The sequence below is a fragment of the Vicugna pacos genome, chromosome 11 (assembly GCF_048564905.1).
Source record: "Vicugna pacos chromosome 11, VicPac4, whole genome shotgun sequence".
Classification (NCBI taxonomy): Eukaryota; Metazoa; Chordata; class Mammalia; order Artiodactyla; family Camelidae; genus Vicugna; species Vicugna pacos.
The window spans coordinates 94956846-95099171 of record NC_132997.1 but is presented as its reverse complement, the minus strand read 5'-3'; the positions used below and the strand labels follow the sequence as shown (position 1 = coordinate 95099171).

Below are 142326 nucleotides of genomic sequence, written 5' to 3'. Positions count from 1 at the left end.
GTGAGGAATATGAATTTTTTCAGATCAGACTGCTGTTTTTCCTTTGTGCACTTGAGTTATTCTCATCTACAAAGTGGGCATAATTATCTCCCCTCAATGTTTTTATGAGAATTCAGTGGGATGAGGTGTAAAAGCCTGTTTTGCAAACTGCAAAGCTGTGCGGTTGCTCATTTACAAGCCTTTTCATCACACCCCTCAGAGGGGTCAGCCTTGGCCCAGCACTGTGGGCTCCTATGGACGTGCTGGATTCAACTGAGCTGATCTGAGTGGTTCAAGGCTGACCCGGTGGCCTCCTAGCCTGTTTGTATGCAAGAGCCATGATGTCAAAATTTCCACCATTAGAGAGTCCTTCCTTTGTTGTGTTCTCCCTTTCGTCCCTTCTAGTGAGGCAGCATGGTGTTGGGGAGGATCAGAGGCTTTGCAGCAAAGGACACGAGTTTGCGTCCTGCCTCCAGCGGGCTTCCTGGCTGTGTGGACCTCTCCCGGTCACTCCTGCACTCCCCAGTTGTTTTGTCCGTGATGCGTTAAGGGCGGGTGTAGGAATCAGACACACAGTAAGTGCTCAATGAGTGCTTTATTCCTTCCAAAGGTCAAGTCCCCCAGGAATGGTGCAGGGAGAAAACACACCCTTGTGTAACGACTAATGACTAATCACTGGCCCTGCCTTCCAGCTGGGAGTTGGGATGAGGGAGGACGGCTCTCTGGAGGTGGGAAGGGCTGGGAGCAGGTGAGGTGAGGAAAACTGGGCACATTTGTAGATTTTGGAATATAAATTGCCACTCCCGTCTTCCCATTCTGATGCAAAGAGCAGCCTGTGTAATGGTAACAGAGTATTTTCTGTTTTGGTGTTTTCTTATTCCAGAAAGCACCTCAAGGTCAACTGTTTCCAGATTGAAGTTGGGACACCAAGTGGCAGACACCAGCAGAATCCCAATTCTCCCCCCACCCACCGCGCTGACTTTCGCGGGCCTGGACCGCGTTAAAATTCTGGGGCTTCTCCTTGCTCTGCTGCCAGGTGCAGGGAGCCCTCATTTGCTTATATATTAAAAAAAGAAGAAGAAGAAAGAAAAAGGCTACAGGACCACTTTAGAATTTCATCTGTAATCAAAATCTGCCTAATTGCATTTTGTCTCAGACAAAAAGGAGATTTTCAAGGCTATTGAGTTAGCTCCCAGCCTCCTGTTAAAGGTGGGCTTCATTTCCGTAATGTGTCCCCACCAGGGCTTCCCTGTCTGAGAGGCTGTGACTGATACATGGTCAGAGCTCTTCTTCCAGGAGGGGCATCTCAGCTTGCCAAGGAGTTGCTGGCTTAAATGTCATCAGGTTGAGTGAGAATGTCTTCCACTGTGTGTCCAGAGGTGGTTTCTAGAAGGTTAAAGGGTTTCAGGGCTGTTCCCCAAACAGAAGGTGTGATCCTGGAAAGACATGGTAGTTCCTTCTCCCATGTGGACATTAGAACCCAGAGGGAGAGAACCATGGAGAGTCCCAGGGACGTAGTTGGGTCTGGGGTCCAGGACAAATGTCCCAAAGCCCTGGAGTCAGTGCAGGGGAGACTCGTAAGGACATTGCTCACAAGCTGTCAGAAAGTCAGGCGGGGCAACAAAACCGTAGCCCCAGGAGAGACGCAGAGAACACTTTCTGTAATAAGCAAGGTGCAGGGACTTCTGCACCTGTTCTGGACTTCGGCAGCCAGAACAGAGCCAAGAGGACCGGAGCGACAGAAACACGGAGAACCAGGGCCCTGGAAGAGGTCCTACACCGTCTGAGAAGTCTTCGACATTTGTGTACAAGGATGCCAGGAAATTACTGCTCTGACACAAGGATTGTGGGACGCTGAAGAAGCATGGAGTCCAGAAAGGAATCCATAAGATGACACAAAAGAAGGGTCTGCGCCAGCTTAAGGCCAGGAGGTTACTTGGGCCAGCCCTCTGGCGATGGGGCTGGACTCCTTTATCCCATGGTCACTGCGCATGTCCGTGCCCTGGGACTCCCAGGGAGATGCGTGCACCATGTTCTGAGTGCCAGCTAAAGAGTGTCACTCGCCACCTGGCACTACAAGGGTTAGGTCACGAGCCACAGCAGCTGCTGACCTCCACCACACCGTGCAAAGAATTCAGGGTGGAGATCAGGGATGGGGTGCTCTGTGCTCTGGGGAAATCTGGCCTGATAGATGTTTTCAGGAGACAGTTTTATGAACCCATTTTCTTGCATCTTCTCCTACCTTCTCACTACCATCATCAACGGAGACCTCTGCTCCTCGTGACTTTCCACCGAGATGTGTGCTTGACTGCACGTACGCCCCTCACCCAAATCATATATGTACTGACCTCCCCCTCTACCTCTTCGGAGAGTTTCTCAGGGCAGAGAGGCTGCCTCCCAGGCTAGAGTCCTCAGTAAGCCCCCAAATAAAACTGAACTCACAGCTCTCACGCTGTGTGTGTTTTTTTTTCAGTCAACACAAGTCTAATGTGGTGGGCACCAGGTGGGCTCAGGAGCCACTGGACTTGCTTTTGGATGCCAGCTGCACTCCAGACAAGCCATGTGACCAGTCACCTTGCCCTCTGAGCCTCACCTGAGAAATGCGGATTGTGGGTGTGTTTACCAGTTGTAACTACTGAATTAAATAATGTGCGTTAGTTGTAATAATGTTTTATAAAGGTCTGGTCAAAGAAGTCCTCTGGGTGTTATTAAGGAGTAGACCTTTATCCATGTGACCCCCGAGTCATGTCACTCTGGGCCACACAGGTGACCCCGCCCCATGGAGCAGAGTTATCCCTGCTGGTCCCTGTGGGAGCGTGGACAGTTCCAGCCTCCCAGTCCACGGGCTTCCAGAAGTGTGTGTTCCTGGCCCCCTGGACTCCAGGCTCTCTCTACGCTGGGAGTGACACTGGCTCGGCTCCCTCTTGGCTCACATGTAAAACAGCATCGCTGTGACATATAATATGGGGGCTATAAACAGGAGCCTGGCTCTATTTTTAGAAATGGCGTTCACAACCGTGCAATGTGGTGAAAGGTCTGTAATTTCTCCCTGGTTGTGAAGAGTACGTGGCTTGCACCAGCACTGGAGGAAAAGCACATCTGAAATGAAGAGGTGGAGGTGACGTGGTTGTCCAGTCTCTCCGTTCTGCTGCCAACCTTCCTAGCCCAGGTCACCTGCGTCGGAGTATTGGACACTGTTGGCGCCTGAGACTTAGCCTAGGTGGTCTGTGCCTCAGCAGAGCCACAGACACTGCCAGGATGGCTCCTCTGGGGGGTCAGGAGGGCGGACCCGACCTTCCTCGTGGGCTGGTGGGTAGGGTTAAATGCACCCACAGTGCTCGCAACAGTGTTGTCCCAGGAGGATGCTCCAACTGTGATGAGGAGACTTGAACTCCTCCCCATTCTGTTCCTGCCTCCCAACTGGAAGTACCCCTTGTTGTCATTGTCCCTCTTCTTGGTCACCCCAGAGCTGGTCAGGATGCCACAGGGCAGACACTACACCTGGGCTCTCATCACAGCCTGGCTCTAGGTAAGCATGGCCGGTCACACAAGGCTGGGCAGAATGTGAGCCTTCTGCCCTCAGGGACAGAGAACACGCCCTCCGTGGCCAGAAACCCTGAGCTAACAGACCATCCATCACTCCTGCCAGGAGGGGGAACCCGGCACAGGGATGGGGAGCTGGAGTGGGGCAGAGTGAGGACCCCAGACAAGCAGGCTGGCTTTGAACCTGTGCTATTCCAGCTGCTGCTTCATCCCCTTAGCCTCAGTTTCCTCTGCTGTAAAATGGGTGACCTGCACTTCTGAAGGAGTGGGTGTGGGTGGTCACCCACCAGGGTTCGTGCGTTGTAGCACAGGGGGCTCAAATCCAAGTGCTCCCCACACTGGAGCAGTTCGTTAAACCCTCCAGGCATCTGCAAACCTGTCCTACACAGCAGACACCTGGGGACAAAGGGACTTGAATGCAGGCTTGGGGATTTTTGCCCCCTACAGAAATAAAACTGTTGACCAAACGTCTCTTCCAGCTGTCAAGGTTTTCAGACTGCTGAGCTGGATGTTCGGTTTTCACCCCGTATCAAAAATCCCACAGGAAACAAATGAGCCTGTGCCAAAGGGAGGAGGCAAAACATTTGGTTCCAGAAAGTTTGAGGTGAGAAAACTGGGGCAAAGGTGACAGGGTTGGGGGTCAGGAAGCCGGACCTGGACCCTGGGACTGCAGGGCTTCCAGTGGCGCTCCCACCCCTGTGATTGTCTGGGGAAGAAGGGACCCCCTCACCCTGTCTCCCTTCTGATCCACTGTTGGCCCTCCTAGGCCTGCGGGGAGCGGGCGGCGGGACTGGCTCTTTGGAGATCCCTCCAGAAAATTAAACTTTAGGAGAGAAAGAGAGAGGAAAGGAGCAGGCAGGAGTGGGAGCTGAGTGCCCTCCTGGCTCTGAGTGCCCTGGTCCTGCTGGGCTGTGGGCGGCCTTCTGGGCAGCAGGCTGGCAGGGCTGGCCCTGTGGGTGCTTTTGGCTGGCATGGTGGTGGTGGCACAGGCCCTCAAAGAGGGGATTTACCTCTGCCACTCTGGGAGAGGGGCCCCATCAAGTGAGGGCCCTTGGCCTCATGCAGGAAAGAATTCAAGAGTGAGCCACAGCAGAGTGAAAGCAAGTTTATTCAGGGAGATACGCACTCCATAAGTGGAATGCAGACCATCTCAAAAGGCGGGAGGCCGCAAGGTGTGGAGGTGTTCAGTTATGGTGAAATTAGATATATACTCCATAGACAGAGTGTGGGCTGTCTGAGAAGGCAAGACAGAGAGAGAGACGCGTGGAAACAGACATTCCAAGGGACTTGCCCTTGACCTGGGATATGGCCATCCTCTCGTGCCCCTTTTCCTGCAACACTACTCCCTGCCCGTGTGCAGCTGTTGTGATTCTCCCCCATCCATCAGGGTCTCCTCCAGGAAGCCTTCCCTGATGGGCTGAATCATTCCTTCTGTGAACTGCCACCAGACTCAGCACACTCCCCCTGTGTTGGGCACAACCAGGGCACCTGCTCTGTCCTGGGATGGAGGTGGTGGTTAGAGGGTGCCCACTGGAATTGAATCTTGATGCTGCCGACTCCCAGCTGCGCGACCTCAGAAAGGTTATGCCAATGCTTTGAGCATCAAGTGGAAACAGTATCACCCTCAGGGGCCGCTGGGTGGGGAGATGAGAGAGTTCCCACAGCACGACAGGGGCAGGTGCTGAATGTTGGCTTCTTGCTCTTTCTGACGACAAAGGCCATGCTGTGAGCTCAGCTCCAACCTGGTACCCGGTCCTCTGAACGGCCCGAGATGAATTAGTCTGGGGACTCTGTGGACGTCAGTGGCTCAAGGGAGTAGGCAGAGCAGAGGCTGGACTGGGTTTGAATGTGGCTCCACCTCTGACTAGCGGGGGACCCTGACACCCCTCTCTGGGGACAGCAAGGCCGTCCTCGCAGGGGCAGTATCACTGCTGTGCCTGCCCCCTGGAGGCGGACACTGAAGATGGAGGGGCTAAGAGAAGGTGAGATTTCCCACCTTCTCTGAGAGCTAGGATTGACAGCACTGATTTTAAAGGCTTGTTGTGAGGATTAAAGGAGAAATGCCCATGCAACTCCAATGCATCTGGACCCTGGAGAGCCCAGGGCCTGCGCGCTGCGCATGGAGAGCACACAGAAGGCAAGCTAGGCCCTGGGGATGTCGAGGAGACATTTACACGGGTTTCTGGGTTCACACAGAGGAGGTTAATCCAGTAGGATACAGCCATGCTTCCCCCAATGCCCATCTGAGCAGTTCTCTGCAAAAGCCCCCTTCCCCCCTCCCAGTCCAGCTCCCTGCAAGCCCCCAGCCCAGGCTGGCTCCCCTCCCCCACCTTCCCTCTCCGGCCACTGACCTGCCTATTAAGGTGAGCGACCTTGCCTTCTCTTAGCCCCCCCATCTGCATTTCCTCCAAGAGTCTGATTTCTGAATCGTGTAAACAAAGGATTCCTTTCCTTCGTTGGACAGGGAAGGGGTGCTTGGAAGCATTCATAATTTTATTTTATTTCTCTGCTCTCACGTATGTCCACAACAGCCTATGGCTCCCTGCGGCTTTCTTTTCAATAGAGCTTCGTGGTTCCCAGGCCAGGGGCCTCTTCCATCCTCCCGGGGTAGCGGGGGCCTTTAGAGGCAGAGCTGCTGGCACTCAGAGCCCAGCTCTCCTCTGCCAGGGGGCTCCACTCTGGGTCTGGAGCCTCTGCCGTGACCCAAAGATTCATAACAGGTCCACATCTAACTTGTGCCCAAATAGCCGGTGGGAATCCGGGCTTACCATGCTTGAATCACAGGTTCCCAGTCAAGTTCATTTTGGAGAGTGCGTTGATGTCAAGTGGGACTGCTACCTGGTCAACCCTCTCTCCAGAGCCTTCGCTGGCTCCCCTGCACTGTCAGGGCAAAGGCCTGGCTCTTCAGGACAGCAGCCGGCATCCAGGGCCCTGGTGGGCCGGGCGGCACTCCCTCTCAGCTGCCTCTGGACTCTCACCAAAGGCCCTTTGTGTGCTGCTCTGTGTCTCTGCAGCCATCTCCCCGTGGCTCTCTCTCCTTGAGCCCGCTCTGATCTGCCCGCACAATTCAGCTTCTTCACGCTCAGCCTCACATGCCTCTGCTCGGGAGGCCCCTGCCAGTGTCACGGACGCCTGTCCTATTCCATCAGGACACCTCTTGGTCTGGCTCAGAGTCACCTGCTTTCTTCTCTGGAGTCCCCCCACCAGACTCTGAGCTCTGTGAGAGCAGGGACTGCACCTGGCTTGTCTCCATGTGTCCCTGGTACCTACGATATGACGGGGACCCATACAAAGCTCAATGGAGTGGATGAATGAAGGCTCTTGTTTGGATCAAATGCTGCACTTTCAGCAAAGACAAAGTCTTGGTTTTGGTTCAGAAGGATTCTCTAGATAGTCATCCTTTAAATGATGTTACCTCTGGCCTGAAATAAAAACGTAAAAACAATAAAAACTTTGTTTGGGGGTTTAAGTCCAACATAAAATATAGTTTGTTGAGTTTCTGGAATCCCGGTTGGGTTTAGTTTCCATAAGAAGTAGAACTTCTTAGTCAAATCAATTATGTTTTCATTTAAAAAAATACATCCACACCCAGTGATTTGGCATCCCCTGCACCCTGCCCTGGCCCCGGATCTGGGGATCCCAGCATGAGATCCCGCAGGGCCTGACATCAGCTCAGCCTAGGAGTGCATGGGGCGAACTGCTCCTGCAGCTACATTTTCTGTTTCCATTTTCAGATGATTGAATGCTCTGGGGGGAAATGCTTTGAAAAGAACCCCCTCCCCTTCCCCCAGCCCTTCGGCAGGTTAGTTTAGCTTAGTAATTAGCAATCACAATATGAGCTGGGATAATTATCCCCAAAAGTCACAAGAAAAACACAGATGTTTTTAAAGCTGCACAGTGGAGATTTTGCCTTTCAGTTCTAATAATTTAGCATGTGAAATGAATTAGATGCTGGCTTTTCCTGGGACTTAATTTCCAAGGGAGGTTCAGGAAAGCCCTGCCGTTTTTTTGAAAAGAGCAGTCTTGGTCAGGGGGCGGTTGGGGTAGGGAGGAACCCATACAACGCATGACAATTTTCAAAATCTAGCACGAAGCAAGAGAGGCCAGATGGAATAAATTAATGACTTTTAGCCTCCCGGGATTTGAATTAAAGCTTTTTCATAGTTGAAAACTCGTGGGATGCTCCTCTGTCAGAATATAGAAACACAGGTGTGTGCTTGTGGCCTGGCCTGGCTGTGAAATGCGTCTAGGCAGAAGAGTGCTACCCTAGGAGGCTCTGCTTTCTCTGGGTCCCAGAACTTGCCCATGGGGGCCTCTCCCATTTACTCACCATGATTTTTCCAGAATTATGGGAAGGTACTTATCAGAAAGATCCTCAGCAAGAAACAAAAGACAAACAAGCAAACAAACAAAAAAAAAACAGCCAACCCTGTTTCTGGAAATGAATAAAGAGGATCAGATCATTGGGAAAACAGCAAAGGCGTGGCTGGATGGGGCCCCTGGTCAGGCGGGATCACTCATTTTATACTGGGTCCTTCCTACATGTCCCCTTCCTGTGCTACTTGGAAAGACCCTTGAGAAATCTCACATCTCAAAGGAAACAGAACCATGCACTGGCCTTGGGTCGGGGACTAGGATTTGAGATTGAGATTTGCTACGGACTCACTTGGTTTTTGCAGGTAGACCCTGTCCCACTCAGGACCTTGGTCCCCTTGACTATAAAATGGAAGTTGGTTTCCACTGATGCTTTCCCAAATTGTGTTCGGCAGAATTATAGTTGCAAGAGATGTTAATAAAACAAAACAAAAAGACCTAGTGGAGAACACCTTTCTTCTGGGGCAGATTCTCCACCTAGCTGATTTTGTTCCCTAGGGGACATTAAGCCAATTCTGGAGATGTTTTTTTGTTTGTCGTAAATCGGAGGGGGTGGGGTTTGCTATTGGCATCTAGCAGACAGAGGCCAGGCATGCCGCCAACATCTCACATGCCCGGGGCAGCCCCCACAACAAGATTTACTCAGTACCTCTTGAAAAACAAAATTCAATTGAATACATTTTAGAGATTTTATTGGATTTATTCAACAGTTCATGAATCAGACAGCGTCCCATCTAGTAAGCAGAAAGGAGCTCCGAAGAGCTGTACAAAACGAAAGACTTTTATAGGCAGAAGGGGGCAGGGCGAGGAAGTTACTAGCAAAGGGTGGATTGTTTGTGGCAAAGTCACCTTCCTTTGGGGGGGGCGGGGGTCTAGCAAGCACATTACTTCACTGCTGCTGACCAGGTAATTCCAGATTGACTGGTCTAAGGTTCCACTCCTGGAAGAGGTTGAAACTGAAATTAAGTTTGGTATTAAGTCTTGGTTTGGTGATGCAGGCTTAGCACAAGTGCTTCCATTCTGGGCCTGTTGTTTCCTTTTTGTTTTTTAATCCCCCAAATGTCCATTGTGCTGGCGTTGAGAAATGCTGCGCTAGGGTCCCAGAACCCATTTGAATATTAAAAGGCTATAAGCAGGAAAGACGTCCTTTTAACTTTTAAGCCAGAGTTCCATAAATGCATGTGCAGGCAGAATCTCTTTTGTTTTCATCTGCAATGGGATTAATGTTCCTTGGAACACACTCTGGGAAATACGGAGTGAAATGTTAACTAAGGCTTTTTCCCTCTCTGACATCTCAGACACCTTACCCAATGGACAGACATTCCCAGAATGATGCGGGGGCTTCTTATTGGCTGTATGGGGCGTGGGGCATCCGTGAGAGGGAGTGTTCAGGAACTGCCAGGAGAGTTAAATCAAACTGGTCTTAGCCTAGGTTTCTTGAAGCAGAGCCTGAAACAGAGATGCTTATTCGAGTGCTTTATTGGAAAAGAGCTCTTGGGAGAAGAGTGAGGGAAGCAGATGGGGCAGGGCACGGAGCTCAGCAAGGATGTGGCTTCTGCTGGAGACTTGCTTCCGCCCGAACCTGCAGCGGGAGCTTTGGGGCAGAGACTGTATCTCTGTGTTGGAGCATCCTTGAGGCAGGAGGTCAGTCTACTGTTCAGTCCAAGGTGTCTGCCCAGCATTGGCCGTGGTCTGGGGCGTAAGCTCCCAGGCAAAGGTCGGTTCTCTGGAGAAGGAGGAGGCTGCGAGCTGTTATCACAGACCCCTCTGGGGGCTGACTGCACAAGCAGGTAGAGGGGACTGAAGTGAGGCACCAATCTACTGCGATGCATCAGAGCATGCAAGTGCTCAGGACTCTTAGAGCAGGGCGCCCCACAGGCTGGAGGACAAGCATGGCCTGTGCCTGAATGACCTGTCTTTGTCACTCTGTTGGAATCGGGGAGGGATTCGGGGGTTAACCGCATTGCCACGGCATCAGAGTTCCACTCTAAAGCTCACTCAGAGTGACCGAGGGGTGTGCGCAGGGGTAAGTGTTTCCCCCTCCTATTTCAGCCAGTATTTGGGCTTTAACACTTTCTCTTCCCCAGCTTTCTGGGATCCTGTTGCTCCTGTGGTCTGCTGTGTAAATCGTGGGAGCCCGCGGGAGTGAAACGGCGAATGGGGAGACTACAGAGGAGAACCAGCCATCGGCCAATCAGAAATTTGTTGAGCTCCTACACAGGCCAGGCCCCAAGGGAGGGGCGGTCTCAGAGGAGGGGGCTGGTGCTCTGAGAGGTCCGAGGTCACACAGCTGACAGGTGCCAGGGATCCAGACTTCCTGCCTTCTCTTTGCTCACTTCCTTATGTGGACCACATGCCCTCTTCAAAGTGGCAGGGGTGGGGCTGATGATGGGATAAACAAGAGTGAAATATGCAAGATGCAATTACTTAATTAGCCTCATATTTGAAAACATGTGGCTTCAAATTGGGTGCCAGTGGAACATTCTGGCCCACAATTCCTGTTCCTCCAAGACCTGAAGCCATGCCGTCTTGCATCATTTCGTGGGTGTTAGCGGCTGCTGCCTTCCCAGCAGACCTGCAGCCGTAGGAAGGAAAAGGCTGGTTGTGGAGACTGAGACACAGCCGCCCCTCACGGGAGGACACCGGACCTAAAGTCAAAGACTCTGCTGCTGTGGAATTTCTAATAGCGCATCATATCCCTTCACGTGGATTTACTCTGATTTCCATGAGCAGTAATTTATTGCTGGACATTTGGGATATTTTTTCCCCCAGAACTTTCAGTATTATAAGTATCAACACAATGAATATCTTTGTATATTGAGCCCTGCCTCCATCTTGACTAAGTCCCTTGGGATAAAGTCTTAAAATAATTACTGGGTCAAATTTATGTACATCTTAAAGGCTGCCAGATTGCCCTTCAGAAAGATGATGCTGATTTAAACACCCAATGTCAGTGTACAAACGACCCATTTCTTTGCTTCTTCACCTGGGCCAATCCATTTTTTTAAAAAAAAATAGCATCTTAGTGTTTTAATTTGCTTTTAATGTTTAGCAGCTTTTGAGACGGAACTTTTTCCCCTGTGCTTTTTGACCATTTGTAGCTCTTCTTTTCTAAGTGGCCAGCTCATAACGTTGCCCACTCCTCTCCTGGCTGCCCTTCTCTTGAGTACTTTGTGTGTTAAGGATATTAACCTTTGCGGTGAAGGTCATGCCTACTTTTCCCAGTTTGTTGTTTGCCTTGTTATCTTTTTGTTAAAATCCAACTTGGAAACCTTGACCTTTCGGGTAGAGATGGTTCCCCAGGAAGCAGCGATTGTCCAACTTTTGGGTTAAGGAATTATCTCCCAATCATCTTAAAAGAAAAAAAAACCAGAAAGCTCGGCTAGAACCAGAGAGGTCAGTGGGGAGGAAATTCAAGGGCTCAGAGCATATCCTGTTCCTCTTTTCACAAATCATGCTGCTGATTGCCCAATTTAGAGTGGTTTGGTGGTGACTCTTGGGCCACAGGATGTGCATTGCTTCACATACAAGGACAGCTGAGGAGGTTTTCATTTTGCTGGGTGGTGCGTCAGGAAGTCCCACGGTCCCACGGTGGCCCCTGGGGCGCAGTGATGAAAGCCCCGGTCTTGGAGTAGGACAGACCTGGGGCAGACCTGGGACAGACCTGGGACAGACCTGGGACAGACCTGGCTGAGCTCTGTGTGACTGTCAGGGGTCATTGAACTCCTCTCAGATTTCTATACCTCAAAGACGGGCTCTAACACTTAGCCTGCAGTGTTGTTGGGACAATTCAATGGGTGGCCGATGTGAAAATTGTCCTGCCTGGGGAGGTGGCGATCTGAAGCCTTTGAAAGGACTCTCCTTTGACCCCTCAGAGTTATGAAATGCTCTACGAGAAATGTTTATTTATGCCCTTACTCTGTGGGCGGCAGTTCAGTTTCCTTTCCCCATCTGTAAAATAGAATTGTTTTTCACGGGGCTGTGTGGCTGCGGCACACGCCCCCTGGGCTGTTTCTCTCCTAACAGACCTCTGGGTCACGCACTTCTCCAGAGACCCTGCTGCCTGCGGAGTGGCAGGAGAGGGACTGCCTCATCCTTTCGGGCTGCTGTGACACAGTGCCATCGACATGGGGGTTGTGGGGGAGTTATAAACACCAGACGTTGATTGCTCGTGGCTCTGGAGGCTGGAAGTCCAAGATCAAGTCTAGCGAGGGCCCTCTTCTTAGCTCATGGCTGCACCTTTCAGTGTCCTCACATGGAAACCATGCGAGGGAGCAGTGGGGTCTCTTTTAAAAGGGCACTAATCCCATCCCGAGGGCTCCACCCTCACCTTCATGATCTAATCACCCCTCCAAACTCTACCTACTAAGAACATCAACTCTGGGGGTTAGAAGTTCTCTACATGTGAATTTGGGAGGATGCAAACTTTCAGCCTGTAGCAAGACCCTCCAAATCCCCACTCTGCAATCTCCCTTCCTACAGAACATAGTTATCTGGGGGTGGGGGGGCTTTGTCACAAGTAACTGTGGCCTTGCGATGACAGATGGCTGAGTAAAGCTGAGTGCCAGGCCCCGTGCTCACACTTCTGAATCAGAGTCTCTCCATGCGTGTGACTGTCACCATGGAAGCCACACCCAGCTCTCCCTCTGAAGGACGTCTGGGCTGGGACTCAGAGACCCCCACCTGGACACGAGTGTACACACACTCACTCACACACAGACATGCTCACACTCATATACACACACTCATATTCACACAAATGCACTCACAGACACATGCACGTAACACTCACAACGCACACAGACACACATATACGCACAGACACGCACACTCTCACACAGGCAGACACACACCCACGTACAAGACACAGACACTCTCACACACTCACACAGACGCACCCACACAATGGCATCAGACATGGCCCTGAGTGCTGCGCCGGTTCCTGGCCATCGCGCGTGAAGGCAGACAGCAACTGAGGCCCATTAGGAAGACGGTGGGTGGGTGGAGACTGTTTCCTTAGACCGAGACATCTGGGGCACCTCTCCTGGGCCAGGCGCTGGGATAATGTGGCGATGAAGGGGCAGACCCAGCGTCTGGGTTCTTTCAGACAGGGTCGTCTGCAGGGACAGTTAGCTGGGGTATCCACGGGGGTTGAAGGGATATACAGTGCCAGCAGGCAGAGCCCACTAGCTCCCCATCACCAGCTGTGTCCGGGCTGACAGGCGACAGGGATGCTGACAGGGGCGGAGCTTCATGACCTGGGCCGGGGGATTGGAGGAGATGCTCTGCAAGACTCCCCCTCATCTCCCACTCAGAAGCTGCTGTTTCAGGTTTCACACTTGGTGGTTCTCGCAGGAAGAGGAAGTAACAACAGTTTCTTCTTCTCCCGCCCCTGGGCTCTTCTGGTGGCCTTATTAGAACACATCTCTAGTATCAGTGGTGGGGGAGAAAGGGTGGTCCAGCAGCCCGATGACCATTGCCTTGCCCCTCCCCCCACAAAGACAACATGCTTCAGCAGATGACCATTTCCAGTTGGGAGGCCCAAGGGGTCAGGGCAGTGCAGAAGAAAGAGCAGAGCGTGGCCTGGGAGGCAGGAAGCCTGGGTCCAAGCCTCTGCTCTGTAGCTTAGTTGCTGTGTGCCTTTAGATGAGTTGCTCACCCTCTCTGGGCTTCTACTGTAATTTGAGGGAATTACACCAGTTGATTTTATGGTTGCTCCAGCCATGAAGGGCTGCAAATATCCCTGTAGCTACTGAGCCCATGACAGGCCCCCACAAAGGGTGGGTGGGTGCGTGGGTGGGCTAGCCCGCCTTGCTGTGGCTGCCAGGCTGAGTTCAAACATCCAGGCAGGAGTAACTGTGGAGTAATGCTATTTGTTCCTTTCTGGGTTTCAGAACAAAACCCCAGAAGCAGAAACCACTGACTTTTTCAGCCTCCAGAGGTTTCTTTCCAAGGATGATATGTGCTAACCGAAGACAGCTGCATCAGAACTGAGATTTTTCTTTAAACTCTCCTCTGTAAACCGCCACACTGGACACGCCATTTGTCTGCTATAAAACTTGGACGGTAACTTTAAATAGAATCCTCAGAGTCTCAGATTTCAGCTGAGGCAATATCCACAAACTACCAAAAGCAAATGAGAAAATGAAAAGTTTCAGAAACTTGTATTTTAAGACTTATAATAAGCACGTAGCAAGCTTTATGAGCTACTCCATGGTGCTAACTGGTCCCCAGTCCTCCCAATCCTTAGACGAAATCGATGCTGGTAACATACCAGCCAGTCGGCATGAACTTTGAACCATTTCTACAAAGTTCATGGTGTAGGTTGACATCCGTTTCCTCAGCCAGTGCCCACCCTAGGTGATCCAAGCAGGGCTGTCTTCATGAGTGGGCACAGCATCGTCTGCTTGGAAGGGTCTCACGCATGGTTTCATGTCCACCTGTCACCATCTTAAAAGTCTTGATTTTTGAACAAGAGGCTCTGTGTTTTCATTTTGTACCAGGCCCTGAAAATTATGCAGCCTGTCTGAACCCAAGGACAATCTTCTCCAGCAATTATCGAACTGATGGCAGTGTGCTGCTATCTGGTCTAAAGCCATTTAACCTTCAGAAGAACTAACTATTCACCTTTGATCTACTTGGCCTACTGACTTGTCCAGAGACGATGTCAGGCACAAAAAGAAAGATGGGTTTTTTTTTGACTGAAAGAAGTAAAATCAAGTCAGTCTCATATATAATTTTTCTCATGTGTAATTCCAAATACAATTGCCCAAACTTATATAAATTTGATGCGACACCTACGAAGACTGTAAGGAAATTCCAACTTTCCAACACTTGAATTAGATGATTTAGATCAGGGGTGAGTGAACTACTGCCCTGGGCCAAATCTAGCTTCCCACCCATTTTTGTAAATAAAGTTTTATTGAAACATAGCCACCCCATTCATTTACCTACTGTCTATGTGTCTACTTTCATGGCAGAGTTGAGTGGTTGCAAGAGACAGTAGGACCAGCAAAGCCTAAAATATTTGCTGTTCTGCCCTTTACAGAAAAAGTTTGCCATCCCTGGTCTAGCTATTAGAATTCCTAAATTTCTGGAATACTCTAGTGAAGTTCTAGAAGCATGGTTCTTGAGAATAACAATATACCCTTAGGCTAGGGAATGGTTACTTGGACATAAACAATAAGTGAAACAGATTTATTTATACATTTGATTACATACAAATAAAAACCTTTGCATGGTGAAAGCCGCCATCAACAAGGTTAAAAACAAACAGCTGTCTAGGAGAAAATGTTTTCAAAATATTAAACAGGAAGCAATTCAGCTTATATGAAGAAGTCATGAAAATCCAAGAAAAGTAGAAAAAAGCAGGCAAAGGATAGGCACAGAAAATTCACAGAAGACATAAAAATGGCCAGAAGCAGCTTACCTTCATTTAACAATTGGGAATATGCACATTCCTGAGAAGGGAGCCGATACAAACACATGGGTGACCCCCCACCCCGGGGCCGTGGCATGTGGGAGGCTGAGGGACCAGGCCAGAGAGAGCACTTGGGGTCAGCCTCTGACCAGCACCTGCCCCAAGGCCCGAACGGTGCTGTGACTGGGTCTGTGATGACCCTGAGCTATCTTAAGGGGCAGGGACCCTTGACGAGGCAGAATCATCAGAAAATGTGATCCTAAGCTGGGAACGTGGCAGGCTGCCCGGAAACAACCTGGAACCCTAGGCAGAGGGGAGAGACGTGCAGAGAGAACACGACGGACAAATAAAAGAGAAAATTTTGACTCACCAAGTCCAAATCACATTTTAAATAAATAAATAAATAAATGGAAAATCATGAGAAATCTGATGCTAATAAGTGCAGTCAGCAATTTCAGTAATCAGAATATTAAATAATTACAAATGGAATGAATTTTACAGAAGTCTGACAAAAACTGTAAAATCAGTATGTTTAAGAGGCTCTCTATGAGAGCCTCTTAAACAAAAATAAGCAAAAATAAAAAGCTAGAGGATATGTAAAAGCAGCTATTAGAAACCATAGAAATAAAAAAAATAGGATCATAAAAAATTTTTTAAAGATAATTGAAAGGAAAAGCTCTAGGGCGAGAATTTGAGATTTGGAAGCAACTATACACAGACCGTGAGATACTGAGGGCTTGGCTCCAGACCACCCTAATAAAGTGACTATCACAATAAGGTGTCACATGAAGTTTTTGGTTTCCCAGGCATATAAAAGTTATGTTTGTACTACACTGTAGTCTATCAAGTGTGCAATAGTATTATGTCTAAAAAACCAATGTACCTACCTTAATTACAAAATACTTTATTGCTAAAAAATGCCAACCATCATCTGACAACGCAGGGTTGCCACAAACCTTCAGTTTGTAAAAAACACAGTGTCTGCAAAGCACAAGAAAGCAAAGTGCAGTAAAATGAGATATGCCTGTGCTGAGGAATTTACTTAGAATGCAGTATGTAGAGGTAAAGAGTTAAAATGCAGGAAATATTGGGGTTATATTTAGAAGCTTCGATGTAAATCCTTCTTGCTGTCAAAGCAAAAAGGAAGCAACTCCTTTACAGGAGTTCCAGAAGAATAGAAAAGAGAAGAAACATTTGAATGGATAAAAGCGGTTAATTTTCCAAAATTGAACAAAGCCATAAGTCCCCAGACCAAAGTGAACTGTGAAGCAAGATTAAATAAAAATAAATCTCTATCTAAATACACTGTGGAAAATGGCAGAACATTAATGCTAAAGAAAAAATGGAAAAATATCCCTGAAAGAAAGGGCAGATTAACTAAAAGGAACAACATTAGACTGACAGAAGAATTCTCATTTGTAACAATGGTTGTCAGAAGACAATGAAGTTATATCTAACAAATGCTGGGAGAAAATGATGGCAAAGTTAGAATTCTACACCTAAGTGATCACTGAAGAGGAAGGGGAAAATAAAGACATCTTAAGACATAGAGACTGAAACCAGGGCTATAGAACCTGGTTCTATACCAGAACACTCAAATAATGTGTTTCAGCAAGAGGAAAAGTAAATATAAGAGAGAGGTTACAGGAGACATGGCATATAAGAAAAAAAGTGGAAACAGATATAGATTTAAATGTTTGCAAATTGGAGTGACTGACTATAAAAATAAAACCCAGACACTACTTTTCTGATTAAAAAATAAAGTAAAACTAAAACTTTAATAAACAAGGACAAAGTAAAGTGGTTTTCAGTAACAGTTAAACACGTTAACATTTGTGATGTGTTCTGGGGGAGGGTGGAAATCTACATAGATTTTTACTTGGTTAGAAAAATTTGTAGATGAGTATGTTTGTTTAAGATTTAAGGATAGGCATTAATAATAATAATAATTTAAAGTTCTCAAGTCAGTAGAGCAAGAAGGAACCTAAAATACCTAGAAAGCTGAAAGTGAGGAGGGAAAAAAAGTAAACATACCAAAATATTAAAAATGAGTCTAACCATGTCAGTAATCAGTATACGTTAAATGAATGAAGCTAACTTATTAAGAGAAATACTGTCACATTAGATAAAAATACAAAATCTAGCTAATATATTGTTTGATAGGAAAAAAACCAACATAATTGCAAACTTAGAAATGGCAAAGAAAAAATATGGGAAAAGGTGTACCCTAAAAATGCCAGCCAAAGGAAATGTGCAGCAATGGTAACATCCAATCAAAGAGAACGAGGGCAAAGAAAATTACTAGGAATAATACGAGTATAATAATTAAAAAGAATAATGCATCAGGAAGGTGCTACAATATGACACATATTGAATTTTAAAGGCCAAAAAAGTCTTGAAATATATAAAGTAAACCTGAAATACAAGAACTTAAACTCACATTCACAGTGGGAAATAAACAAATTTCTATTAATCAAACAGACAAAGAAATTGGTGCAGATATTGAATTAAGTTTAATTTTATGAAAGGATATATAAATAACCCTGTAGCCAATATATATTATAACTTATTTTAGCTGTGTATGAATGATTATATAATTTATCATGTAGTAAATCTTGAATAAAGTCTCAACAAATGTTGAAGAATTAACATCATACTCTGTCTCTGAACATATGTAATTAAAATCAATGGTAAAATGCTAAAAGTATGTTTGGAATTTTAAAAATGTTCTGTCAAATAACTTATGTGTTAAAGATAAAATCACTATGGAATTACAGAATACTTAGAACGGAACAAGAATAAAAGAATGTTACATCACAGTTTGTGGGGTGTAGTAAAAGCAGTGCTCAGAGGAAAACTTATAGTCTTATCTATAAATGAGTTCAGTGTTCAACTCAGGTATCTAGAGAAAAACTTTGAAGTGAACCTAAAAATATAAAAGAAAGAGAAAATGATAAATATAAGAGCAGAAATTCATAAAATGGAATACAAAAGGGTCAATTGCCATATTTGAGAAATAGAGGAGCCAGGTTCTGTATTTTATTATGCTTTTTTACTGGCATGAATAATTTCATCAGTAAAGGTATCACAAACACAATTGCCTAGTAGCTGCACAGTTATTCATTTAATGTCTGTCTTCCCTATCACACTACATGTTCTATGCTTGTTTTGTTCACCATTTTAAATCCCACAGCCTGGTCCTTGACAGACACTCATTAAATATTTGGAAACTGAATGAGTGAAAGAAATCCCAGCTCTGCCATTGATGATGCATCTTTGAGCAAGTGAGTTGACTAATCTGAGCCTCTCCTTTCTCATCTGTCCAATGGGGGAACAAAGCTTGTTGTAAGAAACAAATGATGTATTGTGTTTGAAGGTTTTGCACAGCTCCTGGTACAAAGTGAATAGTCAATAGATGGAGAGAGGTATAATTATGAGTCATGGAATTGGCTCAGATGTAGGACTATAACCTGCCTGCCCAGCAGCCCCCACCTCCATCGTGATCCCCCTGCTCTCTGAAGGGCAGCACTTCACTCTGTTGGAAGGCAATAAAGAGGCAGGCTTGAACGGAAAGCAGAAAACAGGCAAAAGGGAATCATGAGGGAGGTCAACCAGATGACCAACACCAGGGACAAGCCAGGAGTCCAGTGCAGCCATCCCTGCCCTGCCTCCTCTGTATTCCTTTGGTCAAAATTCTCTTCCCCTCCTTTGCGTGGCTCCCTCCTTTCAGCATGTGGGTCTTGATACCATATTGCCTATTGAACTACCTGGTGTGGGATCTGCTTTCTCTGTGGGTATGAGATTAAATATCTGGGATTCTGTGACTTTGCTTTGAAATTACTATAATAATTCAGCCAATTTGGAAATAACTCAAAATTTTGAATTTCCTTGTCCAGAGTTGTCAGCCCAGTTAATAAAAGCCAGAAATCACTAATTCCTTAGAGTGCTTTGTCCTGGAAAGCCACTGCTCTCTGTTAAGTGCTCAAGTGTCTGCCCTTATTAGGAAGAAATGGAACAGAGAGGCCATCACTCAGATTCAGCAATGACCTGACAACGTGGGCAGTTCACACAATCCTTTCCAAGTACCAATCAACACATAATTATGGCAGCGCAGGCCAGCAGAACTCAGCCAAGCTCACTGGAACCTGCCATTCTAAGCTGCCTCTCGCGGCACATGGGAAGGCTGCAGCCTTTGTGTTTTGAACTTTAAGGCAGCTGCGCACTGAGCAGTCATTTCCATGGGGGCGCACCACGAGCGTTAGAAATCTTTTGAAATGTGCACTGGATACTTGACAGCTTCTCTCTCCTCATTGGCACTGCCTCTAGCCTAGAGTCCCCTCTACTTCTGGTCTAGACCACTCCCCAGCTTCCTACGGGGTCATCTGTTCCCAGAATGCTCCCTTCTCTACCCTATCCCCTCCCAATCCATCCTCCACACTGCCACGAGAATGACCTTTCCAAAATGCTTCGAGAACTCAATCATTCACCCACTTAATACCCTTAAATAATTCCCTTTTGCTTTCAGGATAATTTCTTGGCTCCTCAGCCTGGCACTCAAGATTACCGCATGGTCAGTTCCTCCCACCACATCTGCAGCCTTAACTTTGCCCATCCCCCTCCATATGTGCTTTAAACACCAATTTCTTGTGGTTTCCTCAGTCTATCTGCTCCATTACCTGACGGCATCTTTGCACATGCTCTTCCTTCCTCCTAGTATACCCTTCCTTCCTTCTTCATCTAATGCTCATCCCTTTCCCCATCAATTTTAAAACAAAACATCTGCATTGAAGGGTTATAAAGAATATCCTTACAAGCTTAAGAAATAAAGTATACCAACCCAGTCAAGGCTGTCCGCACCCCTTCCTAATCCTCTCTCTCTTCCTCTTTTCTCCCAGGTAACTGCCATTCTGAATTCAGCGTTTGATCATCTATAAAGATCTTTATATGTTTACCATGAATATGGGTTTGCATCCATAAGCAGTATGCGTTGTTGTTTAGAATGTTTAGAAACTTCATATAAATGTCATTTCTCTGTGTTCTCCTATCGCTTGCAGTGTGTGCCCAATATCGTTTTTAAGATGTTCCACTTTAATGCATGTAGCCTTAGTTCATTCATTTTCAGTACTGTAGAATATTCTAGCATGTGTGTGCACATACGTGTGTTCATATCCATTCTCTTGTTGAGGGACATTTAGATATTTAGGTTGCTTTCTGATTTTTTTTTTGGCTATTACAAACCTTGCTGCTATGAACACTATAAACACATCTCCTTGGGCACGTGGGCAAGAGCTCTTCAAGGGCATTCTGCAGAAGTGGAATTACAAATCACAGGGCAAACACGTTTTCAGTTTTGCTTGGTGTTGCCAAGTAATTTGCTAAATGGTTGGAGCAGTATATACGCTCAGCAGTTGTATATAAAGAAAATTCCTTCCCGTCTACGTGGTTGTCTAAACTTTCTAATGATACATTTTAAAGATTTTTGACAACACATGGGTGGAAAATGAAATCTCTCTGTGGTTTTGATTTGGCATTCCCTGATTATAAGTGGACTGCCATGGTCCCCTCTTCTGGGAAATGCCTGTTGGTAACTTCTGTTCGTGTTTCATTTTTCCCTCTGGTGGGTTTTTTTTTTTTTAACGTTTTGAGGAATTTAAAAAATACATTTTGGATAATAATCTTTTTTGGAGATTTTATATATATATAAAATCCTTGAACACTTGTGATAGCTAGCTGGGCAGACCAAAGTTTATAAAGCAAGTAGCTGTCCTCCATTCCATCGAGACTATATACATATTGGAAATATCTTTTCCCTGTTTGTGGTTTGCCTTTGTCTGCTTATGGTACCTTTGAATAGCAGTTTTTTAAAAAATTTAGTCAGCTTATTCTATTTTCCTTTTATTATTTATGCCTGTTATCTTTTTTCCTCTATATAATCGGAGGCAGGGATCCATTTTTTCCCCAATGTAGATAATAAATTTCCCAGCACCATTTATCCGATAGTCAATCCTTTACTCTTCTAGTCAACTTTTTCTATTGAATAAAAGCAGTGAACTTAGACATCCTTGCCTCATTCATCATTTTAAAAGGATGCTTCGAAATGCTTTACTGTCAAATGTGATGTTTATGTAGATTTTTAATTTGTTCTGTTAGGTTAAGCAAATTACTATCTTTTTCTAGATTGCTAAGAGTTTTTATCATGAATGAGTGTTAAATTTTATATAACCCTTTTTTCTGCTCTTAGTGAGATTCTAGTATGAAGTTTCTTTAATCTCTTAATCTAATGAAATTTGCTAAATTACAATAAGCCATCTTCACATTTCTAGGACAAACTCAACTTGGTGATTATGCATTGTTATTTTGTAGACTTTGATAGATTTGGATTGTTAATATCCTGTTAGGACTTTTACACGTAAACTTGGGAGAAATGTGAGCCAGTGACTGTCCTTCCCTGGGTTTATTATCAAGGTGCCGCTAGCTTCACAAAATGACTTTTCCTTTTCTACTGTCTGGAAGAGTTTAAGTAAGATTAGAACTGGAAGTTTGGTAGGATTCTCCCATGAACCCATCTGGGCCTGGCAGTTTCTCAGTGATCCTGATCCAATTTATTTAGGGGTCAGAGAACTGCTCAGGTTTTCTATTGCCTCTCAAGTCCACTTCGGTGAGTTAATTCATGAGGACTTAAGACTAATCTCAGGTGTCATATCCTGCAAGAAGCCTTCTATGAACACCCCCTGCCCTGCCTGCCTGGACTAAATTAGCCTCCGTTAACTCCCACCTGGCAGTGACATGCATTCATTGAAGACATATTTTTTGAGTCTGTACTATAGGACTTCTTCTGCATGCAAGGGAAATCACAGAGAACAAAACAGGCAAAATCGTGTTCTTACAGAATGACTTTCATGGGGGAGACAGACGACAAGCAAAATGAATGAATGAATTGATAAGGTATCCTGGCGGAAAAAAGAAAACAGCAGAGATGCAGTCCCGGGGTGCCGAGGCAGGAGGGCCCGCAGGCTGTGACACAGAGGTCAGAGATGTCACTGTTGACATTCCTTCATTTAAGAAATACTTGTTGTGTATATACTGAGGGCTGCATACTAGGATTATAATGGACAACTGAATAGACACTGTTCTTGCTTTCATGCTGATATTTTAGTGGGGAGACAAGTAATAAATAAGTAAAAATGACAGCTATTGATGAAGGAAATTGGTAGGTGATGGGATAGAGTAGGGAAGAATTGCATCGGGTGTTAAGGGAAGAAAGGAGTGGCCTTGAAGATGGGGCTTAAAAAATGAGAAGGACGCGGCTAGGTTGAGCATCACATTGAAATGGTCTGTTCACCTCTTGTGTTTTCCTCTAGTCTATGAGCTCCTCAAGGGAAAATATCATGAATTATTTTGGAGGGCTATCCCTGACCTAGCATCGGGCCAGGCACATTGTAGATGCCCAACACACGTGTGTTTGACTCTTCGGAAATCAAGTGTAAGGATTGAAAGGTCTTCGAAAACTTGTAATAGCTGGCTGGACAGACCAAAGTTTATAAAGCAAACAGCAGTCCTCTATTCAATCAGGACTAACAGTCCCTGGCCCTGGGCTCTAGGTTGTGAGAGTAACTTCCCCTAGAGGGGTCACAATCTAGAAGGGGAGACAGATGGGTTTTTTCTCATTCATAACAGAGTCCAGGCCCCCAGCAGCCCCAGCACAGAAAGGCTGATGTGTGGGGTGGATGTAGACCAGGAGCTATGCCTCCAAACAGTCAGTGGTGCACAGCTGGTGTGTGCCAGGTCTCGTGGGATGGAAAGGTGGATGTGGTGTCAGTGGCCTGGGTCATCCTTGGTCCAGGGCCTTGGATATGGATTAAGTGGTGACTAGACTCCACCGGCACATCAGCTGGGCTCCTTGCCGACGGCAGGACACGAGCCAGATCTGTGGAGAAGGTTGCCCCTGCAGACATTGCCCGGCATTCAAACCCTGCTTCCAGCTCATTCAAAGCCCCTGGGGATGCTCCCTGGCCATCCAGGCATGTAAATTGCATAAGCACTTGCTACCTTGTCTCAGGGAGTTTGATAGGACTAATGGGATGATTTGCACTCTTGAGACAGAGATAAACGTCCTCCTTTGAGATGTGTCATCAAAACAGTGACAGCATTTGGAATTAACTGGGCAGGTCCATGTTTCTCCATTTCCTGCTAGTGTCCCAGTGACATCTGCCAGTTTGCCAGGCGCAGCCCTGCTCAGACAAGTCGAATGAGTTGATGGGCTTGGGCACCTGCACCGTTTGGCTAAGGCTTCACAAGGGAAGCTGATGTCTGGAGGTGTCAGGAAAACCATGACAATGACTCGTTTCAATATTTATCTACACCTTGTAAGTATGGGCTTCTAAGACTTAAAACCTGCTAATTTCTTCCGGATACGATTCAGTAAGTATGACATAGATTCAAAATAAGAGAACTCTCCTCTACTAAAACAAAAATTAAAAAGCAATCTCCAACTACTATAAACAAGAAAAGTAACTGACAATTTAGGAAAGAGGCTAAGGAATTGCAAATGTGTAGGATCAAGCAGATACCTTCTCAGAGACTCCAGTTAACAAATGTCCCTGCTCAGTCAAGACCCATCTTTGTGCACAAGCCGTCTCTACCAGAACCACTTGGGGCCACTCGAATGCCCAGCCCTGGGATGCTGGGGTCAAAGGCCCTGTCAGCAGCACCCATCCGTTGGGATCCTCTGGCAGGAGGACTGTCACTGCCCACCCTGTTGGGGGTTGCTGCTGCCATCCACGCTGGTTCTGAAGCATCCCCCAGGGCTCTGGCCTTCCCTGGCCAGGCTGGTAGAGCAGAAAGTGAACAATAAGGTTGTCCTAAGAGGCAATCTTCCTAAAACCTTTCCAAACAGAGACCACAACTGCTGCTTTTCTTACTTTCTCCAGGTTTTCTCCTTTGTACCTTCTAACCACCGCCGACTGATCTCTCCGGGAGCTTGCAACCTGCCTTTTTCTTCTGTCTAAATTTAGTCAGAGCTTTTGATTCCTTACAGCGCTTTATCAAATAGGCTTTATAAGCAAAAGCCAAACAGATAAGACTGTCTTTCTACGCAGACTCCGGGCTTCATCGTCACGTCCCACGGGACTTGCCCCCGCTGTGCACTTGATACTTGCACATCAGTTCTTGTCTTTGATCTTCACCATCCTTTAGCTGGGGGTCCTGGTCAGGGCTTATCAGACACAGTTACCCCATTGCTCTGATGGGGAAACCCAGGCCCCGAGAATGCGGTTGCTCATCTGGCCTGCTCGTTCTTTCTCCATCTTCACTGTCCTGAGATCAGGTAGACATCACCCCCTTGTCATTTCACACTTGGAATCCTCAGTGATCCTGTCCCAGGCCTCAGCGTGTCCCGCTTTACCTGTCCCAGCCCCGCTGGGGCCCAGGACGGGTGATGGAGGTATCCTCCCAGTTGCTGCCCCAGGACACGTGCACGGGTGCCCTCTGCAGTAGCAGAGAGGGCTCTGTGTTATAACCAACCCTGGGGGACGGGGGCAGGCGCTGGGTCTCCATCACTGCTGGAGCCTCAGTTGTCTGCGCCAGCTACACATTGGAGTAACTGTACTGAGTAAGTGGCTCAGCAAATGGTATGAACTTACATGTACAAAATGCAAAAGAAAATTCTAAAAACGAAATGAAGTTCTCCAGATTCCCTGGCTGGTTGGGGGTGGAACTAAGGGGAGAGGCCAGGCCCCGACTTCTGGTCCAGGATCCCTCCTGTCTCCTTGTGATGCCTCTTTAGATGCTGGCATCTTGTTTTACTTTTCAGGAAAGAGTATTTGACAGATAGGTGCCTTTTTTTTTTTTTTTTTGCTTTTAAAACCCAGGAGTAGAATAAAAACGTCCTTTGTGTCAATTTACAAAGAAAGTGTTTAAATACTAATTGCAGGCACACTTTGTTTTATTGTGCCTTGTAGATACTGTGCTGTTTTGTTTTGTTTTGTTTTTTACAAAATGAAGATTTGAGGCAACCCTGCATCAAGCAAGTCTATTGGGCCATTTTTCCAAAAGCAGTTGCTCACTTTGTGTCTCTGTCAACAAAAAGATTAAGAATTTCTGAAGCTTCAGGTGATGGTTGGCATTTTTTAGCAGTAAAATATTTTTAAATTAAGATGTATACCTTATTTTGTTTTAGACATAATGCTGGTGCACACTTAATTCACTAGAGTATAGTGTAAACATAACTTTTGTATGAACTAGGAAACCAAAAAATTCATGTGACTCGCTCTTTTGTGATAACCACTTTATAGGGATGGTCTGGAACCAGGCGGGCAATCTCCGAGGTCCACCTGTACGGCTGAGATTATGATGCTCTGGGTGAAGGATCCAGTTCCTGCCTCAGAACTTGCCTTTACCTGTGACTGGGCCTAGGGGATGCCCAGGTGTGGGGAGAAGAAGTCTTGCCTGTCACAGAAAAGCTCCCTACTCAGCTTTCTGGAGGGCAACCCATTCAGTGCCCACCTGCCCTAGCAGCCAGACCCTCCCTGGGATACCTGGTGCCCTGTCCCCGAGCCAGCATGACTCTGGCAGTCTTGGCAGGTCTGCGGTGCTTGCTAGGGTGCCACCAGATTGCCTTCCCATTATGCCAGCCCCTGCCCCTGGCCAGGGATCCAACGCTGATAACCGCTGGTAAGCTCAGCCCACGCTCTCTCCCCGCAGCCTGGCTCCATTGAGGTAATTCTTATTAGAGCAGTCTGTTTGTTCTTTCTCCCAAGATGACAAATTGTAGGATTAAACTGACTGGTGTTTTGGGAAGTTTACAAATATTAAAAATATGTGAAACTATTCCAGCAACTTTAAGTGGTGTCATTACCTTCAGAACCAAGACAGGGATGTCGTGGGCAGTCCATAACGTTTGTGCTGTGGAAACGTCAACCCCTTGAACCACTGGGGGCAGGAAAAATGATCGCACAACAGCCGAATTTTGAATTCTCTATTTTAGCTTGTTCTTGCTTTAAGAGAAGTGCATGCGCCAATGTTAATGTTTAATATCGAGGAACTACCAAGTTTCAGCCTGAGGCTAACTAGAAATATCTGTGACTCTGGAGAGAGCTGGCAAAGTAACAGCAGGGAAAAAAAAAGAATGGCTTCTGCCCGAGGGTCTGCAAGGAAATCCCAAGATGCTGAGTAAAATGCTACCGATGGTGTTATTTTAAAAGACTGTTTTCCCTATTTAATTTCCTGAGCTATTTTGTTTCTGTCCTTATCTTCTCATTCCTTTCCTCCTGACTCTGTGCCTTATTTCCTATTTTATGGATTCACTTCACTCCTCCAGGGACTAAGTAGCCCAGCAAATTTCTACTTGTGCCCTGACATCCAGGGAGCACAGGGAGGCTGGGAGCGGAGTGAAAGGGGAACCAGGAAGCCAAAGAGGGAGGGAGAAGAGGAAGAGATGGTCTCTACATGCCCGCCCCCTTCCCTCCCGACACTGGGTCCCTGGGGCCTCTCCCTGCAGCGGCTTCAGCCCCCAGACAGTGCGGCAGCAGTCGGGTAAATGGCACTGACCTGGCTTCTGATGTGCTGGCCCCCAGCCCTGGGTGACTGCACCCAGAATTACGCAGCCTTTCCCCACCCTAAGGTGATGGTATGCTCTGCATTCCTCGGTGACTGCCTCAGTTTCCCTGCTCAGCACTCCAGGCTTTTGCCCCATCCTGCAACCTTCCCTGAGCTGTCACTCTCTTGGCTGGCACCTGACCAGTGTCTTGGCATCCCTTAGTTCTTCCCCACTGCCCCTGGCCAGCCCAGCCCCTGCCTGGGCCCCCTCCTGCTGAGACACAGCAGCCTCTCTCACAGCAGAGTTCTTTCCCAAAGTCCCTTACATGTCCCTCCAGGCTAGAGGAGGATCTTGAGGTCCCTGTGCATCTTAAACCCAAGCCCGTTGTGTGTGCGTGCACATGTGCGTGTGCGTGAGGCTGTCAAGCTCTCCTTTCCTCCATCCTTCCTCTTCCAGGGAAGGAGCAGTGCCCCCAGGTTCCCCCCAGCATGTGAGGGGAGAGCAACCGCCTCTCTCAGCACGGGGTGGGTTTGCTCACAGAGCTTGGCAGCTTCGGGGCTGGGTGGAACAGCATCTGGAGACCTGGAGTCCTGGTCCTGCCATTCCTGCGTGTACCTGTGACACCATGCAGGGTCCCTAACCTCCCTGGGCTCAGATGGCCATACACCTGCAAGCCACAGCGCCGCTGACAGCCTCCTTCTCAAGGCTGCTGGGAGGTTCTGGATGCTGACGGCACTGGGTTAAAGTCTGCATTCTGGGCCAAGCTCCTGGACAGTGAGGACCAGTCCAGCTGCCCCTCCAGAATCCTCGGAATGGCAGCCTAGGTACAGACAGGTTCCACTTTGGAGAGCAAGAGCAACGGTTGATATATAGAGAGCAGAAGCTGAGAAACGGTGGCCCGGCCGCCTGAGAGATCGGAGGCAGGGCGTGGAGTGGGGCCTGTTCCCCGGCGACAGCTGCTCCTTCACTTCATGTGCTCTGGCACAAAGGCCTGGACCCCCTCGGTGTGGGCCTCTTTCTTTAATGATGAAAGGAACAGATGCGAGTGGATTGAACTCCTTCGAGGAAATAGATACTAAAGGCCTGGGTGCTTCTGGAAACATCTCAGGAGGATTTGCAAGGGAAATCAAAGGTGCAGCAAGAATCATAATTGGAAACCCTTTTATTACATTAATTACCCCTCTTGGAGACAGGAGCAGGGCTTCCCAGGAAGCTTTTAACATCCTGCATTATGGCCGTGGGCGTCTCAGGGCTCCACGTGGAAAGAATGGGGCTCGTCAATTATGCATGGGCTGAACGGCGGCGGATGCGGCTCTGCCTGAGTGGTGGGGATGGACGGCTGAGCCTCGGACCATGATCTGCTGGGAGAAGGAATGGAAAATGGCTCATCTCCAAGCTGCCCTGCCAGTCTCCCCCCACTTGGGCTGCATCTCCCCCGGGAATGACTTGGGAGTAGAGAGAAAAATCACTTGAGTGGTGAAGGTTAAAAGGGAAAATGATTGCTGGGAGATCTGTGCAAGATGGGGCTTGTTAACATGTGAAGGCAGACAAGGAAGTGCCTGTTTCTCACACATTCTGGGCCTTGGAGTTTGGATGCTTGGAAGGTTTGAGCTGGAAAAGCTTTGGAGAATGTCTTATCCATACCCTCAATTTAGGGATGAAGGTGCACAGTGGGGCGTGTGACTGATCCAGGGTCACACAGCGGTGGGGAGGAGGTAAGCAATGGGGGAATACAGGAGGGGCCCAGAGGGGCTCTTTGGGGAGAGTGGGGTCTGGAGCGGGGAGAAAAGTACCCCTTCTAATGCCCCTTGTAAGTTTTGTGGCATCACAAACCTGGAGCTGAATGCCTGCTGCTCCCTCCTGGCCAGACCTTTCAAGGCAGAGGGGACCCTGCCTCCTGCTCCCACCACTGGTCCGGGGTGCTGAGGCTGGCTCTGCAGGACCTTTCCTCTCGGCCCTTGGTTGGGCCAGTGTCCAGCCTGGCATCCTGGTGTCAGGGAGCCCATGAGTGCCCCCAAACAATTTCTGACCAAAGTTGCCTTTAAATCCACAGACACTGGAGCTCTGCCAGGTAAGGGGACAGAATAGTGGCTACAGCCAAGCAGAGAAGAGGACAAAATGGCCTGGGGAGGGCTGACAGCCGGTCAGTGCTAGAAGGAGGGGAGGCTCAGGGCTGGGGAGCTGGGAATCTTTGGGGATCACACAATGGCTGCAGGCCTTGGAGCAGGTGATCATTTTAGCGCTGGAACAGTGCGGAAGTAGGAGGGTGTCTGCCCCCAGGGAGGTGCCCTCTGTGGTCTGCTGAATACACACGATGCAGATTCGATGTCATTCAAAGTCTTGGCATTTATCTCTGCAGGTGGCTGGCTGTGCTGCTGGATGGGTCTCTTGGGGTTAGGCTCCAGGTAAGGTGAGGCAGTGCAGTCCCGGCTCTCTTGCTTACCACCAGGCTGATCACTTACCTAAGAGGAAGCTCTGATGGCCTGTCCTGGCAAGGAGACAGAGTCCCCAGGGCCAGGGGGCTTTGTGCTTGTCTGGGCAAGGTGAGAATGAGGGTTAAGGGATTCCCTGGCTGGTGGGGGACAACTTTGGTCTCTCCCAGGACCACTGACCTGTAGTAGTGGGAGACGTAGAGGGCAGTCAGGGTTCTGCCCGTTGCCAGCTATTATGGACTGAATGTTAGTGTTCCCCCAAATTCCTATGCTGAAGCCATATGCCCTAATGTGGTGCGATTGGAGATGGAAGTAATTAGGGTCAGATGAGTTCATGAGGGTGGGGCCCCCACAACAGAATTAGTGCCCTAATAAGAAGAGACACCAGAGAGTGGCTTGCTCTCTGCCACGTGAACATGCAGAGAACAGGTGGCCACCTGCAAGTCAGGAAGCCTTCTCACCAGAAACTAACCCTGTCGGCATCTGTTTAAGCCCCCATGATGGTATTTTGTTACAGCAGCCTGAGCAGACTAATATACATGCCACATGGCCTTCGGTGGTCTCTGAACTCTGTGTGGTGGGCAACTCATTTTAGAGAGGAAGACAGAGCATGCATTTATGTTTGGATATGCTCAGAACAGAAGACCACAGCCCTTTCTCTGGGGGAATCTTCTTTCCAACTATGTGACTCTGGGGGTACAGCTAAACAGATTCCATTCTTATGAGGATCGATGGCATTTGAAAACACTTGGCATGGTGTCAGCTGCAGAGAAGGCACTTGATGGACACAGCAAATCCTGGCAGAACTGCCTTCTTTTCACTGCTTCCTCCCTGTCCACCACCACAAGAGGCCTGGGGCCAAGAGGCTGGGCTAGACCCTGTGCCCAGTGAGACCAGGCAACAGTGTCCAGCGAGCAATGAATGGATAAAAAGTGGTGGAGGGGAAGAGCTTTGAAGTCCATTCTGGGCTTTGTGTTCAATTCATCATCCAAGGCCTCTGCCTGGTTCCTTATCCTTCACCAGAGAGGGGACAAAGAGATCTCAGGTTCCTTCCAGGGCTCTAAACCCCCGATGGCTGGCATCTACTGCCATCCAGCGTGCTTGCTGGCTGTGGGAGTGCTGCAGGAGGCACCCTCAGGGGCCTTGGTGGGAGGTCTGGAGCACAGGCATTGCCCGATTAGCTCACGCTGGGGGAAGAAGCTCTCTGTGAACGCGCTCAGCTCAGAGGCCAAAGGAAGACCAGGGCTCGGTAGCTAAGAGGCTGAACAGCCAAACTCAAAGTGGGAATAGGTCTGGCATCCGGCAAGAAGACCGTATTAAGAGGCAATTTTTCTTCTGTTATAAATCCATTAGGAAATTAAACATCTAGGCTGTGACTTTAAAATATGGAATGGAATTTTCTTCAGGGCCCCTGAAGGTAAATTTTTTCCCTTAGTAAATGCTGAAATCTAATGAATCCATATCCCCTCACTGAGGATAACGGTCCCAGAGAGTCTCTGCTTCTCCTTAACCATTCACCAACTCGCAGCTAGGCCCATGTTTTCAGAAACATCCACATGAAATCTGACAGTATTTGCCCTGAGCTGCTCATAAGTGTTAGGAAACCCCCACGAGGTGCTGGGACCCACAGGCACTGAGCTGGGGGCCTGGAGGTGGGAAGGGCCACTTCCCAGGTGGGTGAGGTCCGCACAGATTCCGCAACTCACGGTGAGTTTGGGAGACGGACATGAGAGAAATGACGCACAAAGGTGCATGTCAACCAGGGCAAGTTCAAGTTCACCTGGACTAGTTAGTCTTCAACTAGGGAAGTTTTTGTACAATCAGGTCAAGGTAGTGCAGTCAGAGAAGGCAGTGTATAACCCGGCAAGTCAGTGTACAAGCAGGTCTAGTTACTGTACAAGCAGGTCAGGTTAGTATTTGACAAGGTCAAGTTAGTTTATGACAAGGACTAGTTAGTGCACTCCAAAGTCAAGTTGGTATATAACCAAGACTAGTTAGCTAGCGTACATCCAGGGTAAGTTAATGTACCACATGTAAGTGTTTTAATACTCCACTAATCCAGAAATCAGACTTTGAGAAACTCAGATCTGGAACAAACCTGGAGTCTGGAGCTGGGCGTGCAGACGGGAGGGAGGAGGCTCTGCAGAGCCAGGCGCTTCACTTGGCGGCTCTTCCCTCAACATTTGTGCTTCCAGGTCGGAGCAGGAGGCATCTGTGGTTCTGAGAGGGGCGTCGGCCAGCAGCCCGAGGACCAGAGGAAAGACCCCTGCAGAGGCCCGGGGCTGAGAGCCCACAGACCATCACTGACAAAGCCCGCCTCTCTCTACAAGCTCATGCTCATAATGATGACCTTAAATCACCAAGAAAATTGTAGGCCTCCACTGATGTCAGAATCCAAGAAGCACATAAAAATTTTATCGAGCTTTTTGACCAAAGTGGTTGAAATTTTAAAACCTTACATCCTGCGGGTGAATCTCACTGGCTGAGGATATTTGATTTAGCTTGATACACATTCTCCAGTCATGCTGGGTGAGTGTGAGAATGTCTGTGCGTGTGTATGGGGTGTGTGTGTGATGTGTATATGTGTGGTGTGTATGTGTGTGTGTGGGGTGTGTGTGTGGTGTGTGTGGTATCTGTGGTGTGGTGTGTATGTGCTTTGTGTGTGATGGGGGGGTGTACTGTGTGTGGTGTGTGTGTGTGTGTGGTTCCTGAATACTGAATACGTGCAAAAGGGCTGCCAACCAGGGAGATAAAGGCCCAGGTGGTGTTCTACAGAGAAGAGGAACTTGGCCAACTCAAAGGTAGGGTGCGGCGTTGGAAGTAGAAGAGGCATAAGCAAATGAATTAACTATTTTGACCCCAAATCAGGTAATAGTTTACTCACAATATGTTTATACAACTTGGTTGTATTCAAACCCTATCCACAAGGAGACATCCCCTCTGCTAATGTCCCAACAGTGGCAGCGGAGGGTCACAAACATTGTAAGGGACTTGCAGATGTGGTTCCTGAATGATTCAGGGGGTGCAGGAAGGGGGTTCTGTCATAGAATTAGTTAGGAGACTAAAGTTTTGGTCCCACTCTGCCTCCAACTAGCTGTCTGACCTGGTACAATGACCTTTCTGGGTTCCATTTTCCATCAAATTTGTAAATTTTGTCTGAATACCAATGGCTTATAAGCAGAGTTTGTATCAGAATCACTTTAGATGCGTTTTCACGGGGTGCACACCCAGGTCACACACCTGATCTACTGAACCAGCACGTCCAGGTAGAGTTCAGGGACCTGGACGTCAAATAAGCCCCACGTGTGATTTTAGTCACAGGACGAAGCTGGGAGCCAGCTGTGTTAGATGCTGCTGCTCCTGTGACAAGCAGCCCCCAAAGGTCACTGGTTCCACGTGACTGCGGTTGGCTCTTGGTCACGTGACAGTCTGTGCAAACATCCCAGCAGCAGTCCTCCCTGACTCAGCCGCCCTGACTCCTTCTATCCTGTGTCTTGTCATCTTCAGCTGCATCTGTGGTCTTACAGGGGGTCGTCTGCATCCCAGTGAGCTGGGAGAGGGAAGAGCATGGTGGACACATGGACTGTGGAAGGCTTTGAGGGCCAGGCCTGGGCGTGGGGCACGCCACGCCACTCACACCCCCCTGATGGGAACGCAGCCTCAGGGACGCTCAGCCACACCCACTGCAGGGCAGCCTGGGAATTGCATTCTGTGGGAAGGTTCAAGCTGAGTCATTTCGGTGTCGCATGACTTCCTGCCTTAGCTGACTGGACCAGGATGGCAGTGACCCAAGGCCACAGATCAATCAAATGGTTTCCCCAGAGAATTGGAATGACAATTTCAGCCCATGAAGGTTAACCTGCACTGCTCGTCCTGTGTCCCTGAGCTTTAAAATTCCCCAGAAACAGTAGGCACCTGATAGATATTTACCAACAGAAGGACAAACCAAGCAACCTAGAGGCCGCTCAGCATGGGATGCCACTGAAACTGCAAGATCATACGCACTGTGGCAGAGGAGAAGGAGGAGAGAGAGACCCGGAGAGGAGGGAGACTGTGGTCCAGGGAGGAGAGACAGGGACAAAGACAGAGAGACAGAGACAGACTCGTGGAAAGACAGAGACATGTTGAGTCTTCATGGCTTCCCCACTCCACCTGAATTCCACAAACCCTTAAAATTAACTCCCTTTCTGAGCGATAAGGATTAGGATTCAGGATCCCAGAACTTTCTCTACTAATCAAGTATATTTTTCCCCATCAGAGACCATATCAAAACCCCAGGCTCCTCTATGAGAAATAGAAATCAGCTTTCTCGAGAGAGGATTCTTAAGTCCTGAGCATTCTGTTTCTTCTATAGAATTCTTAACATCTTCCATCTCACATGGGTTTCATCTTCTCATTCTTGGGGCGGGGGCGGGGGTGCTTCTGCCTGAAGAACCCCTGGAGGTCAGAAAGCAACCCAGGCTGCTATGGCCTTGGTTCCATCTGCATGCGTGAATGGAGCTCATTCCACAGGCAGCAGGCAAACACACACACACACACACACACACACACACACACACACACACACACACACACACACACACACACATACCACCACCACCGCCACTTCCCATTTTTCTTTACTGTAAGGCCTGCCCTCTCCCGGGCCACCTCCCCTTCATGCTGCCAGCATCTTAAACACAAGGCGTCTGAATGATTCTGCACAATTCAGGCAGTGTTCCAGTCCCCCCTCATTTCCTCCTATTGTTTGAAGAGGATGCGTTTAATGCCGTGTGTGTGTGTGTGTGTGTGTTTATAACGGAGGAAATGGCTGCAAGATGATCAGTTTGTCAGGTTTATCAGGGAGGGGAAGATGGTGTAAATCCTAATTCCTGAGGGGGAAGCTGGGGGTGGGCATCCTGTGTCCTCGCCTCCGGGTATTTTTAATGCACTGAACACGTGTTTGCTGAGTGCTCACATTCCAGCCCTTTGCCGGGCATTGACAAATGCTTGGGAGAAAACAAAGAAAAATAAGACCTGGACCCACACCTGGGGGAAGCTGACAACTGGCAGGTGGCGGGGGGGGGGAGGATAAGGAAAGCAGAGGACCGTTTGTGGAGCGCTCGCTGTGTGCCTAGGACTGGGCCCACCTAGCCCTTTTCTCCCTGCCACCCGGGAGGCGGGCTCTGTCTTACAGATGAGGAAGTTGGAACTCAGATAGGATATGACACAGCTATGAAGTGGGGAGGCCAAGATCTGAGCCCAGGTCTGCCACAGCTGGGTCATCAGGCCGGGCTGACTTTGGAAATAAACAAAACCAGCGAAAGAAACAGTCACAGACCACGAGCGCGGTGTGAGCCAGCTGCTGTAACCGAAGGTGCACAGAAGGGTGCAGGGAGGAGCCGAGAGTGAAGACGAGGCTCCTGGGCTGAGGAAGCCCTGAGCCAGATGAAGTGCCTGCTTCTGGGCTCCAGACAGGAACCTGGGTGCCTGAGTTGATTAAAATGCCCATCCCAGCCAAGTGGCTCCCAGGTCCCTGCCCACGAGTCCAAGAGGCTGAACAGAACCAGCCCTGCACTGGGAACTGTCCTTGTGGCCTAATGGGACCTTGCCCCAGCATACACTGGCCCCCTCCTCTCCCCTCCCCTCCCCTCCCCTTCTCCCCAACTCCCCACCCCAGCCTTGCCCTCCTCCCTCCTTTCAGGCAAAGCCGGTGGGGTTGCTGTGTGATGCTGGGTTGCTTAGTGTCTGGAACGGGCTTAGCCGCGACTCTGTTTCCCCAGGAGCAGAAAATTGCTTATTTTACAATGTGCCAAGGGATAGTCATCTTTCTCAACTTTGTGGGGCACAGTCTTAATAATTCACTCCAATGGGGAGAAGAGATGGCTTCATGCCATCCTTAGAGTACCAGCCTGCACTGGTGGACTCGCCCTCTGATGGGAAATTAAAAGGACACAAGAGGATGGATCCCATCTCGGGCCACAACTCAGTTACTGGGAGGAGTCAGGCGGTTGGCCCTCTCCGTGGGTGCGGCACGCCTGTCCCATGTCTGGTGCCCCCAGCCTCACATCAAAGTCTGCTTGGCCCAGGCAGCCTGGGGACCTGGGGTCCAGCTCAGGCTCTGAGACAAATTCGCCGTGTGACCTAACAAACTGCTCTCTCCTCTCGACCTCAGCTTCCCCATCAGTTCAGTGGGGATGTGGGACAAGAAAGTGGCCAAAAGTTGGAATCACCAGGGAGCTTTAAAAACACAGCTAACGACTAACGGCTGGCCCCAGGCCCAGGGATTCTGACTTAATGTGTTCGAGGTGGGACCGTTATTTGTGCCTTTAAAAGTCTCCGCCAGCGGATCCTAAGGCACAGCCAGCGTGGAGAACCGAGGTTCTAGGCAAGGGTGGGGAAGCTCCTCCAGGTCTCACCTAGGGCTGGGGTCTTGCCTTGGGGAGGTGAAACAATGGATTTGAGAGTCAGAATTGTTTTCACCTCTGAGGGTCCTGTTTCTCTATCTTGCCCATCACTTCAGAGGATATGTACGTAAGCTTACTGCGATATCGGCTAGCGCTTTCCTAAAATTACAGCTGGAGCGCAGGGGCAGCGGGAGTGGTGCTGCCCCCTGCAGCAGCGCCTAGCCTCCTGTGAGAAACTGATCAAAATGAAATTTTGAGCTCCTCAGCACTCAATACCCCCACATGACTAGTGACAGCTGGATTGGACGGCATGGGTATAGGACGTGTCCGTCAGCAAGGAAAATTCCATGGGCAGTCCTGAGCTAGAGACTAGATTGGAGTCCAGCTTTGTCCTCTCATGGATGGGGAATCCGAGGCCCACAGAGGCTAAGCGTCTCGCCTGGGGTCTCAGAGCCGAGTGGGGCTGGCGGACCGGGCATCCCCCACTTTAGAAGAACTGGGGAAAGAGTTCGGACTTTCGAGACTGGAGTCCTGAGCCACCCATGTTCTTCCTCACTGTCAGCCTCCCCCATGAAAATGTAATGTTGATGTCTGGGTGTCTCTGCCAGAGCCTGGCACCCACTGGGTGCCCAAATATGTGTTGACTGAATAAGCAAAGATCAGGAAGGTGGCAGGCATCAGGCAGAGAGTAGAGAAGGGACTGCAGGAGAAATCTTTTAAAAAGCATCTCAGCTCGAGGAGGAGCCAGATGACAGGGAATGGCCGGAGAGGGAGGAAATGAACCAGGCGGAGCGGGAGAGAGAGGAGTTCCAGGAGGAGGGGGATCACTGGTGCCAGGAGACCAAAATAGGGACAAAGTGTAGGGGGACATCAGGGGACACTTTGCATGGAGGCTGAGGGCCAGAGGGGCCGAGGCTGTTAGCTGCATGTGGGTGGAGGTGTTTGTTCAGACCTTGGTCAGTGCCTGCCTGCATCCTATCCTTCAGAGCCTTCTGTGGCAGGTGTGTCCCAAAAGACCTCCACACCCTTGCCCCGGACCCCTGTTTACAGATGCTGGCACAGGCTGGCTGCTGAAGGACCCTCACATCCTCCCCACCACACCAGACCTGTGCTGGTTGTCAGAAGAGGTGCCTGCCCCTGCAGCCTCTTTCTCTGCTGAGGCTGGGGCCTGAGACCAGGGAGGGTATGGCCTCCTTCCCAGCCAGAGCCTCTCCTGCCAGCTTCAGGGGGCTGCTTCTGAAACGGCCCCCGCTGAGCAGAGTGGAAAACAGATCTTCTCTGCAGTCCCTAAGCTTGCAGCCCTGAAACATCTTTACAAAGGGGTGTTGATTTTAATCAAGTGTGGATCAGAGCCAAGCCTGTTATCTGAAGAGACACCTGAACTGGGCTCTCAGAATCCAAACACCCACCCCCTGGGCATCCTCCTCCCTGAGTCTTGGCCCAGCCCTTCTCCCAGAGCCTCCACTCCTAGTCTGTAGGCTGAAGGAAAATTTCAAATGGAAGGTGTTTTTAGGATAACATTGAATAAGTTTTTTAAAATGCGACTACATTTTCTATTCTTTTTTCAAATTCTCAGTGGAACATATGACTATTTGCGGGTTTTTTTAGTATTCAGGGGGCTGAGCTAAGGGCAATTAGAACAGTCACCTAAAATATTCCACCCCAATGCTCTGAAAGTGATGTGCAATCAAATTATCAATGCAAGCAGGGTTTCTGCCAGAAGGAGGAAGAAGGGTGCAGCTCTGCTGCTCTGTGCTCTGGTCTTCCAGTTGGGATGGAGGAAATCATGTTGGCAGGAAGGTTGAGCTGTTGCAAAACACATGGCATCTTTTAACATCCCTAGGGGTAGGTGGGAAGGGAGTCATGATGGCTCTCTGCAAAGCAAGCCGTCTATTTTTAGGAAAGCCGACGGAGGTGCTCAGTGCACGGCCTAAGGGGCAGATTGCCACCCCATCTCTTCTCTCTGCTGATGGCCTTGCACCTGTTTCAAGGGGAGAACTAGAGGAACTTAAGAGACTGCCGCAAGCCCCCCACCTACCTGCCTGTTTGCCTTCGCACTTGGTCTTCTCCCCTGGTCCTGTGGCCCGAACACGTCTGCGTCCAGCCCTCGGGTGCCAGATCCCATCTTCTCCCTCCTGCTCTAAAGACACTGCTGCAGCAGTTTCCCCCACTTCCTCCCACGTCGGAGCTTCCGTTCTCATGGGCTCACCCCCATCACCATCCCCACCTGCTCTCCTTCTCCCTGTAAACCGAAACCGCTCTCGTGACCCCTCTTCCCCTCCGTCTGCCACCTCGTTCTGCTCCTTCCTTTCGCAGCTAAACTCCTGAAGAACATTGTCTGTACTCGCTGTCTCCAGTGTCTCTGCCTGGCCTCGTACTTCTCACCACACCCATTTGGTTTTCTCCTTACACCTGTCACTGTCAGGCTACGAATCTTATGCATCTGTCCCCTGCTGCCTCCCTACAGTTAATCTCCCTGATCACAGGGATTTAGTCTACTTTATTCATAGCTGTCACCTTACTACCTAGGACAGTGCTGGTCTAGAGCAGGGGCTAAATAAATACTTTTTTTTGGTGGGGGTTAGGTAATTAGTTTTATTTATTTATTTATTTATTTATTTATTTATTTTTCTTTTAAATGGAGGTACAGGGGATTAAATCCAGGAACTTGTGCTTGCTAAGCACGCACCCTACCCTTCCCCCTAACTAAATATTTTTAAAATAAATGAACGGATGAATTCACAAATGACAAAGCACTTCCATCTATATTGGTGGGTTATCACACTGGATTTTCAGAAACCCCCCTGGGATTGGTCCCAGTTGTTCTCATTCTGCAGAAGAGCAGACAGAAGCATGCTACGTTGATGTAGGCCTGGATGGAGACGTCTCGCTTTGCAGAGAGCGATCGTGACTCCCTTCCCCCCTACCCCTAGGGATGTAAAAGATGCCATGTGTTTTGCAACATGTCAACCTTCCTGCTAACATGATTTCCTCCATCCCAACTGGAAGACTGGCGCACAGAGCAGGTTGTTGGGTCAGGATGGTGGTGGGCCCAGCTCATGTCTCTGACTCCTAGTTCAGTGCTCTCTCCTTAACCCCTCCCCTTGTTGCCTCCAGCAAAGGGCCTCCACTTCTGTGTCTCTAGGGCCCTGATGCGAGCCATCAGCTTTGCAGACGGAAGCCAGGACTCAAGCTGCAGGTGACCTGCATTAACCCCGTGGCCCAGTGCCTTAGTGCTAACCTCCTCTCCTCCCCCATCCAGGACTGACCTTCCATCGCCTCCTGAACCCTCCTAGTTCAGCAAAACATCGATTGCGTGATGCTTTGGTTAAGATATTACATTTGGGGGGTATAATTATTTCAAAGGCAATTAAGTACTCGATATTTCTTATTCTGCCTGCCAGCAGGAATTAATAGAAAACCTTTCAATCAGAAACAACTGCAAAACAATTTCTGGCCCCAAAGATAATCAATATTCCCCAGCAGAGCATTCTTCTGTCTTCAGGAGGCTATTCATTTCTGGTACTTTCAAAACCAGAGGGGGCATTCTATTTCCATCTTCATCAGAAGCCCCTGCCTGCATCCCTAACACACAGTCTTTTCAAAGGCACAGAAATCTATATGGCTTTTTCCGACCATCCATCTCCATGTCGCCTTCCAGGGTGCTGGGAGTAGGCCCAGAAAACCCTACACGGTGGGATGGTGAGTGATGCTCACATTATCAGGAACGCTAGTTGCTGCCTTGCCCTGAGCCTTCCGACCAGACTTTCTGGAGCTTGAGATGGGATATGAGACCCTTAACCATCTGGTAGTGGAACGTTCTAGAAGTTCCCCCTGAGACCACAGACCTGGCATCCTCCCAGGAGCACCTCGGGAGCAGTTGGTGGCATCTTCCCTCCCCTCTGTGGTGCAGGCACAGCCCCATGGCTGGCCTCTCTCTCAGTTTCCCTGCTGTCACAAGGGCTGGTGTCCTGCCTGCTTGGCAAGGTCCCTGACATCCTGTCCAGCTCTTGCAGGGCCCCCTGCAGGGTGGAGGCTGTGTGTGTGGTCGGGGTGGGGGTGGGGGGCAGCGGCACACAGAACAAAGGTTGGTTGTTGGGTCCTGCTCTCTGTACCCACTGCTGCCTCACGTTTCTGTGTTCACATCATGTTCCGCTCTTAATTCTGCTTGAATTGTGGTGGGAGGGGAGTCATGCACGAATAATGGCAGTCAATGGAACAGGAAGATTTTTCATGTGCTAACGGGGACAGCAATCTCAGACCACCATTTACAGACAACAGGGTGAGGGAAACTATAGGGCAATCAGGTCAGAGGGAGAAAATGTAAAGAATGTTCTAGAACAAAGGCGTCTTTGGCATTGGCTTCTTGGATAGGAGGATTCTGTTCCTACTGGAACCAGTGTAATTTCTGTACTTCCAGGATTTACAATCCGTGAGGGTGTGGAAGTCCTACACCTTGGGTTCATCTATAATCTAGAACATGGGCCACATAAGCTGCTATCTTGGAGATGCTGTGGGAGTTTGAAAGCTGATGGAAAAATTACCACACAGCCCTTTCCAGAAAGGAGACTAGAGACCTATGAGCCTTAAAGGTTTGAAGTTGGAGGTAAATGGCCAGCCTGTTTCTATGGCCAGGCGAACACGATGGTGCTGGAGAAATCGCAGGAAGCCTCAGGACTCCATTGGACCCCCCCCCGTATTCAGACTGTGATAACACAGATTCAGGAGGCTGCACATTAGCTGGGCCAACATGGGAAGCACTTTTAAAACAATCTATTTAAGCTGAATTCAAAGGTGTAATAGTTAATTTATGGAAGAATAAAATTTTAGGAGGCTAAAAATGGAAAGATGTTCATTTCTAATTATAAACCAGCGAGTCCCCCTCCTCCAGCCCTGCTCTTCCCCTCACGTTCCCCCGCCCTCCACCGCTCCTGAATTCCCGGCTTTTAGTTCCTCCAAAGACCCACACCTTTCTCCTCTAGCCAGAGAGGTTCTAACTCTTACCAAAAAGGGTTTGCAGAAACTGAGGTGCAGAGAAGTAAGGTGACCGCCTTGTGGTCACCTGGCCAGGAAGTGGCAGAGCCATGATGTAAACCTCAGGGTGTGTGAATCCACATGCCTTCCCCAGCAGAGACTCCCAAGAGAGGTTGGGTTAACTCCACACAAACGTCCGGTGAGTGCCCTGAGCATCCCGTGGTCCATTTGCCAAGCATTTAGTGCACACTTAGGATACAGGAAGTGACCTCAGGCTGTGTGGCTCATCTGAGCAGCACATACAGACCAAATGTCCTAACTTGATCCATTCTGTTCTCCAAAGACCCCACAATGGCACTCCCTGGGCTTCTGGTCTGAGATTTTTCCCTTTGTTTATTGTTTAAGGAAATTAGGAGGTGATGGCTGTGATCACATGGTTTGCAGTGAAAGATGCTCTCCAAGGGCCGCGTGCTGGCAAGTCAGGCACAGTGCTGCCTCCGTGGGCAGAGAGGTGATGGGCATCTTGCCTCTGGTGGGTGCCTATCACATTGGACGTCTGATGTCCTTCTAGACATGGCACATTCCTAGTGGCAGGACGGGTGAACTGCTCCATGGGTGGCTTCCCACACCTGGTAAAGGTTCTTTGCCAGGTGAGGGGTGGCATGGACTGGGGGCCTCCAGCCCCTACCGGATGCCAATCCTTTCTGCTCCTGACTCCTGAAGTCCCTTTTGGAAGAGCCTGTCTACTTTAGGACAGTCTTATGCTTTTTGACCGGGCAGTGGCTGTCTGTCCATCTGTTCACACATCCATCCCCTCATTCATCCACCCATCCACCCATCCATCCACCAGCACATTGTCCATCTATTCTCTATTGCCTCAGGATAAGGCCCAGACTCCTGGTGCCTCAATTTAGGATGATTTTGCTCTAAGGAACAAGAGGCCTCAATTCAAACTTGTTTCAACTATATGGACATTTGTCATCTCACGAACCAGAAGTCCAGAGCAGGGCACATGCTAGACAGGATGTCAAGGCTCTGACTTCATTTTTCCCAATTCCATTGGCTCTACCCAATCCTGAACAACGGCTTTGTTCTCAGCCCGGAGGCAAGCAGTTGTGGCCACTCTTGGCATCACACTGTCCCAAGGAAGAGGAAGGACCCTCTTTCCTTCTGTCTCTTTCGATGGCCTTTGGCTGTGGATTTTCTCATCCCCAAGAGAGGCCATGAGCCAATCACAAGGAGTGAATTCAAACCCAACTGGCTGTCTCAGTGGGTCTCAAATCAGGCCAGGCTGGTGGAAAAGGCAAACAATGACCTTCAGCTGATTCCTGGACGCCGAGCGACTGGTCAGCTGAGCACGGTCGCTCTAGCACGCCCCTGCTGGGTGGACAGCGCTAAGTCTCTCTCTCTTCTCCCCAGAGCCTGGCTTCACACAGCCAACCATTAAAGGACCACATCCGAACTGTCTGTTCACCTGGCAGTCTCCTCCCTGCATCCACGCCCCCTCCCGGAACTGACCTCCCCTGGGGACTTCCAAAGAGTCTTCTCACTTGTTCCCTTGGATTAGATTTCCTTTCTGCCCAGGAAGGAAGACAGTCAGTATAATGGCTCCCTTGTGCTAAATGTGACACCAGAGACAGGCTACCAGAGCTGCCTGCAAGCTCCTGCCTTTACCCTCTTCCCACTGCTCAGGACAAGCAGGCTCAGGCCCAGCCCAGCATGCTCTTCTGCCCCACAGAGCAGGGCAGCGTGGGGCTGGGAGATCACACGGCCTCTGATGCCAGAGGACCTGGGCTCAAGCCACGTATCCTCAGGAGGCAGCAAGTAGCGGTAATTGCCTCACATTTCTGCCTAGTGCTATTATCTAAGACATGGGGATAATAATTCTGTATCTCAGAATCAAATAAGACACTTGGAAAGTACTTTGCACACAGGGGAGGGCTATGCAAGTTTTGGGGTGGGAGGAAGGGGGCTATTCTAAGACTGGAGAGGCTGAAGCCTTTGAGAACCAGTGTCCAAGTAGAAGCAGATGATGAGGATTTTATTCATCCCAGTCATTCACACTTTCCTTTCAAAAACAAAACAAAATACCAAGGTCCATCACACACAAAAGTCTTCTGCAAACTGAGTTGAGAGAAAACGTCTGGAGGGAGCAGGCATGATGGGGATCTCTCTGGGCATAACTTGCCACTTGTCCCAGTGTCCAGTGGGCAGCCCTACCTCTCCCCCGAGGTCTACTACGTAAAAGGAAGGCCAGAAAGCAAGCATCACTCATATATCATTCAGCAAATGTCACGCTAGCACCACTGTGCACTAGAACCCACTGTGCGCTAGGACCAGTGTCAAGTACCAGGAACAGGGAAGTGGATAAGGAAGGGGTCGGGCGGTGCTGAAGGACAACAGCTATGGGCTTGGATGGACCGTCCCTTGGCATCTAGGCAACTAAACAAGCCACATAACCTCTCTGAGCCTCAGTTTCCTGATCTGCAAAATAGGCAGAAGAAACAGTATATGCCTGATAATTAGGATCAGATGAAATGTAGCGTGTGCAAAGCATTTAGACGGTAGTCGGGAAATGATAGATGAGGATGATGGTGACAGTGATGGTGACCATGATTGTGGTGATGACTGAGTCCCTCCCTTTAAGTAAATCACAGGACACGGTAGAAGCACAGGTTGGGGACCTGAGTTTTACTGGGGACCTGGGTCAGGGGCTTCCAGAGGGTGGGACTCTTGAGTGTGTGGAAGAGGGAAGGGAGTTCCCCAGGCCATCAGTCTGGGTGGGCGAGGCCTCTGCTACAGTCACCGCAACGCTCACATCTCACACACGATTTGTTTCTTGTTCACACCCAGGCCATGGATGTTGAGAGACTGGACATGAGGTGTCTGTCCTGCAGTGACTTGGTGATTGAGCCTGCTTTGGCCTGTGGAGGGGGGCAGTGGTTTCACCATCTCACCAGGCCCCATGTGGAGAGCGCCCACCTGCTCTTCTGTGCTTCAGCCAGAAATGACACGTGTCATCTCGCTGGCAGTCCCCTGGCCAGAACTCGCGTGTGGTCCTGTGAAACTGCAGGGAGGGCTAGGGAAGGGAGGGGAGGAACGCGTAGGGTAGGGGTAGGGAGAGCCTCTGGGGAGGAAGGAGCAACAGGCTGGAGGGCCCAGGGACAGGAGAAGAGTGCCTGGGAGACCGTGAGCTGATCAGGGTCCCTGCAGTCAGGTAGGGGCTGGGGGCCGGGAGGTGGCGAGGAAGGGACAGTGGGCTGCCCTGGAGAGCTCTAGCTGTAACCGATTGGCGGGCATGCCTGGAGTCTGTTGCATGGATCTGGGCAAGTGGGGCTGGAGGCCCAAGTTTGGGCCACGGCTATGGGATGAGAGAAGGGGACTGGGCCGTGAGTCGTCAAAGAGAACCAAGAGACCAGTTGGAAGTCAGAAAGAAGGGTGCAGTTCAGGGCAAGTTCCAGCCTCCTCACTTGGGTGACTGCCATTCTCCGAGATGGGATCAGGGAGGCTGGGGCAGCTCTGCGGGAAGATGAACTCAGTGGTGTCTCTGCCCCTGCCATGGGACATAATTTTCCAGGGCTTGGGAGAGAGGTCTGGGCTAAAGAGTCATCAATCCACAGAGCACAGCCATCTTGCCCACCTCCCTAGGCTGTCTCCATGCTGAGCGCTGCCTCTCAGCTGCTGTCCATCCACAGACCCCTGCTAGGCGCTGCTTAAGGAGACAGGGAAACCAGCCAGTCCCGAAAGAACAAAGGGAGACCGACAGATTAAAAAAGCACCACGTGTCACCTCAGCCACTGAAGTGCTGAAGCAGGTGGTCAATTCCCAGTCTGAACGCACCCAATGCCCGGGCAGGCCAGGAAGGGGTGGGGGACAATAATCATGGTGTTGATTATGGCACGTGGAGGCACACTTTTAACACAGGGGACGGCCAGGGCACATTACATCGATATCCTTCTTTACAACTGTTGAGGTAATCGAAACACAGTTAACCCCCCTGGTCTTTGGTCTTTGGGATTTGGAATTCAGTATACTGTAAAGGGCTCCCTTCTGAAACTGGCTGTCTCAGCCCCTCCTCTGCAGACAGGAGCTACTCACGTAAGCGTCATCAAACCTTCTACATTGTTGAACAGGAGAGGTAGTTTTCGTGTGCCCTGAAGTCCTTTGCTGTTTTCTCTGTTGCAGTCTGGCTTTTCAAAGGCTCTTTTCAAGTCAACATAGAGCCACGGTTCAGCCTCCAGGGAGGAGCCCCTGGCCCTGAACATGGAGGTTATCTGAAGATGAATCAGAAGCCAGCTCTTTACAAATCAATCAATACTTGCATTTTATTCTAGCCATTCTGCAGATGGGTAAACGGAGGTGGGGGGGGTTAAATCATTTGCCGGGTTCAGTGAGGAAACCATATTAAGGTGAAAATAGGAAACGGAAGTTCTGCTCTGGTTTCTGTAAATCGTGGCTGCAGCCGGCCTCTGCAGAGAGAAGACAAAGGCCCAGCTAGAACAAGAGAGTCACCGCGCACGGCAGTGACAGGCTTGGGAAGGACAGCCACGCTTGTGGGAGCTTCTCTGCCCCGTAGCAAGGCTTGGGCGCCTTTTATGAAACAGAGGACTATTCAACAATAAATATTTCTCACACGCGGCCAGCGAAGTTACCACAACTGGCTCTTTCCCGGCCCGGCTGAGTCAGCAGGAAATCAGCCAAGGTGCAGAAAACCTTGTGTTCCGTGGTTCTGGCGTGTTGATATTTTTTAAATACCGGGCTGGAAAGCAACAGCACTGAAAAACATCCTTGAATGCCATCACCCTCATGGGTCCCCCATCCAGGAAAAAAAAAAAAAGGGTCAGGATCCCAGGGTGCCCGGAGCCTCCTTGGGTGAAAGGATGGGTGGGGGAACGTTACAGGGGATCTGGGAAGGGGCCCTTGCAAGGAGAAGCTCACTCAGCGGCAGTTTCCTTATCTATAAAGTGGGTGGAAGAATGCACTCCCCCCAGGGCCGTGATGAGGTGGAGATTTTCTGCTGAGGGAAGAAGGTTTAGTAGAGAAAGCACTGGTCTTGGATTAAGTCCTTCCACTATAGTAAGACGTCTTAGCTGGGCCCTTGGGCAAAACCCTTTCTCTTCCTGGATCTACTGCTTCTTTATAAAACGGTGCATTAATACGTCCCATATGGATCTTTGAGAGACAGGTACAGGGGCCCAAAGGACTGGACAAATAAAAAAGATGCGTAAATTGTGACGCCCTAGAGGTACTCCAGGCATGATGGGTTTTTTTTTTTTTAGTGCTGTTACTGTGGCCTCTGCCTGGGGCAGGTCCCCGCTGAGGTCAGCGAGCTGCCCGTGGGACCTTGTTTATTTGTGTTAGGCTTTTAGCTGAGACTGGGGACAGCTCCTTTCTTGGAACTTTATGGAAAAAAAACAAACCCAGTTCTGTTGTTCCCTTCACATAATTAATATTCCAAATAAGAATTATGCAGTCGTTTCTATGAATATTTGATTCCTTGACTCTCCAAATATCGGCTCAGCTCTCGGGCTGAATTGAAAGAGGAAATAATTGTTTTTACAAGGACCCTAATGGACCAGCACGGTCCTGATCACGGCCGGAAATGGGATGGCTTAGTCTGGTTGACAAGATGCATTGTGCAAATGTCTGCATCGTGGTTCCTGAAGGGGAGAAGCACCACTCGCTCCTTTAGAGGCGAATATCCAAGGGATGGGCTTCTGGGTCCCAGGCCCCTGGAGGCAGGAGGGATCCCTGTGTGAGGCTGGTGTCAGGGGAGCCCCACAGCAGGACATCCAGGACTCACAGAGGCCCAGCCTTGCAGGGAGATCATGGATGGGGAGGGCAACCCGAGGCTTCATGTCCAATGTAGCCCCCATGGTGGGCACCTGTGGGAGGCAGGCAAAAACCAGGACTCAGAAAAATAGATCCTCTCTATCCTTGGCATAAAGACAGTGGTCCTCCCAACTCTGGAAAGGAGGACAGCAGGCCTGCATGTGCTACAGAATCCAGGAGTATCTGGGTCCAGAAGATGTCCTTCTCACTTCTTGGGTCCCAGATTCCTCCCTCTGAGAGTGCTCCCATCTGTGGGCCAGTCAGAGGCCAGATACATTGTACCTACCATGATACAGGCTGGCCCGGCCAGGCAATAGAGGAGTAAACAAGAAATGACAGCCTAACCTGATAATCATTGTCATCTGAAAATGCTCACAGTCCTTGTTGGCATGTGCTGTGTATACGTAAGTATGCAAATTAGGAGTGAGGTGACTAGTGGCCCCTTAGGTTCCTGGAGGAGACACTTGACTGCATGCTCCATCCTTTTCAGTGCTAACCTGCTAAGGTGGGACTCTCGGGTGATAGCTGACTCATTTCTGGGATGGGGGGTACCCTGAAGAGAGCACTGATTCAAGGGGTAATGGGTCCCATCCCATCTCCTGCTCTGCCATCTGCAAAGCCACCTGCAAAACTACTGGAGCCTCAGTTTTCCCACCTGTAAAATGGCACAGTATTCTCTTAGTCCCACTCAAACCCTCATAGGAAAAGATTGCTGAAGGAGCTGTTGGTACAGAGCTATAAAAGTTATATCCTATGGACATCCCTTGTGTAATTTGGCTGAGTTAGTTCCCACTGTGTTGTACAGTTTTTCCTCTGATTCAATTGCCAATCGAAGATTATTTTTTAAACTGGGCTATTTCACAATAAAACTCAGGTTTCTGGTTCCCATGCCCCAGCTAGCAGGAGCTGAGACCCAGCTGCCTCCTTGGATGGGTGTGTGTGCTCCACAGTGCCCCAGTCCCCACCATTCCCCATTGTCCACCTCTGGTCCCCTTCAATAGTGTCTCGGCCAAAAGGAATGTGCCAGGTCCCCCAGCTCAGCGCCTGGCATTAGCGTCCTCTTCCTTTGTCTCTGTGCAGCAGGGAGCCTGGGCGGGCACCTTGTGTTCCTGGAGAAGACTGGTCTTTTTCTCTCCCCTCCCCTTCCCTGTGGCCTCAGTACAGCCAGGCAGTTGGCCCATCTCCTTGCTCTGCCCGTGTCCTTGGGAGGCTGGGGTAGGTTGGAGACCAGGCCTCTGAGAGGTGCCCTGAGGTCAGGAGGCCTACCTCCTGGTTGACCACAAGGGCCCACAGTTCAATTCTGGATTGAGGGACCAGCCATGAAACCAGTCTCCTTCAAGTTCCACGGATTCAGCGCACGGGTTTCGGCCCCCTAGCTGTGCCTCGGCTGAGTACCTCTCATCACAGACTCCTCAAATGTACAGGATGCCTGAGACTTAGGAGATAGCAAAGCTACCTGCAGTCTCTTTGGAGACCCGGGGACAGGAGGAGAAAGGCCTTCATTAGACACTCAGTTGAGGTGTGGAGGTCCCCAGAATCTTTTCCAGGGTCAACTTGGAGCTAAGGGTTGGATTGTGAGCAGCGCTTTGCATCTTGAGTCTGGGTGGGGGAGGGGAGTGGGAGTGGGATTTAGAGAAGATGGTCAGGTGCCAAGATAAGAGGCGGGGCAGACTTGGAACCCAAGCCTTCCTCACCTAACGGGACTCTCCTGGAGGCCTGGGCTGTTCCCCTCCACCCTCTGACCCCTCCCCAACCACATCCCGTCTCTGTCCCAGACTCCCATACGGCACACCAGTCTCAGACCGGGACACTGCAGGGTCCGGAGGGGCCTCAGAGATTGTCCGGACCACAGGGGCCTTTTCGGGATTCACGGGCCGGGCATTAAGTACAATGAAGCTGCTTCCTGGGGAAGCTATCGGAAGGATTTAAGGAAAACTGTGAAATCGTCTTAAACACTGTCCCAGTGAGAAGCCCGCTGGGTTCTGCCCTTGAACTCTGACACCGGCTGATTTTCCCAACAGGGAGAAATGACCCATCAGCACCGGGCTAGAATTTAGCCCCTTTGTTTTCTTTTAATTATATTTACTTTTGGACAATTTTTTTTTGTAGTAAATGATAGTGGTTTTCCCATCTATGATGAAATAAATCATCTTTTATAAATATATTTTTCAAACTCTTTTTACTGTGGACATTTCCAAATACAGACCAGAAATAGAGATGGTCTGGACATCCTACCCTGCAGCTCCAACCATCAGCAGCTGTGGCCAGTGTCACTTGTCTGCACCCCACTCTTCCCACACCCAATTATGGAAGCGCCTCCCAGACACCTTACAACCTCATCTGTATGCATTTCAGTCTGTAAATTGCTTCTGTGTGAGTTTATTGAAAAAACATGGTAAGTGAGTCACTGTACAGGAAATTCCAGATAAAGCAAAATCTGAAAGCGGTCTGGATGACTAGGGGTTGTAGGCCAGCCTCTAACTGAGTGCATGAGAAACCTAACCCCAGCCAGGCCCTTGCCCCAGCCCTGGCACAGGCAGGGTACTTGGTTCTTCCCATCTGTGTCCTGTTAGATCAAAAGCCTCTAAAGGGCAGGGCTGCGGTCCTGGTGGCTCGGGCATGGCATCCCTGGACCACTCAGGAAATGTTTGCTGATGTGTGATAGGCTGAATTTTAAATGACCCTGTCACCTTTGCCCCCAGTGTCATGCCTCTGAATGTGTAGGTTACACAGCAAAAGGGACCTTGCAGATGTAGTTAAGGTTACTAACCAGTCAACCTTAAGATAAGGAGATTGGCCTGCATTATTAACACCCTGCACTCTCCTTGATGGGCTCAATGTAATCATAGGAGCCCTGAAAAGCAGGCAGAAGAGAAAGCAGTGGGGTTCTAAGAGCAAGGAGGACTTGAAATGCTGTTGCTGTCTTGTGGGTGGAGGAGGCCACATGCAGAGAAGTGCTGGTGTCTCTGAAAGTAGAAAGAAAACTCAAGCCAACACCCAGCAAGGAAGTGGGGACCCCAATAACTACAAAGAAATGAATCCTACCAACAACCTGAACAGGGTTGGAAGCACTTTCTTCCCTAAGACCTGCAGATAAAAGCCCAGCCTTGTTGACCCTTTGATTTTATTCTCATAAGACCTCGAGCAGTGAACCCACCAGACTTCTGACCCATAGAACCTTGAGGCAGTTACTAGGTGCTGTTTCAACCCACTGGGTTTGGGGTCATTTGTTACACAGCTATAGAAGACTGATACAAAGAGTGAGCCAGTCACCTTCTGTCACTCTTCATGATGGGAAATAAAGATTCTAATGACACTTTGGAGAGGGCACAGTCCAAAGAGTCCAGTTCCACCCTCATGTCTTGGGCAGGGATGTGAGGCCTGGGGAGGGGAAGAGGCCACACTCACATGGAATTTTAATGTCATCAAAGAAACTTCTCTAAGGAGATGGCATTTCTCAAGTTAACTCTCCTTCTGGGCCTCACCCCCACCCACTGAAATGAAATCTCTGGCACTGACGCCCAGGAATCTGCATTTAAAAAACTCCCCAGGCTTCTGAACTCAGCAGGCATGGAGAAGAAGATAGCTAATTGGAGCTGGGGGTAGAAGAATCAAAAACTCAGGATGACACTGAGGTTTCTGCCTCAGGCACTGGGCCAGCTGTGTGGCGGGAACATTTAGAGACCCAGGGGTTATGAGGGTTGAAGCAGGTCTGGGTCCAGGAAAATGAAATTTATTTAGAAGGCTCAGGTATTTCACAGCGAGGACAGGCAGGGCTGCTCTAAGTGCACCAAGGCAACAGCCCGTCTTTACTGTTGGGGGGTTGTAGATCTTATGACACAAACAAGTAAGTGAAAATGCTAATGGCTGTAAACTGTATCTCACTGGTGAAATGTCTATTATGCAGCTAAAAACATCTAGTTAATAGGCACTGTGCTTCAACAATGGGTAGCAACAGAGTCTTAGGTGGTGATAACAATGACATTATATCTCTTTCATCACCTGTAAGTTCTTTGTATCCCCAATTACTGGCCATTCACTGACTCCTGGCCTCAGACACCACAGGATAAAGAGGTGTACCACTCCAAAGATGCTGTCATCACTAAACGATGCTGCCATCATTAAAACCACTTAGAGTCCCCATCTGATTTTCCTCCAGAGGTTTTTGTCTGTGCTTTCAGAATCCCCAGTCTTCACTGGCAGGAAGGCATCTGATTTTAGAAAACAGTCTGGTGGACGAGTCACTAACCAAGCCAAGAGATTCCAAATGAGTCTTTCAGTGGACATTTACTAGGCACATTCGCTGTGCCAGGCTCAGAGCTAGAGGCTAGGAAAATAGAGACTTACACGACCCTGTTCCTGCCCTCAAAAGGCTTACGGTCCCTCAGACTTCTCTGGAGGGAGGGAATTCCAAAATAGAGTTCTAAAACCTTCTGTCTGTGGCAACATCTTTGGACTAAGTGAACTGACCTCCTGGGAGACACTGTTAGAATAGATAGTTCTCATGTAAATATATGAGTTCTGATGTTTGTTTAAAACTGGCCTCATTGCTTTCTTCACTCAAGTGTCTATACAGAGTTGAAGTCTGCAGCTTTAAGGAATCTGTTATTATCCTAAATCCGGCTGAGGTTTTGGATTGGGTGTAGGAAATTTTCACAAGAACCTAAATTTCACATCGATTTGTGATGGATTAGCATACCAAAATTGGCTTAAAGTGCACTTAATGGATGCATTACTGCAGAAGGGATCTGTCTAACCAGAGTATTTTTAAATTTATGAAATTGAAATGCACTTCAGGTTACCAAGCAGTCTAAATTCGGCAAAGTCAGAGGGCTGGAGACAGGTTGTTGCCAGTGGCAGAGATCTGAAGCCAGGTCCTCCGAAACAAATTTGAGAGCCTGTGCAAGGGCTGAATTGGGAGCCTTCTTGCACCCAATTCCGCCCTTTCCAGCCTAGGAATTCTGACTTCAGCAGCCCCACCCATCATGCTGTAACCTTAGAAACAGCCTCAAATTTGAGAATAAGGTGTAGTTGAATTAAACTTCATCTCGGTCTCTGCTAAAGTGTTAACTGAAAATTAAAGCATTAGCTGATACGGGAGGTCTCTGACAACTTAAACGGGTATTGCATTCTTACAGGAGGCTCTTGGAAGACCCCAAATGCTCTGATCTTGGTGCTCCTATGGTAAAATGACCAAGAGCAAGTTTGCTGCTGTTGAGCTAGAGCTTGTAATGGGCGGTGCCCGTGGTCTGTCTCCTTCCCCCCTAAGTGGTCTGCTGTCCCCACTTTAAAATCACTGGGCCAGTTCCTGGAACTGTGATTCCCATCCCTCAAGCCTTGTAAGATGCACTTCCAACAGCAATGCCTCTTGAACCCACAGCTTTAGAAGATGCCAGAGCTGCACGTTTTGAGGTCCCTCTCCTCTCCAAATGGGCAAACTGGAGGGCAGAGAGGGGCTCAAGGTCTCAGAGGCAGCAGATGGCAGAAGCAGAAGCTAGGTCTCCTGGGCCTCAGTATTTCCTGAGTATCTTGCACGTACGAGAGGAGGAGCCTGACACAGCTGTGTTCACCTCTTTACTCTGTTCTTACTGTGCTGACCCAATGGATGTGCCCACCATGAACTTGAGTTCATTGGCACTAGCGCAAGCTGAAGGTATGGGAGTGGCCTTTGGTCTTTTCCTATATTGTTTTGTTTCTGAGCCTTACTCTCCTCATCTAAAAAATGGGGATTAACTAATATTGGTGCACAAGGCTGTTGTGAAGGTCAAAAGATGTAGCATGGGAAAGTGCTTAGTGTTTGTCCCCTGGTGGGGGGGCAGTTCTGTAGGTCCCCATCCTTAGGAGGATATAGAGACTTAATCATCTTAGTGGCTCCAGTGTGTGGCACAGTGCAGGTGTTCAGGGAATGTCTGCTGAATGAACGAATAAATGAGTGAATGAATGAATGAGTGAATGAATGTAATTTGGAGATCATGGCAGGTCCTTGGTCTTCCATTTTTCTGATGTGCTTGCATTGTCTCATAGAATCTTTACTCAAGTCATACTTATTCATTAATTCAATTGACCAGCTAAATAACAGTTATTATGTGACTGTTTTATGTAAAACTGCTTTTAATGATATTGATTACTAATAATAGCTAATAATTCTGAGCTCTTAAGATCCTAAGAATTGTGCTTAGTATTTTTCAAACACTGCATCATTAATCTTCACACCAGTCCACAGAGGGGATGTATCAGCCAGCTACTGCCGCAATAATGCTGTGTAACAAAACTCCAATGTTCAGTGACTTACAACAAGCATTTTGCCCCCTTGCTCATGTGTCTGTAGGTCAGCTGAGGCAGTTCTGAGTCCAGTTGTAGGTGGGGTAACTTGGCTCTAGGCTGCAAGTTGAGTTGGGGTCTGCTTCATGTGTGTTTACTATGGAGCCTTGCTGGAAGAGGCAGCAGCTTCTTGGGATATGTTCTTCTCATTATGGATCCAGAGCAAAAGAGAGCATGCCCAGCCCTGCAACACATGTCAAACTTCTGATTCGGTCACATTCTTTAAACTCTCATTGTCTAAAGCAAGTTGTATGGCTGAGTCCAAAGTCAAGGGATGGGGGCATATGTTCCATACACTATGAGGCTGTGACAAGGATGTAGAAGTGTAATGCCCTCCATGGGGTCAATAATTCAATCGACTGCTAGTAGGGGCTATTATAAGCCCCAAACTGAGGCACAAAAGGGAAAAGTGTCTTGCCCAAAGTCATTCAGTAGTAGGTGTCAGAAGTAGGATTTGAACCCAGACAATTTACTTCCAGAATTACGGAAGCCTAAGTGTGCATATAGGGAGGGGGTATTGGTTTTCTTAAATTACCTGCATTCTCCCCACCCCATTAGTTGCCAGTGTCACATTGGCACCAGCCTCACTCACGGTTACACATCCATCCGTCCATCCATCCACACATTTGTACATGTCTGGCATTTGGATGTTCTCTCAGCTCTCCAGAATAACAGACTCAAGGGCAATTCTTGGGTAATTTTTTGAAACTCAAGTTAAGGAAAAAATCACTCTCCAGTTAATCTGTGGCATGTGTATAAATACCTTTAGAAAGTCCCTGGTGGAATTCGTATCAAAGTGGCACCGTGATTTTACTTAAAAACAATTTGCTCCCTGTCAACTGTGATTTCTGACACCCGAATCTGAAAGTGATCTGGGTGGGCCTTGAGCCATCTCCACGACGGAGTGATGTGTTTATTTGGAGGGAGGAGAGGAAAGACGGAGGTATGTGTGGCCGTGGAATAATGTTCCCCACACCCTTACAGGAGGGGATTTCCTTCTCTGTGTTTCCACAGAACCTTCCCTGTGTTTGTTTAAACCCATTGCACACTCTGGTCTGACAGCTGCCTGGCCCAGGGCCTTCCCTGCAGACGCATGCACAACCAACCCTCTTTAACAGCACCCTGCACTGTGTCCCCTGGTGCAATTACTTGAGTATATAAACCTCACTGAAAGGCAGGCTTTTCTTGGGAGCTAATAAATAAGCCCCAAAGCCACAACGTGTTTAAGACCTTGAAAAATGGCATCATCATCTATTGGGAATTGTGAACCCTGCAAAAAGCAGCTCATTGTATTTTCAGAAAAAGGTTTTTGTTTAAAAAAATAATAATGAACAAAAACCACCAAGTGGCGTCTATATGGAAAAAGCAATCTAGTCTTAGATTCTAAGGCTGGTCTTTTTGCTACATTAATCTTTCTGCGTGGATTTTATGTAAGAGGCATTATTTGCAGGAAAACAAGATACAGTTTTGAAGACTTCCCCTCTCATCCCCTCTTCCCATCTGCAGTTATAATCCTCCAATTGTGACCTCTGCATTAGTTGCCATGGATGCTGAGTAAAAGGTTGGGACCTCAGGGTGGGGTATAGTTTCTGGGGGGTGAGATGAAGCCTCAAGCAATAAAAAATCACATTTTTCTACAAAGAGAGGAAAGGCACCCTCAGGAAGCATCCCTCAGTGGGGTGCCAGCTCTTGACACTTAGGGTGCACTCTCTTTCAGCTCCACGTTTGGTTGCTTTGAGGACAGGATGCTGGACTGTGGCCATGGGGACACGGGCAGGCAAAAGATTATGTGACTGAAGACAAGGTTGCTTTTTTTTTTCTTTCTGTCTCTTGGACCTGTTCCTGAGAGGCTGGGCTTGGTGCTCCAAGCGCCCCTCGAGTCCAGTCTTCCAGAATTCGAAGTGTCTTTTCGTTAATTGATGGTATCTTCAGACAAGAGGCCAGGAGTCGACTCCTGGTGCTGCTTCCTCGAACACCCCAGGTGGTTTCCTGGAGCAGCCACCCCTGGGCCACTGTGGCTGGGCTCGGGGACCCGCTGAGCCTTCCCTCACTGTGGAAGCAAACAGGCTGGGGCGAAGAGCCGAGGAGAGCCTTCTTGAGATGCAAAAATACAACAGAGGGCGCAGAACCCACCAACGCCGTGGCCTTGAATATCAATGTATGGGCTGGCTCCAGACCGCCAAGTTCATTAAAAATGTCTCTGGCGGGGTGTCATAGGCAGACTTAAGGGGTTTCGATTTGCTTTCTATTTGGAATCACAGCATCACACAGACCGTGTTTACTTGGAAGGGGAGGGGGCGGGAACCAAACCCACCGCTCGGCGCACACGCCTTGATCGCACATTCCAGACTCGAGCTGATGTGTGTCAGCGCGACATGGGGCGGGGGGAGGGCTCTCTTCGGATGTTTCATTCGTTATACGCACGTCACTCCCAAACTTTTCCTCCCTGCGCTCGGGGAGCCAGGTTGACGCGCCCTGGATGCGGGGCTCCAGGCGCGGGGCTGGGCGCGCTCCCGCGGAGCCGGAGCCGCAGAGGCTCCCGGGCTGGACTCGGGCTTCTCAGGTACAAGTTGGGTGCCAGGCGCGGCGGTGGGGGCGGCGACGAGCGCCGGGTGGGAGTCTGGCTCAGGGCTCCGGCGCCCCTCCGTGTTCCGGCGGGGCAGCGCCGGGGGCGGCCGGGGCTGGGCGTAGGGAATCCGGGCCCGCGGAGGCTGCGCGCAGCCTCACTCCCCGCGGCGCTCCCGGCGCGGTGGCGGCGGCGGCGGCCCAGGCAGACAATGAACTTGCGAGCGCGCGGAGCCGAGGCAGGTTTGGTCCCCGCGCCCCTCGGCCCAGTCTCCCCGAGGCAGCCGCGGCCCCCAGCGGAGGGCGTCTCCTCATCGCCGATCCTGGTCGCTCTCGGGGCGCCCTGCGCGCGCCGGGGACCCCGCCGGAGGGGCTGGCCGGCGACGGCGCAAGAGCTCGCACGCCCCCTCCCTGGCTGGAGAGAATGCGGCCGGGGCTTGGGGACAGGGGACCCGGCGGTGGGGTGGTAGCGCTGCGAACAGCCGGAGGTCGGCGGGGAGCTCACTCCACGGGACACGCACGGGCGGGCTGTCTAGGAGAACGGTCCCAGGAAGCGGAATCGGGGCTCCCGCGCGCCGCCCCGCTCTAGAAGCTGCAGGCGGAGGACAGACGGACCGACCGACCGGCGCTTTCTCCGTATGAGCGCGCCTTGGGTGGGGGTGGGGGGAATTCCCCAGCCATGCGCTCCGCTCCCCGGCGCACTTCGGGGAAGTTTCCAGGCGCGGCCCGGGGCAGGTAGGTGGGCATCCGCCACTCTCCCCGACTCCGATTCAGAGCCGCCTCCCCGCCCCCGGCTCCAGTCCCGTGGCCGCTCCGGGCGGGAAGCGGGAGGCGGAGGGCGGGGGGTCCCAGGCGCCGAAGCCTGTGGGACCGGGTTCCGGGAGGGGGGCCGCGGGGGCGGGCCTGGGAGGAGACCCGGGCGCTGCGAGGCCAGAAGCGGCCTGAACTTTTGCTCCCCGCCCCCTTCTCCTTCCTCCCCGCCCTCCACCCCTTGCCCCCTCCCAGCGCCCGGCCGCGGCTCAGGAGGCGGCGTGACTCTGGAGTAGCCAGCGCTTCCCGGCGGCGGCGGCGGCGGCGGCGTCCCCGGCCGGCCTGGGCACGGCGAGCCGAGCGCTGCAGGTCTGAGCCGAGCGGCGCGGCAGGGCGGCCGGGCGGCTGGGGCGGCGGGGACCGAGGGGCGGCGAAGCTGTGAGGGAGCTGGGGTGGCAGCTGCCCCTGCGCGGGGGCGACGCTTGCGATCGTCCTGGAGCCCGAGACTGTTGGGTTGTGTGTGCGGGTGGAGAGGACTCGGTGGCTGTGGGCGGTTGAGGGGCGGGTCGTGGCGCAGCTGGCCCCCTTGGAGACACCTCGGATCACGGGATGGAGGCGCCCGGCAGAAGGGAATCTCGCCTTTGCGGGAATGAATGAAGAGCTATGGAAGCGCCTTCCGACTCCTCCGGGCGAACGGATTGGCCGGCGTGCGCGCGTGTGTATGCGTGAGTGTTTAGGATTCGGAGCCGCCAGGGTCCTGGGCGCGGCTGCTGGACCTTCCAGCCGCGGTCCTGGTACCCACGTTGCCCGCCCGCCCTGCGTCCGGGGTCTGCCTGAGCGGCTGGAGCAGCGGGTGTAGACTGGAGTCTGGGGCTCGGATGCCGGCTGTTGGCGGCTGGATGTCCACGCTTTGAGTAGAGAGGTTGAGAAGGAGGCGGCACAGGCTGGGGCTGGGACCTGGTCCTCGTGCCCCCATTTTCCTGTTCCCCGAGGCCCTTCGCTGTGTTCACTCTGGGTAAGTTGATGGCACGGAGTTTGGGGGAATGAAGTTGTATCTCCAGGACGCCCCACGAAGAGATGTGGCGCACCGTTCAGCGGGCTGAGCGGAGGGCTTCGCAGGGCCCCAGCTGCTCTTCATCAGCTGTTGTTCCTGGGAGGGCAGCCACTCGCTAGTGGAGCAGAAAGTCAGCCCGGGGGCATCTGCTTCCCTGAGGGACTCAGGTGGAAACTGAGGCCTGGAGATTTGCCCTAAGTTCCTCTAGGACTTCCCACACCATCCTCTAACCCAGCTTTCTTACTCCCCCACCCCCACTCCAGCAGCAAAATCAGGAACTCTCCCTTCCAGAATGTGGCACTTATTAATTTTACCAACTGTACATTGAATCAGGATGTCTTGATTGGTACGTGAGTACATGCAAATCATATGTGAGCTAGTTTGAAACAGCAGGGGAATAACACTGCCTTTTAATTAGATAGTTTTTATCAAATATATTTTGCTCTCCAATACTCCTGAAAGATTGGCAGGAAAATGTTCTTCTTGCCTCCTGCTGGATAGGGAAACTGAGCCAGCAAGGTAAAGTGGCTTGTCTCCCTCCCAGGACATAGGTGCATAGGTGAGCAGAAAGTGGAGCTGCAGGGCTGTCTTCCCTCCAAGGTCCAGCTCCCCTGGAGAACCATCTCTAGGGCCCTCTAAAGGAAATCCAATGCTTTTGCTCCCCCCCCCCCTCCCCCGGGTATTGCAAGGCTGCAGTGAGCTGCCTTGTGGGTGAAGCAAGCAGAGTTAATTCATCCGGGATATTGTGTGTGGGGTGGAGTGACAGGTCTGTCCGTAGTGCTTCCCACGTGTGCCTTGCTTTTCTTTGATGATCAGATGGCCAGGGAGCCCAGCACGGTCACTGTGGCTGCCGTGAGGGCTGCTGTGTCTGTACCTTGCTTCTCCTCTGTGGCTGCTGCCCCTGGCCAGGAGAGGTGAGGCATTTGGTTTTCCACTTGCCTGAAAGAGAGATGATTAATCCCTGCATCTGGAAGAGGTGATGTTTGCAGGAAAGTATGGGAGAGGTTGGTAAGTGGGCAGTGGACTCTGCTTTAATTGGTGTCTAGAGAAAGAGCAGAGGAGAAACTCCAGGTTAACCAGTGGGGCCACGGGAGCCTGAACGTGCACTAGTGGGAGCTTTAGGTTAGTGCTGGGTTGTGATGAGATAGTCCAAGACCACCTAGAGCCTGACTGGAGGTTATCTGGGCTAGCTATCGTAGCTAGCACCAGGGAGCGGGCAGAGGGGGAGGACTCTGGGGCTGCCCTGAGCAGGTGAGCGCATGCCCTGCCTAAGAGGGCAGCTTTGACTCAGCTCCAGTCAGTTGGGGGGAAAAACCAACTTGACAGATCTTGTTAATTTTCAAGAGAATTCTCTAGCCTGGATATTTAAGTGTGTGCTTAAATTCTTGAAGTGGAATAGAGGGTTAGGGGTGAGTGCTCTGCCGAGAGGTCTGAAGCTTGACATCTGGCCCTGTGTTTGTACATTGGGAAGGGTGTCCCGCTGTCAGAGAGATGTGACACATGGTAGGCATGGGGATCACACCCCCCGAAGACTGAGGGACTAAAAATTGATGGGTGCCCAACGTGCCTGTGGCCATGTGCCAGGCTCCTTCACGAGCTGGGTGTCATGCATCCATTCAAGAGCTGTTTGATGAATTCTTGTCATGTGGAAAGAGACACTCTGCATAAAACTTTGCATATAATTTCATTTATCAAATAGTACACATAATACAGTGGTGAGACAGAGTCCCAACCCTCATAGGAGGGGAGCAGGCAAAAATGCCTGTACCTGATGGATGAATGAACAGTGAACTGCGTTAAGAGCTGGGAAGGACAATAAGGCAAGGAAAAGTGCCAGAGAGGAGAGGGCTGGGGGGCGGAGGAGGCTCCTTTTTCTTATGTGGAAACTGAGTCTCAGAGCAGTGGGTCCAAAGTCACACGCCTGTAAGTGGAAGGTCAGCCCAGGTCTCCGCTCTCCAGCTCCTGGGCAGCTCTCTCCTCCCCGCCCTGCTCGGCTGGAGCCTCTTGGAAACTCCCAGATGAATGTACACTCGCTGTGGTGGGCAGCTTTACCTTCCTGTTCGCATGTCCAGACCCTGTCCCTGTCCCCAGGCCTCAGCAGGCCCAGGATACAGAGGTGCCATTTGGAACCCATTTGTATGAGAGAGGAGTTTCCTTAAATTCTAAAAGCAGAAACTATTTTTAAACGGAGCTGGCCTGGGAGTGTCATTCTGTGAGCACTCCCTCACTGGGCATCTCTTTAGCAGCACGTGATTTAGAAGGGATGCTTTCAGCCACTGGTGAGAACAGTGCATCTGTCTGAGTGTCAAGGAGCTCAGATGATGCTGACTGACTTCTGTGGTGAACGTGTTGCCACGCTGTGAATCCAAAGCTTGTCTTCTCGCTTAGCTGCCAAGGTACCAGGAGACTGTTTTGACTTGCACGGGGTGTTTCTTCATTGTTCTCAAGTGCCGGGGTCTGATTTCCTTCCTGAGACGCTCCTCCTTTAAAATGAAGCACTGGGACGAGATGATTTATGTGTTAGACCCAGGTCGTCATGGCATGAAATGAAACGTAAAGGTGGCAGTTTTCTAATGAGGGTATCAGTCTCCATATGAGGGAAGAAAAGTAAAGGTTTTGTGTTGCTTTGGGCCAATACAGACTTTTTTTTTGAATATGGGAGTTGGGATGGAAAACATTTGGTCCAAACAGCTGTCGTTTCCTGGGTTCCTACCGGTTCCTAGCTGGCCCTGTGCCAGGCAGTTCAGACAGGTGTCCCCCTTTGTCTCAGTCGGAGAATGGGGAGGCCGTTTGAGATCATGGGAACTAAGCTTTTAGCCATCGGGATGTGCAGGAGGAAGGATCCCAGAATGGCAGTGGAGGAAGGAGGGCAGTGAGGTCGGGGGTGGCGAATATCGTGGCTCTAGAAGGGGAAGGCGGGCGTGAATCAGCAAGTGGTAAGCTGGAGGGGGGTGTCGGGGGGTGGCGGAGGAAAGCAGGTTCTTGGTCTCTGCTGATTTCGAAAGGGATGTGGAGGAAATGCGAGCATCCTCTTTCATCATCCGCAGCTACATGCAGCATTTATACATTCCTCCAGGTGCAGGCCCAGGGCCAGGTGCGTGGGGGCCCAGGGCAGCACTCAGATTAGCGGGCGAGGCAGAACTTGCACGGGTCAGAGTTACACAATGCTGCCGAGAGAGCGGCAGGAACCTGGCTCAGCGACTCTGAGATTGGAGGGGCCTGGGGAGCCTTCACCCCTGGCCTGAGAGCTGGTGTCCTTTACATGATTTAATGCCTGGCAGGTGCTGGGGGTGGTGCCTGACATACATTAAGTGCTTCATAGACACTGGCTCTTGTGTTATTCTTTAGTGCTCATAACCAGGGATGGGGGAAGTCTCTGAGCTCCCTGAAATTGCATGTACAGTTTTTTTATGTAGATATGTATATTTCTTGGGGAGGGGCATGGCTTCTAGTATATTCTACCTCCAAGGGCTTCTCTGACACCCCGTGAGGCCAGGCTCCCCAGGACACCTTGGATTTTAGTCAGGCTAGTTGCTTCACCTCTCTGGGCTGTTTCTTCATCTGTGCAAAGAGGGAGCTGGATAAACAGCCGCCGCCTGAGATGCTTCCAGCTAACGTTGTGGACAGGCTGTGGATCAGTTTGGCTCTGCTCCTCCTTGATGCGACTAAGCCGAGGGCAGACCAGGCAGCTTTTGCCCAGGAAACATGCTGGGATCCCTGCCTTTGAACGTTACATCGTGAGCACCACTCTAAGCTTAAAAGGGTCCTGAGCAGGTGAGCGGGCCCTTCTTGCTAGAGCAGCGTCTCCCTGACCCCTCTGCTGCATTTCTAGAGTTCGATCTGGTCCAGGCCTTCTGGGTCTCTGAGGAAAGGGAGGCTGGCAGATCCTCAAAAGCAGAGAGTGTCATTATAATGGAAACTTGGACACTCTCCAGAATTGTCTTTGTGGTAAAAATATTGAAACAGGCAGTCGAGTCACCCAGGTGCCTGGAAAGTACCCCAACATGGGCAAATAATTAGATTACAGGGCAAGGGTAATTATTTTTTTCCTACACTATTCAGGAATCTGGTGGTTTCATGGCTTCTCTTGAAGCAGAATATGTACCTGCTGGCCGCTTTGCCCCCTGTAGTCAGAAAGATAGTGGTGTGCCCTCTGAGAGGGAGAAAAGGCCACAAGAGGTGGTGATTCCATCTCTCCCAGGGCAGCCCTGGATCTCAGGAGAAGTTCTGTTCTCTGCTGTACCCTTGTAGGGAGCTGCCCCGAGGGCCTGGGCCTGTGGCATATTTGCTATGAGGTTGGAAGGTGCATTTCAGAGTCTGAGAGTTCTGTGAAGGTATTCTGTTGTCTCCATCCCTCATTGAAAGGGGTCTGGGCAGCTCTGTCTGCCCTTGGTGGCACGTGTTAAGGGACTCAGGCTGAATGACGTAAGTTCAGCCAGCACCTTCATCTCCCAGTCAACCAAATGTTTGGTGCTCACTGCGTGGGTGTTTTTGTAGCCTGGGTGTTGAATCCTGTAGACTCTTGGAAGGGCAGCATAGGTGGTGGGGTGAGCCTGGGCACCACGCTGACCTGGCTTCAAGCCCCTCCTGTGTTTCTTTGCTCCATTATCATGACCCTGGGCAAGTGGTTTAATCTCCTTATGCCTCAGTTTCCTCATCTGTAAAGTGGGGTTAATAATCTATACCTTACAGTGCAGTTTGAGTACCAATAGTACAATTTAGGGTTCAAGGGAGCTCCCCAAATGGAACCCCTCTTTCCTGGGCAAGTTCTGAATAAAATAAAATAAGATAAAAATGTTTGTTCCTGACTGAAGTGGGCATTGGAGAATGTGATTGAACCTGTAGGCAAGTGGGCATCGCAATCCGAAAGTGAGAACTGTGACTTCCCCTGAGTCAAAGGCAGAATGGAAAAGTGGCAGGCTCTCTCCGGGGCAGCCCCATTCCTCCCCCGGGCAGCCAGCAGGGGGCAGTGCCTACTCTGTGTGGGAAAAGGCAAGGCCAGACTACCAGTGTTCAGACACTCCTTACACACTCCTGGGTTGGCATGGACACCACCAGCTGTAGACACAGGTGCTGTTACACAGGTGGGACTCTCTCCACGAAGAAAGAAACAGTAGGAGTGAGCAAGAAGAGCCCCCACCATGCCTCCACCCCCAACTCCCCTCACCCCACCCCCTCCCCACAGCAAATAATAAGTGATGAGCTCGGGGCCTGGCCCGTCATGGGGGTGGGGAGGGGCTGACACCTGGCACCTCTTAAGTTTACAGTTGATAAGGACATTAGATGTGCAGTTGATAAGGACCAGGGACACTGAGGTTAGGAAGTGAGCCTGTCAACTATGCATTGTTATTTGCAGAGCATGGCAGTGATTAGCCAAACTGAGATAATGATTAGCCTTTGACCTCAAGGCTGCATTCTAACTGTAAGGCAAGTGTAATTTACAAGGAGAGGCGGAGCTACTGCCTGACCAGTAACCTGATAGGCTGAGTGGAGAGCCTTTCCCGCCTCCTCTTGTTTCCCCCTTACATCCTGAGCCTTCATCAGCCCCCTGCTCCCCTCCCTTCACCACCTTCAGCAAGCTTTGCCAGTAATTCTTACCATTCTCCACATCCTCCCATCCAAGTGTTACTGTCCTCCTCTGAGCATCCTCGGTTCTACTCTTGTTGAACTCAACCTTGGCCCCACCCCACTTTATAGCAGGTTCTCGTCATCCTGCGTGTAGCCCACTGGTCCAGCCTGGAGAGCCTCTCAAGGGTGAGGAGGCTATCTGGGGGCTGACTCAGTCATAAGAGACTTTGATCTTGTTGAACTAATGCATCAAAAGCCACTTTGTCCTGGAGAGAGGGCTGTGAATGGATTTCACGTGGGCCTCTCAGTGTGCACCCAGAAGACAGAAAAGTATCTTTAGTTTGGTAGCATGGTACAGGAGAGTTAACGTTTGTCACTAAATTCTTGAAGGAGTCAAGAGCTTAATGGAATAACCTTGGCTTTTTGGACAGATTTTGGGGCTATTAAAAGGTAGTAACCACAGTTTTTTGTGTCTTGAGAGTCTTAAGGATAAACTTTATGGAAATTTGGTTGGTATTTCAGGAGTAGAAGTAGGAGCCATTTACTCAGGCAAGAAATGTGGGGGCTGTTAGTGTTTCTTATAGCTGATATAAATAGCTTGTCTTTAAGTTCCATGCTCCTTTGTTTGGAATGTAAATATTTGCATTAAAAATAAAAAGTGTGTCCTGGTGTGTATTTATGAGAGCCGTAATTTCCAAACCAAAAATCAGACTATTGGTCTACAGAGGATTATTGCCTCTGATTTGTGAACCTGTTTATATAAAGAGTCTTCCAAATGTACACACACAGAACCGTATTTGCTTTGTGCACATAAGGGATCTCCAGGATTACAAGAAAGCGGGGTTGCCCCAGGGCATTGATCCAAGTAATTGTGTTTCCCGACAGACACTTGGGATCATACCATCTGTTAAGTTGCAGCCACGCTGGGCAGAGTGAAATTTTGGCCCAGGTCCTGTGGGACCAACCAGCTCCCCATCCTCAGTTTCCTGGATGTCCAGGTGGGGTTGACCGCAGCTGGCTCGTCTCTGGGTCAGGTAACCAGACACCTGATTTCAGAATTGCTGTTGCTTCAGGAAGATGTCGAGAAGGATGAGGGATCGGCGTTCTTTCTGTGCTGTCATTTCCGGTCCAGGGTTCAGTCTGAGGGCCTCTGTCCCATGTCATCCTCCATCACATTCTTGAGGACAGTTGAGCTTTTAAATTTTCCATGAAGAACAGCACAGACTTGTCAGACACTTGCCGGAGACAGGGTATCACCACTTATCTGGTCTCCACCCTCTTCTTTGGAGTGAGAGATTGGGGGCTGCAGTGGGGCTGGGCCAGGGCCTCTGCTCCTGGCATTGTGTGTAGGTGTGGGTGGGGGTGTGTGGGTGTAGGTCTGTGGGTGTTGGGGTGGGTTTATTCTTGAAACTCTCTGTGGCAGCCCTCGATGGAAAGCCTTTCTCCAGAATCTCGACAAAAAAGAGTAGGGGTCAGTTGGTCTGTTGGAGAGGGCCTACTTGGTGGATAAGCCAGCCCCGAATCCAGGCTTGTCCTCCACCTGTGAACCTCCCTGTCATCACAGGGCAAAGGACAAATGAGAGGACACCCAGGAGGGTCTTGGCAGGGCCCAGGCCCCCCCCCCCCGCTCTGAACTCTGGTTAACTGGTACCAGAACCCCCTTTGTCCGGCATCACAGCCAGCCCTGGGCCCTTCTCTTGGGTTGGGCCAACTCCTCCTGTCCCACTTCGCACTGTTGCCCTAGGACCGGGCACTCAGTTGAGGTAGCAGGAATCCTCTGTCTTGCAAAGGGCATGGTGTCCTGGCTGTAGGAGTTTCTAGCATCTCTCTGTTAGTGGTCCCAGGATGCTGAAGCCCATCCACAGAGTGAAGAGCCAAGTGGTAGCCCCCTCGCTGCCCCACGCACCAGCCATCGTTAAACACTAAACTTCCCCTAGTTGCCTCTCACTTTGACCCATTGGTGAATATTTCTTATCTGAAGAAACATCGTCCATGCTTAGAAATGGTGAGTCCTTAGGGCGGACCGTCTTCCTGTGACCCTGGTGTTCTTGAACTGTGGGAAGCTCCCGATTGCCTTTTCCGTGCTTGTCTCTAGCCTGACCGACAGCAATGTGCCCTTCCCTTATTCTGTCACAGTTTGAGATAAACGTAACAGTTCCAGGAAGGCCCCCTCCAACCCCACCCAGGCGCACTATTTTGAAAGTCAGAGGAAATAGCTGCTTTTAGGACACGTTGAACTTGCCTAAGAAAGTTATCAGTAGGACTCCAAGAGAGGATAGAAGGATGCTCCAATTAATGAGTGGGAACAGCCTGACTTCTGTGTCATCCTAACTTTGAAAAGCTATTTATACTCACTCTCGAACAGTTTCTGGGAGAAATTAGATATGGAGAGGTGTACAAAAGAGGAAAGCGAGCTTTGCAAATGTGACCCTCCTCATCAGAAATACCTTCCAGGCTAAAAATAAAAAAATCATTTGTGGCCATGGGTCGACAGTTGAAAATCCACGGATCTTTTGCATCGTACACAGTTGGGCTCAGAGAATAACAATGATGTATTAAAAAGTAGATGAAAGCTCGGTTGCCATTTGGCTGGCTGATAAATTTACTTTTGGCTGTTAAAACTGAAACAAATCAATGGAAAAATGCAGGCCTGCCCAGTTCTGAGTCAGCAGTTTTATTTTGTTTTAGTTTGGTTTATGGAAAAAGGAGATTTGCCTGTTGCAAATCAACTTTGTACCTTTGGACCAGTTATGAAGCTGCAGGACCATTTAGGGAGATGTGTGTGTGTGTGTGTGTGTGTGTGTGTGTGTGTGTGTGTGTGTGTGTGTGTGTGTGTGTGCATGCATGTGCGTGCTTGTATGTATATATGTATATTTATGTGTATAGATATTTATTTTACAAAGTTCTCTCCTGATTTATTTTTAAAAATCATGCAACACTTTTCTGCCCATTCAACCTATTCTTTTCATATAACAGCTTTATCAAGATGTAATTCACATAACATACAATTCACCCTTTTAAAGTATACAGTTCAGTAGTTTTTAGTATGTTCACAGGTATGTGCAACCAGAACTACATTTTATTTGGAACATTTCATTGTATCAGAAAGAAACCGTGGAGCTATTACTTATCAGCTCCTAGCTCCCCATTCACCCCCACCCTCCAGCCCTAAGCAACCAAGAATCTATTTTTTGTTTTTATTGATTTCTCTATTCTGGACTTCATAGGAATGAAATCATATAATATGTGGTTTTCTCTGCCTGCTTTATTTCACTTACTATAATGTTTTCATGGCTCATCCATGTGGTAGCGTGTATCAGTACTTCATTCCTTTTTATGGCCAAATAATACTCCATTGTATGAGTAGACCACGTTTTACTTGTCCATTCTTCTGTTGGGTTGTCTCCACCTTTTGGCTCTTGTGAATAATGATGCTGCTATAAACATTCATTTACAAGTTTTTGTGTGGACACGTTTCCATTTCTGGAATTAAATCTGATGAGATATTTTTACTTGCTTTTAATAATAAGATTCATTTGCTTTTTTTATGTGCTCTTTCCCTGACCCTAGAGAAGACTTGATTCTCAGATAAGGTTCTGATCCCCCCAAGTTGCCTAAATTTTAGAGCTTGCAAAGGCCTTCAGGGACACATCATCCAGCCCCATTTTGTAGATGGGGAAACTGAGGCCCAGAGAGGCCACATAAAGTCAGGATTGAGTCCAGGTTTTTGGAGTCAGTCCAGTTGCCCTGAACATTCTCCCTAAGCACTTAGTAAAACCGCAGGTCACCGTCTTGATTGGCTGAGGACAATAAATAAAGGCTGGTGGGGAGGACAGAGGGTGACTGCCTTGCTCAGGCCCACTGTTCCAGCCCCCTTTGACCTGCAGGGGCCCCGGGACGGCTCATCCTCCACCAGCTGCCAAACAGGCACTGCAGCTTGCGGCGGCGCCGCGCCTTCCTCATTCTTTCCCTGCAGCAACGGCAGGCCAGCGCTTATCCGGGGAGTAATTAAATTAGGAACCAATTCAGAGAATGAAATTTTATCTGATCTGGCCAAGCCCAGAAACACGGGGCTGCGATTGTGACTCCAGGGGCCTTTATGAAGTTGTTTTTTACCGAGTTAAGCTGGGCCACTGCAAGGCAGGAAACGTACGGGGCCGGCGGGCGGCTCCCCCGGCCGGCGTGTTGCAGGGGCTGGGGGTGCATCCCAGGGTGTTGAGCTGTGTCCCCAGACTAGCTTTTGTTTTGTGACCGGAATATTCTTGGTGAGGATCCTCACGGATACGTTTCGTGCTGTGATCATTGACACCGCCATGCACCGCTACAACTGTAATCAGAAGTAAACTTGGCAGGAGACTCTTTGGCTGTAAGTCCAAGGTGCTGCATTGGAACCCCCTCAGGGCTCTTTGAAAGAAATGCACACACTCCAGTCCTACGTGAGTTCTTCGGGGTGGGCCCCGGGCATCTGTGTGCGTGTGTGCACGTGTGCGTGTGTGGGCACATGTGTTAAGCTCTTTAGTTAAGACGAGAGGTAGCAGTCATTATGATTGTTCTTTGGAGAGAATTTCCAGTTCTGTGGCAAAGATGGGAGACATAATCTGCACAGAGAGCTCAGGAACGAGCCTCTTTTGCCCTCAGTCTGTCCCCAGCTGTGACTCTCTCTGGGTTTCTTGATCAGATTCCCTGGATGTCACTAACATACATGTTCCATCACTGTGGTGTCTATGGGATTTAGCTCTGGTTTCCTTCTCTGTGTAAACGGCCCCAGCCCTCATCCCCATAGCGGCCCATCCAGAGGCCCAGGGATCTCCTTCGGCCCTTAGCTGGTCAGTGCAGGAGACCTTCTTTCTGTCTCTGCCACTAGAAGGCTGTATTTGTCCCTTTAGGACGGGAGGTGTGTCTTATTCCAGGTTACATCCCCAGGGTCCAGCCCATGGGGAAGAATGATTGGATGGATGGAGAAATGGATGAAAAGAGGAAAGGCAGGAATACATTGGTTAACTGAAAACCTCATCCTGTTGTACGGAAACAGCAAGAGTCTTACTGGTCGTCTGGTTTGTTTTCCTATCCTGTTCACCCCCCTTTAAAGCTGGAGAAACCGAGACCTGCGGGGGTAAAGTGACTTGCCCCTGATCCTTCAGCTTTGGGAGCCTGACCCTTCCTCTCCAACTCTTATGACTCAAGCTCTGCATCTCCCTTAAGAGTCACCCCCTGGTGACCGAGGACCTACTGTGTGCCTGACTCTGTCCTAAGCTGGGAATCCAGCAGTAACTAGACTGGGTCCCTGCACTCACAGAGTGTGTCTTCTCGCGGACAAGTTCGCAAGTATCGGAGAACAGACAGGAATAAGTGCTGTGTGATGGGGAGTGACTGTCCTGGTGATGGGGGACACCTTTCCACAAAGGCAGCATCTAAGCTGACCCTTGAATGACAAGACGGCACCACTGTCTGAAGCTTGGGAAAAGCATCCCAGGCAGAGGGAACAGCCAGGGCCAAGATCCCAAGAGGGATCAGTTGATGGGACGGGGTCAGGTAGGCTTGGGAGAGCCTGTCAGAGGACTTGGTTCATAGCATGCTCGGGTTCACGTCCATTCTTTTCCGTTCTACACCCTCCAGATTATCATTACAGCTTCACTTTCTCACTGTCTTATCTCTGGGTGAAGAACACTTGTTCCAGGCTGGCTGGCCCGCGGCTGCTGCAGTTTCAAAAAGCAGGGCTAGTGAGAAGCCAAGAAAATCCCCATCCTCCTCGTCCTCTCACTCAAGGTTTGGCTGGTGCGCAGAAGTTATTTTTATGTAAGCACATGCTTGAGAGGGGAAGTCTTGGGGTGGGAGCTGAAACCACACTCATAACAACAAGACTGAAATAGTCTATGAAGTCCTAAAGGTGAGCATGTGGCTGTTCACTTGAATTTGGTGACAACTCCAAGCAGCCAGGTTTGGGGAGAGAGGACCCTTTGGAGGGGGACTGGGGCATCACAGACTCCCATGCTGGCGTGGCCCCTGACTTGCTTCCCTCTGCTGGCCTTGGCCAGGTCCCATCCCTCCCTCAGGGCTTGACTTCCTCTTGCGCCTTCTCACATGGGGGATCCTTCCTCCCTCCCGTTGTTACCTCCAGATATTTCTCTCTCATCGTCTGTGAGAACCTCAGCTCCTTAAGGGCCCTGCTGTTCGTTGTCTCTTTCTTGGCAATCACCTCTCTACCTCTTAGGTAGTGGACCTCAGGTCCCTCCATCACCCAGGTACCGTGGTCTCCATGGATACACCCTATTTGGTGCTCTGGCCTTCTAGATCCTCCACCTGCTCTCCCCTTCAGGATACTCTGGACCTTGTCTGCACTGGGACCCTCCATACAACAGACAGTCAGTCCTTGTTAATGACCTCCTTTCCTCTGTGGGAACCATGTCCAAAGACCAACTGGTTGACCTGATGCATAGTAGGGCCTCCACAGATTACTCCTATCATTCATTTTCATAAACTTTAAAGCTCTCCCTGTTGCTCCTCCCTGGACATCCTTAAATGTTGCAAAGTTCTCCTAGTAAACGTTTATCAGCAGTTGTAGCAATGTGCAGCTCCATTTTTGTTGTTTATGATGAATTTTTCAACGAGGAACAAAATATATGGATAAATTTCCCTATGTTTTAAGAAATGGGGAAATAAGAGAAACAGTTTCTTTTTCAAAATAACTTGATTTAGAATCACTCCAGATGTTCATTCAGCATCTCTTCCCAAAGTTCCAGGCCATACTGCCTGGAAACTGTGACTGTTTTGACATTTTGAAAACTTGCTAAAGTCCCCTTAGTCTTGTGGCGCTCCTAGATTCTACCTCATCATTTTATTTTAGCTTTTCAGTTTGGAATAATTTTACACTCACAGAAGTTGCAAAAATGGTAGAGTTCCTGCGTACTCTTCAAGCAGCTTCCCACAATGATAACATCTTACATAACCACAGAACATTATCAAAACCAGGAAAGTGACACAGTGATGGTGCAATACATCACTGAGCTTTATTCTGCTGCCATCTGACTGTATTAAACATAGGGATCCGCAGCACTTTGGAAGCATTTTAGAATTTCATGAACTTCAGTGTTGTCATTTACCTTTTAAACTGTTTTTGGATCCCTGCCAACTGGCCATCAATTAAAATTAGTTTTTATCAGATCAACAAATACTAGAAGACCCGCAGTTTATGCAGTTCATGTCTCCACGTGTCCATCTGGTGCTTTGCGGTGCCTCTTCCTGGGTGTGTGCACCCAGATAGCCTTCTTCCTCAGATCTGGGAGATTCTCAGAGATGAGGACCCATGGAGAACAGTCTGGTGAAATAGAACATTGGACAGGGAATTGAGAAACTTGCATTCTGGTAGTAGTAACCCACATTTGAGTACTTAGTATGTACTTGACTTTACATTATTTCATTTACTCTTGGCAACCTTTGAGATAGATGTGATTAACACCCCCACTTTATAGAAGTGAAAACTGAGGCTAGAGAGGGTCACCCTGCCCAAATTTTGGTAGCTTATGAATAATAAAATTGGCACTTGAACCCAGGCAGTCTGACTTCAGAGGTTGCTGGCTCTTACCTTGTAGGACTCCTCTCATTTTTTTAGGCCTTTATACCTCTGGTCCTAGTTCTCCCTGACTGCTCTGTGTCCTGGGGCTCCTTACTTGACTTCTCTGAGCCTCTGCAATGGGAGGGGCTTGGCTGAGAAGATGTCATGTCCCTTCCATCTCTGAGTGCAGTTGGTTTTACTGGTGAAAATAGTTGTATCAGTAGAGCAAGAAACACTACGAAGATCTGAGTAAAATTTCTGCCTTGTCCCTTGTAGGTACTTTTAAGGTTGGGAAAATTTCTGCTGTCTAACTTGGCTTGATAGGAGCCTCAATTCCAGCTGAATTATGCTCTGGTGTATTTTAATTAAACCGTCTACAAACTGATTTCTTAAAGATGCAAAATCCCCACGCAGCGTGCTATGTCTGAACCCCCTACATTCAGCTCTGGGTCAGAGTGATGCTTGTAATAACCAGGAGGCGTCATGTGAAGCTGCTCACTGTCAGCTTTATGGGCACATTAATTGTGAGATGCCACCGGAACGAGATTCGAGGGCATTATCAGCAGATATGTAATTGATTTTGCCTTCTCCACAAAGGAAGGTTAAAAATTAAGCTTGTTTATAAATGGTGCTTAAACCACGCTGTCCTGGGGACGAGTTGTAAAAACTAACAGAGCAGGGCACTTGTGGAAGGGCTTAATTTTCTTTTCAGGTTGTGGAATGAGTTCATCCCTCAACACAGGTAAAGATTTTCCCATTTAAAGGGCCGGAAGAGTGTAATCTTCAGGTCATAAATTTCACAGAAGGGGCTTCCAGTGAGTGCCTGAGAGATGGCTGGACTCTGGGATGACTGTGTAATCACATTAGCTTGATAAATTAAAGGTCCCCATATTTTTTAAATTGTCAGGCAGAGCTGCATTAGTGAAGATATCATTACAGATTAGAGTTATGAAAAACGGGCTGGTGGAAACTGCTTTTGCTAACTTCACTCCTGGTATAGAATGGAAGATTCTAATTCTGAAATGATCCTGGAAAGGTCCCTACTTAAACCAATGATGGGCTTAAACCCAGGGCATAATGCCGTTTTCTAAGCATTCATTTGTACTTTAGCTGTTACTCTACCAGGAGCAAGAGAAGCTCTCTGGATGGGATTTCTCTCTTAATCCTGATTGTAAAAATCTTTGGGTATCTCCAGAATTGGCTCTATAATTTGCAGGCCCCAGTGCAACATGAAAATCCAAACCCCTTATTAAAAAAATAATTGAGAACTTCAAAATGGTGATTGCAGAACATTAAGCTGAGTGCAGGGCCCGTCTGAGCACCGGGCCCTGTGTGCCGGCAGGGGTTACGGCCTATGGGGCTGGCCCTGGGCATCTCAGTTCCCAGATGTGCAGCCCCATCCCTCTTGGCTTTCGTCTCCGGTGTCCACTGCTTGGGCCCCGCCCTCCTAGCTGAGTGGGAGGCCCCTGGAGAGAGTCCAGAATTTCAGGGTCACTGTAAGTCACCCTGGTCATTTCCCAGCCGTGGAGAGAGCCAGTGCTCAAAGCTGGGTGGGAGGGGGCGGACACATACTCCAGCAACCTAGAGCATCCCTCCCCTGGAGCAAGTGGCCGCAGGGCCCAGAGGGCTGGTTCTTCTTTGTGTTAAGTCTTTGTTCTCTCCAGCACGTTGAGCTGAGACTTGCACAGGCTCAGTGGGTGCCCTTTCCCTCTTAGAAACCAGTGGAAAAGCGGGAAGTAGCATCCTGGGCTGGCTGCCAAAGGGAGGGGAGGTTCCCGCAGAGGGGCCAGGACATGCAGGTTTTAAATTGAAACCGAGGATCTTGAATGAGGATTAAAGTTATATTTTATGGGCGGAGGAGCCTGGGGGTTGCTGCCCTGCTCAGAATACCTAAGGAAAGCTCTTCAGAGCCGCGTCTCGGGGGAGTTACTGAGGCCGCCACTGGATTTTCCCTCCTTTTGTTCTCAGTTTGTACAGAGGTCACTGGGGATGTGAGCTTGGAGTGAGCCAGGAGGCTCTGCTCTCCTTTCATTGTTACAAGCTGATGGGTCTGAATGGGGCTGTGACGCTGGGAGAAAAAAAGAAACTGTCCTTTGTACGCCTCCCGGCTGGGGAGAGAGAGCCGGTCAGGAATCTGGCGGCCGCAGCAGCCCTTGCTGAGCCGGAGACCAGGCAGGAAAGTCTGCTGTACCTGGGGATCCGGAACCAGAGCCTTCCTTGCCGGAGTACACTCAGCCGGGACTTAACTTATTCAGCACATGACAAGTTACAGCACCTTCGTGTGCAAACAAAAGCTGGTTTTATTTATTTCCCCTCTTAAGACTTCTGTAATCATTGTTTTTATTTTGAAAAGTAAAATAATAGGGAAAAAAAGCCCACAGTGTTTTCATTACCTGGTTAGGGAGTCTCAGATAACTTAAATAATATGTTGGGTTTAAAACTATAGAGGAAAAAAAATCTCGATGCACAAAACAAACAAACAAAAAGAGAGAGAGAGAGAGAATCATGAAAAGATGGATGTGCCAAAACTATCTTTCCCCTCTGCAAAACCTCACAAACTCCAACTCATCTGTCGTGTCTGCCCACTGGGCCCCTGCCCAGCACAGCCGCACTGAGTGGAACTTGTTAATAAATGAATGAGTGAGGTTCTGGATTCCTGTTCCGGCCAGTGAGTTGGCCTTCTTGGACAATGGCCTTAAATGGAAGGAAACTGTGAAGATACAAGAAACTAATACTGTCATGTTTGAGACATTGTGGTTAGTACTTAATATAACTCAGTCTCCCCTCCAGCCCTGAGAGGCAAACGGCATGATACTTGTTTACAGAGGGGCAGATTAAGCTCAGAGAGGTTTGGTAACCTGCCCAGGGTCAACCAGCTGGCAGTGGCTGGGCTGAGGTTTGATTCTTAGACATGCCCCATGGCTGCAGTCTACTCTTTCTGCAGGAGATGTCAGGGAGAGGGAGAAATGACACTGATGGACAGCCAGGTGTTTGGCATGCCTTGCTGTCCCCACTCAGTGAGCCCTAATCCAGAGAGAGACACGGACAAGGAAATAAACACTTTGGCTACGATGTGCCCCATCCCTGCCCTCATGGAGCCTGGGTCCCAGTGGGTGGGCGAGGTACACACACTGAGTCAAATGATCATGTGATTTCAACTGTCATGCATGCTAGGGGGACACATGGGACAGGGTGATGTACGAGTGTGATGTACGAGTGTGCCTGTTCGAGCATTGAGCCGGTGTGGCCTAGGATACAGGGAGATGTCAGAGAGTTCCAGGGACTGATGGAGGAAGCTTGGAGGAGAGGGGGGCACCAAGGCAGCTCTGAGTCCAGAAGGATGGGAGGGAAGGTCCTGGAAGGCCTCCTGCAGGGGCAGAGTCTGCAACTTTGGGTGAGTCTGACAAGCCCAAGGGCGCCCACGTCCCAGTGAGGTTCAGAATGTGGTGGGCTCCTTGTTCCTGGAGACTGGGTTGATTGCACAGCTGGCCAGCTCTCCCCTGGGGCCGAATAGCACGTTCCCTTCCCCGGGGGTGCGGCAGGAAAGCTCGGGTTTGCTGTTGATCTCACGGCTTCAGCGCCAGAAAGTCTTCTAGGGGGAGTGGCTAAGAGGATACACGGGAGCGAGCCCTTGTGAGCGGTAGACCTCATGCCCCCCCAGCATGTGTCCAGCCTGCAGGTGGCTGCCAAGCTGAGCTGGCCCCGTGATGTGGCCCCGGGGGAGCTGGGGCTTGCGGCCTCCTGACCAGGTCCACCCCAGAAGGAGTCATTTAAGGCCCTGGAAACCCTCTGAATCTGGCAACTGGAGGTCATTAGCCTCTGAACTGTGAGCTCGGTCATAAAATGAACGGAGGTGGCTTTGGTTTAGTGCTTTGAAAGGAAACAGACATCGATCTGATAGAAGGACGTTCTCCTTAGTGGCCAAGGCGACAGGGCTGGATGGCATGGGAACATTCATGCTTGTGTCAGGTGTGTGGACAGCAGCCCAGAAACCCCCGGTTCCATCTGCTCACTGTGCACCCACCAGCCCCTAGTCAGGGGAGATCACCATCCTGACCCCGCGGCCTCTGCTGATCTCACACGGGTACTTTATATAAATGGAACTACGTGGAATGTTCTCTTTTGTGTCTGGCTTCTTGGGCTCAGTACTGTGTGAGATTCTTCCCCCCGGGTGTTGCTTGCGGCTTTAGTTTGGCTTTACGGCTGGTGCTCTGAGCATTCTAACTCTGGCAGGTGCTTTCGGTCAGCACTGGGATGCTTTTCTGTCGGGCACGTGCCTCGGAGCAGAATTTCTGGTCGTTGGGAATGAGGGTGCTCAACAGCAGTGGATGCCGCTGGTTTTCCAAGCGATTGTAGCAAGTACAGTTCTCACCAGCAGCGTGTGAGTCTCCTGACAGATGAAATAAGAGCCTGGAAAAAAACAGACTGACGGGACTCCTCTTTGCCTCCTGTCCCAGAACAGGGGACACCAGGCGATGACTGCTGACCATTCCACAGCTTTGTGCTGGATGGATAAACTGGGGACTGAGCAGAGAGAAGGTCCCTGTGATGTCCCAGGAAGATGCCCATCCCTCCTGGGATTCTGCATCCTACCGCCATGTTTCACTGGAAGCTGGTCTTGGCGCCTGAACTTGGGAGTGCAGACATGTTGGTCTCTGGGAAGAGCCCAGAATCCAGGGTCTAGTCACTGCCCTTCTGGATGTCTGCTTGCGTTGAATTAGAGCCTCCAAGCTAGTCCTTGAGATGAAAGTGGCTGACCTGGGGTTCTTCTCTCCTGGAGGGAGGAGGGGCTGCCACCGCTTAGAAAATTTTATTTGTGAAATCAATCCAGTCCCAGAACCGACTGGTTCTGCACACTCCCTCCTTTCAATGTAGCTTGACCAGCCAGACTCTTCCACCCTGTGTTCAAGGCGGGGAAAGAGCTTTTCTTTCCCCAAAGGCTGCTGCTCAGGGTGACTGGGGGTCCAGAGCAATGAGAAGAGGCAGCTGGCTTTTCCCGAGCATCCCTGCATGTTGACAAGAGCTGTGCGCACAGGCAGGCTGGTGTCCCTATTATAGACGGGAAACTCAAGGGGAAAGGACTCTGTCCTCGAGGGCAGAGCCTTGTCAGGGCTGAGTTCCAAGGTGTATGCTCTGCTCTGGCTCCACTGAATTCCTGACTCACAGCAGTGGCCATTGGCTGGATAAGGGTGACCTGGAAGGAAGGAAAATCTGTGGCCAGTGGCTTGAGGCTTAAAAGTCACCTGAGGTGGTTGCCCCCCCTGCCTACCCCTGCCCATAGTAGATTCTATAGATCTGAGGAGGGTCTGGAAGCTGTGTTTTATCTAGTGCCCTGTGGAGTCTTACAGCAATTTGGGGAAACTGTGATTTCCCAGTTCTTTTGTTGGGAGGCCGAGTGAGGAGGGGAATGAAGGAAATTAGAAACAGACCTCACCCTCAGGAAAGCTCTCTGTCCTGAGCAGCCCTGGGCAGCAGAACTTTCTGGGACAATGGAGATGCTCTGCATCTGTGCTGCCCAGGATGGTAACACCAGCCACATGTGGCCAGTGAGCACTTGCCATGTGACCTGTACCACCGAGGAACCGAAGTTTTGAATCGCATTTAATTTTAGTTAATTCAAATTTAAAAGGATACACTCAGTTCAGTTATTGGAAAACTTTTAAGACTGTTTAGAGCAACTTGGGCATGTGACTCCACTTTCAACTGTAAATTTTATGAAATCTAAATACAGATCAGGTACTTCTGATGAAAATTTAGCATCCAAATTGAGATGGGTTATAAAGATAAAACAGGCACTGGATTTTGGAAGACTTAGTATAGAAAATAATGCAAACTATATCATTAATAACATCCTGGATACATGTGAAATCATGATATTTTGGATATATTGGGTTGAATAAAATATATGACAGTGAACTTCAGCTGGAACACTTACACTTGGGTGCGTGGCCGACCTTTTGTGTTGGGCCCCACTGCTCTGGGGACTCCCCTTCCTTGCTGCGATTGGAGCCAGAGGGCCAGGGAGTTGGAGGAGATGAGTGATGCCCCAGTCCGCGCCCCTTCCCCCCCAACTGTTTTGCTCACCTGGGCTGATTACTAACCTGGCCTCAAGGGTACCTTGTCCAGTGAGAGGAAGCCCTCAGGGAGCTGTCCTGGGGCTCTGTCCTTCCTGCCACATCTCCCTGGTGGTGCCTTTAGAGATGAACATCTGCTCTGATGCTCCTCGCTAAGAAGAAAGTACCAGAACAAGAATGAGCATGTCTGCACTGTGGTCACACATGGATGGACCAGCCCTTGGTCAGGTTGAGAATTCTGCCTTGATTTTTAATTAAATGAAATCTCCAGTGGGACGGAGAGCCCCTCCAAACTCTGCGCTGCAGAAAAGTGGTCCAGAAAGTGAATCAGGTTTCATTTCTGCCTCCTGCCTTGGCCCCACTGCTGCTGGGGGGATGATGGGAGTCCCCGGAGGTCGCCTTGTGGAGGTGTGGTGGGCAGCGGCACACAGGTGAGCACGTTAGCCTGTCAGCAGCTTGTTCCCCAGGGCACTCAGCCTGTCTGACGTTTATCTTCTTCGTGGGATTCTGGATGCTTCCACCACTGACCTCCGGGCCCCACTGGGCACAGCCTTGTTCAGGTCTCTGCTGTGTCCCTGGCTACACTGAGGCCTGACACGTAGTAGGGGCTTGATGAACTTTGTTAATTTGGAGTGTGCTGTCTTAATCTGGGGGTCAAATTGGCCCTTGAGGGTCAGGGGATTGGCTTCCCTGGAATTATTCTCAGTGGGCACTGGACGCGGGTGTGGTGAGGAACTTTGGATCTGCACTGTGCTTCAGGCTGAAACTCTGAGTGCAGGGTTTTCTCTTCTTCTGACAACCATTTCTTGGATGTCACCATCACTATTATGCAGTGAAAAGGGAAAGCTCCCTGCCTGTACTGAGCTCTTCTCTCTACTGAGCATTGCCTCCCCGACCCTCTGTCGTTTGTTCTGACAGCGCCCTGGGTGACATCAGTATTTTCATGTCATCCCAGGAAGCGGGTGGGGCCACGTGGCCAGAGTCAAATGGCTGATGGGGTACAGCGGGAACTTAGATTTGGGGGAACGCCCATCTTGGGGTGACTTCCTCATGATTATTATTTCCCACATTTAATGCAACCTAATGCGTTCAGTGCGTAAATCCTGGTTGGTCAGGCCTGGGGAAACAGGAAATGTCAAAGTCAAGACAGGGAGAGAGAAATCTGTGCTCCTCGGAGGGGAGGATGGGGTCTGATTGGGCAGGGATGGGCTGGCGGGCTAGAGAGGGCCTCAGGCTGGCATCTGTGCCCAGGTGTCCCTCTGCAGGAGGTCATGGAGGGACACTGGTCTTGGTGTATTGGTCCCCTGCTCTGCCTCACCTGGTCACAGTCAGTGACTCAAACCTTTACAAGCTGAGTCCTGCGGTCCTGCTGGTCTCGGGGAAATACCCGACTCCTCGCTCTCTTCAGCCTCCCCAGGTCCGCAGGCCCTGCACACTGCTTGTTTGGGTTTCTCCTTCCATCACAGCTTGCAGTTGGGGACACCCTTCAACTTGCCAGAGACCCTGGGCTCTCGCACCTAGCCCCTGGGGACCAGCCCTCATGCCTCCTGCAACATCACACCCTCCACACCACAGGTGGCGTCTGAAAACTGCAGGGATGAACTTGACCTTCACAAGACTCTTGCTGTATTTATGGTCCGTGTGGCCTTGATTTGTGCGAAACTTGCAGAATTCAGTTGACCCCAATTCTTGCTGTATTTGGGAGTACTGTGGGATGCGGGAATGCAGGTGAGATGTTGGTTTGGGGAGTTTGCACCTTTGCCCCATGGAGCCCAAATTTCAGACTCACTGCCTCCCTGGGGAAGGGCTGTGGGGCATGACGCCGGAACACAGGTTGTCGCACCACCTCCGAGAGGCAGGGTCCTCACCCTGGCTGGTCGTGTCTCATTCCCGTCTGCCTGTGTCTTCACCCAGAGCAGGACGTGCTCAGACCTGTTCATAAACTTTCTCCTTAGCTTGCATTATCTCCTTGCTCTGCCATCTTTGTGGGTTTGGGTCCTCAAACACCATCAGACCTAACATTTAAAGTAAAAATGACCCTGCTTTTATTGTTTAACTTATATTTCTTTTTAAAATGGAATGCTTTGCAGCTATTCACAAGATAAGGTCTTTCGAAAAGAGTAACTGTTCTCCTGTCTTTCTGATTTTTTTTTGTATTTAAGAGTAGGGATATCAAGGTAGGTGATATGAAAGCAGAATTTTTCAATAAGAGCATAGCAATTCTTTTTAAACAGGTTTAGAAGACATTCAGATGTATGTGCTTTGATCTTCTTTTTCCAGATTAGAATATGAAGGATCAGTTGTTGCAACAGACAGTGAAGTAATTCATTTCGGATGCATTTCAGTGAGCCGGCCTTCTAGAAGAGGTCAGAATGAAACACGGAACTGCGTGATGCAGACCAGACCAGATGCAACCCCAGACCAGATGCAACCCAACATGTTTCCTGAACACAAACCCCAGGAGCAGGTGGTGATAGGAGTAATGGTACTGATGATGGAAAACCTAATAAAGGTAGTGGCCAGCAAGCCAAGCCCTTACCGGGTGCCAGGCTTCTTGCTCAGCACTTTCCAGAGATTGTCTCAGTCCTCCCTACAAGCCCGTTGGACTAGACATCCTCACTGTCATCCCCTTTTTTCAGATGAACTGAAAGGGCTTGTGGTCAGGCCGTGGAGCCAGGACAAGGACCCCGGCATCTGGATGACCCCGTGCTCGTAGCCACCACCCTGTCCCTGAGAATGGCTCCTCGTCAGTCTCCACCACCCCCTTGGCTCTGCCTCTGACCCCAGAGACGGGAGAACTGGAGGCAGCTCTTCCCGGAATTAGCCATATGCTCATTTTTTGCTTCAGCTATTCCACTAATGGAGGCAAAGGTTCTGGGAGTTTTGATATTAAGTATTTGGATAATTGCCTCAATCTATCATTTTCATTTTACATGTTTAGACGCAACCTTTAATGAAATTTGAGAATCCAGCTCTACTTGGGGAAATGATATTAACTTATATTTCTAACTTTGTTTACTTGATGGCTTCAACTTCCAGTTATAAGCTCAATTGTCCAACATATAACCTCCTCCAGATGCCCTGTTTGCCAGACTTGAAAGTCAGCCTTGATTCGGGGCAGATTCACTGACCTTTCCTTACCTGGGAAATGAAGACTTTGAAAAGATGGTCTCTCGGGTGCCTGGGTTTGGTTCTGAGGTTCTGTTCTGGTGGCTTGTATGCCTAACTGGACTGCAGGTCTTAGGAGGTGGGACGAAAGCTGGCCCTTGTCTTCATCCCCCCTCAAAGCTGAGTGCTGATGACCAAACAGATGGGTCTGGACAAGTGTGACGATGCCAGTGGTTTCATCGAATGATGTGAATATAAATTACTGGCCAGAAAATATCCAAAGAAGATAAATATCTAAGAGCTTCATGCTACCTTTGAAAATTTTCCCTAATTTCTTCTTTGAGATTCCCAAAGAGAATTTTAAAGAGGCTTCAAGTATGCTGTTTGCAAGAATCCTCGCACATTACTGGATCCCCCACATAAGTGCAGAAAGTGACACGTGGGGTTCAGTTGTCACATCACTGGGGATCGGGGTCTGCATGCCTGGCGATGTTGAGGAGCCCAGCCGGTTACTCTGCGATATGCAAACAGCTCTTCTGCTCCAGCTGCAAAGCCCCTTTTGGGTGAGCAGATCCCAGCGGGAGTGGGGGTGAATGGGGCAAGAGGAGGCCGAACCTGTGATAGGGACTCACAGAATCCTACTGTCACCAAAAGTCCCAGCCTGGCCTCAGAAGGCTGTAGGGAGAGCGGGAAGGGACCAGGGAGAGGCAGCGCTGAGGAGCTGCGGCTGTGCTGACCCATCCCTCCTGGGGGAGAGGTGATTGGCAGTCCAGGTAGGGGAGCCCCCTCCTCCCCAAACTGAAATGTCTCCATCTCTTTCTTCAGCTGTCAAGTGAATGCTATTGGCCAGTTGTAGGGAAAGCATCTTTGTTTTTATGACTTTGTTCATAGTCATTCATTTCTGCTCAAGGTTTTACAACTGCAAAAAGGATGTGAAAACCTCAGAAGAACTGAGTTGACCAACATCGTAAACAGTTTTGTCATCAGAAAGTGAAAATACATGCAGTGTATGCGTCTGAGCATTCAGAAAAAGAAGGTCAGCCCTGATTGCTTTGTGACACTGTACACTTGTCTCTTTCAGCCAATGTCATAGGAGGGGAAGTGGTTGATGGCCAGAAACAGGCAGAAACAGGGGCAGACCCGTCTCGGCTCAGCCAAAGAGGCTCTTGGAGCATCCGTACCACCCTGTCCCCCCACCGCCCACAACCTGCTGAAATGGAGCTAGTGGACGCTTGAACTCTCCCAGCCCCAGCACTCTGTAATGCCATGAATAATGATTTTAACCCCCAAATCTGGTTTCTCCTACCTGTAAAAACCAGCAAATCCTTCAAATTAGTTAAATGGAGGTGCTCATTTAATTACGTAAGTAATTGATATTTTATCTTTTTTAAATATAGAAGAGGGGGAAAGTAGCTGAGGGGATAAAAGAAAGAGAAAGAAGGAAGGAAGGAAAGGGAGGGAGGAAAGGGAGGGAGGAAGGAAGAAAAAAAAGAAAAAGAGAAAGATTAAGAAAGGTAATTTGGATTTTTAGTCAACTCTGAACACTTGATGTTTTTCAAACATTTCCAGATTTCTTTTACAGGAAAGGAATGAAAATGATCCAAAAAGAGGAGGGATTTTTTTTTCTCCTTTTGTCCTGAACTCAGTCCCGGGGTTTTGTGGCATGTGCTGAGAAACTGTGTTCACTGAGTGCATTCAGAAATTTGCCTGAAGGGGTTGCAAGAACTGAAAATGGGTAAAAACAAAACGGAAAAAACAAAACTTCTGGCCACAGATAAGAATCATATAATTTGCTAAGACGTATCATTTTGGTGTTTTCCTAAGTATGAAAGCTAATTTGGAAAGGCAGGGAGGCATGCTTGAGGTCGGGGGGATGAGGTCCGGCCCTGCCCCCCGCAGAACTGGGGGTGGGTGGGGGCGGCTCTGTGGGTGTCGGGAAGCTGGGGTACAAGCCTGGGGCCAGCCCACCAAACAGCTCCTTCACTGAAGCCAGTGCCAGCTGCGGGCCTGAGAGATGCAAGGAAATGGGTTTTCAGTGCCACAGGGACTAATCCTAGAGAGGCAGAATTTTAAAACCCGCAAAATTTACCCTTCCCCCATTTACTGAGAATTCTCTGTTTATGACTCTGCTCTTTTTGTCTGTGTGTTGCTGGCTGCCTGCCTTCCTTTCTAGTTTTCTTCCTTTAGCGACTATTTTAAAAGTGAACAAAATAGCCTGCGTTGCCTTCATGGAGCTAATAGTCCAGTGAGTGGTCAAGGCAGACGCCAGTCCAACATGCACCCACGAAGATGAGAAGTAGACAGGGTCTGACGGATGAGGGCAGGGGCTGACTCGGTCTGGGGACTTGGGGGGCTTTGGCTGACATTGGAAGGGTGAGCAGGAGCTCATGGGTTAAGTGGACCAGCATTGGGGATAACGGTGGCCATCAGGGAGGCTGGGAGAGGCAGATGCAGACAGATGGAAACAGTGGCGGTGGGGTAAAGACAGCAAGAGGGGCAGAGGCAGTACCCTCCTGGGCACAGCCTCGTTTCTCCCGTTTCTCCTCAGGTGAACTTCCCCATTCACAGTGCAGCGGCTGACCTGGCTCAGAGGTTAGGTGGCCTGTCCAAAGTCCTCATGTAGTCAGGCAGTTGTTTTAGGATCTTGACAGCCGTGTTCCTGCTCTGCTCACCATGTGTACCCGTGGACTCCACGCCCAGTGCTCACCTACGGCTCCACAGCCCCCACTGGGCCTTTGGAAGAATGGGCACGTGGCTGGTGTCGGGAGACATTCTTACTGACTCTGAGCTGACTCTAAGTCTGAACAACTATGTGCTTTGGCCAAATATTTTATTTTCCTGAATGGACCAGAGCAGTTCTTGATAGAAAGTCAGCTACAAGGATTTTTTTTTTTAATAAGTCAAGTTTTAAAAAAGTTGAGACTTTTTTTTAGCCCAGGAAGATGTCTGTTTTCTGCAAACAAGTCCTGACTTTCATAATGAATCCAGAACGCTTTCCAGATCTTTAGGGAAATGCTCTACTCTTTGGTGGTTAATTCCAAGAGGCTACTTGTTTACTTGTTTAGGTAGAACTGAGTTCAGAAAGCAGCCCTTGCAGCTCAGCTGTCTGACCTTAGACCCTGTATCGCTTCCTCTCAGGTCCCCACTCCGCTGTACCGAGTTGCAAAAGGAGGCTTGTCCCTTTTCATCCGCAAGGTGGGCGTGGAGGGCTCAGCTGAAGCAGCATCTTAGCAGGCTCTAGAGAAACAGAGCTACTCTGGGAGAACATCCTTTTGTTACAATGTTTATCGAATGCCCACCTCTCCAGCTTTAAACACTGAAACTTGGAGAGATGTTTTTGAAAGAAATCAGATGCCACCAAACACTTTCAGAATGTCTCTGCTTAACACAGGAGAGAAAAGAAAAAGACTTCTTTGATAGACTGGGGGTACCTGTGTTCATCATCTTAGGTGATGTATCTATAAATAAATACTTTCTTGACCTATTTACTTTACAGAGGTTGAGAATCTGGATTTCAGATTTGAGTGGGGTTGTTAGAAACTGGGTCTGTTTTCTAAAAGCGTCAAGAACGTTTGAAGGAGGGCTTGAAACTACCATTTTAAATCATTTGTTTATTTATCATTGAATACTGAAGAGTTTTATTTTGTAGTTGTTTTAACTGGTACGACTGGATGTACTTTGGTTTTGTTAAGCCATTTAATTTCTTTTGAAGGTTATATTTCATTTATAGGTATAAAATATTGGCTAAAACTACCATTATTTAAATTAGTTTCTTCTCTAGGTTTCTCCTTCTGTTCAAAAACTAGCTCTTGGCTCCGGGTGTCCTGGTGGGACCAGCATCTCTGTCACCGGGTCACCTTAGGGAAGGGCTCTTCTCGGCCTATTTCAGTCGGACTTGTTCAGTTATTGCTGACAGGCAGCCTTTGTAACTTTCCTTCTGGCTGCCTTGCGTCCAGACTTGGCTGGGTCTTCATCCACCCGGCTGGAGTCCTCACTGCTGAGCTGAGGTCCTGTCTGCAGAGATGGGAGGCAGAGAAGGAGGAGAAGTGGGAGAGGAGGGGGTGGTCTGGTTGCTGTTGCTGGAGCACTTGGAGTTGGCGGCACTGGAGAGGCCCCTTGCACAGATCATCCTTTTAACCCTCCCAGCTGCCCGGTGGTAGGTATCACCCTGGTCTCCATTCGACAGAGGAGCAAACTGAGGCACAGCAGTGGAAAGCTCTTTGCCCCAGGACACACAGCAACCAGATGGGCGTCTGTGTGTTCACATACTTCCGGGGTGTGGACTTCCATCCCTGGCCGCGGCCACCATGCCTCTTCTTCCGTGAGGGCGAGGTGTCCATTCCCACGTGTGTGGAGCTGCGTGAGCCATGTCAAAGGCTCATTTGGCATCAGCAGTGAGTCATGAGACGTTGTCCTCTAGGGTCCCACTGTCCCTTTTGCTTGTTGCCCTGGTGCTCTTCTGCACTGTGAGTGTTTATAAACAGGGATGCCCGCCTGGGGAGTTCTGTGGTCGGCTCCGGGATTTCCATGGCTGTGGCCGACAGGGCAAGGGAAATGCCCCTTTCGAACTCACCCCCAGGCATATCATTCTTAGTTAAATGGGAATTGGAGGTTTTTTTTTTTTTTAACATTGAGCATTATATGACATTGTGTGACATAGTATGTCTCATGGGAAGATATTATTAATTCAAAGATAACTTGAGAAATGAGGGGATACAGTGAGACACTTCCCAAAGTGGCATGTGGCACTTAGCCCAAACCCCTCTGTGTGGCACACCTTGCCTCATGTGGCCCTGCAGCCTCGTTGCCATCCCCCGGCCGCCTCATTGCCATCCCCTGGCCACCCCATCTGGGGAGAGAGGCAAGAGTGCATCCGTCTTCAACAGATAAGGAAACTGAGGCTCAAAGATGGGAACTCACGCCCTGGGGGGCCTGGTCCAGCCCGTTTTCTAGTTGTCACTCCTCTTTAATCAACATTTATTATAATTGTTTCATCTTTCTTGTCTTTGTGGTTACAAAAGCAATACTCCTTGTAAGTCACATTGGAAGGAAGATGGTAGGAAACTAATGTGCCTGTGGGTCCCACACTCCCTGCAGGAAGGGGCAGTTTGGGCTTCAACTTATGTTTCAGTCCCGCTCTGCTACTTACTGGCGCTGTGGTTTAGGACAAGCCACTACCCTGCCCAGACCTTGGCTTTCTTACCTGCAAAATGAAGCAATTACATCTACCTTTAACACCGCCTCAAAGTCAATGACAGCTATCCAGTGCCTGCCACGGAACAGGTGTTCAGTTCCTGTTAGTTCTCCTTCTCCCTGCCCTCTATCGGTGTTTCTCAAACTCGCCTCCAGGGTATCCTGAAGGCAGAAGATAATAAATTCTCACTGGAACACCCTGGGCTGGCCCCAAGCAGCTTGCAGACAGCGAGGCAAGCTGCAACTCTGTGTAGATTTTGTATCACTTAGTGATGTATCTGAGCATAACTTAATTTAAAAGCAATGTTTTCAGTGCTTGGACTGTTTAAAGATTTTAAACATGGAGGCTTCAAACTGTCTGGTAGGCATACCTTCACACACCCCTGGGGGGCAGGCTTCCCACAGTCGGTCCTGGAGGGACTGTCCTCTTGCTGCACCTAGTAAGTCCTAGGCTTCTCTGCAGGCAGACAGTGAATGTTCCAGAAAAATCTCATTTCACCTTGTTCTGCAACCCTCCATAGGACATTGTAATTCAGGCAGATTGCTCACTCTTTCCATCCCAAAGAAATCAGTTCCAAAGAAGTGCTTTCAGGCAGTTCTTCTTGTTCAGGGGTTAACCAGATTCTTATTTTGCTTATCTTTGGAAATAAAACAATGTTTAAAACTATTCAGATCAGCAAGGCCATCTGGTGGGGAGTACGCAGCTGCTCCCCATTCAATTGTGCCACCTCTAATTTATTCGTTGTAGGGTGCTGGTGTACATCTGCAAAATCATTATTCGCAGTTGGTTTTGAACATGTGAGCTCTGTGTCTATGCAAGACCTCTCTCCTCTGCCCCTCCTGAAGGACATCTGGGCTGGGCATCTTCTGCTGTTTGGCAGCCTTTTCACTCTTCTGGAAATCGTGTCAAAGCAGGTGAGAGGCTTCTGGGGACTCAAGTGATGGGGGAGGAGCCACCCTGATGCTTTTGGCCCTAATACATAGTCTCTGCATTATACATGGAGCCACGTCTTTTCATTCATTTGCCTATTTGTGTTAAGGAAAGACTGTTGGAAGGCAGCTAGAATCTACCTCTCATCTTTGTGGTCTAGTAGTGGCAAGAGCCAAAATGACCCCTAGTCTGAAAATGGGTCACTTTTTCCCCCAGTGGTTAAGGTTTGTTGTTGCAGAAGTTTGAGTCTTGGAAAGCGTGCAGAAAGAATAATAACAGAATGTATCATATAGCTGGGTTCCTGAAATCATTGGACTATGTGATGATGTGTCGTATTTTGAGAAGAGGTTGAGGGTCTAAGTGGTGATGGGTTTGCTTAGGGTCGCGTGGCTGGTTAAAAGGTGTGGCAGGTGCTCTGTCCAGGCCTCGTGATCCCCACGCCGGCTCTCTCCCCTGTGCTCGAAGTCATAAGGTGGAGGAGGTATAGAGCATTAAATTAATCTGTAAAACAGGAATACTAATAGTGCTTTCCTCTTAGGTTATCATGATGTATAAACAGGATAATTCATATAAATCCCAGCCTGGTGTCTGGGCACCAGAAAGCCTCCAATAAACGTTAGCTCCTTTCACTCTTACTGCTGTAGTCACTAAGTGGCAAGAGCCCTGTTCTGGATTTCTGCTGTGAGCTTGCTCCTTTACTCATTAATTTAAAAATTACGCAGTGAGTGCCCACCCTGTGCCAGGCACGGCTGATGTACAAGCTGGAGTGGGAAGTCTAGTAGCTGCCCTGATTTGATTTCAGGGCTGGGCATCACTGACTCCATCTTTGAAGAGCTGACAGTCCAACCAGACAGTCATCCTCCTTTGGCACACCGCCTTGCCTGGAAGACAGGTGGCTGGTGGGCTGGGTGAAGGCTGACCCCACTGCTTTTTGAGCCTCGAGTTCTGAGCAGTTTCTCTCAGAGCTGCCATCCTATGTGACCGTGTGGTGTGGGGGGAAAGGTCACAGGCTTTGCAGCCAAATAGACCTGTGGCTGGATTTTTGTCCTGCCCCTGGCTAGGACCAGGGGGCTCTGGGGAAGTTTCTAACCCCGCTGTGCCTCAGGCTCCTACATGTAACTTGGAGGTCACAGTGCTGACCTCAGAGGGTTGCCATTAAAAAATACACACACACACATGCACTCTGGAATACTACTCAGCCGTAAAAAAGAATGAAATAATGCCATTTGCAGCAACAGGGATGGACCTAGAGATGATCATACTAAGTGAACTAAGTCAGACAGAGAAAGGTAAATATCATATGATACTACTTATCTGTGGAATCTAAAAAAAAAAGTGACACAAGTGAACTTATTTACAAAACAGAGAGACTCACCGACATAGAAAACAAACTTATGGTTGGTTACCAAAGGGGAAAGGAGGCAGGAGGGAGAAATTGGGTATTTGGGATTAGCAGATACAAACTACTATATACAGAATAGATAAACAACAAGGTCCTACTGTACAGCACAGGGAACTCTATTCAACAGCTTGTAATAGCCTATAATGAAAAAATATATGTATTTGTTTGACTGAATCACTATGCCGTACACCAGAAACTAACACATTATAAATCAACTATACTTCAAGAAAACGTAAAAAAAAAGAAAAGAGGAAAAAAGAGAAGAAAGAAGCGACCTTGTGTGGTGCTCTGTCCATGGCAGGTGCTGGACCCACATTTGTTGCCTTCTCTTTTCACCATCCCTGGAGTCATTTAAATCCTTAAACTGGGCCCATGTTTTGAAGTACACATCTCAGTCTGCACAAAGAGTGCTATCGAATTTCTAACTTGAGATGTCCCAAGACAGACTGCACACTGCCTCCTTGACATGCTTTACGTCCTTACGTCCTAGGACTGTCCTCGCTTTCTGGCCCGGAGCCGTGTGGGCGGGCGGGTCCCACAGCACACAGGGTAAGCTTGTCTCAGGCAGGTTCTACCGAAATGGAAAAGCATCTTCGTAGCTATACAGGCTTGAGCGGAAAATCTAGTACCTACATCTAGCACCGAGCTAAATTACTACTGGAAATGATAAAATGAGAGCTTAGAAATAGCTCCCCGCCTCCCCAATTTGGTTTCAGAAAGAGAAAATTGTCAGCTGTGTCACAAAGACCTTGAGAATCTCGTGCATGTTGAAATCATGTGGTGACGGCGCCGTGTTAACATGTTGGAAGCCTCTTGTCCCTCCAGCCCCTGAGCTGAGGAAACCTCATTATTCTGTGCTTTTCAGAGAGACTGGGGCATCTGGCTGGGTTTCGTCCATATATCCGGCATTTGCACAAGGGAACAGGGCACGCTGTGGGAGGGGGAGCCGTCAGAAAGGACAATAAAAGGACCCCATTCACCCTCCCGCCTTGCCTTCAGCTGTCAGAGAGCCCGCGCGCCAGTGAGGCAGCCCGGTCGTTAGGATGCGTTCTCAGCTCCGTGAACCAGCGCTGGTTCTCCTAGGTCTGCACATGCTCAGGGGCCGGTGGGCTTCGGGGCTGTCCTGGAAATGGGATCTGTAATTCTGAGCGTGGGCATTTTTCTGGAGCCTCTCGAGCCTTTGTTCTGGAGTTAGATTGGACGTTCCTGAGGGCTGTGCGTTTTTTTCATATTTGTAGCCTCAGCAAATAGAGTGCCCCGCACAGCATGAGTGCTTGATAAACGTGTGCTAACCGGTGCAGGCGACTTATAAGGAGAGAACACTGTGTTTGGGGTTAATTGTCAATACTAATTGCCTCACAAGAGGCAAGTACTGCACCAGCTCCTCAGTGCTCGCTGCAAACTTGTTGGCTTCTTAGCAGCCGTGCAAGACAGAATAGATAGTGACAACGGGTTTTTCTTAGGGAGGAGTTAACTTCAGATCATCTGCTCGTGAGCGTTCGGGCTCAAAGAGATAGTCCCAGCTCCATATTTACTTGCAAGGTACAGGCTCAGGGATGCAGTGACTTGCCCAGGTTACCAGCTCAATTAGTGTCAGATCTGGATGGAGACCACGCTCGGGGATCTCCGCTCAGGGGCCACGCGGCGTAGCGCGCTGCCGGGTTGGAGAGGTGCCACTTTTGTGGCTCTGAAGTTTCAAAGTGTGGATGGTTGTGGAAGCCACCAGCTTGGTCATAGAGTTCAGACTGGTCCCTTTGATGGGCAAGAACAAAAGAGAGGTTGTGGCTGTGCTCTGGACCCACCTTCTGTGCATGGGCCCTTCCCGGTCCTCTCCACCATCTCAGCTTCAGCGTTTTGTCCAGTCACTAGAGGACCAGCCCCCTTCCCCGTCCTGCTGCATTTCCTGCCCTCCTCCTCACTGCCTCACACTCGGTGCCAGGCCAGCCCTTGCGAACCCCGCCCCTACCCTGGTGCCGCACCTCTTGTCCATCACACTTTGTTTGCAGCTGGAGGAGACACGCCCAAGTGATGAATAGTCTGAATCGAGACAGTTTAGAACTCAGTGCCGGGTGACTGAAGGCAGTCCCTGCATTGCCTTTCATGTTGCCTCCTGTGTGCATCCCAGAGCTCCCTGTCCCGTATTTCTGAATAAGACTGCACATCTGCTCTTTAAGGAGAGATTCCTGAAGGGATGATCTGGGATGAACTTCTGGACTGTCCAAGGCCAGCCCAGGGTGGCGAGGTGGAGGTCAAGGTTAAGACAGGCTTCCCCGCTAACAGGGCTCCCTCCCCTGTTGATAGGTGCAGGTGAAGCCTGGTATCTGGACCCTAGGCCTCTATAATAAGCTGCATGTCCTTGGGGAAGCACAGAACCACACTGGGCCTCAGTTTCCTCGTCTGCAAAATGCAGGCCTGGGTGAGTGGCGACCTGCAGGTTTGAGTCACTGGAGCCTGGACAGATGTGGACGTGGCCCCGACTGCCCACCGTCATCTTCAAGGTCTGCCAGGTTTTTCAGTGTGAAGGACTTGGCAGCAGACGTCCCCAGGGATCCCCGCCATGGGTTCCTCTCTCTGTCTCTCTCCTCCCATCTGTAAAGAAGTGGCTCACTTCGCCCAGACCTTTAGCCCTTTGGGGATGGACACCTTTCTTGAAAACTGACTTTCCCTGTTAGTCAGTGAAACAAGTTACACACCAGTGATTGCTCTGAGGGGCCAGCTTTTCCCAGGTTGCACCTGCGGCCATCCCAGCCTCTCCGGGATGCCCCACCCTCGTTACTGAGGCACCTGGATGAGTCCAGTCGGCTCTGCTTTTTCATGTCTTGTTCCTTCGACAAAACTTGGCTGTTATTCCTGCGTTTGTCAGCCTGTCTTTAGCTGCCACCTGCCCCTTCCCATTCATTACTCCAGATCACTTGCAGACAGGAAAATTGGACACTATGCCGAGAACTATACAAACGTTGAAAGCAAGTAGGCCTGAGGGCCTCTTCTGTAATAATACAAAGAATATATACCATTTGTTGAGGCTTGCTGTGTGCCAGATGCCAGGTTAAGCATTTTATGTATAGTATCTCATTTCCTCTTCACATCCATGCTGGGAGGAGATGGTTTTATTCCCATTTACAGATGAGAAAACAAAGTCACAGAATGGTGACGTTAGTTACCTGAGATCATAAAGCTGGCACAGAGTGAAAGTCGGGTTGAGATACTGGTCTGCCTCACACCGAAGGCTGCAAGGCTTTACTGTGCCTGCTCAGAGAATATTTTTGCTACATCCCAACTTTCCACCAAGTTGCACATCATTTGGTTCCTTAGACCAGATGCAGAGGAGGAGCTGGCTGCATATTGTCGAGATCTGATCTCAGAGAAAATGCCTGTTTCCTGTGGACATATTTTATGTAATGAATATATGTAGTTTAGAATATTTCTATACTGTAAAGCACGAGAAGTGGCCATTATTAACAAATATGTTAATGAAGAACTTAACATAGAGTCAAGTATGCTTTAAAAAATCACTTTTAAAAACTGCCTGTGTTTTGTGTGACATATGTTTTGGGTGAGCCAGGAAGATCCTGCAGGCCACAGTTTGAGAATCTCTGTTTCAGACAAAGCAGGGATGAGATGTCTTTGTCAAAAGGAAAGATGAAATCTGGCAAGGAAACTGTAAGATCAGGCTGCAGGAAGGGCTTGCTCAAGGAGAGCGAGCAAGAAAGAAATTTTAGTGACTCTAAAAATAGGCAAGGAGGAAGGTTCTTCATCAGGGAGTAGGGAGAGTGGCGTCAGTCATCAGATAACTGAAACATAACAGCTGTGGTTGTCATAAATACACATTTTTACCAGAAAATAACCTGGTGTGGGACATTTGGATAGTTTTGTCTTGATTTGGGAGCAGCTTCCTCTGGGTTTCCAGCATTATTTTGGCATATCTGCTTATGGTGTGAGCCAAGGGGTTCTTTAAGGAAAAAGCATCGATTCAATTCAATCCCTGGGTCTTTGGATGAATTGCTTTGGCCTGAATTGCTCATGATTCACTTTAGTCATATAAACACACTTTTTGGAATTCTTAAATGTGCTATTATACTGGTTTAACTTAGTAACATCTATTGTTGGTAACCTGTAGAGGAGGATATTGGAAACTGTAGAGGAGGATATTGGTTAGTTTTTATCACATAGTAAAACATCTCAAAACTCAGTGATTTAAAACAGCAGCCATTTATTATTTCTCATGCATCTGCAGAGATTGGCTCGGGGTCAGCAGGGTGATGCCTGCTCCCGGTTGGGCTCAGCCGGGTAGCTCTGGTCCATGTGTCTCTCATCCTCCTCCTGGAGCCGCCATGTTCTCCCCACAGTGATGGGAAAGGTGCAGGGGGCAGGTGGACACATTTGACCTGTTTTAAGGCCTGGGTTTGGGACCGGCATGCTGTCACTGCTGTCTCGTTCTGTTGGCCAAAGCAATTCTCCAAACTCAGGCCAATGGGTGGAGAAATGTATGCCACTCCTTTGATTGGGAAGTCAAACTACAAAGTCATTTATGTGGTGAGGGTGTGAATGTAGGGAGAGATAATAAATTGGTACCAAAATGCAATCTGCCATAAACAGTAACAAATTGCTACTTATCAAATACTTATTGTGGGCCAGGACTATGTATATATAATAATAGCTAACATTAATTTAGCACTTACAGTGGGCCAGACACTCCTCTAAGCACCTGACATGAATTGGCTTGCTTAATGCTCACAGCAGTGCTATGATATAGACTCTGTGATTATTCTTAGTTTACATCCAAGAAAAGGGGGGTGGGGCTGGGGGAGAGAGGTTTAGTGACTTGCTTAAGGTCAAAGCTCTGTAACCCTGCTCTGGCACCGAGGCTCCAGTGCTGTATGTGATCTGTTACCGGCAAGGACTTCTTTGGAGAATGCAGAGGCCCGGACCACTTGAGTGACTTGTGCAAGTCTCCAGGTGGACAGGACTTCAGCATGCTGGCCCACGTGACTACTGACCGTCTTCTTCCCACTGGCCTGTAGGCCAATGAGTGTTCACTGAGGAACGTGGCTTTATTCTGTTTATTGACTATGGTGTGATCAACAGCTTAAAATCCAGGTACGAGAGTAAAGCTGATAATCTGTTGTTTGCACAGAACTCTCTAGCCTTGTTAGCTTTCTTCCCAGTCTCAGTGACAAACTGAGGATCCCTTTGAGCTAAATGTGAAAAATTTTCCTTTTGCCACTTGTTGATTAATATTCCTTGAAAGAATGTATTTCCACACGCATCATAGCCCAAAGGGAAATGTCACCAGTCAGAGATACTAATCAGAAGAAGGTTTTGTGTTTTAGTAAAGGTTAATTAAAACCCATCAAATTTTTTTCTTTAAAACATTAAAGTAAAATAATATACTTATCTAATTTTTCTTCTCTACTCCCAGAGGGCAGATGTAAATGTTCTACCTAAATGAAGCTATTTATTTAAATCCATCCAGATTTCTTTTGAAGTTCTGTACATCTTTCTTCTGCTATATCAGCTTATAGCTACAATAATTTAATAAGGTTTTCCTAGGGTGAAATTGGAGGCCCTTTATTGATCTTACACTGAAGGGGCATTCAATTACTTAATCTTAAGTGGTATTTCTAGGTCTCTCGATTACAATTTTGTTATAAATGGCTTGCTAATGATGTTTAGGGTGCATAGGTTAATAGGGGCCATCCTAGCCGGGGGCTGGGTAATTGAACGCTTTCTATTTTGGGGCCAGTTATCTGATCTCTTACTGTGGTACCAGGTTCCCACCATTACAGCCTGAATCCGCAGGGCACAGTGCTGAGCCCAAGCTGGGGAGCAATCTCACTGAAATGTACACCTGAGGACTCCGGTTTAATACCTGAATGGGAGCACCAAGGGTCCTGCCTAATCTGAGTCCACTGGCACCAATATGTGGACATTCCAGACAGATGAAGTGCAGGGGATAGGCATTGCTTATTTCTTGAGAAAGAACAACGTGGGGTGTTAGGTTTCCGAATGACTGTTCTTGGGGTAATTTGTGGCAGATGGAAAAAGCCAGTCCAGGAACAAAGCAGCAATGCATTTTCCTTTCAATCCAGTCACATGAATTTGAGTATTCTTCCCCGAGTTATGTTAGTTAAGAGTTGTAAGTATTTTAAAGATGCTTTTGAATGAATACATAGTGTGCCTTCCTGTTTGCCCTTGGACAAATCCCAGTCCTGACCTGGCCCTCCCGGCTTTCCAGAGTCCGGTCCCTGCCTTTCCTCCCACCTGCTTACCGCCCCGCACCTGCCTCACAGCCCAGGGGTCTGCCCTCCTGCTGGTCCCATGGGCTTTGATCTCCAGCTTCACAAGGCCTTTACTTCCCTGACCCCCACATGGCCGGCTTCCTTTGCATCATTCAGATGTCCCCTCCTAAATCAGGTCTTCCCTGGCCACCCTCTCTACCTTCCCTTCCTCTAAGGCGGCAGTTCTCTCTGGGGATGGAGGCCAGGGATGCTGCTGAACATCCTCCTACAGTGCACAGAATGGTCCCTGACGACAAAGAACTCTCTGGCCCTGGTGTGGCATTGAGAGCCCCTGTTCTAATGGTTTCACTGGATTCTCCCTTTTTATTGTCTTCCTAGACTTTATCAGTGTCCGAAATGATGCTATTCATTTGTGATTTTTTTTTTATTGTCTGTTGCCCTGCAGTCCCCAACTCCTGGTTGAACACAAGCTCCAAGTGGGGAAAAGGCCTCCCTGCCCCGGCCACTCCCGCACACTGCCGTCCCTGTAGACAGGATTGGTCTAGAAGCCTCGAAGCTCCAGGCCCTGCACTTAGAAGGACTCACAGCCATGTGCTCACCTGGTCATACGGCTGTTACTTTTAATCACGTACTTTACATACTATGCACTGGTCGTATGTTTTGGTAAAATCTGTAAATGTAAGATAGTTTCACATTTTTTTTTCAAAGAGAGCCCCATAGGGAGTTTTCCCACACCGATAAAATCTTCAACTCCCCAGACACCAGCTGGGCATCCTGGAATTCAGCTGAATTCTTACAGTAACTCCCTGGAATTAGCACAGATTTCTCAGGTTAAGGGCTCAGTCCTCTGAGACTTACCCCGCTTCAGGCACCAGCCACAAGGCTTGGGTCTCCAGGCTGTCCACACATCTGTCCTAACTGCCTGCAAATTCAGAAGTTCCCACAGCCCCCTCCTCAGGTTCCATAATTTGCTAGAATGATGCACAGAACTCAGGAAAGTGCCTTACTATTACCCACTTATTATAAAGGCTCCAAGAACAGGCAGATGGGAGAGATGCGTGGGGCAAGAATGGGGAGGAGGGTTGTGGACCTTCCATGCTCCCTCTGGGCGCACAGCCCTCCCATCACCCCCACGGGCTCACCAACTAGAAAGCTCTGTGAATCCTGTCCTTACGGGGTTTTTAGGGAGGCATTACGTAGGCAAAATTGATTAAATCATTGGCCATTCGTGATGAACTGTCTCCAGTCCCTTCCCCTCCCTGGAGGCTGGGGAGTCAGCACTGCAAGTTTCAAGCTTCTAATCAGGCTGGGGCTTTCTGGCTACCAGCCCCATCCTGAAGCTGTCTGGGATGTCACCTCACTGGCATAAACTGAGGTGTGGTTGAAAGGGGCTTGTTACGAATAATGAAACATTGTGGACCCTATCACCCCTGCCACTCAGGAAATTCCAAAGGTTTTAGCTCTGTGCCGGGAACTGGGGGCAAAGATCAAATGTTTCTTTTTCATTACATCACACCCCCCCATCAGGTATTGGTTTCAGGCCCCCACACCTGGACTTGTATCTTCTGTGGGGCCCAGTACACAGTCTGCCTTCAGAAGGGATCTGGTGAGTGAAACAAGGAAGCAATGAATGAATGAATGGTTATAGGAGATAACACTGTATCTGAGTGTGGTTTTTTTTTTTTTTTTTTTAAGGCTCTTAAGGCATCCGGAATTGTTTTCCCAGTTCTCTGCAGCTCATTTTATGTTTAAGAAGTGAGCCGTGGAGTGGAAGCTCCGGCTGGAGGGTGCAGCCTGCCCAGGGGACAAATGTTCTGACTGGCCATGTCCTGGGGCCTCTCTGCTGAGACCGTCAGCTTCCCTGACTACCCATGTCTACTTAATTACTTTGCTTGTAATCGGAAACTTTTGTTCGTGTTGAGGAATGTTTTGCCCATTCTGCACATTCTTGTCTTGGAGCTTCAAAGACCATGTTTGGAAAAAAAAATCTAATTAAGCTTCCTGCAGCCGGAGAAAAGGAGGGTGTGAATTCGCTTCCCATGGTGATCCTGGTTGGAGTCTCATTGTAACCCCACTTGACCTTGTCTTCGACATGTAAAAAATGTGTTCTTGGCTTAGCGATGGGGCTTCCAAGTAGGGGAGCTTGCCCTTTTGTTTCTTTGGTTTGGGAGAATTGTTTGTACCAAGTGATGGGTCAGGGGTGGTTGAGCAAGTTGGAGGCAGGGACTTGAGCCTTGAGGTTCCCGACACGTCCCTCCAGCTGCTCTCAGGGATGGGGGTGGGGGTGGGGAGCCTGAGATGTTGGTCTGGCTCTGGAGTGGTTTGCTCCCACGGCTCCCACTCCTCTGCTCTTCTCAGAACTGCTCTGGCCCGGATCACACTCTTTACCGACTAGCATTCCTCAGACTGCTTCCCTGAGACAGCAGTGAGAATCCCGTGGCCAAATATGTTTTGGACAGTGTGTAGATTATATATTCCTCTCCTGTGGATTCACAGGACTTATTAGCATGTTAAAGTCCCTGAAGAGTCCTGCTATAAAGAAGTCTGCGTAATTTTGTCAACCTCACCTTTTCTCCAGATAACTTAAGCGCTGAACACCTATCCATAACATGCAGAATATTTTGTGGAAGACATTTTGGGAAACTGCTTGGCTATTTCTTGGTCATCGTGTTTTGATAAAACATGGGCCTTTCGGTCAAAGGGAAGGGGGTATTTCTGCTGGTGAGTTCTGATCGTTCAGCCCTTCAGCCAATACGAGCGGGCTTTATGCAGGGTTACTTAATACCACTTTTTCTGGGGTCAGTAAGGATTGTTCGGTGGGTGTGTGTACAGTCAGAAGTGAGTCTGCCACCCTTGGATAATTCTCGGGTGCTAAGGAAAAATAACGTGATGGGAATCTCCCATTTTTGATTCTGCATCAGGTGTTCTTGGCATTCACTGACAACTAAAAAACGTAATACTAATTGTCACTGATAATGCTATCGTTATTCATATCATCCATCTTTCATGGGATGCTAAATATGTGCAGGCTTTATGCAAACTCTTCACATGCATTAACTAATTTAGTTCTTGTTACACACTTAGAAGAGGGGTACTCTTATCCTAATTTTACTGGTGAGGAAGCCAGAGCTCAGAGAGGTTATATGGCTTGTTCAAGGTCACACAGCCAGTGAGTCAGCAGTGGTCTACCACTGATGGAAACTAAGCAACTAAGCAGGTGTCCTCTTTTTTTTTTTTTTTTTTTTTGCTGCTTTTTACAACATCTACAAAGAAGTGTCATTTGGGCAACAATGTATTTTATAACTGCAGGATTCTATTAATGGATTTTTAAGAATCGTGTTTTTCCGAGGATGATGAAAGTAAAAAATTATTTCGGGGTCTGAAGTGTTCCGTTACTCAGGGGAATACTGCATGTTGGATTTAATTGCTTAATAACTTAAAGTCAAATTTTTTTTCACACGATACATTCTACTGAAGGAGAGAATCATTTCAGTGTTTCTAAACTTTCATTAACTTTTGCATCCTAAACTGATAATGAACGTTAGCTCTAGGTTAAGAGACTACAGGTGCTACTGGAAAAGAAAGAAATTTTTTCTCTGCCTGCTCCCATCCTAACTATCCTCCTCCTTGGATTTTTTTGTTGACGTAAAAGCACCCATATTTCAATTCATTCCTCAATTCATAGTTACTGACCGTGCATGAATCTGAGAATGACAGCAAGTCCTAGGACTGGGGGATCCAGTCAAGATGGAGGTATCAGAGAATACGTAGATTGTGCAAAATAAGAAGTGTTTGCCACAGTGCTGATGGGGTGCTGGCATTGGGGCCGCATTCAGTGGCAGAGACTGAACTCCAAAGCTAAGTACCAAGGACCTGAACCCTCTCCCTTTATCCTGTATGACTTTCTGTAACTTGCTTGGACCCAGTAGGTTTGTCTGAAACCTAGAAGTGGAAAAGAACTGTGAACTTCTCTCCTTGGAAGATGACCCCAGGGTTAGTGCTGTCATCACGTCTCTGGAGAGTAGGTTCTTGCCTTGCACAGGAAAGAATTCAAGAACGAGGCATAGTAAAGTGAAAGCAAGTTTATTTAGAGAGATACACACCCCATAGACGGAGTGTAGTCCATCTCACTCAGAAGGGAGAGTGGCTTTGGAGATACGTGTTCCATGGGCAGATTGTGGGCCATCTCCAAAGGCGAGAGAGAGGCCAAGAGGTGTGGGGGTGTTGAGTTTAAAGTAAAAGTAGATACACACTCTACAGACAGAGTGCTGGCCCTCTCAGAAGGCAAGAGGGAGAGTGACCACGAGGTGCAGGGTTGTTAGTTTTTATGGGCTTGGTAATTTCATATGCTAACGAGTAGGAGGATTATTCTAACTATGTTGGGGAAGGGGCAAGGATTTCTAGGAACTCGGCGCCCCCACCCCCCACCCCCGGTCCACTTTTTGACCTTTTATTGTCAGTCTGGGAACTGTCATGGCACCTGTGGGTGTGCCCTGAGGCTCAAGCTCTTCTAGAAGTCGAATCTTCCGCCATCTTGGTTCTAACCAGTTTGTCCTGTCCTCAACTGCTGTGCCGTTCCTCCAGTGGTTGTGCCCTGCCCCCTGCCCTCCTGTCTCAATCACATAATGTAATAAAACCTCTTTTCTTTGTTGTTTAGGTAATCTGATGTCTTAAAGATTTTGTTCCCCATGAAGAGGAAACATTTCAAAGGAACACAGGATGTAAGAGAAGAAATCTTCAGGGACTCTGCATGGATGGCACGTCAATCCATCTCCCATTGCATCGGCCATGAACTCTTCTAATCCTGTGGGTGTTTCTATGTTTTCCAGTGAGAATTCTTCCACTTCATTTTGTGCCATGGGAAAAACCTGAAGGACAGGAAGAATTGCTCCCAACCTTGTGGCTTTTTTCAGGATTGCAGTAGCTCTTACAGAACATGACAACTGGAGATCATTCGTGTTGTCTTTTGGAATTGAGCCAAAGAACGTGCTTCCTCAGTCTCTGGTGTTTTGGTGCTTGCTCCATTTTATGTCTGTTTCTGTTGCTTGTGCCTTTCGATCATCTTATGTGATCACGAGACGTCCTTGAAGTTTTCCAGTACGACTTGCACGCGTCTGGATTCCTCAGGGGCTCGCTCATGGCTCGGTGGGCCAGCGGTTCAAGGACATTACCATGAGGCACTGCATTAACTGCTGCATACAGCTGTCGCCCGACGACACACACCCACAGCAGGTTGGCTGTCGAGGAGGCCCCCATCACGGTCACCAGGAGTGCCCTGCATGCAAAGGAGAAAACAGAATTGTGTTTCGAGTGGACGGTAAGCAGATGAACTTGCTTGCTGTTCTCGAAGTGAGGGCTGAAGGGAATGAGAGCTGGGGTGGGTTTTTGCGCTTCAAAAAGGGAAAGCGATGCAGCCTTGTTTTTGGATTGATAATAATGACGTTGGTGATGGCTTCGTACATCCTCTCTGGGGTCCACCAAGAGCTTCTGCTCTCATCGCCTTTCCATTACGGAGCCTTCCCCAGCAATCCCAGCTTGATGGATGGCGAAAATCCGAGTGACATGAAAGAGCATCATCACCAACCCTCTATAAGTAATATTTCATTCGTGAAAGACTATCCAAGCATTAAATTAATTATCAACAGCATCACGGCCAGGATTGAGTTCACTACCAGACAGCTCCCAGATGTAGAAGATCTCAAGAAGCAGGAATTGCATGTAAGTAGCCTGGTGCTCATCTCTGTTGACTGATTTTAAAATATAGTTGCTTCCTTTCCTATCACCATCTTTGGGAACACAGGAAGAAGATGACCCAAAATTTCCCAAGTGTAACAATGGTAATTTGACAGCCTTATGAATCAGAGTTCACTGGAAGTGCTGTTAACGTCAAGAGGGCAATGCTGTACTGAATGGGACGCCCCTTCTGTTAATTCCTTTCTAGGACTTCTTGCTTGAAATGTGGTCATGGCAGTTAAAGTTGCTTTTACAGGATTACTGTTATCCTGTTTCTAGTCTGTCTTAATCACTATGTTTGTCTGTAACAGCCATTTAAATATACAACTACATAGTAAAAAGTTCCAACTGTTTAATTTAGATTCCTCTGTGTGTGTGTGTGTGTGTGTGTGTGCGCGCGTGCATGTGTGTAAAATAAATCATGGCAGAATAGATTTTGATTGAACTTCTATCTTCATTTTCTCCAAATTTTATTTTTTATTCTGGGTTAAGGAAAAGCATGGTCACTGGCTGTTCACCAGGTTTTGCTTTATTTCAGTATTTAGTCATCATCGCATAACACTCCATGTGAATGCTGTACCAAGTATCAGGGCAGGATCACACTTGGTTCAAATGTGTTTTTGCTAATGTCTTCCCCTTAGTGTGTCTCTCCCTTTCTTTCTTTTTTGTTGCAGATGTTTTCAGTGATCCCCAGTAAATTTCTCCCCAATAGTAAGAGCCCCTGTTGGTACGAGGAGTTCACGGGGAGGAACACCACCGACCCCTACCTGACCAACTCCTACGTGCTCTACTCCAAGCGCTTCCGCTCCACCTTCGACGCCCTGCGCAAGGCCTTCTGGGGCCACCTGTCCCACGCCAACGGCAAGCACTTCCGCCTCCGCTGCCTGCCGCACTTCTACATCATCGGGCAGCCCAAGTGCGGCACCACCGACCTCTACGACCGCCTGCGGCTGCACCCGGAAGTGAAGTTCTCCGCCATCAAGGAGCCGCACTGGTGGACCCGGAAGCGGTTCGGTGAGCGCAGGCGCAGTCCCCATTGCAGGCGGGGCGTGGGGGCATCGCGCTGAGGGCGGGGCTCCTGCCGCCTTCGTCCTGTCACTCCTTCTGCCACGTCAGGGTGGGGGTCTGGGTCAGGGTCAGGGCCGGGGTTGGGGTGGGAGCCAAGAGGCTGACCCAGACCGGCGCTGTGAAGCCCCCTGAGTCGGGCACGGCGGGGAGATGAGGAAAGACGCCGAGACACGGAGATGAGACAGTTCTTTGGTCTGGGGCCCGCCAGGCAGACAACCGACAGGACGGGCACCAGCTCCCTCCCACCCAGTGAGCTGATTGAGTGCCGGCTGTGTGCAGGGCCACGGGAAGGGTGCTGGATCCTCAGCTCTTGTCCCGAAGGGCCCGGGCCCGGGCACCATCCGTGAATGGTGAGTGCTGGCCAGGCTGACGTGCTGTTCCCAGCTCCGTGCTGTTCCTGCCGGAGCCCCTCCACCCACACCGGCAGGAGGCAGGAGAAAGAGAGGCCAGTTCAGTCCAGGATGGTCAGCCCGTCACTGAGCTGCTTTGGGCCTCTTTTCTCTGACCTACCTCGTTGACATCATGGGGTCAGAGTGAAAACCACACGGAGATAATTCTAGGCGACCCTGCTCACAGCACCCCTTTCCCACAGGGTTGTTCTCGGACATCACCCATCATCCCTCCTGTAGGCTGGTTTCTATTCTGCCCAGCCCGAGCCACCCAGCAGCCCTCGGGTCACTGTTTCCTCTCCTTAAACTTTTCCCTTCTGCCAGGAGACATTTGGTCATTGCGGCTAAGGAATGACAAATGCCAAAGTTTGGGTGGGCCTTAGGGGTTTTTCCCATGTGAAGGACCTAGGTTCCCTGGAAGGGAATTTTGAGTTTTCCTTTGTAGGATCTCAGTTTAGACCCAACACAATGTGTTTTCTGACAAACGTTTGACTTAATCCTTTTGATGTTCCTCCTGGAGTGAACAGAAGTGTAAATGTGTCTTTTGTGGTTTGGCAGCGGCAGCTGTGGGTACCAGGGTTCCTGTACTCATCTTTAGGGCGCTTTCCCCTATGTAGTTCACCATTTCCCCCATTGGAAACAAGGCTCCTGCTGGCAGAGGACAGGGAAGCACGGGGCATGCGGGCCTCTGGAGTCTGGTGTCCAGTGTCACCTTGAACCTCTTGCTCTTTTGCCCATGGATGGCCCCTCTCCACTTTCTACTGACCTTGGTGGCTGTGGTTTGGGAGGTGTGTTTTCAATACGTTATCAAGTGAAACTTACCCAGTTCTAAGGCAAGGGGCAAATTTAGGCTGCATGTGGCTGATGCCAGAGTAGCCCAGGTATCGGTCTAGGGACCATCAATTCCCCATGTTTGGACAGATGGACAGGCTGCTTGATCCAGTAGAACCACAGGAAGGTGCTTGTGTGCCCTGAGGAAGAAGATGCATCTGAGGTTCAGAGGATACTGTCCCTCTGATGGGCTGCTTTTTCTTTTGATCCAGGATGTGTATACTGATGGCGTTGCTGCCCAGTCTCTTGAGGGCCTCGCCTGATGTACATGTTAACCAGCTCCGAACTTTCTGGCCCTCCCAGCAGACAGGTTTATAGTTCTTGAAAAGGTATGCCATCCTTTACGCTGCTACTGTGCAGCTTAATGGTGGTGCGTTCTACCCCTTTGAAGTGCACATGGGTTAAGAGAGGGCGTCCAGTTCACAGACACCCTTCCCTCTCTTGCAACTCATTGGGCCAAGCCTTGGCTGCTGCATCCAGGCCCTTGGACCTTTCCATCCCTCAGTGGTTACTCCCCAGAGGCCAGCAGCCCGGCAGTGGCAGCTTTGTCCTCAGTAACCTTTGCTTCTTGGTTCCTGTAGGGATCGTCCGCCTAAGAGATGGGCTGCGGGACCGCTATCCTGTGGAAGATTATCTGGACCTCTTTGACCTGGCTGCACACCAGATTCATCAAGGACTGCAGGCCAGCTCTACAAAGGAGCAGAGCAAGATAAATAGAATCATTATCGGTATGGCTTCTGTGTAGCTCCCTCGAGGGCCCCGCTCCTGCCCTGGGCCAGGCCCAGCTTCACTGCACTGCGAACATTTATGTGGTGGCTGACCACAGCTGCTGAGTGTGCATTTCCTTGCTGGCTGTCACTCTTGCCCCTGTAAAATGTTCACATTGCTTGTGCAACTTCTATAAAGCAGAAACCTTTAGTGGACTTTCTAGTTCCATGGAGATTTAAGTGTACCTGAAAATGGCTTTTTAAAAAAAGTTACCATTTCTTTGCTTTTATGTAAATTACGCTTGCATGCTTGATCTCTTTTCATGATACACCCACCTGAGTAAGTTTGGATGGGGCATCATGAACGCAAAATTAACCTGTTAGTCATCAGTTTAATTCTTGTGGCTTTTGTACTCCCTGGCCACTGGGACCCTGAAGATGGAGGCAGCCTCTCCTGAAATAGATGCAGCTCTAGTGCATTGTGGGTGACTAATTACTGTTGAAAAAGCTTAGTCCTTGTCAGCTTAATGCCTGTAGATATTCAAAATGAGGTGGTTTGATTAATAATCATTTTTTTAAGTTCACAAGATGTTTTATCAAAAACATACCTATTCACTCTCTTTACTGAATTCAGCTGAGAAGACAGTTATTCACTTATACATCTGAAAGAGAGAAATCAAATCACATATTTTGCTTAAATTGGTTACCTGAGGCAGCGATCTATTTTTTTATTCTCCTAAATCTATTATATTTTGATTCTCCAAATTCAGTGACTCTGTTAGTGACTAAGAGGAATTGTAATCAACTATTTGAATGATGTCTTTTTACTTATGACTCCCGTGTCCAGGGAGACAGGCTTACATGACTAAGCCCTGATTGATTGATTGATTGATTGATTGATTTTTAAACTCAAAGAAATCTAGTCCCAGGAGCCAGATGAGATCATACCCTCCCACCCAGTGTGAATTGGCTACTAGCTATTTCCTTGCAGTCTGGAGTTCAAACACCTCAGATTACAAGTCTGATTAGTATTTGTCTGTGACACACGTACTGTATGCCTCTGGGAATATCTCATGTTCTTATGAAAGAGCTAAAAATATTCATCCTAGGGTCACGAAATAGAGCCTAAAGTAATAAAGGGAAAAGGGAAGGTTTAGTTTTGGTTTCCTAATTTTATTTACTTCTAGATTTAGAAATGGAAAATAAAGAATAAATTTACTGCTCTGATGTTTATCTGAAGCAGAATTCAGCGAGTTTTGTGGTAGTGGGGAGGCAAATGGAGAGCTGGCATCTAGCCCTTGACCGTACCACCAGCCAGCTCTGTGCCATGTGGCAAGTCCATCTTTGTGTTCCTGAACTCAGTCTGCTCATCTGTAAAATGGGCTTGTTGGACCAGATCAGTTCTAGGCTCCTCCCAGCCCTGAAATGTGATTCAACCCAGTTTCATCTACTTCTGGTTAGATCCTTGGTAGAAGCATACGGGTCTTTCTTCATCTTGGCCAGTGAGTTAGAGAGGGCCTTTTCTCAGTGGTTGGGGCTAATGGCTGGAGTCATGAAGGACTCAAGTGGCTGGGTACTCTTGGCTGGGCATCTATACACGTTGAAAGGCTCCTGCCTCTGCTGTCATGGGCCCCTGCTCTGCCCTGTCAAAGTGCTCACGTGGGGCTCGGATTGTTTATTGAATTATTGGTCTTCCCTGAGATTGTAAGGTTTGAGAGGGGAGAAGATTATCTGTCTTGTTTCTCACGTCTATCCCCAGTGCCAAACACAGTGCCAGGCACATATTAGACACCAAATAAGTGCTCTCTGTCTGGATGGATGAAGGATGAATAGAGGATGGATGAATGGACAGTTGGATGGACAAGTGTAGAACCAGTTCATTTATGACATTTGACAGAGTTTGTGCCAACTTGATTTTAGATACTTCCCTTGTCCTAATATTTTCTTATTCATTGTGAGTAGAATTTTCAAAGGACTTCTAATTGGCTTGTTTTTTCCCCCTGCTGTATGCTATGGTATTATCTCTTAAAAAAAATAAAAAGATCAGAATAGAAATGCTCATCTGGACATGATTGCACATCCAGCAGAATAAATAGGGCCCTGCTAGCTCTCTGCAGTACTGTGACGTGCTCGTCACTGATCAAAGAAACTTAGTCTTTGGGCTCAGATTTTCCCCCAGCAAGTGACTTTGAGATGTATCATGTAGTCCCCTGTAAAATGTCTGGAAATCGAATATATAATTAATTGTTTGATTTGCCTTTCTTACTAATCTCTGAAGTCTGTCCTTAAAAAAAAAAAGTCAGGAATTGGTTCAGTTATCTGGGATAGAAATGTTGAAATGTCTGTGTCTTGGCCTCACCGCTGTCCTAAAATATATATTTAACACTATCATGCTTCATTTGTACAGACCACGATAAAACAGGGGCTAGAACCAACTTCCTGTTCACCCAGTCAGCCCTGAGGGAATGCCAGCTGTGTGCAGGGCAACTGGGTGGATGGGGACACAGGCCTGAGGTCCTGTGAGCCTTCCCTCAAAGCCTTCCTCATATTTGGTCTTAGAGTGTGCACTGGGACTGACCCTTGAGATTTCGAGGAAAGATTGACGCAGGTGGCATGCCATTTCCTCATGAGGATCAGCTTCCCCGAAGTGCTCCTTCATCCCTGACGCTTTTTGAAGGGAACCATCTAGTACATTCTCAGTGGGCCCTTAAAATGCCACAGAGCTGTGCACCGTGAGCAAAGTTAAACATCATGAAATTGGAAGGCCAGATGCTAGTAGAGAGTTTTTTGCATCTGATGAGAAGAGCTGGGAGGTAGAGATGCTCTGTGTTACCTGGATCACCTGAATTTCTAGATGGAGGTCCTTGGAGCTGCGGGTGTCACTGCGGCAGGAGGTGGTCGTCAGCCTCCCCTTCCTGGGGTCCCGCCTGGCAGCATGACGACCCACTCACCTGCTCACAGCCAGGTTTAGCCCCTAAATCAGGCTGCTCTGCAGGAGCCTCTGACTCAGCCTCGCTCACTCGCAGTATTCTCTCCTTCCAGGGGAGGCCAGCGCCTCCACCATGTGGGATAACAACGCCTGGATGTTCTTCTATGACAACAGCACGGATGGCGAGCCCCCCTTTCTGACCCAGGACTTTATCCACGCCTTTCAGCCAGATGCGAAACTGATCGTCATGCTCAGGGACCCCGTGGAGAGGTGAGCAGTGTAGATGTTTCATTTTGGGGGTGAAAAGAAAAGGCTGTTTTGAAGAACAGTCTTCCTTCTCATCACAAACAAAATTTTGCTGCTTTTTTTTTTTTTAAATAAACAAGCTCAACTTGCGATGTTACTGCTATTTCTTATGTAAACGTTATTCTTAGGGGAGTCTTCACTGTGTCTAAACAAACTGTGGATGGTTTTCTTAGCCATTCTGACCCTGGTCCAAGGGCCTTCACCCCTGGCGGGTCTGACCTGGGGAATGGGGCTGCCCCTTGGGTTCTGCTGGGCATGGGAAAGGCCCTTGGAATCAGGGGTGTCGGGGTTCTCCTAGGATGCCTTGACTCCTAACTTGATCGATGTCTTTATCCCGTTGACTCTGACTGTGCAAACTCCATCTTTCCTTGAGGGACCAAAAGGCAGAAAATATCGGACAGAGCTGCTTTGTTGTGAAGAGTGGGAGTTGCCCAGTGCGGATGACACCACGCTAGCATGAGACTGAACAGACTGTCGAGTGTGGCTGGGCCAGCACTGTGCGGTGCTTAAATCATTGATGGTGCCTGTGTGGATGGCAGAATCTTAGGGCTGCCAGGACCTTAAAATTGTTTAGTCCAACACCCCACCCCGACCAGTACCCCTACACCAGAGAGAAGAGAACTCCAGTCAGGTCTAGGACTCTTGGGTGACAGTTCCCCACCCAACATGGCCAGTCCAGCTCAGACAGCTCTGTGTGAGCATTCTCCCTATTTTGAGACCACATCTGGCTTTTGGGAGCATCCACTTTGAACCCATTTCTTCTCCATAGAGCTAAGTAGACCACATCTAATCCTCAGATGGGAGAGCCTGCCGGATACTGGAGACACAGCCATGGCCCTGTGCCTTCTTTTCTTTTGGGTTAACAGCCTTTTGCTATGTGCTGAATTCTGCACACACACACCCAAGAGATGTATGTGAATGTGACCTTGTTTGGAAATAGGGTCTTTGTTGATGGACTCAGGTTAAGATGGGGTGGGAGTAGAGTGGGCCCTAATCCAGTGGCGGATATCCTTATGAGAAGAGGAAATCTGGACACAGAGACGCACAGACGCAGGGAGAATGCATGTGAGGCTGGAGGCAGGGGTTGGAGTGATGCTGCCAGAAGCTGAGGAATGCCTGGAGCGGCTGGCAGCCCCAGCAGCTGGGAGGGAGGCCCGAGCAGACTCTCCCTCAGAAGCCCCAGCACAGACTGCCCCTGCTGACACCTGGATTTCAGACTTCTGGCTTTCCAGAGCTGCAAGAGAATAAATTCCTACTGTAATAAGCCACACGGTGGTGGTGATGTGTTACAGCGGCCCTAGGACACCGATAGGCCCCTAGGTCCATCTTTGGGTAACACGCTCCTGGCCCGTATTCTTGCCATTGATAACAAATAGACATGTTAGAAAATGCATTCAAAAACCATGTTTAAAAGCACTTGTAATTCCCACAGATAATCGCTATTTATATTTTGGTGTAGTTTCTTCCAGGCTGCTTCTCTATGCAAAGAAGTGTGTGTGTGTGTGTGTGTACACACAGCTGTGTGCATATACAGTCTTACATCTCGTTCCTTTCATTTCGCATCGCTGCCTGCAGAAGGCCACACCTTAGAGTCCTGCCCTGGTCACTGCTCCCTGAGTTTACCTCCGCGTCCCCGTGGTGGCCCCTGTGCTCTAAATGTGATCTGGTCAGAGGAGAGCTGGGTGACCCCTGCTCTGTCTCCACCCCACAGCCCTCGTGCAACACCACGTGGCACATGGTGATGCCACAGGTGGTTCTGCTCTGCCTTCTACACATGCTGCAGCCTGGGAATGCATCATCCACTCTGATTCTGAGGCAGCCCTGACCTCCGAGCAGCTCGCTGTGTCCTACCTGCTCATCCCCACACTTCAGAACACAGGCATTTGGCCCTTGGCTCCTGCAGTGGGCGGGTCTCCCTGGGCTTGAGAACAGTTGACACACACCAGCAGTGCCCTTGTGTGGACAGGATTACATAACTGTCAGCCTTGAAAGGAGAGGCCTGGCAACTAAATGACCCCTCGTCGCCCCCGAGGTGTTTTCACAGCTGCTCTGCTCCCGCTCCTGGGCCGCCCCCAGCTGCAGTTTCTGAGGTTGGAACATTTTCCAGGAGTGCTTGCTGCTCACCGAATGTCTTCTTGTCACATCTCCCTGGTCCCCATTCTGAGGAAGGCCATACTTCCTCCACTGCAGAGGGCCGAGAGAGTGAAACCACGGCCTTTGTCACTCCCTGGACACAGAGGTGGGAGCCCGTCCGTGTCTGGGCTTGGATCACGAGCCAGCCTTGGTCTCAGTTACGAGACAGGCATGGCTGCAGTCCTTATGATCTATGGTTCAGCCAGAGCAGGGAGGGAGGGTGAGGTGTGGTGCAGAAGAGAGAAGGAGCTCCTAGTAGGGGGTGCAGAAAGGCTATTCTGCAGGAGCTGAGGCCAGGCTGGGTTTTGAGGGATGAGTAAGAGTTTGCCAAATAAACAGAGAAAGAAGTTGATCAAGGGGAAGACGCCTTCTGAGCAGGCAGAATGGAGAGCACAAAGGCAAAGTCACCGTGTTCTCTTGGAGAGAGGAGCCAGCTTCCCTTTCGTTCTGTTTCCACGTCTGAGGACATGCGCACTGTAAAGGCCGGTGTTCTACAGGGAGAGTTGTCGTGCTGCCCAGATTCTGACAGCTGAGCCAGAAGCAGGATCTGCCCGACTCTACTCTCAGACCCCAGCCCAACGTTTCCCTTTTAGAAAACTCACAGGCCTAAGATGGCCATCCCAAGGAGTCCTGTTTCCTTTCTTTTTAAGGAACAAATACTCTATTTATACTAGGAACTGAAAGTTCTTGCCTTCCCGGTCCTCACTTAACAGAGAGTTCATCAATGAAAATGTTCACTGATTCCCTGATCACATGTTGGGCACCGGGCTGGTTGCTGGGCAGACACATAGGTGCCTGCCCTCCAGCAGCTGCACTTTGTCAGGGAAGTGAGGCACTGACTCTCATGATCAATGTGATGGTGCCAAGGAGAAGGGCAGGATGCCATGGCGACAGCCTCATCAGGACGCTAACCCAGTTGTGGGGTTGCCTGCTGCGTTCGTTATCTGCTGCTGCGTAACGAATCACCCAGAAACTTAGCAGCTTAAAACAACACACTCACTGCCTGACACTGTCTTCTGTGGGTCAGAACCTGGCCCAGCTTTCCTGGGTCTTCTACTTCAGGGTCTTCCCAAGGCTGCAGTCAAGGTGTCACCAGGGTGGGATCTCATCTGAAAGCTTGACCGGAAAAGGATCTGTTTTCAAGCTCACGTGGTTGTTAGCAGAATTCAGTTCCTCCAGGGCTTTTGGAGGACCACTGTTGTTACCAGCTGTTGGCTAGAGGCTGCCCTCAGTACCTTAACATCAAAGGCTGCTTGCTCCATCAAAGCCAGCAACGGGGAGAGCTGCTACCGATTTGAAAGCCTCCATCTTTTGTAATCTGATCACAAGAGTGACAGCCCATCCCCTTTGCCACGGTCTCTTGCTTAGAAACAAGTCATGAGGTCCAGGCCACGTTCGTGGGGAGGAGATCACAGGGAGTGAGTGCTAAGAAGTGGGGGTCTTAGGGGCCATCTTAGACGTCACCTACTGCACCTGCTTCCTCCTGCTGTTGTCTTTTCCTCCGGGGAGCCGGGTTCTTACAGCCAGAAGGGTCAGTGCTGGCGCAGCACCGTGTGTGGTGGCAGAGCCCCCACCCGCACAGGGGAGTGTGTGTGCGTGTGTGAGTTTTCTGTGTGGGTGACTGACAGCAGCAGCTGTTCCATTGCTTTCTAAACATTTATAAAAATATGTAACAATCGGAATTTATTCTTTTTTGAACCCCATGACTCATGGCCTGTCCGAAATGGCTGGCTCACTTCCCATCCCAGCCAGAAAGGATGATAAATGCTGGGTGCTGAGGTCACTCCTGAAGAAACAAACTCTCAGGGCCCAAGTTCCCAGCAGTCTAACTGGGTCCCAGGCGGTTAGCCACCTCGGTCTTTCCGTGAGCTGCACCAGTGCAAGCGGGGGATTCCCTGGGTTGCCTGCTGCCAGTGGAACTGGACCAGGCTGTTGTTTCCTTCTACAAATTGGCTCGGAGACGAGTTCGGAGAAACTTTCATTTCTAGTTTTAGATTCACAGTGAGCCTTTATTTCTATAATTTATCAAAGGTGGACGGTTTGCAAATGTTGGAATCGTAAGCGAAATCAAATCAACCACTTTCAGATTTCCAGAGAAGGTTGTAAAGCAGCAAGTGCGTTCGTGTTTCTGGAGGAGAAGAGAGAACAGTGAGAAGGGGTTGGGATAGTTCTTAGGGCCAAAAGGGCCAGCCAAGAATTTCTGTTGAAAGTTTCTCTAAGAGATAATGACAATTTAAAATTCAAGTTCCTAGGCTAAATTGGCCCAGTTAATTAAAAGGAAGCCACTGATTACAAGCAGGGTTTTTCTTCATTTATTTCAGCTCTTAAGTGGAAAGGACTGTTCTTTTCAACGCAGCTTACATTGGCCTCCTGCTTCTTCAGTTGTGGATAGAGTTTGACTCTTAATTCAGAGGCAGTTACAGCCCCCAAGAAATGTGGACAGTGGCTGAAGGGGCCAACCCCTCCAACATAGTTCGTTCAAGGGACCTTTGGAGGAGGCTCATGCGCCATCTGTCAAGGACTTTGCCATCTCCGCAGCTTAGTCTTAATTCTGCATGTGGTCGTACCTCAGTGCACAGATGTGACCGTGTCAGGAGCATTTGGTTTTCACATTTTATGATGATGAGTCAAAAGGGAAGGAAAACTCAGTTCTGTTAAGAGAAGAACTTGATTTTGACCCAAATGCCTTGAGCCTTGGAACTTGGGGAGTTATTTTTTTATCAGCTTTTATAAACTGGCTTTTTAAACAACTCACCGGACTGGTTAAATAATTAATCTGTTTATGACTATAAACTCGGGATGGAAGGAATGAAATGCATCCATGTATATGCATTTGGTCATTCAGACAGAGAGTAATGAACAGGGATGAACCTTCGAACTGGAACCTTGAACCTTTCATGAATTTCATTCCATCTCCAGAGTGGGTGGTGGGGGTGTAGGTGTGAGCAGGCAACCAGGATTGTGGTTGATAGAGACCCAGCCTCCGGGGGCCACATGGTCTGTATTTGAACGCCAGCTCTGCCACTCACTGGCTGTGCAACCTTGGGCAAGTTACTCAACCTCTCTGTGCCTCAGGTCCTCATCAGTTAAATGGGGGAAAATAGTCCCACCTCTAGGGTTGTAAGAATTAAATGACTTAATGTGTGTAGTGTGTTTAAACAGTGCTGGACAAATGGAAAAGATTATATAATTGTTAGCTATTATTATTAGGCCACAATCGTAAATAATAATGACAATAACCAAACAGAGCACTCGTGCTCACTCACGAAACATTTACCGAGCCCCCTTGATGTGCTGGAGGCAGTGCACACATTAGAGAGCAGAGCCCCTCCTGCCTGCCCTCCTGGAGTCTCCGTCTATGGAGAGGACCTCGTATTTATTGAGCACGTACTCCAGCCTGACTCTGTGCTAAGCCTTTTTCAGGCATTGCCTCCTTTGAACTTGGCAAGCAGGTGAGAGGGCTGTGGGCTCAGTGGGGTTAAGTCACCTAGCCACCATCACCTGGTGAGTGGCCAGACTGAGATTCTGTTGGTCTCAGTCTGGTCTGACTGAGGATCCAAGCTGTTCACCTCTGTCATAGGTCAGTTACTGGGATGCAGACTCTGAGGCAGCATTTTGGTGCAGGAGGTTTATAGGGAGTGCTCTCAGGACAACCTCTGTGAGGGGCAGCAGGTGGGATGGACAGACAGAGGGAGAGCGCTGTGATGACTTCGCAGCGGAGGTCTTAGCTGACCTCACCGGGAGCTGTGCAGCTGGCATGGCCCTTCTGCGAGGCATCTCCCTCCCACCAGTCACTGGCTGTGTCTGCCCTGGGGAGCGTTAACCTTGGGCGGGGCAGGTCTTTTCAGTGGTGGGACGGAACTGTGAGCCATCAGCAGGATGACTCCCCACGTTTGCAGAGTTCTGTGAGCAGTGAGGATGTCGGTTTGTGTAGGTGCCTAAGCCTGGACTTGGCTCATTCCCGTATCCCCATGTTGATGAGAGCCAGGTACTGACCCGGGGCAGTAACCAGCTTGTGAGCCGGATTGATGCTTTTGAATTGCCATGGACCTCTGACTCCAGATGAGAGCCTCTCTTGCTGCTCAGCCAACGCTGAAAATCTTGAAAAAGCCCAACTTCTCCAGGTTTCTGGAAGCTCCGATTCAGTGCCAGAGACATGTTCTCAGGCAGGAGAGGCGCTCTGGCACTCCAAGGCTGTGCCTTTTGTTCTCTGTAACAGATTTGCACAAGGACTGAAAAGCAGGCTGTTCCTCTGCATTGACAGATGAATTATTAATGTAAACTATCTCAAAGGGAAGTTGGGAGAGCTCCCCTGTGGGCAAGAGATGGAGCGGGAAAAAGGCCGTTGGAGTATAGAGGTCGTGACAACAGCCGCAGATCGATTTCCGGTCCCTCCACCCTCCCTGCAGCTCTTGCTCTCACTTTTTCCCTCTTTAAGACCTTGGAGGATGAAGAATTGTAAGCATTGGTCTCAAGGAAGACTTAGCGGAATGTCCTAAGCTGCTTGTTAATTTCCTGGTGAATTCAGGCATTTTGCTTCTCAGAAGCTGCCAGTCTGGGTGTCACTGACACACTTTGTATGGGCCCTAAAAGTGACACACGGTCACTTTCATCGGGCTGCCCTGTGAGCCGCCTAGGACAGCGGGGAGCTGGCAGGGCAGTGGGGGCCTGTCTGAGCATGTGCTCTGAAGGCCGCTCAGGAATGATGGCTTTAGGGGAGGCACATCTTGTTACTGGCGGGAGAAAAACCATCCTGCTGAAAATGCCTGTGTTTAACACTGTTTATTTTTTTGGGAAATGTTTACAAAGTCATTGGCAGTCCTGAGTATTCCCACAGGGGTTGTTTGCAGAGGGCGGTTCTGGGTGGTGAGGAACACGGGGAAGAAGAGGCTGCTGTTTCTCAGTCTGCAGAGATGTGAAGGGATGGGGCCCTGAGCGCCAGTGGGAGTTCAGGGACCTCGCCTCCTGTGAGTGCGGCGGCTGACTAGGGAGGATGTCACAGACTGGCCAGCCTGGAGGGTAGTGGCCATCGCTCTGCAGTGGGGCCCACCTGGAGATCTCGGCCTGGCTTTGCTGGCTTAACCGGGGAGAGCCCGCCCACCCTATGCGAGCCTGCCTCTTCTCACCTGTAGAGACTCTTGGTACCGGGATCCCCGGGGGCCTCATGTGAAAGTGCCTTGTAAGCCGTCCCGGGCCTGTAGCTAGAGGGCGTGCTTGGCATTGCCTCCATCCATGGTCATTCACCAAGGATCCACGATTGGATGCTCAGGGAGAAACGGAGGTGGGCCAGAACCCTGCTCGTGCTCAAGGGGGAGAGAAGACCCAGCCCAGGTGGCCCCAGTGAACTAGGAGTTTGCATCCCTGTGGACCCTTTTAGGCGTAGACTTGAGTGGGTTTCTCTGGTGGAAAGTAAACCTTGTCATTGTCACCCACAGGTACAGCCTGAGGTGACTCTAGATATTTCCTCCAAATAAGCTGGCCTGGCCCATTCTGCTTCATTGCTCCTTGTGCTGATGTGTCACGGTTTGTAGTTCAGTGGACGGAAGGGCCTCCTTCCCAGCTGCACTGCGTGGCTTTTTTTCCTGTAGGAAGATATATATATATATATATATATAAAATCATTACTGATGACACCGTATCAGAGGTCGGGAAGTTACTGATCACTGACGTGGGTCTGGATGCCGGCAAATGGAGAGTAATGACGCTCTGCTCTGGCTGTCACTTTGGTAATCACATGCATGCAACCCTCCAGGTGTCGCAGAACCCTGTGCTCTTGGGGGCTGCTGGTTGATAGAATGTGGCTGTTTACACGTGTCACCGAGAAGCCAAGTGGCGGGAGCTTTGGGAGCACAGTGAGGCTGGGGCCAGCATGGCCTGGGGTGCGCCAGCCCAGGAGCGATCAGCCGCTCCCAGCCGTCCTCAGCTTCGTCGTCTGTCTGGGTCTTTCCTCCAAGCACGGCTCTCAGTCCGATGGGTGAGCAGTAGCGGGCAGAGACGTGCAGCTCCAGGCCTCCGACAGCCCACACGTGGCTGGGTGCGCCTGACGCTGAGGCACCTGCTTTCGTGAGCCTTTTTGGCTGGGGGACCTGAGTGACTTCTGACGCGGCCCCTCTGGGGACTGACAGGTCAAAACCATCAGTCCCTTAGGCGTAATGAAAACGGTTTGGAGTCGGATAGTGCTGGTGGCAGCACAACTTTGTGAGTAGACCGAAAACTACTGAATTGTTCACGTTTGGTGAATTTTACCATGTGCGGACTGTATTTCGATTTAAAAATGGTATGAACGAAAACGTTACAAAGGGAGGAGAAACCAGCCACAGGGGGCAGACTCACCAGACTAGCGATGTTTGAGCTAGAATGTCCAGAGCCCCCACGGAGAGGGAAGGCTGATCGACAGATACACCGCCATTTCAGAGCTGAGCTGGTAAAACCGTATGAGCTGTTTGCAGCGACCAGTGCATATTAGCTTATTCAAGTGATGAAAGATCACACGGTGTGGACTGAAACTGTGACAGACACCTGAACGAACACCTGTTTGTTGTTGATGTGATTTTGAGGTGTCCAGCACTGCGTTCCGTAACACGTGTGCTTTTCCTGGTGGTGCCAGCGCAGCGCCTCCTGCTTACCCTGAATGTGTGTTTGCTGCTCTATTGCACGTGTAATTGCTTTTCAGTCTCTCGTAACTTAGTAAGTAGCTCTGTAAGAGAATTGACTTTTGCTTCTAAATCTGTCTGCAGCTAAAATAATAAAAACTTCAAAACCAAGAAAACTCCCAAACCATCGGCTCCAATGGCTAGTACCCCAATCTCTTCAGCTCCTGATTTGCCTCCGTCCCTGAACGATGAGGCGAGGGGTCATGTTCTGTTGGGTCAGTGGGCTTTGGGGTCAGGCAGGCCTGGGTTTGTTTGGGGCCAACCCTGAGGCCTCCTGGGCCACATGATCTTGGAAAGTTCCAGAAGACCAGTGATGACAGTCACCGTGCATCTCAAAGGGTGGCTGTGAACACGGAGAGAGAATATATGTGCGGTACCTGCTCCAGGGCCTGGTGAGGGCAGCCCTCGGTAGCCATGAGCAGCCACACGTGGGGTGGCTACCGAGAGGATTCTGGGAGCTGGACCTGTGCAGCACTCAGGTGAGCCTGGCCTGGAGGAGAGGCTCACAGGATGGTGGCGGCCTCTGTTTTCATGATGATTGGTCCATCGGCCACTGCTCACTGAGGCTCAGAGCGGTACCCAGCTTTGCTGAGTGAATTCAGCTGTGACCTTGGGGTAACCGTCCAGATTTTGCATGGTGAGACCTTCAAGCTCACTGATGGCCACTCCTCTGTCCCCATGGGAAGAGACGTGATCCCTTCCAGAGGCACCAGGTTGAGGGAGCTCTCTACCATATCTGCTCCCACTCCCCTTCCCAGCAGTGCTGGGGTCCCGGGACCCCTCCTTACCTCCCTGAGCACAAGCCCACCGTCCTGGGGCCGCCCCAGCAGTCTTCTAAAATAACTGCAGCGCAGAAGGCCAGGAATGTATTTGGACTTATATTTGGAATTGCTGTTGGAAACCATCCTGGCCAAATGTAACACCCATCTGTTTGGGATGGTTTGAGAGTCAGAAGATGAAGTAGTGCAGTAGGAGGGGGTTTGACAGCAGCAAAACTCGGCTGGCTGGGGGTCAGGGTCAGCTGGTCCTCACCCAGCCAGGGAGCCCTCAACTCCTCCAGCCTTGACTGCTCCTGCCACCAGGGCTGCTCACACCACGCTGGACTGCCCCAGCTGGAGAAATTTGCCCTTGTATCAACCAGTCTTTCTTCCTGAACCTTCTGCCCAATGGCCAGTCATTTGGGAGTATGGGACATAACTTCTCCCAGTTCTGAATAGCCTCGTAGCAATTGAAGCTGGTGTCCTTCCTGCTTCTTCTGATGGAACAGCTCCTTCTCCCTCACTGTTTGATATCCAGTACTGAAGGCAAGTGGTCTGTGGGGCTCTGACCTCCCAGGCTGGAGCAGAGCAACACCCTTCCACATCCTCAGTGCCATACCTCTATTAATGCATCCTGAGGTTGCATCCCAGCATGTGTGTGGGCTCTAGGGAAGCCCACCACCCGTTCTATGTCCCTGGGGGACTGAGGGGCCAGGGAAATCCTCACCCTGCCAAGGAGATGGGCCTGGCCTGGTTCTAAAGGCCATGAACCTGGTTCATAGAAGGTGGGGTCCTGAATTCATTTCCTTGCACCCCAAAAAGATGAAAATCAGTATTTTCTCCTCGGTGGACCTGGGCTGGCCTGTTTAGACCACTGGACACGTGTCAGTTTGTCCCCTGGAGTTACTTCTTGATCTCTAAAGAATCGCGTGGAGTCGGCAAGTTCTCTGTGAAGTTGCTTTGTATTTAAAATTAAGCCAGCTATAAAGGCTCTTGTTTTATTTGTGAGCCAAACGTTTATAAGAGGTGTTATTACCACAAAATAAACTCAGCATGGAAAGCTTGAGCTGCTGGTTGGATTTTGAGGTGGTGGTTCATGTGATGTAATTCCAGTTCTACCAACGGACGTGCGTAGTCCTTTGCAGCCCTTGGTAGAGGCCCTGGACTTGGGCTAACTGTGAAGTACGGGTTTTGATGACAGTTTCAGGGGCGTCGGTTACTTTCTATGGACATCTTTCCTGGGCAGAGCTGTAGTGTCACCAACACTCATAGAAAATGTGTGAGCCAGGAGGGGCCCCTTCAGACCCGTTGCCACAAGGTGCCCCTCGTTGCGTCCAGCTCAACTGCACTTTGAGATCCCTGCAAATCTGATTTTGGTGTTTATCCATCAGCGTTTAGATTGTACTACACCACACTACCCTGTGGTGACAGGTGCCATGTTTTAGTCACAACGGGTGTCCTATGTTTGAAGAGGGAGAACAGCACAGCTGATGTAGGGGGACGCCTGCAATAGACAAACGTAGCGTCATCCGGGTCCTGTATTCGGGTGACCACGGATCCGGGGGAGGATCTACTTGCCAGTCCCTGAGTGCCTGTAAGGACTAGTCTTGAAGCAAGTCCTTTTGCAGAGTTTGGCTGGCCAGGCTGAGTTGTACAGAACACTCCTTTCCAGCGTGTGTGCGGATTCTAGGCAATCTGTGGGCAGATCCCGAACATCTCAAGACTTTTCAGAGGTGTCCACTGTGGACGCTGGCAGTGGGTGGTTTCTTAAAGGGCTGTGCAGAAGGCACCGTGCCAAGTGCTGGAGGGGAAGAAGATCTGGTCCCTAAGCAGCACTGCTCTCGTTGTTGGGAAATCTTTGGCTCTTACTACATTATATCTTACTATAATGAGAGGAGAGGGGTGCCTGAGAAGGGTCGTTTGCCGTTGACCAGGGCTTCAAGGTCACTGCGGTCTCTACAGGAGGGAGTGTGGCCAATGCCCCAGGCAGGACCCTGGGTGCAGTCAGCGGTGCAGATCTAAAATCTCCAGACATATGGATACGTAATAAAATAGGCTGAATTGCCTTTGCTGGAAAGAGGGAAGCCAGATGGGAATAAGGATGGAGCTGAGAGGAGAGAGAAACAGAGCCAGGGGCCAGTCTGCATCAGCCCAGTTTCCAGGGGCAGCTGGGTGTTGTGAGTGAGGGAAGGGTGTTGGGCAGAGCAGTGGGGGTCCCCAGGAGGTGCGCACAAGAAGAAGGGGATTTTTGAAAACCAAGGAGAGATAGGCTTATCCTCTCTGCCAGCAAAAACACAGGAGGAAAAGGTGCAGGAAACTCAAAACGGGTAAGTTCTGTTAAAGAAAAAATTTATAATGAGTAACTATGGAATAGTGTTTATATTAGGCTGCAGTGTGTGTACTATCTGATCCATTTTATGGATGCTCAAAATTCCCCCAAATCAAGTAATTAGAAAAGTGCCATGATAATGTCAGTGGATAGTGAGACCCCTAAATTAGGAAGCCCACCAAAGTGTGAGCCCTTGCCACTGACTGTGAAAGAATTCTCAGTAGAGACAGAGAGAAAGTGGAAAAAAGAAAAAAGCTGCTTTATTTCTCTAAAGAGGAAAAGAAAGGAGAAGGACTTGAGCAGGAAGCGGTCAGCCAAGATGGGCAGTAGAGACAGCTCCAGACCCGGTCCTGCCACGTGGGTTTTTAAGAGAGGCTCTGTCATCATGTTTTCCTTCCGGGTATGATGGAACCAATCAGTCCTTGTATGGGCTTTTCCAATTGTTGTCATGGCAACCGTCAACTGTCATGGCGCCGGTGGGCATGTCATTAGCAGCTAATACATTACAACGTGCATATAATGGGGCTCAAGTCCACTAGAAGTCAAATCCTCCACCATCTTGGGCTCCATCAGTTCTAACCAGTTCTTATTTCTTCTCTCCCGCTGCCTCCTGAGACTTAGATAAGAGTAATTGGTTTTTATTTGAGGGAGGGGCAGGGGTATGATCCTGGGAGCAACAGCCTTGGTACCAAAACAGGAAAGTTGCTTTTAATCAGAATGCCTGCAGTCTGGTGGACCCAGCATCCCCCCAAAAAAACCCATCTCTGAAGATTCTGTTCAGCCATGAAAGGTTTAAAGGGAATGGAAGGGATAACCTCAGTTCATCACTGAGATGGGTGGTCGGAGTTGTTGCCATCCCCCAGTGCCTGTAGGCTTGTCCTCATCAACTACTTGAGCCTGCTCTTGTGTGACTCAGGGAGGCCTGGGGGACGTCAGTGTCAGCGTTTCTATAAGCAAGATGCAGGGGTTGGTGGGGGTGGGGCACAGGGTCCTGCAATAATATTTTATCTTATCCTATCTGATAAAATCTGATACATCTATGTTTTTAAAAAATATAAAATATGCAGATATGTTTAAGTATGCACCAAGAATTTCTAGAAAGATAGATAACAAATGTCACCTCTGGGGAGTAGAACTGTAAGTTAGGACCACGGTGGAAATTGGGGCCGTGGACTTTACGAGAACAGTGTGCTTATTACAATGTTATAACTTGTTTTGATTTACTTTTTGTTTATTTTGGTGGTATAAGAAAAGAATTATCCCATGTAAAAAAGTGACTGGTAGTGTTGAAAGTCCAATAAAATGTATTTAAAGAGGATTTGTTAGAAAAAGAGAAAGAAAATTATTCTGGTAAGTGTTAAAGGGTGGTAAGGCAGACTATTCAGAAAGTGTTGTGAGGCACAAATGGCCCGTGTTATGGGCAGTAAAAGAATTTACCAAAGACAAAGGATGAAAATAGAAAAGGGCTTTAACAGGTGCACTGCCACAGACAACAGCAGGCCACACGGACAAGAGGTGCCTGTGTGAGCCCCAAGGGTGGGTTGTTGGGGTCTTTTATTAGGAAGGGTCACATCAGGTACCACGCAAGTGTTTGATTGGTTGTGGGTGAAGGAAGAGGTTTAGGGTCCACGAAGGGCCTGTGGGGTTTATGATTCTGATAAGGTGGTGGAACCAAGCCAGCCTGAGCTACTGTGAGATTAGGCATTTGCTAGGGCTATTAGTTTGTTCGGGCAAACACGCCCAGTAAAGAATGCACTTTATTTGTGGAGGGATGGCAGGCAGACATCTGTGAGCCCAGGAATGGGGGTCATTGGACTTTGAAGGACGTCAGCTGGTCCCGCATTCAGCAGTAGGTGTAAGGACCACTATGATGGGGTCTTGCAGTAGAGGAACAAGACTGAGTTCAACTCCAAATACAGCAAGGAAAAGGGGGAATTTATAGCCAAGGGAGAGTGTGGGTCAGTGGATGGAAAGTTACTAGGAGGAAACATCAGGCGTGAGGGGGGATTCTGGCCTAACGACCTAGCAGGATTCTTACTAAAACTGGGCGATACAAAGACAAGGAAGTATAAAAGTCAAGGTCGAGTTGGGGAGAAATTTCAGAGAAGCCTGAGTACAGTTTGGTCAAAGAGAGACGCTGTCAACTCCTGTGTGAAGACACTGTTGCATACATGTGGTGGGGTCTGTGTGAACGGATCTACGTGTGTGGACACACATGAAGGCCTACAGGTGTCTGCCTGCATATGTGGGAGTATTTTTACGTTGTGTTAAAAAGTAGGTCCTTACCAGTTTAGACAGATACATTTCATGATTTTGTTTTAATGTTCTGAACGGCTGTGGAAAGGGCTGGGAAATCCGTGCAGGATCGTAGCCCTTCGAGGGCGACAGATGTTCTTGTTACTGTCTCTCCAGTAGAGCTGGGAGGAACCGGAAGGAGCATAAAATTTTCATGGTCTCTTTTTGCTGTTGTACGATCCTTGTAATCTGGTGCTGTTTTGAAGCTCACTGTTACTATGAAAGCAAAAAGAACTAAAAAAGATCAAAAGGGACTACCAGTGGCTTGTGTAGTGCCAGCGTAGACGTATCTAAGTCCAGGAGAGCAGGGGTAGCCCTGTGAAGGGTGGGGAGGTGTCGGGGTGGTGGGGAAGTGGCTGGTCTGCCAGGGAACAAGGGGAATGGTGGTGTTTTAATGAACCAAACTAGATAACGTAATTGCTTGTTGATTTCCATTGTCACTCGAAGGGCGTGATTTCACGTTCGTGGCGGTAAAAATATCTATTTGTTTTCTTCACAGGTTGTACTCAGACTATCTCTACTTTGCAAGTTCGAATAAATCTGCAGATGACTTCCATGAAAAAGTGACAGAAGCTCTGCAGCTGTTTGAAAATTGCATGCTGGATTACTCACTGCGCGCCTGCGTCTACAACAACACCCTCAACAACGCCATGCCGGTGCGCCCGCTCGGGGGTTATTATGCATCGTGGATCGGGATTTTAGCATATAAACAGCGAAGCGTTTTAATGTGCAAATGCCTCTCCCCATGCCTTTGTGCCGAGGCTAATGCAAAACAAATATTCATGGATGTAAAAACTCTCAAAGCTGATGGGCCCTTTCAGCCAGCTCCCTGCATTCTTCGCTGTCGATCGCCCAGTTACAACCCTCTCTCCTCCTTCCACAAAAGAGTGAGGGCGCATTTGGGAAGATACTATTTAGTGAGGCGTGGAAAACACACCCTGCAGTTAGGATTGGCAGGCGTGAAGACCCAACTCCCCGTCTTAAGAGCGTTCTCTCCAACGGTGGGAAAATTACCCACCAGGGACTTGCAGTGCTTCTCTGATGGGGTCTTAATGGAAAAATATTTTCCATTGATCCTTTTCTTTCTTTGCTCTCGTTTGCCTTCAGGAATATAGTTATACATCTCTTGCCCTCTTTTTGTGCAAAAGAAGCTGTGGCTAGTGAATTCAGCACGGTTTAGCTAAGGAATGGTTTTCCACTGCACAGAGCCCAAGGTTGCTGTAAGTGCCTTTTCAGCAGGTTTGTGCAGTGGGTAATCCACCTTCAGCGAAGCTAAGACTGTCACCTGCCCCCAAGTGTGGTTCACAGCCTTGCTCTCCTGAGCGTGCCACGCTCAGAGGAGATCTGTCTGAGGTGGGGGCTCGGGGCCCCCCAGGTGCGGTAGGGTTCAAAGTCAAGAGGGCTCCCTCCCTGTTCCTTGTCATCTAGCCCGTCTAATCTGGCAGGAAGTGCAGAGGCAGCAGGTGGGGTCCCAGGCTGTCTTACTGGAGTTTACACTTAGCAGGGAGGGTGCAAACAAAGGCACAGATCAACACAGAATCCGGCCCGGGGTGTGGGGTGGAAGACGTGGCCTTTCGGGCCAGACAGTGGTGGGTTCAGTTCCCGCTCCGGCAGCTACTAGCTGGGTGACTCTGGGTAGTTACCTTAGTTTCTCTGAGACTCAGTTGCTTATTATAAAACAGGGTGATAACACGGCTTTACCAGGCCATGGTAAGGTGAGTGACAGTTCATTCACGTGTAGGGAAGGAGAAAATCACCCTTTCATCTACCCATCTTAGGTTCGTTGGCTGGGGCCCCATAAATTAGACCAATGAAAGATAAACGCGAGAAAAGCAAACAGAGGTTTATGAACACGTGTATGCACACCCACCCGGGAGCACTCAGCGATGAGTAACTCAGGGGTGGTTAGGACTTGAGCTTACACGGTGTCTTAACAGGAGAACCATAGATTTCTTCTCTGCCTTCTGTTCACTCACTGCCTTCTGCAGCACCTGAGTGCAGACCAGCCCCGCCCACCTCTCCATCTCCTCTCAGCTGCCTCCCCTGCCTCCCTCCCCATCGCTGCTCTGCAGCCACACTCTGTCCAGTAGGTCCTCAGCTGGACCACCTCTTGCCTCCGAGCACAGGCTTGCAAAGTGTGGTCCCTGGACGAAGAGTATAAGCGTCCCTCGGAACTTGTCAGAACTGTCAACTCTCAGGTCCAGCCCCAGACCCCAGAATCGGGAACTTTGTCGGTGGGCCCCTCAGTCTATTTAGAAGCCCACCGGGTTTGTTCTGAGCCTTTCACACTCTCCTCCCTGGGACCTGCTTCTCCCGGTCGCTGCAGGGCCCCTCATCCTTCCAGGCTTGCTTTAATCTGACCTTCTGTTCTCTCTCCATCTTCACAGTGTGCGTCACAGCTGGCGATTACAGATCATTGTTTTCTTTACCAGTTCAGCTCTGTCTCTGGCTCCCTGTGGCCGGGGGTCATGTCTGTTACATAGCAACGCATCTCCATTGCTTAGCAGGATACCTGATGTGCAGGATGCACTGGATTGTTTGCAGAATGAAAGAATGAATGAATGAATGAATGAATGAATGAATGAATGGGGGGTTTATGAAACTAGTGGAGAGGCTCCAACTGAATTCCTAATGGGAAGCAGAGACGTTTGGCGAGGTGCTTTCAGGGGGAATCCTGTCCTGGTTTCTTGCCTGTTTCCCAGTGTTGGGGGATGGGCCCTGAGTGCAAGGCACTGGTTTCGGGACCAGGCTCTGGCGGGTGCTCCCAGCTGACCCTGGACAGGGCCCTGCCCCTCTCCGGGCCTCTGGTTTTCCATCCAGAGTTGGCTGGAGCCGATAACCTCAGAGTCTTCTCTCAGCTCTGATGGTTTTACATTTTAAATGTATTGGGCACTTCCCCTAAATACCCTCTTCATGCTCGTTCCACTTGGATTCTCTGGCTGATATGGGGAAATATGAGGAAAAAGTGTTGAGTGGGCCTGTCTTGGGTTTGTCTTAATGGTGTGCAGTTGCGGTAGTCACGCTGCATGCACCAGAAACTGTCACTGGAGGTGACCAGCACTTCCCTTGACTGGGGTGGGGGTGGGGGGGTTGAGGGAGCCGGAGGAGGGAGTGTTCTGGGGGACAGCAGAGCCCAGCCTTGTGGGAAGCAGCCCGTGCCTGGGAGGCCTCCCCGCCTTCCCCTGCAGAGCCCTCTCAGGTTTGTTCCCTGCCCCCGACGGCCCCTCCCTGCCTGGACCAGCCCCTCTGTGAGGGACAGCTCTGCTGCGGGGAGGCCAGGGCCAGCAGGACTTGGTCTTCCCTTGGGCAGGGGAGGGGGCTTTTCCGAGGATGGCACAGACACGCTTTCAGGGAAATACTGTCACCCATGGCCAGGTGCAGGGATGACGGCGGCTACTTCAAAACCCCTTCATCCTGCCACAGACACCCAGATCCTTGCCTTCTAGAAGGTTCTCAGTAGCAAAGGCGGTTCTGTGAAAGAGATGAACCTCATCAGGCTGGTCCTCCCAGGGAGGGGCCGGCCTGCGAGGCTGATGGAGAATTAAAAAGCCCTGCGAGGTCCCGACTTAAAAAGAAGACGTTCTCACAGGGGTTTGTCTGTGTTGGAGGCGACACGTGGATTTATTTGAGGCTGGCGGGTACTCATTTCCTCTCTAGCTTTGGCCCAGCTTGAGGTCCCTTTCCGAGCTGGTGTCTAAGGTGGCAACAACCTGGGGGCTGGAGGCAGCTAATGAATTTCGGAGGCAGCTTCTCACCCCCAAACTGTTTTTCTTCCTCCACAGCCTCCCACATGATTAGAAAAATAATGAAATGGAAACAGAATAGCGAAGAGACGAGACTAGTTAGTGCCTGTACATATTTGTCAAGCGTTTCACTGTCCCATTGTTACTGCTGTGTTCAGTGGTTCCCCCCAAGAAAATACGAGTGCTGGGCACACGGCCTTGCGTGGCCGTGATGATGGGAGAGACTGGTCCCTGCCCTGGAGCAGCTCAAGGTCACGCTGGGAAGGGAAGGAAATAGATTGTGAAAGTGTCTGCTTAAGGAACTGAGCCTGGGCCCTGGCAGGTGCTCCAGTTGGAGGGGTGGGCTGGGAGTCAAGCCAGACCAAGGACTTCGCACTCGTGGAGAGCTGGGTCAGGCCTGGAGCGCGGGCCGGCCGTGGCCAGGCCATTGGTTTGGGAAGCTCACACTCAGAACTAGAGATGGGGGCACTAGTCAGGCTGTGACAGTGCCAGGCAGGCGCTGATGTGGCCTGAACAAAGAGATGAGAAAAGAAGGGATGAGAAGCTTTCAGGAAGACCACAGCAAGGCAGAGCCGGAGGCAGGACACAGTGCAGGGGCTCTGAGCGCGTGGCGGTGGGGGCCCTGGGAAAGGGGGCCTCAGGACGGAAGGGGAAGGGCCCGTTTTATCTTGGAGCTTTGCCAAGAGTTAAGAGCCAACTGTGATGTTACAGGGAACAGTCCCCAAGCCCGCTCTCCCTTCTGACACCATCTGCAAGTTGGGGAGGCGTCCCCCAAGTCAGTCTCAGGTGCAGTAATTCACTAGAAGGAATCACAGAACACACGGATAGCAACTACACTCGGGGTCAGGACTTACAACAGGGAAAGGGCGCAGCTGGGAATCAGCCGAGGGAAGCAGTGCACGTGGCAATACACTTGGAATATTCCCGCCCAGGGAAGCTCACCCAGGCCGCCGGTGTCTGGAGTGTTTCTTGGGGCTCAATCAGCTACTGGCTGCCTGGGCTGCCCTTTACTGTCCAGTCCTCCTGGAGGTCAGGCTGGTACTGCATGGCCCAGAGTAACTCACACTGTTTGACTGTCCAGTGGCCAGACTCCTTGGGCAGGCAAGACACTGTTGTCAAGCAGGACATTACAGGTGGCCTAGAGGTCACCTCCCAGGAGCTGGGGACGAAGGCCAGACCTCTCTCTGGGTGTGGGTAAGTCTTCACCACACAAGCTCGCAGTTTGACATGAGAGAAGGAGCCTGGAGAACATGAGGACGCCCAACACGTAGGTGAGGGGAGCGGCTTCATACAACGCTGCTTGTATTCGCATGTGCACACACACTCAAGGTCACGGACATCCGTGTGGCGCCAGGCACTGGCGGTTCCCTTTTGTGGCTTTTTGCTAGGGCATTTGTAGCTGTTTCTCACGGCTGTTGGGCGCTGGGCGTAGGCGCAGAGGCAGCCAGGATATTGTGCAAAGACCATTGGCACCGTAGGTGGGTGTAACCCTGGCCTCTCCCTTCACCTGAGCCCTCACTGTGAAGTGTCATGGAGCTACCTGCAGGGTTGTCCTGAGGATGAGTGGGACCCTGAGTGTGGGACTCCTTTGTAGGGGTTCATGGAGAAGGAAGAATGCACAGCATTTAAAATCCAACTTCTGGAGGAGGCTATTCGCGAGGACACCACTTCAGTGTTGGTTTATAATGATGTGCCGTGACGCTTTCGGAAAAGTGCCTTAAGGTATTGGAGGAATTGCTTCTGAAATAACGCCTTCCTTCTTCTTTGGTCCTAGGTGAGGCTCCAGGTCGGGCTGTACGCTGTGTATCTCCTGGACTGGCTCACTGTTTTTAATAAAGAACAGTTCCTCATTCTTCGCCTGGAAGACCACGCCTCCAACGTCAAGTACACCATGCGCAGAGTCTTCCAGTTTCTCAACCTCGGTATGAATGTCTCGCTGGAGACCCACAGAGCAGGGCTCGAGCTGCGGGGACGCTGAGTCACTCGCAGACTCCCTGAGCTGGGGAGGGTGGGGCCGAGCTGGGAGGCCGGTTCAGTGCCTATTTGTCAAGACCAGCTGCGCACAGGGCCTCGTGCACGGTGTGACAAGGAGTCTGGGGGAGGAAGACAGAGCCTCTCGTCTGGGAGTGGAGGAAGCCAAGGCTTGAAGAACTGAGTAACCGATAGAATGACGTGCGGGGAAGTTAGCGTCCTCACGGGAGGTCCATACACACGACTTCGGGTCTCAGCTGCTGAAGGAATTGTGGAAGGAAGGGTGTGAGCTCTGCCTTGAGGATGGAAAGGGTGTCTGGGCAGCTGGAACAGTTTTGCAGAGACCACAGGGCCTGGAGGAGGGGATGGACAGGTCAGTGCTTTGCTGGGGACCTTTGGAGACAGAGCCGTGTGGCTGGATTTGGGCTGCTGGTTGTGGCTCCGGGGCCTCTGGGGAGGGGGAGCCTGCCCCCAGCCAGAGGATGCCACCCCCAAGTCCCGAGTGGTACTTTGTGGCCACAGGCCGAGTTGCTGGCTGCGGTGATGGCTGGTGGAGGTGTGCGTTCAGGTGCAGGGTGCGGCCCCGCGGTCGGCACCTGGGACGGCTTGCGAGGCTGAAGCCGGATTTGCTTTCCTCCCGGGGCGCCTCTTGCCGCCCTGCCTGATGATCGCGCCTGGGGATTTTGTTAATTGAATATTTCCTGAAATCTATTTGCTCACCACTAGGAATCAGGACCCTTTTGTCATTTGATTTTCTTTCTCCTTTTCTTGGAGAGCTGGCAATGTGATGGAGTATGATTACTTTTGCCTTTTAAAGCTGAGAACCATTTTTCTTTGATTTGGCCACTGTAGATGCTGTGGCATTAATGAGCTTGTCTGTAGTCTCTAGGATGAACAGTAAGGCCAGCTCTGTCCTATTTCACAGAACCCAAGGAAACTGGGATATAGTTTTACAGGACTTTAGCCTGACTCTGGGGGCCCTAGGCAAAGAGGCAGCGATCCTGTGGGTTGAGCCAATGAGAGGCTCGTGGTCGTGAGGGCTAGGGTGGGGGTGGCACGTAGCCTCTCCCAGGCCTCTCCCCACTGATCTTCCTGCTGTAGGTGGAGGTTAAGCCAGTGGTGAACTCCCCACCCGCAGGCCACCTCACAGCACAACACGGTGAAATATGGCCCCGCATCGGGACCCTTTGCATCAGTAGCCCACAGCAGAAATGGCAGAATTCTAGTGGGCTGGTTAGCAGGAAAAATCTAAGTGGGTGGACTATCTGGCAGGTCGCACGGTTATCCAAGGACAGGCTGGCCCCCTTTACGGGCAGTTGGAAGTGAAACCAGGAGGTGAGAGGCACGGGTGGGGCTGCGTCCCAAGTCCCAGCTGTGCTCCCAAGGGTGGATGTAAAACCCCGGGCCCCAGGAGCTCTGCCATTTCTTACTGGAATTTCTACCTTCCACCCTCAGCAACTCCGAAATGGTTCCAGCCAAAGAATTTTGATCTCTGAACACATTCTTCAGGAAGCTTCTGTCTCAGCAGAAAGCATGGCTGGGATTTTCTGAAAGTTTCTTTTGCCTCCTGCCTCATGGGGTCTTTTTTTCGTATTCCAGGGCCCTTAAGTGAGAAGCAAGAGGCCTTGATGACCAAGAGCCCTGCGTCCAACGCGCGGCGTCCGGAGGACCGGAGCCTGGGGCCCATGTGGCCGGTCACACAGAGGATCCTGCAGGACTTCTACGGGCCCTTCAACACGCGGCTGGCGCGGGTTCTCGCCGACGAGGCGTTCTTGTGGAAGAAGACGTGAGGGCCGAGGGCTCGCTGCCGGCTCAGGCCGGGTTTCCGTTATTTCCATGATTTGAAATCTCTCTTGGTGGGGATCCTTTTTGCTAAGAGATTGGAGAAATCCCCTCCCCAGGCACCTGCGTATGGAAACCGTTTCAAAATCTCGTTTGTGATGTTAAACAGCCCAGCAATGGTCCCTTCACCGAGTCTCAGATGGAGGCTGTTGGAGATTCCACTCGGGAAAGGGTCCCCTTCTGCTCCAAGAGAGACTGAGCTCCGGGATGAGGCCGGCAGGCACTGGGCTCGGTGCCGAGAGGGAAGCACCGAGTCTGGGATCCACTGGAGGCCCCACCCTGGGGCTGGCCAGGATGAACTTTTCACACTGAGTTTTGAAACCCTCTGTGCAGATCACTAACCTCATTTGGGCAGAGAATGGAAGCTCTTTTATTTTTTTTTTTTCCCTTTTACCCCAAAGTCAGCCCTTCCGTCTCTTCAAATATAAACCCTGTTAACTTCACTCTTTAACGAGGGAGAAAGACCCAAGTCAGTTTTTGGCAGCACGTTCGTGTCTTGGTTGGACCTCCTCCCCGTCTGTCCTTGTGGACTTGACTTACGTTTAACAGAAGATGAGCGTGTTTGAAACAGACCACTTTCTGCGTTTCAGTAGCTAGAGCTCTCTTTTCTGCCCCTTTAGGTGTTTTCTCAAAAGTTTTTTCAGTTTATAATTGGAATATAAATTCAGTTTAAAATTGGAAGGGAAATTTTTGCTGTTAATGCCAGACTGAGCAACTTGGAGTTGATGGGAAATCTGGGCACCATCCAGGCGCCACGCACCCGAGGCCCTCAGAGACTGAGGGCTTCGGAAGTTTTAGTTGTGGGTGCAGCAGGTTGTTTGCTCTGCCTTCTTCCCAAACGAGCTTATTACCCACATTCTCCACCATGTGTGGCCGGAGGTCGTTCCTCACTCGATGAACTACAAGATTCTGGTTTCCTGATTCAGAAACACATAAGCTATGTATGCTTGGGTGTGCTGGGATTCGGAAGGAGAACGCCAGGAGCTGTGTTCTTGACGGAACTTTCTGGGCCACTTGGCTGCTTGGTTTACTGACGGACAGGCCAAAGGCCTTGCCATTTCCTGGAGACGGTGGGAAAGCGTGAACACATTCCTCACACACAGGCCCAGGCGGGACCCCCACCAAGCTTCGCGTGCAAGCGTTGTCAAGGGAAGCTTCCTGCCAGTCAGAGCGCTCAAGTGGAGATCCCGGCGGTGCACCAGTCAGACAGCGCCAATGCCTACATGCCCAGCCGCCGCCGCTCATGGGCGTGAGGGTTTGCTCAGCTGTCCGGCCCCGGCGCCGTGGTCTTTCCGCTGTCAGAGGTGCGATGCTCGGCCTGTTCAACAGCGAGCGGAGGGCTCTCCCTGGCACGGCCGGGCTGTTTCTGCTTCTGATGGAGCCGTGGTCCTGAACACCTGCTTTCAGGGACAGTCCGCCTTCCCTCCCGCTGTGGCACTCGGAGCAGCAGCCAGCAGGGAACCCTGGCCTGAGCACGAGGTGCTGGGGGGAGGCATCGCTTGCGCGTGCGTGTGTATTTATTTGCAGGGCGGGTGCGTGTGTCGACGCGAGGGAGCAATTCCAAGCAGGCCCCTTCGGTTCTGTTGCTGGCGGCCTCCCCCGCTCGGGACACAGCCCCTTCCTGGATTTACTTCCCTGCCAATTAGCTAGTCATTTGCAGCCCGTGCTTGCTCCTCCGCCCCGACCGTAACTACAACCGGGGCTCTTCCCGCGCACTCCTAGGCATGTGAACAACATGCGGCGTCATTCTGCTTCTTACAGAAGTAATACTGAAAGTCGTATTTCCAATATTATTTGGTTTATTTTACAAATCTTTTTATAGACGCAGGCCCATCCCTCGGTGCCAGTCAGCGCCATGCAGACCCGGTTTCTCCGGGGGCCTTTCTCCAAAGGGCTGGCTGTCTGTCTGTCTGTGTGTCGCCTTTGCGTTCCTCCGCTCTCCCATTCGAGGCCCCACTCCCAGTGACGGCGCAGCTGCCGTTTCCAGCGGGCGACCTCCAGCCTGTCGTCCCAAACCAAAGCGAAATGAAGCATTTCTCACAACCCGGTACTGAAGTTCCTTTGTGTCCCCAAAGCTGTGTATCGGATTGTATTAAATTGTACTCCCTTAGTCGTGTAAGGTATGTTAAGTGAACCACAGTTATGCTGTACTTTTATTAATATTTAACATAATTAAATGTGGACCCCTGTGACCGGGACCCCAGAGTGCACGCTCTTCCTCATAAGCCGCCGCGGCTCCCGTGGAAGGCTCTCCCTCGGGTCCCTTGTGCTCGAATGAACCACAGTAGTTCTGTGTCTTACCTGCCAGCATTGCACACTCTACCAGGGGGCCTGCCACTCATGGTGATGGTGAGACAGAAGATGGGAGGGGAGGGTTCCCATGTTACCAGAGACGCCCGCCTGGGGCTGCTGGGGTGTGAGGGCAGCGAGGCCCCTGCCCACAGACGGGCCTAACGTTGTCTTCAGACATTTAGATTTGAAGGTCGGGTGACGCAGTCCTGCTGCTCCCGATAGGCTGCTGTCACGTAACTGCTTCCCTCATTTACATGGCTGCCTGGCCCCTGGGGGCTGGGAGTGTGAGAGCCTGGGTGTTACTGGGTGCACGTCATCATCACTGGACACTCAGGACCCCTGGATGCAGCTAGACCAAGCCTGGGGGAGATGTGCCGTCTCAAGCTAGGGGTTCTGGAAGCCTTAGTCATCCTGGGCACAGGGTGGAGCCTGAGTTGGTCCCACAATTCTGGAAAGACCCACCCTGGGTGCGCCTCTCCCCAGCACTACCCTTCACAGTGGTGTTGGGGGAAGAGGGGCTGGCGAGTCCAGACCTGGAAATGAGGAGGACCCCTTCTTGATGGCAAAGCCAGGGACAGCTCCGCTTAGCAGAGAAAACGCTGTGCCTGTGAGGAGGTGGGGGGGCAGCACAGACAGGCAAACCTGGAGGGCTGATCACACAGCTCCTTCCCCTGGGGGCCTTTCCAGACCCCTCTCTGCCTTGCGGCCACCTCTCGCCCACGCAGGCACCAGCTCTTGGGGAACATTCTAATGAGGATCAGCTATGTTAGAAGCCTCCCCTTGGATTGACTCTATTTGGCAACTGACACAAAGGCCGGGCTTCTGGCGGAGGAATTTCAGGCCTCATCCAGCAGGGAGAGAGGTATCGTGTGTGGGTGGGTGTTTTTCTGTTGCTCCAGAATCCTCACCCTGTGGGCAGATCCTGTTGTGACTCGTAGGACGACATCACTCCCCCACAGCGTCACCCGGCAGGCCTCCCTGCAGAGCCGCCCGGAGAGAACGGGTCCCGCGGGGAGACGGCTGCAGCAGCAGTGGGGGCAGCCGGCCACAGGCCCCGGGGGGCTGCATTCACATCCCTCGGCCACTGTAGCAAGTTAGCCAAACTGAGCGGCTGAAGCCAACTCCGGTGCATCACGTCAGTCTGCAGGTCAGAAATCCAAACTCAGTCTCACTGGGCGAAACAGGATGTGGGCGGGCCTGGTCCCCTCTGGAGGCTCTAGGGGAGAATCCGTCTCCTTGTCTTTCCCAGCTGCTGGAGGCTGCCACACTCTTGGCTTGTGGCCCCTTCCTCCATCTTCAGACTCTCTGACCCGCTTCCCTCTGACCCTCCCTCTCTGGCCTCTTGTAAGGACCCTCATGATCCCTCCAGGCCCCCAGGATGCTCCTGCAGGATCACCTCCCCATCGCAAGGTCACAGCTGCAAAGGCCCCTCTGCCGTGTAACGTAACATATTTATAGGTTCCAGGAATTAGGATGCAGACATTGTCGGGGGGCCATTATTCAGCCGGCAATAGAGGGGTGGGTCCAGTGAGCTGGATGGGCAGTCAAAGGATAGAGAGGGGGCCCACTGGCCTGTCCCTTTCGGCTGTGCCCTGAGAGGCCCAAGCAGGTCTGAGTGCTTACTGAGGGCCAGGCTCCCCGACATGTCCTTTCTGAGGTGCTGAGACTTTCTGTCCAGGCAGGACCCTGAGGCTGGAGTCAGTGGGACAGAGTGTATGACCAGCCACTCTTTCATACACTTGTCTCAGGTGAGCCAAGAGGTACCCCAGCCCCAGATAGGGCTCTTTCAACAGCTTTAGGTAGAAGTGATTTTTGAGTGCTTACAAAAAAAAAAAAAAATTTTTTTAAGTTACTTTCTCAGTTCCCCCAGGAGACCCATACGAGCCCCATGGGCGGTTTTGAGTTTCTGAAGTTCAGCTGTTTTCGAGTTAGTCATGCTTCAAAAGAAGCAGCTTGTGAAAATGACAAAAATGGTTAGAATGTTTTCTGGTCCCCGAGAGAGCCTTGGGGGCCAGTGGCCCTGGCCTCATGCTCTGGGACTGGCTCTGGAAGGCAGCCTCCAAACTCACATTCAGTGCTCGGGCCTGACGGCGCCCAGCTGGCCTCGGCTCCTGAAGCCCGGCCCCGTCAGCCTCTGTCCCCAGCCCTCTTGCTCCTCCCCCTGTCCGTTTTCCATCCTTTGCAAACCTGCTTCTGCTCAGGTCTCGGGTGGCAGGGCAGAGACGGGGTGTCCCTGGGTCCCTTAGGCCTGTGGGTTGCTGTCCCTGAGAGCCCGCAGGCGACGAGGACACCGCAGAGGTGGAAATGGTAGCATCTCAGTGACTGCAGCAGGCCCACCTGGGAGTGGCTGTGTCCTCCTGCCAGGCGACCCTGGGACTCGGCTCAGGTCTGCACGTGCTCATCCCCCGCGCACTTGGGGCAAAGCGAGGAGTGAGATTAGTGCATTCCGTGGGACTGCGCTGCCCTGCCCTGCCCTGTGGGCGCCCAGCTCGGAGTCGGGCACAGAGGAGAGCACGGGCCCCCCCTCCCATAGTTGGAGGACCCCTTGCGTGGGGCAGCAGCACGGGGAGCACAGAGGCCCCGGGGGCTCCTGGGGCTTTGGGGTGCACCCCCAGCTCTGCATGCTCTGAGCTGCCCCCTTAAGATCAGTCTCTGGTCAGATCTAGAAGCGGTGGGTCTGAAGCCTGGGCCTCTCCGAGTCCCATGGCTTTCCCAAGGTGACATAGGGAGGAGGCAGTGGGGACCCAGCACTCCACCTCCCTGAGGAGCTCCCTTCCTCTCCCAGAGCAGAGAAAGGCTGGGTCCGGGGACTCACGGGGGAAAAGCTTCCAGTATCTTCTGGAGTTGACTCATCCTTCTTCCCCTTTCTTCCTCTGAAAGGGACAGTCTGACTTGCACCCCACCAAACTCGGACCCCCAAGAGGTCAGTGTGGGGAGGGGAGGGGTGAGCCCTGGGCCTGGGGCCAGATGAGCTGGGTTCAAGGCCTGGGTCCTGCCCACCCCCTGACCTTGGGGACAGCCAGGCCCTTCCCGCATCTGCAGGTCTGCGGGCCTCGTGTGTAGGTGTTGCAGTTAATGAGGAAATAGCACATGAAAGCACAAACAGGGTCAGAGAGACTGCACACCTGCCTGAGGTCACACAGCTCTGGTCTCCGGGAAGAGCAAGGTGTCAACTCAGATTTTCTACTTTTTAACTTCAAAGTCAATGTTTTCATTCATGGTGCCACGGTGTACATCCCCGACCCCTCCACAGGCTCCCTGTCCCCCGTAGCCTGTCTGCATTTCCTGTGTCAGCCCCCCATCAATGTCAGTGGGGTAGCAGACTCTGGGTCTTCTGGGCTGGAGGCATCTGCAGACCTGCCCATCTAGGGGTCTAGGTGGTGACTGGGGGCTTCTAGGGGGAGACAAAGGGAACTAAACATGATTCTGTTCTGCCAAAAGGGTCTCACAGCTGACTCCTGCTGGCAGAGGTGGCCTCCCCGCCCTGGACTGGCTAAACCTCCCACTCGCAGGACCAGGCCGACTCCAGGAGGCTGGCGTGTGGAGTCACATCAGAAGTGGATGCCTGCCCCTGGGCTCAGCCCCACCTGATGGCCTCAAAGGCACCGAGGAGACACACTCCAACTAGAAAGTGTGCAAAGCATCAACATTTAATTTTTCAGCAAGGATTCTCTGAACGTCTACTTGGCCCGAGGCCCTGGGCCAGGCATTGGGATGGAGTAGGGGGCTGTTTATCTGCTCATTCAGTGATTTCCTTCACTGGTTCCTTCACCGTGAGTTTGTGGAGCACTGACTGCGTGAAGCAGTGAGGGAGGCCAAAGGCTAGGTGGTCAGAGGGAAGGCTGGAACATGGAGCTGGTGTCCACCGTGGGGAGGATGGGCTGGGCTGGGGCAATATTCCTGAAGCATCTACAATTATAGAGCTAACTGGACAAATTGGATAAGTGGGGAAATCCTACTTAGCCACATATACACTTTAAAAATACTTTATTTTTACTTAAAATATTTAAAGTGCATTAATTTGTCTGTCTATTGATAAAAGGGCCAGAGCCTTTTCCCCGAACATGAGTCTGCAGATGGTAGGTCTAAGTCATCTTGGTTGCTGAACCACGTCACGTTGAATCAGCACTGGTTTCTGGTTTTGGTTTCTCTAGAGGCGTGTGAACTGGGAGGCACTGGCGGACATCGGAAGGCACAGTCTCCCACCTTTTATGTGCTTGTCCTCCCCCTAACGATCTCCCCCATCTGTGCTGGGACTTTCCAGAGTTTCCAACCTGGTTTTCAAAAAGCAGCTCATATCTGGCACCCATATTTCATTTGTTTACATCAGTAGTTCTCAAAGTGTGGTCCCGGGATGCTGATGACCCTCGAGACCCTTTCAGGGGCTCGACCGGTCAGAGCCGAAACGCTTCGTTTTCATACCAAGACATCATGTGCCCTTTAGCGTCTCATTTCCTCACGGATGTACAGGCAGCCAGGACCCACTCTGATGGCTGAGGGACTATGTGCTTGTGCATTTCTGTGCTTTGAAAAATCTCTCAGCTCTAATTTCTAACAGTGAATACTGACAGATATAAACCACATAAACAAAAGCTTTTTGGGATCTTCAATGATTTTGAAGAGTACAATGGGGGTCTTGATACTAAACAGTTTGAGAACTGCTGGTTTTGTAGAGTTATTAAATCCCACATGTGTAATATCAAGCTCAGCTGGCACGAGAAAGACTTGGGAACAAACGTAACTGACTCGTAGGAAACACAGAACTGACCAGAGGGCATTTTGCAGAATGGCCAAGGGCACCGAGCAGGCCCTGAGCTTCGGCTGGGCTGTTAGGGGACCAGGAGACAGACCTCTGCCAATGGGGAGGCTGGACAAGAGGGAATCTATGGTGAAAGTGGTGGTGACCATCGTAATAATGGTGCCAGGTATTTCCTGAGCATGTGCTGAGTGCCAGGCCCTGTGCTAAGTGCAGTTTTGAGTGTCTCCTTGGATGCTCACCGCCACCCTAGGAGGGGCTATAGTCTGGTCCTACCATCATACAAGTAGGGGAACTGAGGATCACAGGAGCCAAACAATGAGCCCCGATCCCCCAGCTACCAAGAAGCAGAGCTGGTCCGTGATCTCGGGTCTGCTGCTCTCCACAGCCCGAGTCTTACCCTGTGCTTCTCACCTCTGAGTCCCTGAAGTCTCCAAGTTTCTAAGGAGGCAGGTGGAGAAGGCAGAGCCTCAGGTAAAGCTAGGTGGGTGCCGGTACCTTCTGGACAGTTTGGGCTGGGAGGCCGACACGGGTACTGGGCACTGAGGTCAGGACCAGGTGGCATCTTCAAGGTCACTCCCTTGTGGAAGCAGCTAGACTGACCAGGACAGCGCCTCACACTTCGCTGCACCCCACCTCGCAGGGGCCTTTGGGCAGAGACTCCATCCTGGCTTCTGCCACCCTCTTGCTGCGTCGCTCCCGTGTACTGCATCCACCTGCACAGAGGAAGCTGAACTGAGTGTCGGCTGACCCTTGGGAGAAGCCTGTGACTTCGGGGGAGGTCGGGCAGGAGGGACCGGCTGCTCCGTGGGCCCTTCCATGCCACAGTCTGGGGCTTTCTCAGCCTGCTCCGCTTCGGCCAGTTCTGAGGGTAGTAAGGGGCCCTCTGCGGCCCCCTGTGGCCAGCAGTTCCTGCCACCAATGTGGGTTCAAGTCATGGCTAAGGAATGGGGAGCGGCCGCTTTCCTCCTCAGCACTGGCCTCCAGATCTCAGAGGGGCAGCTGGACATCCCATATTAGGCTTCATGGTCACCATGGAGATCACTTGTTTACTCCCACCTCCACATGAGATAATCTGGAGGATTGCCATTTTCTGCACTTTAAGCATAATGGAATTCAGGAAAATTCCAAAGCCAAGCCAGCCTCCATTTCTAAAGGCAGAGACCCAGGCAGCCTGCACAGACCTCAGGATATGGGCAAACTTCTCCGTCTGGCTTCTAATCTCCTGCTTCCCCTAAGAGAGCACAAGTCTCACCTCTGCTCCAGATTTCCTGCCTCTCTGCCTTTGCTCTAGCCATTACAGCATCAGGAGTGCCCCCCCTCCCCACTGTTCAACTGAGTCAGCTTCCTGCCCCACCCCAAGGCCAAGTTCAAGTGTTACCTCCTCCTCCACAAGGGCCTCCTGGATTCCACCCTGCCTCCCACCTCCTGACCTGCGTGAGGGCTCTTCCCCTTCGTCTCTCTCCTGTCTAGTGTGGCATTGATGCCTTCTATGTGACTGTAGTCATTTGTGTGTTTTCTTCTCCCGTCCAGACGGGGAATCCTGGGGGCACATGGGCTGTTCTTACCCCACCCTCAGATACCAAGCAGTGGAGTGATGACCCTAGAAGCGAGGCAGTGAGTGCCCAGAGAGACAGCTGAACTGGGAGCTAGGCAACTGGACCACCTTAGGCAAGTGGTTTAACTTTTCTGAGCCTCAGTTTCCCCAGTTACTGAGCAGGCTGGGTGCCTGGAGGATTTCAAGGGGCTGTTTCAGGTCTGCCCACCTCTTCAATGAGTTTTGAAAGCTCATCACTTTCCCCAAGCGTTTGCAGAGGAAGTGAGTGGAGAAGGGATGGGGCAGGAGAGGCAAGCCCTCCCTACCCTTCTTAGGATTCCAGGATGGCTGCTCCGCGAGCTGAAGGCACGGAAACGCAGGCCCACGCTGCCCCCATGTGGCCGGCACAGGCACTGCATCAGGAAGCCTGTCTCAGCCAGTCTTTCGCAGGTGCCCATCACTAACCTGGACGGCGCACTTGACCCCTCATTGTCTTCCTGCTCACCTCTCACTTGGGCCAGTTTGCTGGGGGTGGGGTGGGGGACCAAGGGTAAACCCAGTAAAAGGATGTCCAAGGGTGGAAGAACTTAATTCTCAGCTCAGCTAGTCAGGAGCGTGGTTCTGAAGCTGCATTATATGCAGACAAGGGTGATTGTAGGGCCCCCAGAGGGTCTCCAGGCTCTTCCCACCCCCACTCCCATCTCAGCTGAGCAGCCCGCAGACCAGGTAGGATCATGCCCATAGTGCCCACAGGGAAAAGGAAGCTGGGAGAGGGCCAGCCTGACTCCCTGTCCAGTGCTCCCTCCGCTCCATCTGGTGCCGCCAGAACGCAGCTCCGGATGGGCTGCGTTGAGACCCGTCCACCCCTTTGGTACTGGTAGTGGTCAGACCCTACCGGTGGCCACTCCCCACCTTGGTCCTCACATGGATGCCTCCCCTTCTCAACTCTCGCCCCCAATCCCACACTTCCTAGTACCCTGTCCTGAGCTGATCCGAACTTTGGCCTTGGGCACCCTCTTAGGACTGTGCACAGCTCAAGAGGGCTGAGGGAGCCATCACCCATCTCAGAGGTGGCGGTGTTGGTGATGGAGAAGACCTCTGCTTGCAGCATTGGCCTGCGGACCTATAGAGCTTCATCCTCGTCCATCAGTGTCCTGCCTCCTTCACTCCACCCAGCATGCCCTCCTCCCTGGTCTCTCCTATCTCTTTCCTGCAAAATGGCCCTCCTGGCTCCAGCTCCACCTCCATAAGTGGTGTTCTGTGGCCTCTTAGCCCTACCCAGGCAGGGTCTGCTACTCCATCCTCGGGCCAATCCCTTCCTAGATGTGGAGGAGGAGCTCAGTGGTCCAGGGAGCTGCTGGGCTCCCGCCCCGACCCTTTCCCAGGGCCCGCTGTGCTAACTGTCACCTGAACTGCCTCAGTGTAGTCGCGCTGAGGTCTGGGACCTCCACGTGGCAGCAAGAACTCCAGCTTGACCTAGTCTAAGGCGCAGACCTGACCTCCCCTCTCTGCCAGCCCCTCATTCGCCTTCGAGCTCCTTCTGTTCTCTCCTCCCTCCGCGCTTCTCCTCCCTCCCTGCTTGCTCTCCGTCTAGCAGTGAGGAGCTTGCTGGACTGGACATGGCTGGGCTGGGGTTGGGGTTCTAACAGGCAAGTCTGGAGATGCTACAGTGCAGCTTTGGGAATGTTCACAGTCTCGATGACAAGCCAAGCTTTAGCATAACCCAGACATCCCTGTGCCCACCTTGCTGGGACGTTCAAAGAAACACTGCCTAACGATTAAAGAAAATGATGCCACTTTACTAGCCCCTGATGGGAGACAGGTTTAAAGGATCTAGTTGGTAATCCTCCGCGCCCGCGCGCGCGCGTTTCTCTCTCTCGTTCCTTAGGTCCCTGCTCCTCCATCCCAGCTGCTCCCTGGGGTCTTCCCCTTCCCCAGCTGGGGACTGCCCCTTCTGGTACACATCATCTTCTCAACCCACCCCCCTCAGCTGAGAGGTGACCGTTGTCCAGGCTGCTCATGTTTCAGTGGCCAGAACTTGTCACGTGCCCCCTCCAGCCGTGGGCTAGGCAGTCTGCCCCATGCTGGATGGAGAACCGATGTCCGGAAACACTTGCTGCCTCCGCACCCCGGCTAGGTTCCAGCCTGGCCCTTCTTCCCTCCGTCTCCCATCTCTCAGTCTCATTTGGATTCGTCACCTCTTTACACCTGCATTGCATTCTGTGGGATCCCCTTACATTTATGTCTCCATTCACCAAATCTCCCTACTTCTCTACACCATCAGTTCTGCTCTCCAAAGTCTTTAGCTTTTAAATGACTTTTTGGGGGGTCATTTTTAGTCATAGCACTTCATCGTAGTTCATTTTCAAGTCTATCTGTTATTTTTTCCTAGAGCCTTGTTCTTTTAAAATGATTTTTATTCCTTCTTTATGTCTTTGATCATTTTAAACATTTGAAATACGATCTATAATTTCATTTGAACTGGTCGGTTATTTAAATATGATTTGTAAATGATTTAAATTTATATGTGATTCAAATATGTTTTATCGTCTCATAAATTATAAAACATAAATCATAAATTTAAATATGATTTATAAATTCATTTGAACTGATCTGTTATGATAAGTGCTTGAAGGATCTAATCATTTTGTGTTTTTTAATTGGCTGACTTTCCCTTGTGAATTGTTCCCCAGTGTAGTTCGGGATTTTTAAAAATTATTCTTTTTTTTTTTTTGAGTTTTTTTGGATGGTGTTATCATTTTTTTTTTCCCCTGGGAGGGGAGGTATTTCCAGGGAAGGATTTATCTTTGCTTTGGTCTGGATCCAAAGGGTCACTTCTCTGTAAACAAATCTCTGGTAACTTTTTGGTTTGGGAGCTCCTTGCTTTGTGGGAAGTATAAATTAAAACTGTCCGTTTGATTGGGTGCGGTGGGCTTGGAGCTCTGGTTTCTTCGTGGGAGTCCTTATCCACCTTCATCTTTTCTGAGCAGAGTCAAGCTTTGTTCCTGAAATTTCTCTTGGATTTTCCTAGTCCCTCTTATAAGGAGAGACTGGTCTTCCAGGAACCTGAATTCATTCAGAGTTTCCAGCTTCCCTCTGCCTCTTCTATGTCAGGGCCATGTCTCCTGTCTTCTGTGAGCACGAAAACCCAGCCCCCCAGCCCTCAGGGCGCATCCTTGCATTTGACTGCTCCCTGCTCTTCTGTGGTGTCGGCTCAAGAAAGATCCTCTGGCTTATAGTTCCTGCTTTATTTCTGGCTCAAGAATTTCCCTCTTTCCTTCTTTCAAGCGTGCCTATGAGTTACAAAGAAATGACATATTTTAGGAGGCAGAGATGGGAATTTCCTCATTAAATTTTTGTTATTAATCCCTAGGTTAATTTCGTAGCAGTCAGAAGACTTACCTCTGAATGATGCAAATCTCTTAAAAGTTGTTGAGGCTGGCTGGATGACCCAGCATGTGGTTCATTTTATTAAGTGTTTGTGCATTGAAAAAGAACGCCTTTCCCGGCCCCGTTGGATGCAGTGCTCATTAGTTCAAGCTAATTGTGCTGTCACGTTAGATCCTCTCTGCTTTTCTGTTTCTGTCCGGGGGAGCGTGCTCACGCGTCCTAGCGTTCTCATAGATTTGTCTCTTTCTCCTGTTTGTTTAGTGCTTACCTGGCAAAGTTTTCTCCCCCAATTTATACTTTCATCACTTTTTGCTCATATTTGAGGTGGATCTCTTGTATCCAACATATCATCAAGGTTAAAATAATCTGATCTGACACGTTTAGTCTTATTTGAAGTATTCAGTCCATTTATATTTAACATAATTATTAATATAATTGGATTCATAGCTTACATTTTTACTATTTGCTTTGTATTTGTTATACATGTTCTATGTTGTCTGCGTCCCACCCCCCAGTCATTTTGTCACTGAATTTGGGGCATTGTTCCTCCTTTTCTCTGATGCAGGAATAGACTGTGGGGGCCAGTCACCTGCATCCAGTCAGGGACTCCATGGAGGCTAGTGGAACACTGATCCTCAGGGCTGGGGGTCAGGATTGGGACATCCTGCCTGCCCTCAGCTCACACCCACTCTTACAGTGTGGTTTTAAGGGTTTCCCTTTGAGAGGCTGATGTGTTCATCAGGACCCTTGCCCCGTGATAGATCCTGAACTTTAATCTTGTGTCCTCAGCACAGTGAGATGATTAAAAACATCACTTAATGTCTCAGGCTCCATGCGTTCCCTTTCAGTTTGCATCTTGGGCTGCTTCAGAAATCTTCAAATATCTTGAGGGGGGAAATTGGCTGAGAGCTGGGCTTAGCTCTCTGCGCCGTCTTGTGGGGTTCTGGCTCCCCCACCCCCAGGAATCTCATTCTTTTCTTTCCAGACCTATGAGCTTATCAGCATCTTTTTCAGTTTCCTTGGTCCCCCTGGTAGCTCCAACCTGGGCCCCTTGCCTCTTGCTCTCACTCCAGGATTCCCAAGTGCCCTGAGCAGAAAAGCACCTTCCTCTGGTCTTTCCTTCTCTGGAGCCTTGGCCCCTTAGGCCTGGTGGCCTGAGTATCTCTCCAGGACCTTCAGACAAAAGCTTTCTGGTGTGTCATCAGCTTTCTAAACATCCTCAGGAAGACGGTCGGCCCTCTGCGAGCTCTCCAGGAAACAGAAGTCTCCTTCCATTACGTTTCTGCCATTTTATATTCTGGGGCCCCAGCCTAGCCCATCCTAACTCACACAAACTTTAGCAGCACTTCTGTATGTTTTAGGAGCACATGATCCACCATCATTAGGCTTCCAGGTGGTTGAGACAACTGGCCCAGTGTTGACTACAATTGGAAAACATAAAGGAAGCGACTCTAAAACTGTCACTGATCACAAGGTACAGAAGTAGTCAGATACTGAGTGAAGAGGAGTGTTTCAAAATGATGTGTCTTATTAGAAAAATTTTTAAGTTAATGCAAAAATAAAGAAAAAAATGTCAAGATCCTACGCTCTGCGGGAATTATCATATTTTTTTTCCAGTCCTATTTCTCTATATTTTGGATTAGTTGAGATCATATTATCTGGAAAATTCTATGTGCTGCTCAAAGCAAAATACACATAACACAAAACTTAATATAGCATATGCTGCGTACCTGTGGCCCATCCAGTTAATCACACAGGGTCCCACTATCTTCATCTGAAAAACGGATGTATATTGTGACAGGGTTGTGGTGAAAATCTAACAAGCTATTATATGTAAAGCTCCTAACATTATTCCAGACACATAATTGCTCAAAATATTGTAGCTGGTAGAATTGTAGGAACAGTAGTATCAGTAGTGCCCTTAAGCTACAGAGGGGTTGACCAGCTGGCCCCAGTCACACTCAAGGTCCCCACTCTGGTCTGTCTGACACCAGGCTCTTTTCTTCAGCACCTTCAGCCTCAAATCCCACCTGGTACCCTTCTGGGTCCCAAGGCTTCCTAGAAACTGAAAGCTTCCTCCAGCAGCTGGAGTTGGCGTGAATCTGTCATCACTTGCCACTAGAATGCTGCATAACAAAAATCCCCCCCAAACCCTCAGTGTCATGCTACCAGCATCGATTTAGCAGGTGGTGAGTCTGAGGATCACTGATTTGGGATGGGCTCTGCTGGGCAGTTCTTCTGATCTTGGCTGGGCTCACCCACATCTGCCAGTCAGGGTGGACCCAGGATGGAACCAGGATGGACACAGCTGGGACCACAGGTGAACTCGGCTCTACTCCACACGACTCACCCTCCGGCAGGTTGTCCCGGGCATGTTCTCACGGCCAAGGATGAGGAGCAAGAGAGTGAAGGAGAGGAGCAAGCGTTTCTTCAATCCTCTGCTTGTGTCATGTTTGCTAAAATCCCGTGGGTGAAAGCAAGTCAGGTGGGAGAGCCTGAAGTCTCCGGGGCAGGACGCTAGGCCCTCAGTGGGGACCCTGAAAGTCTCCTGGCAAAGGGGGGGGATACAGGAAAGGCGAGGAGCAGGACATCAATGCATCTGGTCTGATTCAGGCAGGAGAAGACACAGGAATCGCCCAGCTAGCCTGGAGGGCAGACGGGTCAGCACCCGCCTGTGCATCCCAGCAGGGTGACCTGTGCTAAGTGAGCTTCCGGGCTCCTTCTGATTCCACAAAACCCTCTAATTGGGCTGCTGGTCAGGAGGCCCGCGTTGCTGGCGGCAGATCACAAATAGAAGTGTGCAGGTGCCCAGTTCCTGGCTTTTAGTTTCAAGAGCCTTTTCTGGGAATAAACAAAAGACTCAGAAATCTATGCAACAGTGTCTTCCTTCCTCAACAGTAATTTCCCTTCCAGTTAGGGCAAAGCCAGAGGGCCAGGAGCAGGCCTCCTGGGAGGAGCAGCGGGAGGCCTGTTCAACAGCCAAACTTGAAGGGGAACCGAGCATGGCAACTTCACCAGGTGCATCAGCGGAGGGGCCGATACAAAGGCAGCGACCACCCTGTGAAAGATGAGGAGGCCTCGCGCTCTCAAAAGAAGCGCAGCTGAGAGCTGGCCAGAAAGAAAGCGGCACCAGCCTCCTTCGTCCTTCACTGTCTGCAGTAACCTTGAACTTCAAGGAGCTGAATGCGCCTGGTGCCAGGAGCTAATTTGGAGCAACCACAGGTCCCAAATTAGGGATTTATAAGCGACTCTGCGCTTACAAGAATCAAAGACATGTTCCTGTCCCAGTGGAGTTTGCCCGGATCCAGAAACAGTCGCACAAAGCGAGACTGAAACGCAATCTCTGCAGAGCTACCTTTGGGGTGACCTGAGGCTGGGTTGGCCCTGGGGTGACCGATGTGTCCCGGTTTCCCAGAAATGTCCTGACTTCA

The 142326-nt window shown here is 50.0% G+C and overlaps 1 protein-coding gene across 5 annotated transcripts; it reads left to right on the top strand.

The window, feature by feature from the left end:
- Positions 1 to 55230: 55230 nt before the first annotated feature.
- Positions 55231 to 129118, top strand: CHST15 (carbohydrate sulfotransferase 15). Of its 5 annotated transcripts, XM_072972076.1 has the most exons (9): positions 56435 to 56481; positions 85410 to 85576; positions 97891 to 98951; positions 99641 to 99980; positions 101836 to 101982; positions 105004 to 105160; positions 119864 to 120020; positions 124882 to 125029; positions 126678 to 129118. In XM_072972076.1, the coding sequence occupies exons 3-9, from the start codon at positions 98406 to 98408 to the stop codon at positions 126866 to 126868; spliced, it is 1686 nt and encodes a 561-aa protein (XP_072828177.1). In that variant the 5' UTR covers positions 56435 to 56481; positions 85410 to 85576; positions 97891 to 98405; the 3' UTR covers positions 126869 to 129118. The 5 variants fall into 5 exon arrangements, with proteins under 5 accessions (XP_072828175.1, XP_072828176.1, XP_072828174.1 ...); XM_072972074.1 differs by lacking the exons at positions 56435 to 56481; positions 85410 to 85576 and adding an exon at positions 55231 to 55360; XM_072972075.1 differs by lacking the exons at positions 56435 to 56481; positions 85410 to 85576 and adding an exon at positions 55415 to 55601.
- The last annotated feature ends 13208 nt before the right edge of the window (positions 129119 to 142326 follow it).

Bases quoted from the DNA above. Each gene is read 5' to 3' on its own strand.
- CHST15 (XM_072972074.1), top strand. From the start codon at position 98,406: ATGAGGCACTGCATTAACTGCTGCATACAGCTGTCGCCCGACGACACA. The intron at 99,981-101,835 runs GTGAGCGCAGGC...TGGTTCCTGTAG, and splicing joins GTGGACCCGGAAGCGGTTCG to GGATCGTCCGCCTAAGAGAT. The intron at 105,161-119,863 runs GTGAGCAGTGTA...TTTTCTTCACAG, and splicing joins CTCAGGGACCCCGTGGAGAG to GTTGTACTCAGACTATCTCT.